Here is a 136,169-nt window from a genome sequence, read left to right on the forward strand (position 1 = left end):
TGTGTGCCAATGTTTGCTATGTAAAATCTTTGGAGAGATAAGGGTGTGCTCTTGTTCTTTTATCAGAAGGCTGTAATGAAAGAAAGGGCAGCTCTCAGATGCAGAGTCCCTCCTTTGATAGCAGATGAACTTCACTCTCCCTTACTGCATACATCTGTAGATCATTGTGCTGACCTCCTGCTAGGATGTGGGAATGGTTTTTATTATAAGTATGTCTAGTATGCACTTATAAATTATATTTATTTTGGCAACTTTCTTATCTATACCAAAAGTTACTAAGAGCAGTCACAGACTCTGGCTACTGAACACCTTCCCTGTTCTATGGTCTCCATCATATCCTCCTAGTACAAATAGTATTCTCTCCCTTTAACATTCACTAGTCCTTACAAACTTCTCCTGGAGTCTTTCCTGGATGATGATTTCAGAGCAAGAAGTATTTAACTGAAAAGTTTATCACTGGCATTCTCAGCATTTTTCAACCTTCCTTCAGAGATAAATGCCATTGGAAAAGGGGAGATGACTCTGGGTTCAAAGTGATGAAAAATCATCTGTTTGATATAAATTAAAGTGACCTGGAAGTTTCTGACTTAGCCTGATTAATTGTGAGTGTACAAGTCTGAAGATAAGACTCTTGACTGTGTAATCTTACTCCTCTTTTGAATTTTAAGTGCTGGTTCTTACCTAGGATGAGAAGACACACCATCATATACATGACTGGACAGCTCTGTGAAAGTCTGAGCTCTGCACTAACAAATATTTGGCTGCTGGGCTCTTTTATCTCCCACTGAACAGAAGATAATAGATCCTATTCACCGGGAGCCATTTAGAAAGGAATTAAGGTCTTTTATATCTTATACTACAGAACAGAAATATGGCACCCCAAAATAGAGACGGATAATTCGATTAGAGGATGTGTGAAAGCTTTAGCTTTGCCAGGGAGCTAATTCCCTCAAAGGACACAATCTGGACTGGATTAGAGGCAAAGCTTACTGTGGAGTACACTGCGTGGTTACAAACCTCTGGGTGAATGCTCTTGCTCTTTGATGAAGTGTGAAGTCATTTACACCTTTTTGCCATATGTTCTGCTGAGTATGAGTGTGTATGCATGGGTAGTTACCATGGAATAAATGACATGTTGTAAAGTCACACTGTCAATTAAATTTATTTATGTGCCCATGCTTTTAGCCAGAGGAACACCCTGTTTCTGGATGGTGGGTGAGGAGCACTTTGAGGAAGATCCACTGTCAAAACAAAGCTGCCTTCATGCACATGTAGTAGGAAAATCAAGTGTGTTTGAAACATCATCGTCACAAATCATGTGCTTACAGGCTTCCCCATGGTCTTGGCTCTCTCCGTCTGACTCAAAGGGAGCACTCTGGGTCAGCCCAGGAGAACTGCAAAGGGAAGAGACTGCTGGAAGAAATGGGAGACCAAGTGTTCGAGATGATATCTTCAATTAAGGTGCCAATTAAAATGGATGGTCACTCAGATCCCTTCTTCAAGTTTTGTAGACACAAAAAGAACAATAAAAATATTATTACTGGCTTCTACAGGACAAGGTTAGGAATTTTGTGAAAAAAAAAAGAAAAAATCTGGACTTACATCAGTGCTTACAGTATGGTTAGAGGTGTAATGGCAGGCATGCTCCTGAATCTTTGGCCCAGAAAGCCTTCATTTATTTTCTGCACTCACACTGGGCTTGGCTGCACTCTGTCTGTGGGAGTATTACCATGTGTTGCATCACTGTATTTTTCAGCTTAATTTTTCTGCCTAGTTTTCCTCCAGGAGTCTTCAGAGGTCTTTATTTTTCCTGTCTCCCTGATGGAAAGGAGATAGGTAGTGACATTTCCATTCAGGTTAGGATGAGCAAGTCCAGTGTGGGGATGTGCTCAAGGGGTCGGGGAAGGCTGGGAAGATTTTCCTGGCTTGTGAGAGCTGCTGGCAGCTCCTGATGCACCACTGCCCTTGCCCAGCTTTTGCAGCCACTGTCACCGAAAACTGAGTAACTTAAATTACTAAGTAAATTAAGCTACCTTCTTTGAGTGACATTAAGTACAGAGGTTAGTGGTGGGTGTTAAAATACTCTCCTGGTTCTGGAGCTTTTTCACAGGGGCTCAGATAAGGTGGGGGAGTTTCTTGTGTTCAGTGCCGATTGGTGAATATACTCAAGTATGCTCTGTGGCTTAACCACAGGGACCTGTTTTCTTTCTCTGCCGGAAACACCTGCCAAAAAAGCTGTATTCACTTGGGCTGTATAAAGAAAAGCCCCAAATGAAACTTCCAGCCTTATAGCAACAGGTCAGGAGGTGATACTCACCATACAGTGGTTTAAGTTTGTTATAAATGAATGCTCCAATTTAATAATGAAATAAATGTATTAAATTATCAAAGTATACATTTGAAAAAAATAAAAGAAAGCCACAAGTGATTCGACTGTGAGCCAGGTGATCAGTGTGAGGGAGACTTAGGGCTTGGCCTCTATTGCACCAAAGTTCCCGTGGGTCTCTGGGGGTTAGTTCTAAGGGGTCCATTTTTATACAGTTCCTTGGGCTTTGGAAGGGGGTCTTCTTTAGCGTATTATCACGTTTTCCTGGAACCGGTGGAAAATTGCTGGAATACTGTTTCTGGGATAAGCTTCTGATGATACCTATCAGAATGCCTCCTACTGGGGTCTAGTCAGATGAGAAATCCCTTGGAATGTACATTTCTGGAGACAGTGTCTTCCTGGTGTTTTGAATTTCTGTCACTTAGCTTACTTGCTGCCCAACGCTGGTTTTAGTACATAAAATGCTGTGGCTTTTCATTTCAGTTAGCACAAATTATTTTATAACATATATTACATATAACAAGTTCATAGCATCTCACAGTGCCAACTAGATATGAAAAAATTATGGTTGTTAATTAAAGCAGAATATCGATATAAAGGAACTAACAATGCTTTCCCTCTCATAATTACCAAAGAAATACCTTTTAATCTTATTGAATTGGTTAAATTACAAGAAACACTCAGAAAGAGTCTAAAACTAAATATGTGTGGAAAGTCTCCCTTATATGGGGAGAGTGATTAATGCTAACAGCAAAAGAAGCTGAGGGCAACTGGGGACCTGGGGTTTTCTTAAAGACAGGAAGTAAGAGCTCCCTGGTCCCTCACCCAAAGACCCACCTATTGGGCTGTGGGGTTGAGTTCCCCTGGAGACAGGTGATCCAATTGCTGTAGTAACTTCTATGGATCAGTTAGTTGACTGAAAGTGTCCAAAAGGTTGCTGGCCCCCAGGTAATGTATCAGCGCATACTGGAACCTGATCAAGGCCCCCTGATGACCGTGTTGGGGAATCCAGATTCACATTCATGAATATGAGCAAGATGACTGGGACTACAGCTTGTAGTAAAGCTGTAGAAAGGGAGCTACCTTGTGTGCCAGGGAATTAACAGATTGTTGTCTACTATCACAGCTGTTTCTGCAGAGTGAGCTTCCTCTAACTAAAGATCCTCTTGGAAATTAGCTGCAGGACTGCAGTGCAGTATGATGCTGGCTGTTTTCTGAACACCCAGTTGTCACCTTGTTCAGTTGTGTCCTGAACACACTGATGCAAAGCACTATACAGGATCCCATTTCTTCAAACACACTTATGTATGAAAGTGACACTCAACCCTGTTATGGTCATGCTTCTCAGATACTAGTAATTTAATCTGTGTTAAAAATCATAAATTACTAGTGCATCAATTACAGATGATATTATTACAGTGTTATTTATGTTAGCTGTCTCTTTATGTCCTCTGACACTTTCGAACTGAGCAGGGCCAACTTTGATGTGTCAGCCAGGCTTCAATTAAAGGCTACTTTTGAACAGTATCTGGGTTTGATACATCCTTTCAAGAGGAATCAGTGAAGGATACTAAGAATTGTCAAGGGTCAGGCTTCTGTAGGTAAGGAGACTGAGACTGCATCAGCAACAGGTAAGGTTGGATGCAGCTGTGGTGGAACTGCAATTTGGACAATGGAGTAACTTCACTGCTGGTGTCACATTATCAACAGCTGTCAATTAGCTTTACTTCTCATCACACTAGACAGTAAAAAGAGTGCAGGCTTGTATCAAGTTACATTGTCACCACTGCAAGGAATGGCCTTTCACCAGGGTGTAAAAAAACCCCAACAACCTTGAGAAGTTCTTGAAAGAAAACACCGTTTAATGTAAGATTACACAAGGTCAAAGTGGAACTAGAACAAACATGCTGAATACCATGTGCCCCACAAGTCCCAGTTTTAAACCCATGACACTTCCTTCTCAAAACCACCACAAGTGTGATGTCACCTTCCACTTTTTCCTCCCCTTCTCTCTAGATTCAGATTACTAAAAATTTAGCCTGTATAAAGTATAAAATTTGTGCATTGCAGAAGATACTTTCTACTATGAAAGTTCAACAGGTAGACAGAAGTATGTCTTTCTCAGAATCTTCACCACCACCACCACCATTCTATTAATCACTTTGTGGGGATCCCCATGAGATTCTCCTGTTATGAATTCCCCAGCCAGAAGGAATGCACTGCATACTGGTTTGGAGGAAGTCCAGCAAACCTAAGACCACAGCGGAAGATAGTGAGGAACTCCCTCTTTGTCACAGCCACACTATTTGAGTGCACAAAGAGAGGGCCCTCTCCTTGTGGCCGTGCTGCCACGTAGCTATGGAGAGCTTTAACAGGACATACCCACATCTCTTTCCGTAGTCTCAGCTGGATCAAACACCTCTGTTGGCCCACTTGAGATGGATGCAGAAAAAGGGTTGCACATCCTTCTGTCAGCTGGAGGTCACTCAAGTACAGGAGATCTGGCTGTGCTATATTTTGGTGATTTGCCACCATCTCTTCTATATGCAGTACACCAAAAAAAGCTACAGTAAAAATGGCACGGAACAACATACACTCATAAGGAGAGCTACACACAGACTCCAGAGTTCCCAGGAGAGATCTTAACACTTCAATTGTTACAGGAGAGTATCCATCATTTGAACAGCTAGTCCTCTTTTTCAGCCTTGACATTATGTGACAGACAAGAGGATCTGGAAGGGGATCAGGATGATCTACCATTCTGGAGATGAAGGACAGTCCTTCCATATACATTATTATTTTCATGGGAGGCAGGTCTTGGGACTCCATGGCGACCAGAAACTCTCTAATTTGTTCAACTGGAATGGGCCAGATGGCAGATAGAGCCATGCCTTCTCTAAAGGAAAGAAAGTTTTTCAGTCCTTCATGGTAGGCTTGCCATAAGTGTCTCTCTCTTGAGTCCTCCAGTAACAGCAGAGCCTTCAGGGGCCAAGGGCCCAAGGAATGCTTCTCAGGAACCTGGCTGAGATTATCTGCTGAAAGAAAACCATGTTAGTAATGGCAAGCAAAAGCAGATAGAATTTCCCTCCCTTTCAACATGCTTCAGCCTTTACTTGAACTTTTCTGAAAAAAGCCCTGTCCCATGCATTCTTATGACTCTCATCTGCAGAGTTTCCAACAGCCAGAACACAGGAGGAGAATTACATTCTCAATACCCATAACCCCCCACCTATTTGTCTCTTTAAAGTAACATCTCAAGCCTAGAGACAGATCTGACACCCTATGGCAAGGTTTCTGTGACCTCAGACCTCCATCAGTGGGCACGAGTGGCCGGGAGTGACAAAGGCACCACAAAGTAACAATATAGTCAGGAGTGCACAGAGATCTCAGAAGCTTTCCAACCGTGTGGTCAGACCCCATGGAAGAACCCAGCAGGACTCTACCCACCTCCCCCACCACTCAGCTGCCCACTGCCCCTCCCTGCCCCACCAAGGGCACAGTTACCAGCTCCTTTCCCGCTGCCAGCCTCCGATCCACTGGTACCACACGATCTGGTGCAGCCATCCTGCCCACACGGCAGCCACCCCATGCCGGGCTCCTGCCGCAGCAGCGCCAGCAATGACCAGAAGGGTGAAGGGGCAGCAGGCAGCTCAGCAGTTCTCTGCATCACCAACAAAACTGCAGCCACACAGTGAGAGGCACGAAACAGCAATACCTCGACGCTGCTACCGTGCTGCCCTTTTATACCTTGGCCCTCCTATCCAAATTGGAACGCCCCCTTTACGTGTCCTTCTGTGGCTCAATCCGAGCCTGTGCCTGAGGGTCCATGCGCTGTCCCCCCATCCTTCCTCCTCCGCCCTCTGCCCACGGGTCTGCGGGGGAGTTACCTGGAAGGCGAGACTTCCAGGACCTGGGACCTGCTTAAGCGGCCCATTATCGCCTCCATTGTGCTGCAGATGAGGGCTAAGGGAGGAGCAGAGAATGGGTCCGAGGGTGGTTTAATATGTTTGCCTCTGCCACAAACCTGCACCATTTTGTTACTAAAAGGAAAGAGCCGGCCGCAGGGGGAGTTACAAACACAGTACAGGTCCCTAGAACTGCCAGGAGTAATACTCAAATCTTTGAGGGGGTAGAAGCTCCTAGGGAAGGCGGCCACCGTGATCCCTGTACAGCTTTCTTTCAAGGGAGACCAAAAGCTCAAGTTGTCGGCTGAGCAGCCTGGTAGCTTTCTTTTTTTCTTAGGATTTTTCTGGGTTAGCTACTGTGGAAAGGCAGCTGTCTTGTTGAACTGTGCAAAAGCATCTCAGTGCGTAGCCTGTACTGAACAGCGAAGGAAGGCTGTTGAGTAATTCAGAGCAGAGCCAGCTGCCCTGAGCTATTCTCTACCAAACCTGGAAACCTCATCTTGCAGAGCCCAGGAGAATAATTGGGTGGTAACACAAGTACATTTGTCTCCTTTTTAACCTTATCTCTAAATACGGTCATATTTCAGACTCTGTCAGAAGACGTAATTAAAGGCCGGGCCGTTCCACACCTTTCAGTTCTCAGGCGGCGCCCGGCTTCCCATCCTCCACCCAATGGCCCAGGGCAGCGCTCGGAGCCCCGGGGCTGTTCCGAGCAGGGCGCTCGATAAAAGGGCCCCCAGGGCTCGGCTGCGGCAGCGCAGCGGTGCAGGAGCTCCGGCCATGGCCCGCGCTGCCCGCGCCCCGGCCGCGCCCGCCGCCACGCTCTTCTGGGACATGCTGGCGCTGCTGGCCCGGGAGCCGGGCATGGAGTGGCTGGAGCCGAGCCTGGCTGGGCAGAGAGTCACCTCCCCGCCCTGCAGCACAGAAGCACCGCGGAGCGGTCAGTGCGGGCCGGGGCCGGGGCCGGGGCCGGGGCCGGGGCCGGGGCCGGGGCCGGGGCCGGGGCCGGGGCCGGGGCCGGGGCCGGGGGCCGGGGCCGGGGCCGGGGCCGGGGCCGGGGCCGCGGGTCACCGCATCGCTGGCGGCCGTGCCTCCTACCGGCCAGCTCCTTGGTTTTGTTCGGGTTCTTGGAGGGTTTGGAGGGATAAGTCGACAGAGCTCTCCTTCCTGGGCTGGGAAATTATTTTACCTACTGGAGGGAGTGTGCTGTCTGACCTTTGTTGTTGTTACTTCTGCAAGACGTCCCTTGGTTTAAAAATTGCTTTGTATTTGTCTTCTCCATTACTGCTCCACAACCCTGTAAATTCACGGTGTGTTACCACATCCAGTGCCTGAAACGGGCCTGATATGCTGCTTGTTTCTAATTTGAAATATATCTCTGGTGCACCTGTGTGTGAGCTGTCTATCAGATAAACTCACAGCGTTATCTGGAGGCTCCTCCAGGAGTACAGGAGTCTTTATTGCCGTTTAAGCAATATGCTTATGCCTGTTGTCACCATGTACTACTAATGTGGGTCTTTTCTTGCAGGAAGCGACATCAGTTATCATCAAAAGCATTCCTTGGGACCTTGGCCTCTGAAGACTTTGTCGTTGCTGGAGCACTCAGGGGATAGTAGGCTTTGGCAAGCCTATCTTGAAGGACTGGAGAAATTCGTTGTCTTCAGGAAAAGCATGGGAATGCCTGCAACCTGGCCAATTCCAGTGGAGCAAATTAGAGGGTTTTTGGCTGTGGAATCTGATTATTCCTCCTCGAAGACACTCACATACGTGGCAGCACTTTCTTATTTATCAAAATTGACTGGTAACCCTGATCCTCTGGAAGATCCTATAACCTGTTTCATGGTGATGGGGTTGAAACGTCGAGCGGGTATCCTGAGGGATAAATATTTGCCTGTAACAATTGAAATGTTGCGATCTCTCTTAGGAGTTCTGGAGTCTGCATGCATAACTCGCTATGAATGCTTACTGTTTCGTGCCTTATTTACTGTAGCTTTTTTTGGGGCACTTAGAATAGGAGAGATGGTGGCAAAGCACCGTAATGTACTGCAGCCTGAGCTGCTGTACCTGGGTGATCTCCAGCTGATGGAGAGGAAAGTGCTGCTTTTTCTACCTTATTCTCCTGTGGATCAGGAGAGACATGTCATCAGCCTGGCGCTGTCTGGAGAGCCATGGGTGTGCCCTGTTCTTGCCCTCCGGAGCTATTTGACAGTTCGTCCACGGCAGGAAGGGCCACTCTTTGTGCATTCGGACTTCAGGGCTGTAACGAAGAGGGAGTTCCTGGCGGTTCTCAGACGTGCCCTGTGCCTGCTGGGGCTGTCTCCGGAGCAGTACGGTGTGCATTCCTTCTGGCTGGGGACTGCTGTCACCGCTGTGCGCTGCGGGTATGCTGGGGAAGATGTCACTCGCCTGGCAAGATGGCCCTGTATGATCCCAGGAAGATTATTACCAAAGAAACAAACAGGAGAATAGAAGCTAAAGAATCATCTTCTTTATGTAGAGTCAAATTTAGCTGTATAGTTTCTAGCTTATGACAGGAATTTATTATTAACACCTGAAATTAATTTTCTACCTCACAGTGGGGTGATCCTAAATTCACTCAGAACTTGTTTGTTCTGTCTGTATTTGAAGGTAGGGGGAATGTCAAACCTTTGTACATAGACTTCATTTTTAACCTGTATATTATCTTTATTCTCTTGATATAATAAATATTACCTTTAAAAAAAAAAAAAACAGAGTCTGCCTACTAGTACTATTGCTGCTCTTTACTCAGAAATCATAATCTTGGCTTGGAGAGCAAAGAATGACAAGCTGAGAAAAGCCCGTTTGTCATTCTTTGCTCTCAAAGAAAAACTAACCTTTTAAGGAACTAGTTCTAAAGAGGAAGTAGTTAAATGGATTATATTTTGGCATAGGTCTAAATGTTTTAACGCTAACATTTCACTAAGGTGAAAAGGAAAGTATAAACTATATTATTAGACAAATAACAGACACCAAAGGATGATCTTATTAAAATGTTGATCAACATAAAGTGTTCAAAATGATACCTTTTTCTATTTAAATAGATGATAATAACTTTTCATCAAACTCTGAAAAGATTTAATTTAGTCTTCTAGATTCAATTCCCTGTGAGCATAATTAGTTTAATCAGTATTTTAAATAACAAAAATAGCACATGGTTCACCTAACAGTTAATGATTTCCTTAGGATGTGATACTTCCTGGCCTTAATTTGACCTGCCTTTTTCCTGAATTTTAAGTTACTTTTTAAAATTGAGATTTCAACCATAACCATAAAGTACAATGCCTTGAATGTTTCTAATTTTGGTGTTAATAGCATTTGTAGCACTTTGATAGCCTCTGGTGGAAAATATTTTTCATCATATGGTTGGATGGGGACAGGAGTTGGTGAGTCAGACAATTCTCTGTCTGAGAACTGTGGTGAGCAAGCCTTTTAGATCACTCTTATTGCTATCACTGCTTCAATCCTGTACTATGATTATAGCTCAACAGGGTGATTTTGTATCTTGCTCTGAACTATACCCTTCTCTAACAAAATTATGGAGAACAGAAAGATGGTAGCTAGTGATATTGAATGCTGGCTTGATGTCTATGTGGATGATCAGCCATGAATTCTCAGATTTTTTGTTTTTAGTTGAAATACACCCTGTCCATGTAGGGCAGCCCCTCCATCTCTACTGTGCATGGTGCCGGGCTCACTGTGGGAGTTAACTACAGAGCAGCAACACTTCTGTGGTTATGCCTGTATCAGAGATATCAGCTAGAATGTCTTTTTCATTTCTTTCCTTTGTTCACTTGAATTGCTTGTTTGCACAGTAATTTCTATTTCTGTGCATGAAATTTTAAGTGTAAATAGAGCTAAGCAAATGTAGCATCTCCCCTAGGAATTATTCTGAGGTGCCCACCTGCTGCTCCAGCTTTTTAGTCTGAGCAGATACTGAGAACATACCTGCATAGGGAACTGCTTTTTGCTCGGTGGAAGCCTTGGGTTTTTGCTGTCCCCTGTGTATGTGATGCATCTGCTCACTGGCTTGTGCTCTATCTAGGCAGGCAGTTTCTAGTACTGTCTGTTGCCTTGCAGTGAAAGGTCTGTATATCGGCCTTATGTTGCAGGGCTTTAGTGGTGGGAGGGGGAACTGCGAGAATGGGCTCTGTAGAAAGAAGTAAAAGGGACTGCCCCATTCATATTTTTGTTTCCCAGTACCTAAATATTTTAACAGCCTGACTATTTAACTATCTGCTAGGACTCTTCCATTTAATTGATTTCAGGAATAAATTTTGCTTCCCAGATGGGGATACAGGAAAGTTTTTGGCAAGTATTTTAGGGGTGTGAATAGTCCTAGCAGACAGGAATGGATTAATGCTTGCACCTTTAGTATACCTGCTGTTTTGAAAGCTTATAGGTAAGTCTGGGGAACCTGGTATTTGGCGAACAAATGTAATGATGATTGTTTGGGAATACTGGGAAAATGGATGCCTGTCTTTTCTGTAATTTCTATGTCTCTGATACATGAACCACAAAGGAGGATTATCTTTGTTTTTATTTCTGCCTATGTTGTATAGCTATAGCCAAAGTTTCGATTTTGTGCCACTCCTAAGTGGCATTAAACCTCAGAAGTAACACCTCCTGCCCCTCCTTCTCCACTGACCTGGGTGTCTGCAGAGTTATTCCTTTCACATCTTCTCACCCTTCTCTTCTCTGGCCACAGTTACATCTGCACAATAACTTTCTTCCTTCTTAGATATGCTATCACAGAGTCATTACCACATTTTCAATTGGCCCAAGCTTGGCCAGCAGCACGGCTGTCCTGGAGCCTTTTGGCATTGGCTCTGCTGGACATAGGGAAGTTTCTGGCAGCTTCTCACAGAAGCCACAGCTTTAGCCCCCTGCTAACAAAACCTGGCCATGCAAACCCAACACACTAGTTATTTTCATTTAGCTGTTCTAAAGCACAGAAAAAGAATAGATAATAAGAAGGGTATTTACTTCAAGGTGTAAATAGGAAACTATTTCAACTCACATTTTTCCCTACCATGTCAATTAATGCTTTCATGCATTTTTATCATGTTAAGGGGGAAAGGCTAAATGACTCTAGAAAAAGCTGAAAAAATCTTTGCCATAGGTTGCAATGCAAGATGTAACCAAAAGTATGTATTCTATCACCATTTGCTACAACCAGGTAGAATAGTGTTCTTTATCCCTTCCATGACCCATCCCTCATAATTCTAAGGGGATATCCTCTGTGAATAGGCCAGCTATTAAAACCAGTTGGGTCAGTTTTCTTTATCTCTTCTACGCCCATCCTTTGTCCAAGGGAATATCTTCTGTTAATAGGCCATTAAGTCTCACTACATAACTAATAAAATTACACCATCAGATTGCAAGATGCTCCACTCAAGAAGAAGAGTCAAGCATTCCTACCTTGATAAAAGTCTAAAATTTAGAATTTCCAATTAATTCCCAGAAGAAGACCAGGTCCATCTACACCACCACTAGAACTTCAGAAGAAAACTACAATATCGCTTTTTCAACAAAACTACATCTGCCACTCCAAAAAGACTGCAGCCACCATTTAATCAGACTGCTACCAACAGGGTGTCAGGTTGTATTCTGACTCTGTCAAAGTTGTATTTTATTACTGCATTTTTATTTTAATTTTCCTAATAAAAACCTGTTATTCCTATTCCCATATCTTTGTCTGAGAGCCCCTTAGTTTCAAAATTATAATAATTCAGAAAGAGAGGGTTTACATTTTCCATTTCAAGAGAAGCTCCTGCCTTCCTTAACAGATACCTGTCTTTTCAAACCAAGACAGTCATGTATTACTGATGACTCTCTGCTGTGGGATTTCACTGTATTATGTGCAGATACTGGTGAGTCATTCATGTGGAAACTCAAACTCTTAAAATATCTAGAATTTATAATTATTAATTTAAGTAGTTAGACTCTTCAAGAATAAAGAAGGGGAAGTAATAGAATTACAGAACTTTTTTGTGTTGATATCTTAAGGACCATCCAGTTCCAGCCTCCCTTTATTAATTTGACCAAGTTACCTTTATTAACTTGACAAAGTTACTCAGAGCTCCATCCAACCTGGCCTTGAATACCTCCAGGAATGGGGCATCCACAACTTTTCTGGGAAAAATCTGGGAGTACCTTATGACTGTCTAAAAAAAAAAAAAAAATCCTAATATCTAATCTAAACCTGCTGTCTTTTAGTTGGATCCATTTCACATTTTCCTGCCACTACATGCTCCTGTAAAAAATGTCTCTCAATCTTTCTTTTAGGCTCCATCCAGGTACTGGAAGGACACAATTTGGTCACTGCTAAGCCTTCTCTTTTCCAGGCTGAACAACCCAAATCTTTAGCCTTTCCTCATAGCAGAGGTGCTCCATCCCTCTAATCAACTTGGTGGCCCTCCTCCAACAGGCCCCTGTCCTTCCTGTGCTGGGGCCCAGAGCTGGCTGCAGCACCTCAGGTGGGCTCTCAGCAGAGCAGAGCAGAGGGACAGAATCCCCTCCCTCCCCTGCTGCCCACGGGGCTCTGGGTGCAGCCCAGGACACGTTTGGCTCTCTGGGCTGTGAGTGCCATGGCTGGGTCATGTCCAGCCTCTCACCCACAGCACCACCAAATGGTTTTTGTACAGGGCTGCTCTTGATTCATTGGTTCCCTAGCATATATATATACACACATATACACACACACACACATATATGTACATATATGCATATATGTTTTTATATATGGAGAATAAATAGTCAAATTTTCTTTACAGTGGTTATATGGAAAATTATTTGTGCTATAAAAAGTGCTGAGAAGAATTTTTGAGACTACTAAGGCAAGCAATTTTGTCTCCCATATTTGTTTCTTGTCTGTAACCAGTACCTGGATGAAATGTAGCTAGGAAAAGAGAACCCTTGTAAACTAAGGGGTTCCATTGATTTGCTACTTGAAATATCCTCAAAGTGCCTTTCAGGTATCTACTCAGACATCTTTATCACCTTGACTTCTTCCTTCTACTTGCTGTCAGATATGTGTATCCATCAGTTGTGATCTTACCTGTACATTGAAGACACTTGATCATTCCTCCCCGTAGCAAGGAGGACACTGACATTCAGCAGCTGTAGTAGCAGCATGCTGGGCGCAGCATATCAGTGCTCTGATTCCCCTGCTCGTGCTTTCTGTTGAAGGTGTTTCCTTTCATATTCTTAAGTTATTCTTCCTCAGGAGGTTTGTAATTTCTAACGTTGCAGACTTTGAAACTGTATAGAATTTGAAACTACAAGTATTTTAAGATATCTAAAGGAAAAGCGATGTTTTTCAGTCAAGATCGGTGAATGTTGACAGGTTGTGATGCAAGCTTGGCTAGAAGCATTAGCATAGTACTAAATGCACCAATTGCTCACTGAACCATCTCTTCCAGTGAGATGTCATAATGTGTTGCTGTCTTGCTCTCTGAGGTTGCCTGTGTATTCACTGCAATGTGCTGCTTAACCATACCAGCTACCTGTATTGCCTTGAAATACTGGCAGAATAGAAAGAATTACAGAATAATGTGTACTGTAAGTCTCAGGCTTTTTTCTTTATGTATAGCTTCCCACCAAGAACAAATCAATTATGCATCAGACTCCAGTGTAGACCTTACCTCAGGCATTGGATAAGAAACAGCTGTCTCATATGGCATTGTAATATGCTCCTTTTGTTAGAGGCCAGGAATAGAGCCAGTATGGAATTTGTTAAAATTATTCTGTGTTCTAGGAATGCTCTCATACTAACTCTTTGCTACTAGTTTAAGGAACTGGTTATTGTAGTTTTATACACATTTGCCAAAAGCTGCAATAACTGCAGGATGATTGTAGGATAGTCTGGCTTCTTATAGCTCTGTTAGCTATAAACTGCACTAGTCCCTCTTGCATTTTGTCCATCATTTTGGTTCCCTTTCAGAATAAAATGCACTTCCTTAAGATAAGGCAGCTGAGCAATTGGCAAAGATACTTCATAGCCCCCTGCCAATTGTTGGCAAGCAAGGAGCAAATGTTTTCCAAAGCACACAAACCAATCAGATATGACATGTGGTTATAGTAGTTATTTAATGTCAAAACACTTTTTTTTTTTTTTGCCTTAAGAGCTTTTATACCTCATATCACCTTGTGGGTTCCCTCCAGCTAAGAATACTCTGTGTACCTTCCACAGTACTTGAAAAATAGCAGCTACTTAAGCCTGTAAGATTCAGGTCAGTGTTGCAGGCCAACATTTTTAGACGGTGAATCCTATGTCTTTATTGGCAAAATAAGATTTTTCAGCTCACTCAGCCAAAGAAAAGATGTCCCTGTATTAACACTTCAACTTACTTTTCCCCTTGAAGTACTTCATTTCAATACATTTGTTTTGGGTTGAAAAGAATAAAACAATATAATGTTTTTTTGACAATTGCTTGGAATTTTGCAGAGGAAAATTGACAGTATGAATACAGTTTTTCCTAACTAGCCACTGTGCTTACAGATACTTCAGAAAATGGATGCTGTCTTCAGCTGAAGTGGTGGCGCTTTGTTCCCAAGATATAAATGACTTTCTTGTGCCAGAATGAGGTGTAGCTGCAGAGTTTGAATAAATCAGCAGATTTACTACAATATTTTGCTCAAGAGGAAGTATTTTTGCTTAAACCATAGCATAATGTAGGTGTGTTCATGCTAGGACATTTTAAAGAATGTCAGTGCCCGAGTACCACAAGATGTTCCAGTAGCTAAACCCATGATTTATCAAAAGTTCTCTTCCCTCAGAGATTAGTAGTTGCTGCTTTCTTTATCCCACAGGGAGGTTTGTTAGGCCTAAATGCATTGTGGCAAGTTAGAGTTGTGTACGCCCCCATGTAGTTGTGCCATATTTTGTATCGCAAAGCGGATGTGAATTTACCAGGAAAGCATATGTTTTCAGGAAATGCTAAACCATCTATACAGGTACTCCTGTGGTTATTATGAGTTTTGGTCAGTGTTTAGGGTGTTCCTATCAATCTCTCAATTTTGGAGAGGGTGAAACTTTAGTTTTGAGTTAGTGTCTAAACTGCTGCCTTTCAGACTCACCTCTTCAGACATCGGTTTAATGTCTGTTTTTTTTTGAAATATGCATACAAGCTGGGGCACCTAGAGCTCTCTTCAACCTGCAGTGGGAGCTGGGAGACTTCCCTCTACTCCAAAAGCTGAGGTAGTGTGCTGCCTTCTGTGGCTCAAGAGTGATCATCAGGAGGAAGATGTTCAAGTCTGTCAGGACAATTGTAGACATTTTCTATCTTGTAGAACACCATAGAAATGTTTCTCTAATTCAGCTTGGTTTGGAGTATCAGGCTGCCTATCAGAGCAAACTTGTGATTTGTGTCTAGGCCCAGAGGTTGCCTTTGTGCAGAGCACAGATTCTGCAATTGGTCATTCAAAGGCATACTACAAAGCTGGAAATTATCCCAATGACAAAGAGCTGTGTATAAAATAGCTTTCTGATACCTAAGATTATAAACTAGCTTTGTCCTTAACCCTGCCAGATACTGATGGACAAAATACTAATGAGCTTGTAAGCATTGTGGAAAAGGGGTAACTTGCTCCATATTAGATCATATCAAGTAATACCAGACTTCTAAGTTCAGAAGGTGGTTGGTAGAGATACCTGTGTAAGTGCACACAAAAAAATTGACATTCAGAATACCCCAGAACTGTAACATTCAAATGAGGATTTCCCACCTCTGGAAAATGTGGCTAATATTCTACATTATCTCATGAACTACAATTGTGAACTCTCCTAATGTATTTCCTATCTTCTGTGTGTACAGCAGGGTGGAAGAAAATATGAATGAGTATGTTGGTTTCAAGTGGTAGGGGATTTTTAGAGAGAAGGAAGAAGGAGGCAGTAGGTGGGTGAGAAAACATGAGGTGGAGAGAAACATGTAGCATCTAAATGAAGTGCTGAGTTCTCCAGAGCTGCTGTTACCCGTGCTGTTAAGACCAGTTAGTCTAAGAAGTCTGACTCTGAACAGTTAGTGTGCTGTGTGACCCTATCACAAGAAAATATTCTGCAGCAAATGCTGTGAAGGAAGTGAATGCAACAGCTTCTGTAGGAAAAAATTGGCAGGAAGGCAAGTAGAAGCAGACTGTGAGACATTTCTTACAAACTGTGCTTAGAAACCAATCTGTTCTTCTTTATTGTTCTTTGATGAAGGGATGGATTATAAATGGTACAGACGGCCTTGAGGCCTGTGATAGTACAGTATCTGCAGTTGAAGGCAGAAGACTCTTTTCCAGTTGAGGCTTGAAAACTTTTAATGGTTTTTATGCAAAAAAGGGTAAGAATTAATTTTAAAATTATGAAAATGTAAAAACCTTAGGCTCAAGAGCAAGTTATTTTTTTATGCAGGAGAAAAAGGATTGAAAGAACCAAGTATTAAATATGTTTTTATACTTACCTACATTGCTTATAGTTTGGCTAAGAGAAATATCTGTCTTTGTAAGTTTTAATATGAAAGAGATCTATATCATCTCTCTGTCCTATTTATGATTTTTATGATGTCTACATAACAGTATATGTGTGTGTAGAAGGATAAAAAGTTACATGTGTTATGGGATTGGTGTACAAGCTCAGAGCACCAATGAACGGTCCACTCTCGTCCCACTGAGTGCTAAAAGCTCTATTAATAGCCCAGACTCGTTCCCACGAAGTCAAATGTTTGAACAAAATACGTGGGAGCAGGGTTGGCTGTTGTGCCACGGGCCTCAATCGCTCTCCACATCAGCAGAAGCAGCCTGTGCTCCAGCCGCGGTTTTGCAGCGGCTCCCGGCTGATGAGCCGCGCTGGAACCGCCTGCTCGGAACCTCCCGGGGCTGCCAGCAGTCGGGAAAGGCCCCGGGTTCCAACGGGTTTGCTCCTGCTGCTTCTCTTTGTCTTTAAAAGAACATCTTGCCTCCCTGTGACTTGCATCAAACGTAAGGCAAAGTGTCTGCGAAGGGATGGAAGCAGGCTGTAGCGCGATGTGATTTTTGCGTGATCAGCCGCTCGTCCTTCCGGCGGGATCAGTAGGCTGGGTGACAGGGACACCTGCTGGCAGGGGGACTCCGAGAGCATCCCTGCGAATCCCGCTGGGAAGGACTCTCCTTCTGGGAGTGCTTAATGCCTTCATGCCAACTTCCAAACACCCGCGACTCTCCTTAAATTATCTTTGTAAGCGGCTTGGTATCTTGGATTGATTTCTGATTGGGTAGCAGAACTTTTTACTATAAAGAAAGACAACTCTTTAACTGTAAATTTTAAGCTTCATTCAAAAGTTAAATGGGATGTTTGATCTGGGGCTGATATTGCCTTAGATCATGCCAAAACTTAAAAACTATGTTCTGAGGAAGTGTGGGTTTGTAGAAGAATCTCTCGGATCAATGATAAATTAATGTTAATGCTCGGCATTCGTACAAAATATATACATTAGGGAATATTTTGGTTAAAAATATAAATCAGATGTGTAAAATGCATATTTTATGATTGGCTTTTCTCAAATGTTACAATTACTATTATATGTGTAATGTTAGAAAGTTATGCTGTATTAATTCTCTTAAGTAGTGTGTTAAATATAGTTTTAAGTTCCAACATGATGTTAAAATAGAAACTCTGCTCTGTGAAGGGTTTTTTTTTAAGGAATGAGATACTTGCTGCAAGGAATACCTAAATCTTCCAGATAAAAAGAGGAATTTACGGTTTTCTTATCAGAAGAAGCGAATTTCTTCAGGCCTTGCTCAGACTCGAAGACAAGTGGGGGTTAAAGGAAACAGTTGACATGCAACAGACAGCGTTTCTTGTTTTAAATAGAATGCATGCATAACCATGAAGGACATATAAATATGCAACAGGCTATTGCTTTTAAGATTATTCCTTTGTTCACAAGGGATGCTTTTCATGACTTAGTGTCTGAGAGGACCCGGAAGTCCGTAATTCTTTGGTTTTTATTATCTTGTAATTGTCCTAACTCTAAATTTTATTACTCTAATTGTATTATTATTTTAATAATAATTTTATTATTATTAAACTTTTACAAATTTTAAAAACCAGGTGATTGGCATTTTTCACACAGATATCTTGTGAACAAACACAAAGAAGCCAAATGGTCTGTCATAATAACGTAGTTAAATTCCTTGTGTCTTCAATATTTAAAAAGGCTTTTGGAGATATTTAGTTTACTTTTGCAAGCACTGTGCAATCAATGCAGTATCTCCAACGTAGCAAACACATCTAATATATATGTGTGCTCATGCTTACCTGTCTGTATGTTTAATTTAAGAAATCACTCCACACTGCTTGACGTGTATGTACTGCTGATGTAACTGGTCACAGGTTGTCTCAAACCTGTGGCAGAGCAAGGCTAGTCCTGGTTCCAGTAGTGTTTATAGCAACTCTCTTAAAGCAGTACCCCTCATCACTCTTGTGATTTGAACAAGAGATGTTATGCAGTAGCTCCTTGCTGACAGAACGGCAATTTATTGTAGACTAAACTTATCCCCTGAGAATGAACTTATCTGACTGTATCAAAAAATCTTTCACCTTCTGTCCACAACATTTGATGTCTCTAGCATCATATACCTTCATCCCACAGAGAATCCAAGTTATTACATACTGCCTAAGGGCAGTTCTGACCTCTTTGACTTCTAAACAGTTTTCTACTTTTTTTACTCCTTTGACAATTCAGCAAGTGAAATGACAAAGATGGATTTTATTCCAGGAGCTTTGACCAAAATTATTTATTGCCTACCTAGTAAACCTGGCCATAAATGTAATTGATTTATAAATCCCACAAAAGCCAAACAGTAGCCAGTGACTGCTTGTAGTGATGCTGTGCAGAAATTATGTGTATGGAGGGATAACTTTTCTTCTAGCCAAAAGGCTGTGCAGGAGTAAAGCAACAATATCTCATGTGCTCTGTGGATCAGGACTATTCTGGACCATTTTTTTTTTCTGGTAGCTCATTCTATATTTTCACTTTCTGTTTTAGTGACTGTTTTCTGTTATCTGTTCTAAAAGGATAGCAGAATGGACTGCAGTGTATCAGGAAGGATGGATTGGACTGAGGGGAGGAAGAAGTAATCTCTTGTCTGAGAAAATTGAAAGAAAATGTCTGTGGTACTTGGAAGCTAACTTGACAACACGAGTAATATAGACAGAGGTATTGAAGTTCTGACCATCGGGGTGAGATGAAAAGCCAGGTGAGGTATTGTTTCATATTAATATTTTTCTCCTGAAACTCTTTTGGCTAAATGTAAATGTGGTTCAGTAACTGTAATTTTTTAACAAGTTTGCCTGTGAAAAATTGTACTGTATAAGGGAAATGGCATTTTACCTGCAAAGTCCAGTTTTGCTCTTGATTTACGGCATTGAGTACTGGTCTTCAAGTTGCCTAGACCTGCTGAAGTTCTTTTTTTCACAGTGATATTGGGCTACTGCAAATATTAAATGTGTTTTCTGACTTTGGTGCAACTTTTCCATGCAGCAACACATTGATAATGAAAACCTGGTTTATCAGCATGGAAGTGGCCATGGGTATTGGGGTTTTTTTTCTGTGTGTTATTGGATGTGTGATGTACAGTGTTACTATTCCTATTAAAATACTGAGTCAGATCACTTTTTTTGTGAAGGTCCACATATTCCACAGAACTGGTTCTGAGCGGGCTATTGCAGAATATAAGTGCAGTAAAACAAAGCCCTCCAGAGAACAGTAAAAGAATTTGCCACAAATTGGACGAAATCTTGCATTTCTAGTAAAAATGCAATGGAATACTATTTTTGCACTGATACCCAATCTGTTGGTTAGCTTGAGAGCAGGCAGCGCTCAGGTTACTGCGAGGGAAGGTTGAGCAGAGCCCCAGGCGGCGGCAGGGACAAGCCCAGGATCGCTGCAGAGCTCTGGCAGCTGCTGAGGGACGAGAGAGCTGCTTCTAGAACTGCACCTTCACGCTGCTGTACAACTTGATTTACTTTTTTTGGATAGTTTTGGATGGTGGTAAACACTTCTGTGCCCTTGGGTAACCAGTTTTATTTAAGGTCCATAAATGAAGATGAGGAGCCTCTCCTCCTTTTACCTCTCTCTGTGGTTGCTGTTCACAGGAGTGATACTCAAAGGTGAGAATACTGCTTGCTAGTTAAATGTTGCACTGAAATTGATTTTATTCTGATAGGATCTTGTGAGCTGAGGTACCCCAGCTGTTTAATCTGATTAGTTTAACTTTGTCTCACTGATGCATAGACAAAATTATCATGCACGACCAGAATTGCAGCGCTCTTAGGAAAGATTGGATTTGATGGGATATTTTTTAGTCGGGAAGGTTTGCTTTGAACTCTTAATTAGTCCAGAAAGTCGGTGTGAATCACCAGAGATGCAGTCCAAAGCACTTGTTCCCTACAAATTGCCACCTGGCACTTGCAAGAGTCTTGCCGGTGTGTGAGAGGCTGGAGCGCTGAAGCGATAATGACTCGAGCAATTGGCCATTTGCAAAAGCAGCGGGTGCTCTGATGAGGCCGATGTCACCCCACAGCCCAAGGGGAGGAAGGCTAAGCCCATCACCAGAGATCACCAGGACAAATTAACCTTTGTTTAGCAGCAAGCTGGGTTTCGAACCAGATAAGGGAGAAGACCGATAAAAAGCCGATCCTGCGAGACCAGATAATACTTTTTATCGTGTATAGTGATATCTGTCCTCTCCATTATCTACTCTTATCCTTTATTTCTTTTTCCTTCTTCTGTATTTTCTTAAGTGTAATCTTTACACTTTTATATAATTTCATTTCTCTAGATAACAACCGATACGACTACGTACCTCTTTCCCATTGCTGGAATTGATGCAACTTTAAAATTTTTTTTGTAACTTTATTCAGGGGTTTGCTCGCCTTTGACCGGGGATAGGGGAATTGAAGTTTGTCTTCACAAGAATGTTCACCGAGAGAGGTCTGATGAGTTTAACATCTACAGACGGGGAGTAGCCAGAAGGGATACAGGAAAGGAACATTTACGGTCATTACTCCTCCGGAGACGCTTGGTCTGGGAAAAGGTTGATAAGAGATCCAATGAATGAAGTCCAGACTCGATCCATTACCAATAGAAGATTGAACATTAAGAATTGTGTAATTTAAAAAGAGTGAACGTGAATTTCTTTGGGGTATTTATGTATAAATAAGTGAAAAGTCTGGTAAGGAACCATGTAGGATGGAATGATTTCCATTGCACAACCCGGGCATGTGTGGATGAAATAATTGCTATTGCATATCCTGCTCAGAATAACATCCTGCTCAGAATAAAGTAATGCCTAATTCTCTAACATGGAAAAGACGTTTATGGAGAGTTTCTGTTTTCCCTGTGGTTTCAGTGACACCATTGCATCAAATAGTTCTACAATAAACCTGCCATTCATAAATATGTGTATTTATGCATAACTCCTAATTCGGTGTTGTTTAACTCTTATCCATCCCAAGGTATCATTTAAGAAGAACATCCATTACTCCAACTTCAGGGGTGGGTTGTAACAGAGTGGTCCTGTTGTCCTTGCCTTTTGCTTGCAGAAATTTGCGTATCTATGTAAAGAGGCTGCCTGGAGAAACTGTGATGTACAAAACACTATGAAACAGCAAAAGTGTAATTTAAAACCTCAAGTTTCAGTAAAATTATCTTTAGTTTTTAAGTTTGGATAGCAAGAAGCATCACCAAATACATGGTTTGGAAAAGATGTTGGTGTACAGATGTATTCACATATTAAGCAATTGCCAGCTTGTGAAGAAAAGCAGCTCAGATATTTTACAGGTGGCATTTTAAAAAGAAAAAGAATAAATTCTGGAAGTAGCAGGAATCTTACCAGTGCTGCTTTTGGGGACATACCAAAAGCCATTACCCTGTAAGTGTAATTTCAGACCTTGCTGATTGGAAGTCATTGGAAAGTCATTGTCAAAATAAAAGTAATTATATTTACTTTCAAAAAATGTAGGAATCGCTATATACAGAGTAATTTTCAGTGGGTGTGAAAAGCTTAAGTTAGCTCTTCACTTGCTCCAGGTGAATGCTGTCTTTATTTGAATAACTTCATCAGGCAGTCTTCTGTATCTGAACTAATGATATTCTACCATATATGAATGATAAATATGGTTATAGCAAATACTGCTTGAAGCAGTAGAAAGAAGGTGTTTTCTGATGCTGCTCAGTGCTTAATCTAATGTACTGAACAAATCCATGTTTTCTAGCTGTAGAATCAGCCAAAGGAAAATATGCTCACATGCTGTTTAACGAACTGTTTGAAGACTACTCCAGTGCTCTGAGACCAGTGGAAGACACAGATAAAGTACTGAATGTCACCCTTCAGATCACATTGTCCCAAATTAAAGACATGGTGAGTAAAAGTAGAGTTCTGTTTTTCTAAAAATGTACAGGGATATACTAGATGTAAGCCTTTTGTTCGGATGTAAGCCTTTTGTTAGGAGTAGGAAAAGCAGCCTTCATTTTGTGGTGATGACTTCAGAAACGTTTCCTCACAGGCAAGGGAGAGGGGGTGGCCAGAGGGATTGGGGATGAGTCCTGTTCTCTAGTTTTTGTACATTCTTCTCTGGTTGCATCATTTAAGGCTTTCATTTTAAGTGTAGAAACTTAGAGCTGCTGAATTTTTAAGACTTCTTATGAAGTTAGGTGTTGGTATCACACCCTCTAGACAACTTTTGTTGAGTTTTAAATACAGCAAATGCTTTTTCTAAGCCACAATTAATTTCTACATAAAATCCCTAAAATTAGCCTCCAGTAATTTTTATAAACATGGTTTTTTAGATACACTTTTAAGGCAAAAGAAAATGTGTCTGGAAGGAGAAGGAAATATAATTTTTGTAACTTCTGAATTATAATTTCAAGGGCTCACCAAGCTCTCAAAGAATTTCTTAGCCTGGATCTGTTAGCTATTTGCTATTCTGAAGCTTGCAAAAGGAAATTAGGAAAAGCTGGGAGCATTAGATACTGAGGTTAAAACTAGGGAAGGTGATGAGAGATGAAGGTTTGCATAAGTGTAAGTCCAAACCAGTGTACAGTGTGTGGGCCTAGATGACTGAGAATTATTTTGTGGCCTGTTTGTATTCTGGCCTGTTTTGAGCACTGCATCAAAGCCATATCACAAATGCTGTCTGTGTCTAAGATGTGATTTTGTCACCTTCAGCTAGAAATATTTCTACATTTTTATGCAGGATGAGAGGAACCAAATTTTGTCAGCTTACTTATGGATTCGACAAAGCTGGTATGATGCATACCTCAGATGGGACAAAGATAAATATGATGGGTTGGATTCTATCAGGATTCCAAGCAATTTGGTTTGGAGACCAGATATTGTCCTATATAACAAGTGAGTGTGGCTGGAGAAAATCAGCTTGCATATTTGAGGGAGGGATGGGGTTAAAGGAGTAACTGGTCTACAGAGTCTGAACTTTCATCTCTACCTTACCTTAGCAAGGGGTATGTTTGTTGTCTTAACATTTGTTGTTGATAATCTAAATATTTTGCAAAAAAGCAAATTTTGCAATAGACAAGATCTGAAAATTATGCTACACAACAAAGATTTTCTGAATTTCTCTGCACTGGAAATTGAATACCCTGTCTGTCTGAGATGCTTTCTGCTGAGGCTCCTAGAGAACTCTGGAAGATTGTCCACAAAAAGATGATACATAAAGGCTGCACTCCTTCTCTGCTCTGCCAGGCCAATAATGACCTGCAGACTGTTTTCAGCTTTTAATGGACTCTTACCCTACTGTGTCCTGTTTGAAGGCAATTTTAAAGGAACTATGGCCAATAAGCACAACATAATTTAGCAGCACTGTTGTTTGGCATTCATGGGCATTCATACCTATAAATAATGGTTAATAGTAAGTTCCTACTAAAATTCAGTGTAAATATGATTTCAGAAGCATGCTTTTAATGGTGTGAAAAGAGGGTCTTCCCCATTGCCCACCTTCTCTGGCCCTCATCCTTAAGTTTGTGTCTGTCAATCCTGATTGCCATTTTTCTGTCTTTTAGGGCTGATGATGACTTTTCAGAACCAGTAAATACTAATGTCGTGCTGAGATATGATGGAAAAATCACTTGGGATGCACCTGCTATCACAAAGAGCTCTTGTGTAGTGGATGTGTCTTATTTTCCTTTTGACAGCCAGCAGTGCAACCTTACCTTTGGGTCCTGGACCTATAATGGTAACCAGGTAGACCTCATCAATTCTCTTGATAGTGGTGACCTCTCTGACTTCATAGAAGATGTGGAATGGGAGATTCATGGTATGCCAGCAGTTAAGAATGTTATCACTTATGGCTGCTGCTCTGAGCCTTATCCAGATGTGACCTTCACGCTGATTTTGAAAAGGAAGTCCTCTTTCTACATATTTAATCTGTTGCTTCCCTGCATTTTGATCTCTTTCCTGGCTCCACTGGGATTCTATCTCCCTGCAGACTCTGGTGAGAAAGTGTCTCTGGGTGTTACAGTTCTTCTTGCTCTGACTGTGTTCCAGCTGATGGTTGCAGAGATCATGCCCCCATCTGAAAATGTACCTTTGATAGGTGAGCTTTACACATTTTGTCTTTAAGCATGACTTATTAATAGCAGGGCTGTATGTCAGGGAATCTTCATGTAATTTGTGATTTCTGGGAAGATAAATTTGCTACATTTTTGAAACATAGTACTTAAAATATGTGTGGAATCTGTATAGGTATGCTGCAGTTTTTAGAAGTTATTTTGTGTTTATTTTAAATTATACATTAACTAGCTGTTTTATATTTATTAAATATAGTTAGATATTTTGAATTATGCTATCACATCTTGAAATAAAGCTAGTAATGGAAAACAATTTTAGAACTAACACATGAAGTACAATCAAAAGCTATAAGCAGAAGATCAGACTGTTTTAAGATATGTTTCTGTCAGATCCAGACAGTTGGATGGCCTGGCTGGCATACTCAGAGTTGACTTAGTATCTGACAATTGCTGCATTGGGTTATAGTTGTTGGGAATTCATCATGCTGAAATTTAATTTATGTCTGGGAGTTCAGGAAAGCTCATGTGCAATGAAAGGATCCTAGCTCAGTCTGTTTTCTTTATTCCCACGCTCTCCCTTGCCATCCATTCCCTTTGAAACTGAGCTCAAGTCACACTTGTGTGTGGCATGTCCTGCCTGTGTCGTTGTTCTCCTGCAGAGGCTGCAGAGCAGGGCTGGGAGCTGCCTCTCTGTATAAGTTGGTTGGATGCTCAGCTGTGTTGCTGGTGTGGGTACATCAATAGCTCAAACAAAGTCTGATCATCACACATAATACCTGAGGAAATGGGATTTCCAAGGTGCCATGTGAAGCCATTGGCATGGGGATTTTGCAGATACTATGAAAAGAGCAAGACTCTTGAGAAACATTTTTGGAATGGATGTGTTTCAAATAACCAAAGGTTTTAGCCTGCAAATATTTACCATGTTAATACAGTAGTCATGTACTCATCTGATAATGACATGCCAGTAATAAGTATGAGATTTTATTTTAATGGCTTTTATATTTTTTTAAATAGTGAATCCTTATCTAAGAGAACTAAGGTGATTAAAGTTTTATTTCAATTGCATCTATGCTTAACACTATGTTGTCACACTGTTACTTCTCATTATTTTTTTTTATTAGAGTAACATCTTTAATATAATTTTATTTTTTGTTCTAGGGAAGTACTACATAGCAACTATGACCATGATCACAGCTTCCACTGCATTGACAATCATTATAATGAATCTCCATCACTGTGGCTCAGAAGCAAAGCCTGTTCCACAGTGGGCCAAGGTGGTTATTTTGGACTATATGTCAAAAATCTTTTTTGTTTATGATGTGGGTGAAAATTGCACAAGTCCTAAAAGAGAGAAGGAAGAAGAATGTAGGTTAGAGGGGGATGATGGGTATCAGGGGAAGCACAAAGAGGTAAGGAGTCCTCTTTCCACTAGGAGTGATGACTGCAATCTCAAGGAGAAGCTCAATGGAAATTGGAATAAAAGCTATGGAGTTCATGGTGATAATGTTAATTGCTGTTCTTGTTACAAAATGCTAATTAAAAATATTGAGTATATTGCTAATTGTGTTAGAGACCATAAAGCTAACCGGGCCAAAGGAATTGAGTGGAAAAAAGTTGCAAAAGTGATGGACAGGTTTTTCATGTGGATTTTCTTTATCATGGTGTTTTTTATGAGTGTGTTGATCATTGGGAAAGCTGCTTAACTGAAAATGAATATGTTCCTTTTGTAAATCTAAATATTCTATGTTAGTTTGTTTAGGAAGAGTTCTGTGATAGGGGTGCTTTTGAGATCTTTGTCTTGCATTCTATAACAATAAACAAATTGATTCTGTAAGCTGTGACAGCGAGTTGAGATATTGGAAAACTGAGGACTTTGCTGGAAACTGTCCTTGCCATTTAGCTTTAGGATAAGCAGTCAGTGTTCCACCTTGGTGGGTGGTGGCCATGACTTCAGGCTGTCTGGGCCAGAGTATTGCAGCAGTGGAGCAGACAGCCTAGCAGGGAGTTGTGTATTCACAGGGCTGCATCTCTGCACCTTGCAATTTGATCAGCCCTTTCTCTCTTCCAGGCAAAAAAAAAAAAAAAAAAAAAAAAAAAAAATATATATATATATTTGTGAAATGGTGATATTTTCTGGAAGCCATCTCTTCATGGCGTTGGATTTTTCTCTTTTGTTTTAGCTTGACTTGATAACTTATGGTTTTTGTTCCAGCTCACTGATCACTGCTCATTTCATAGGCTCTACATGCTGTGCCTTTAGCTTCTAATATGGTTGAGCTTACTGAATATGATCTTCCTCTTTGTAATTTTCTGCTGCAGACTGTTACTGTATTGTCACCATGGCTCAAGTCAGCCAGATTCCCAGGGTTTCTTCCCCACTGAGTCAGACGGTCTCTTTTCAATTCTTTCTCTTGAGCCTAATAATAGGAAGAACTTCTCTTGTCCTTCCTACATGTCTCATTGCCCTGGGCATTTGTTCAAGATGTGCCTTCAATTGCTACTTGAGACTGCTAAAATAGGAGTCTGTGACTTCTGTCTTCTCTCACCGTATTTACCTGCCAGTGCTCACCCTTTGTGTCCCTTGCTCACTCTTACAAGCTCTTTAATACTTACATTTTAACAGTTTACAGGAATGCCAAGGTTGCTCTGTGCATTACTTAGCATAAAACCATAATTTACAGACTTTTTAAAGTAGTGCCATAATCAACACTCCTTGCTCAACACCTTAGTTCTTACATATATGGGAAAATGTTTGTTTTCCAAACCAAAAACCCTGCTTCTCTCTGTTAATTTCTCTTAACCCTCTCAGACTGAGAGAGCTCTGGAGGATGTAAGAAACCAGTACCTCAGGCATGCCCATGGCAAATAAATTGCTTTTGCAAGGCACCCTGAACTTTGAAACCATGATATTCTAGATGCAGTGGGAGAGGCAGAATGGCATTGTAATGGATCCCAGTGAAAAGTTCATGTGATAAAGCTAATTTTCATAATTGTTGCAGTCAATAGGAGCATAACTGTGAATCAGTAACTTAAAAGCAAGGAGCTAAACTGGTAAATTGATGCAGTTGTTATGCCCAAATTTATTAGAAGAAAGAGAATTGTTCTTTTTATTTTGATGATGTAAATGATGCATGGCAGGTTTTCTTTTGTGTGAAATAATTAACACTGTAAACTTATCTGGATTCTCATACATAATGCAAGCCTTAAGTCCAGGGTTTAATGTAAAGCTAAACTGGGTGTCTAGCCAAGAATAAACTCAGTACGTGGAAAAAGTCTCAAGTGTGTTCCCTGTATATTATCAGTTCCCACTCAACCAGGGTAAATTTGAGTAGCTCCTTTAGAAGACAAGCTGTTCATTTTCATTCACTGTGCAAAAAAAACGATGCATCCATTTGCCACATAGTTCAGGGTTTGGCACTTACACTGCCTGCTTGAGGAAACTGGTTTGCTCTTTGTTGTGAAAAAAATTATTGTCTGTAAAGCTGAGGGAGTAAGGTATTTAAAGATGGGGTAAAATAATCAGAATGTGAGTCTTCAGCATGAAAAACTGATGACCAAGGGTTTATTTAAGGCTTATGGGTGGCATATCCCTTACAATATAGGAACAGGGTACATGAAATGTACATAGTGTGTGGCAGAGTCTGTACAGCATGTGATAAGGCTGAAGAGCTCTTTGCAACAGGATTGGTGAATGACAAAAGATTATATGGATTTCAAGACTTAAGGGGAAAATAAAAAAAATTCTATTGGCATACTTCTAAATACAGTCACCAAGTATTTAAAGGATGAGCACTATTGTAGGGATTCATGATAATTCGTGACTACGTGTTCTTCAGTGCTCTTCATCCCACTGGTGGCACCCACTGGAGGTAGCTTCAAGATTTAGACAGCCCTTTAGTCTGATTCAGAATATCTTACTTAGAAACTCAGATTCTGTCCATGTCACTCTGTTCAAAACAAACTGCTGCAGTTGTGGGCTTTCCATGTGTAAGGGAAAGTTTGCAGTCATAGGTGAACTGTGGGCCTCTGTCATGCTGGTGCCTTTCAGTACTCTTCATTCTTGGATGATGATGCCGAAATCATGCTTTTTGATTCCCTAATACTTTTTATGTGAAGATGTGATGGTATAAGAAATACCGTCCTTGCAAGAATATGATTTGAAAAATAGTTATCGTGATTCAAACTTATTAAATATTAAATTTGTTTTTAAATGTTTATCCTTTTCTTTGGATCACCAGACATTCTCAAGTGTTTTTTTCACCCTTTATTTACATTTGGTGATTTTTCTTGATCTTGTAAGAAAGACTTCTCAATTTTTAGTTCATAAGAGCCCTGGATTTGATAAAGATTGTGAGTAGCAGATGATGAACACCAGTAGAAGCTGGTTGCTGAATTTTTGTGATGATAGGACCCTTGAGTCATGTCTCTGGACTTGATCATCGTCCAGGGTAAAAAACATGATGTGGCACTGCATGCTGTGATTCTGGTGACAGGGCTGACCCAAGGCCCATGCTACTGCCATGCAAGGGCTACCTGGTTTAAAGCCAGCTCAGGAGTTTCTGACTAAACTATAGGGACGATGGCTTAGGTCTTAATGTTTGCAGAATCACAAAATCATTTAGGTTGGAAAAGACCTCTGAGATCATCATGTAATGTCCAGTTGTTTCTTGAACACCTCCAGAGATTGTGACTGCACCACTTCCCTGGGCAGTTCATGCCAACCCTTTCCATGAAGAAATTTCATCAAGAAGAAATTTGTTTTAAATCAGTCTTGTGTGTGACTAGGCAGAACTGTGCATGACAGCTATAGAGCTGAGTGAGACTGGACTGTTTAATCTAATTCTGTCTGCCTTGGTCTCTTCCTCTTGTCTTTGTGTGCTTCGTGCTTAGATCCAGTAATCTTTGAGGAAGATGAAATCCAGAAATTATTAATAACTATAATTCTAGTAATGGAAAATTAGCTATTTATGCACTGAGTAACTCTGTTTACCATGAAGGCAGCAGGGTGGCTTTCTATTTACTGAAGAAGACAATGATGCTGTAAAAATAGTGTTTTAGATCTGTGCTGCAGAGGCCTTCGAGGGATGAGCTGACAGATTCTTTTGTTGTACCATCTCTTGGCAGAGAGATCACCTCTCCTTTCTTGTACTGAGTTGAAATGAGGAAAAATAGAAACTGTGTCTTGTGATGCCTTCACTGCTCTTTTCACAAGAAGAATTACAGAGCTGAAGTGTAATGGGATGTTGGGGTGTTGAATTTTCAACGGTGCAGAAAGGTAAAAGATGGTCTTTCCTAACCTAGGAAATCTGTTTGTGTTCATGGAAATTGAACCAAGAAGGCTCAAACTAAACAAAAAAAGGATCATTCTGAACAATAAATGACATTCTGAGAGAGAAGAAGTTTTTCCCTTGCTTCAGGAATTCAGATGTCACATTCTAAACATCTACATCTTTTGTCCACTGGTTAGCAAAGCTTGGTTCTATGACAGTGCCAGGATTATGATACATGTCCCAGAGTTATTTCTCAAGAAATGCAGGAGTGTGGCAAGAATTCCTGATTGTGCACCAGTCCAATTTGAGAAGCTGAAGACCTGAGACAGGAAAATGAGACTATGGGGTGAAAGGCAACTCCTCTCATTCTGTTTACAAAACTCTGAAGAATCCATCTTTTCTTACAAACTTCTGTTATTCATGGAATAAAAGAATATATTGATTCTTGTTTTCTTTCTTAGCATGTTTTCATCAGTGACAATATATAGGACCAAAAGTGACCTCTGTAGTTTGTGTGCAGCCACCTCCTTTGTACTTGCAGGCAGAGTGAGTGACTTAGAGCTCAATTAAAGGAGGGGAGCAAGCTGAGCATCTATTTTCTCACTTTTCTTTGAAGTCTACTAAAAAGGAGAAATTTTTCTTCTTTGTTAGACACAAGTCCAACCCTGTGGAAGGGACACAGAAGGTAGTGAAGGTGTTTGTAACTGTGCAAATTAGGGCTTTGTTGTCTCCAGACACTTTTTAAGAACTCCATTTTACCATTTTACCTTTGCAGTAAGGAATAACAGAGATAGCAAGTACCTAGCTCACTTTTGTTCTTATGTCTGTCTTTCTAAATGCATTTGTAAATTTGATTCCTAGTCTGCAGGCCACAGACCACTGAAGATCTGCAAAGCCACCAGAAATACACTGCACTACAAAGGTGAGCGTCTCAGGTGGTGCCTTCTGGTTACGTTGGGTGCAGGGATGGCTGTTGGTAGTGAACTAAGTCATGCCTAAGTCACATGAGTTGCTTTGCCTGGCCATGACAGTCCTGTGTGTTCTGTCAGGTGTAGTTCTAGAGGGTGGGATGTAAGCTTATGGGGAGCATAGCAGGCTGGAAAATAGGGTCTGTGAAAAAGCTGGCATCTGGAACTGCCGTGGTCTCTTCTTGGGTATTCCTGCTTCAGAGTAGAAGTCCATCTACTGAACATCCAGAAAATGCAAATTGAGATTAAAAAAGGGCATCTGCAATTTCAAGTAGGTTTTTTATTCTGCTTTCTGAAGACATTTATTTAAAAGGTGATCTAGTACTAACTTTTAAGTTACCCATCTAGGACTATGGATTTTTCTGGGGAGCAGATATCGTTGTTTTTTTCATCTACCACTACCATGTTCTGTGTCTTGACATTCACACAGATACTCACAACAAATCTTTATTTTAAAAGAACTTGAAACAGATTTTCGTAGTCATTCTTTTTACTCATATCACTCTTCACTGAACAAGACTTTATCTATGGTGTTGGGAGTGCTGGAGAGACTGCACACCACAGTCTTTCCTACATTTCACTTCCGTTTGAATAATGCACTGTTTTGATTAATTTAAATGCAATTCCAGAGATGGCAAAAGAACAGTGGAGCACAAAATCACATGCTTTAAAGAAATTACTTAAACTTAACCCAGATTATTGTAGGCAGAGCATTTCACTGAACAGAATTATTAAACTGGATTCTCTGGGTATTTGCTTATGCGTCTGTCCCCGCTAACAGACAACTTGATTAATAGTGGTCTTAAATACTGTACAGTCACATCATATTCTGGTTTTGCTTGCTTTTGAATTCTCCATTAGCATGCTTAACAACAAGTTAGCAGGAAGTTTTTTGAGAAAATATAATATGAAAAAATAAAGAATGATAGTGTCATTAATGCACACATCTGCGTGCTTCTGTTGTTAGTATGCCATAGATAAGTAATAGATCTGGCTCTTTTAATAATTCTGTATTTTCAGTTCTAGCTGAGACTACCAAGCTCTTATGACACTTCAGTGACAAGAGTGCCTTTTGTTAATGCTACACTGCAGCAAAAGCATACCCTAACAATAAAATCAAATAGATGGTAAAGTCATCTGGAGTAATCTCCAGCAGTTAGAAAAGACCTTTACAGAGAAATCATTTGGCTAGAATGTGGAGTCTGTGTTCAATGGGGATGAAAGTTTTGGTTTGACTTCCATAGGGCCACAATTGGTTAGAGGATGGTAGCAGACACAGCTGTGTTGCAAAATAATGCTACATAATGTTAGCAAAATGAAGAAGAGGAAAGAGATGGGAAAAGTTAACTAAACATAGAGAGAAAAATATAAAATTACTGAGACTGTTGTTCAGCACCTGTGAGTTCACTAGAGCATGTTCAAGCTGTGGGATAGCTACTTTAACTTTACCTGTCTCATTCACTGGCCAGCCTGTGTCCAGGGGTGGACTGTTAGCAATGGTGGGGCTGCATCACAGCAGTGGGTCTGTTGTGGGGTGAGGGGTGACTGTCTCACTCAAGGACAAGGGTGCCAACTTACCCCGAATCACGATGAGGTGAACAAGCCTTCACTGGCTTGATGGATTGGTGGGACTCTGAGGACCCACAGTCATCCCATGCTGGTAAAGCAGATGTACTTCATCTCTCTGCTCAGTTCCTAAAAGTAAGTGTCTGGTGGCCTTCAGTATGAAAATGGTCACTTCTACAGTCTGGAAGGTTGGCTTTCTCTGGGCTGCTCCATAACACTAAGTTCGTTCTGGCACCATGATTATTCAAATAATTTTCTGTCCAGCTCACCCACTTTCTCACAGAAAGCTGGTAGCTTCCTCCACAGGAGGCTTGACATGGTTCACAGCTGTTATAGGTGTATTTTCCTGTCCTGCAGGTTATGCCTACCTTTGATTAGCAACTTAATATTCTAGATCAATGCCAGCAACATATCTGTGGTGAATTGAACTTCTGTTGCTTTTATCTTCTGATTTTAACATCGCTGAAAACTGAATGGTGGTCACAAGATAATAACTTTCCTCATAGTTAAAGGATGAGACTTTATGAAAAACTTTATGAAAAAGGCTTAACACTAACATTTCAAACCCAAGGGTGAACTGTCTTCTTACTCCCTCAGTCTGAAACAGTAGTGGAGTGCAAAGGACCTCAGGGGTTTGCTGCTCAGGTATGGGCAAAACATAGTCACCTTCAGGTATAGCGTCTCCCTTCTGCTTTGGAATGCCATGTCCACCACCCTGCAGAGGTTGGTTGATCTGCAACAAAGAGCATTCTCAACAACTTGGTTCAAAGTGGACTGGGCTGGATAAGTGTGTTATTTGGGACAGCACCCTTGAGCTGCATGAATTCTCAGCAGTGCTTCAAGCCAGCAAGTTTTGGGTCTTCTAGATTCCTTGTGACAGCAAGTTTTGGGACCCTAGATTCCTAAGGCAACAGCAGCAAACCAGTCTGGGGGTCCTGCCCTTAGGGGAATGGTAGAGAGGTGAAGGGTGTTGGAAGGAATAAGTCCAGGGCCCAAGGGTCTCTGCTGTGAAAGCATCTTGCAAAAATTCCGAGGAGCTAGTTCCTCATCTAAATCCTGAGACCTCTAGGGGTCATACAAGTACTGTTCTAGTTTCTGGGGTGCTTCAAGGCCATGCTTGTAGGCAATTAAAAAAAAAAAAAACCACAACCAAAAAAAAGCCACTCTTAACCCTAAATCTGCTGTTTTCTCCAAGGTGCAACAAGTGATGCAGCCTTGTTAGTACAGCCACTCCTGTTTATCCTTTATTAAGGACTAAGTAAATGAAGAATTCTATCCTGTGGGTAAGCACAAAGATTGCTATTCTTAAAAGTTGCTTCACTACTTCCTCAGAAGGTGTGCTTTAATTTATACTGTGATTCAGGGATGAACAATCTTAGGAAGAGATCTGGTTTCAGGTGGGCTGTTAGTCCTTGAAGTACTGCAGGCTGAAGCTTTCATGAGCAGTGGGGGTTGGTCCCTACACTTGGTCAGAATAGTCTAGAATATTGCTGGGACCAAGAGAAAATGCCTCCTGGAGGCATTTGGAGCTATGACAGGAGGAACCTGAGCCCTTGACCAGGTTGTGGAGGTAATTTTCGCCACAAGAGCCCTCAGAAAGCTGGTATCTAGAAAAGTGTGGCTGACACCCCAGAGCTTTGGCTGCTGCTGAACAGTGATTCACTGCATGAAGTCCCTCTCTCCAACATTGCCCTTGCCGAGGAAGCTGGAGCAGGGCATGATTTTGGGAAAGGACACAGCCAGGACAGCTGACCTACTGATCAAAGGGTATTCCATAATGTAAGACATCTGCTTATCTATAAAAGCTATGAGAAAGGAGGAAGGGAGGGTGGTGGTAGGGAGGGAGTGGGGAATTTTTCTTCCATAGCAACTGCTATGTGTACTGAAGCCCTACTCCCCAGGAAGAAGCTGGACACCATCTCCTGATGGGAAGTAGAGAATAAATCTTTTTGTTCCCTTTGCTTCCATGCGCAGCCTTTGCTTTTGCTTTATTAATCTGCCTTTGTCCTGATTAATGAGGGTTTTTTCCCACTTTATTTTCTCCCTCCCTGTTCTGCTGAGGAAGGGAATGGTAAGAGTGACTTAGTGGGCACTTGGTGTCCAGTGAGGGTCAACCCACCATACCAACTTAAACTTTCACTGGTGCATCAGGTTGTCATCCTCTGGAGAATTCCTGAAGTGCAACTGCTCCTGTGAGGTAATAGATGTAATAAGACTGTCTTGAAGGTAATTTGGTCCAGTTCAAGAGACCCAGAACATTTAAACTGCTGCCTGGGCCTGGTTAATACTCTACCCTTCCCCCCTGACATTGTTTCCATTGTACCTGCTTATGAGCTTTGTAGGTGGCCCTCTTGAGCCCAGCCAGGCAGTTCACTGCTCCCCCTTCCCTCTTCATCCTGTTGGGACTCATGCCCGAAGCTCTCTCCGACATGGCAGAGGGGAGGAGGCAGTGCTGCCAGAGCCACTACACACTGAGCAGGCAGAATGGCTGCAGACAGCACCAGACCCTGTCATCAGTGCAGCTGTATTTGCTGGAATGGTGATATGACCTGCTTGGGGGAAGGACTTCATCTTGTGCAGCAGCAAAACATCAGTCACTGTTCACTTCCACTGTGCTGCCGCTGTGGCTGTTACATTGCTCTTCTGTAAACTTGTATTTTCTTTAAAAACTAGCTGGGAAAAGAAGGTAAACGTTAATCAGACCTGTATCAATATTGTCTTAAATCCATTAAATACACAAAGACCTGCCTATTGAGAAGGAACATGGCACAATCACTGATTTCAGAAATTTCTGTCTGTACCAGACATCAGAAAAGTTACAAGCCATTAACTCAAAAAAAAGAAACTTTGTGGAGATGCAGTGGGACCTAAAAGTGCAGGTTTTACACATAGGTAATGGGGCTTTATACAGACTGGAGAGAACCAATGGGCAGATCTGCAGTGGTGTGATATCTAATTTTAATGAGATGCTTGTTTAAAGATGAGGCAGCAAAGTATTATTATAGCTCTGGGCCATGGTCCTGCTGCTGCTTGTCTTGCTGTGATTGAGGCCTGCTCTTGTGGCTTGTATATCAGCAAGCAACATATATTTTTTTCTTTAGCAGAATATATGAATAAATTGCTCTAGATGGGGTGAATACAAGAACAGAATGATACGGGGTTTTTTTAATTGCCTGCTTCACTGTGTGGGGGTGCTTAGCTAGGACACTGTGTTTTGGTAGTGATTTCCCAATTCCTTTTGCATAACGACTGTAGCTGTTTTTTCTTTCAAAATGAAGCATCTCAACAAGTTTAAAGATGGCATTTGTAGAAGTAGAGCATTGATCTAGAATAGCTGCTTTGGTTAAGTTCTGGGTCCTGCTGAGGTGCTTCATGCCCTGGTAGCAGGACCACCACTTTGGAATTTTACGACAAGTGTGGCAGGATTTCCTACAGCTCTGCAGTTCTCAGTGTCGACCCTTCAGGTGCACCCAGGCATTTCTGCTGAATAAACAAACACAGGCAATTTCTATTGCAGAGATAAAGATTTCTCTTAAAAGGGATTAAATCTGTAGGGAAAGGGAATAGAGACTTCATTTTGTCCAGGAAGAGCTATGGTGGGGAGCGTATGGTAAACAAAACAGAGCTTTGTAAGAATTTTCTGACTTTTTACCTGGTATGTGAGCCTCCCCTCTTTTTATTGCTCCTATGGATCATGGTGTCTCACTGTAAGTAAGATCTCTCCAAAGAGCAGCTTTATCTATACCAGGTAATTCACCTAATTGCATGCTATTGAAAGAAAAGGGGTTTATTCTGGTAGGGAGCTAGAAGTTCCAAGGTTCATGGCAAAACTAAGAGAAAAAGTAACTTATCAAGGATCTATACAATCACTGGTAGTTTGCTTTTGTTCTCTTAAATACTGTCCAGTAACTCTGGATCCCATGTGAAATAAATGTGTTTGTTTTTATGACCTCAGTATACAACAACTGATGTTTTGCATACCTCTTCTGAGATCAATGCTAATTCCTTTTGCTGCTGTTGGTGGATGTTGCACAGCCTAACTTCTGTCTTGGTCTTTTTGCTTTCAACCTTGCTGGCTTAAATGCCGGAGGTTTATTACATGCTCTCTGTCTGAGTTAATTTTTTTTGGCCTCTGAATCTACTAATTGCCATTTGTAAATTTTCCTGGTGGTAAAGGTCACAATGATAAAGATTGGCCCCCATAGCCTAACCTCTTGGCACATTTCAGGTTATGAAAGGCGGTGTTGAAGTCTGCTGATTAAATTAATTACTCTTCTGAGGTTTCATCATAAAGAAAAGCTCTTTTGACTTTGTAGTTCACTTACATCAAATTTTTGCATCATATCTCAGAGCTGGGTTAGGAACCTCTAATTATACTAAAGCACAATCAGATGGTAGAAAGAGTTTATGTTTGTCAAACATAAACCTGATCCTGAACTGTGTGTTGCATAGATGCCTTCCTCTGCTTCATAAGACTGGAAGGCATGTTGCTGCTCTTGCTTTCCCTCTAAACTTTCTGCTTTTGCTAGGAACATCTCTGAGCTGGAAAAAAGACTGAGAATAAAACTGGGGAAAAGCCTGAGAATAAAACAACAGTGTTTTGGTGTCTAAAGCCACACAAAGCAGCACTCAGCGTTCACTTTAGCCCCTGCAGAAAACTCATTCATGAAAATGTGCGCTTCTGAATATAAGATACACTTTCCAAAGTTATGCCTGAGTGCCAACAGGGACCTGGTGCCCTAAATGAACCTATTCCTATTTGAGAGAACCAGGAGCAAGCTAGGACCAGGATGTTGTCATGGAAAGCTGGTCTCTTGCTGTTCATTACATCCAGCACTCCTGGTTAGCCTTTGCTCCCTTGCACAGAAATGCCATCGCTGCTGCTCCTGACAGTCACACTGCCAGAGTCCAGCAGGGTGGGGACAGCTGAGTTAATACCAGATCATGCAGAATAGCCCTTGAGGTGAGCTGTTGGGGAGGAAGTGTAAAAGCAAATGCCCCTGTCCCTTCTGCAGGCTGTCCCCTCCTGCTTTTCTTTGCTGAGGTGGTCCTTACCATGCTTTAGCACTGGGTGCAGCATTGCAAATCTGGCATTGCAGCTCTTCTGGAGTTGTTGGAGTACAGCTGATTGTCATGTGCTGACACTCACTGAAGCTTAGAAAGCTCCCCAGAGCTACTGCAGCAGAGAAGGCCACTATCTGCAGAGGTAATCAACCCAGGGATATCTCAAATATCTCCTTGTTGTGGTTTGGGGTCCCTATGGACTAGCATTGCAGTCTTGCCTTTCCTACTAAAATCATCTTGAAGGCAGTTGCAGAAAAGCCACTGTGGTACCTCTAAAATTTAGATTATAATTTTAAAAATAGGCAATAAAGTATACATATGGCTATATAAATCACAAGACAAGATATAATAATTTGACTTATAGAATTACAGAATGGTTTGGGTTGGAAAAGACATAAAAGATCATCTACTTCCAGGCCCCTGCCACAAGTAGAGGGACCTTCCTCTAGACCAAGTTGCTCAAGTCCCTGTCCAGCCTAGCCTTGAACATTTCTAGGGATGGGTCATTCACAATTTCTCTGGACAACATGTTTCAGTGCCTCACCACCCTCATAGTGAAGAATGTCTTCCTAATACCTAATTTAAATTAACCTTCTCTCAGTTCAAAGCCATTTCCCCTTTTCCTGTCACTACATGCCCCTGTGAAAAGTCCCTCTCCAGCTCTCTTGCTCATCCAATTCCCAGTGCTGCACCCCAGCTCAGGCAGAGGGGTTGGGGCCAGAGTGCTGCAGCTGCCTGACCACCCCTGGCTGCTCTTCTCCATGCAAGTCCAAGCCTTTGGGGGTTTTGCAGAGCATTTGAAGAAGAAATGTACCCTTTAACATCTGTGTCCTCTTGTATTGGGGAAAAGCTGATTTCAGCTGTTTCCAGTACCTTTGCTGGATTATGTTTTAGGACAGAATTTATGGATACAATAATTAAATGTACTATTGAAGCAGCTTTTCTGGCACTTTGCTGTAGTGAAAGTAAGGGCAACTTTAGAAAAAAGGCCCTCCAAGCGAGATCTAAAGGCAACATTCAAAATTATTCTTAAGATGCAGTTGCCTTCTCTTTCCAGAACATCCAGTCCTCATGTCTCCTCCTTTTCTACTTAGTCGCTGCACTTCATTTTTCCAAAGCCCAATTTTACAGCTCCTCTGCTCTATCACTTCTCAGCTTGGAAATCATTTGCAGCATGTCCTTGATCTTGGATACAGGAGATTCCCAGCTGGAGCCAGACTTTGTTGCCCCTTGCACACAGGACATACTTGATCCATTAGCAGTACTATGCCCAGTATGCCCATTACATCTGCTGCATTTCTGCCAGGTGCCAGGCTATCTTCCAGACCAGTACAGTGTTTGGGCATGATCCGAACAGCCTGAGCACCTATGGCAGCCCCTGGCACTGAAGTTGCCACCTATCTGCCAACACAAATTGCTGTCTGCAATACTGGGGCTGTTGTAAACTTTATTTGTTCCTGCAGACAGAGTGTGTCTGCTATTTCTCAATTGCTTATCTTGAATTGCCTTGTGGAAAGTAGCTCTCTCATCCATAACTCCTTCCTTAAAATCAATGGTAGCAAACAGCAACATTTTCAGAAATGCTCAAAATGAGATTTTCAAGGGCACATCGCTCTAAATTGAATTTAGTGCCTCAAAAGTCAAGACAGAATGAGGGCTAAATCTTCAGAACTGCAGAGGAAATTCTGCTAGATGGGTAAGCATGTCAGTGTAACTACCACAGTCTCCAAAGGTGAATGTTCCTTCCCACCTTCCCCAAAATGAGACATTATTCTCCTTCTATATTTCAGCCCCAGGAAAGTCATGTATAGTTTAAATGGAAGCAATGACAGGAAGGTAAAGGGAGTGTACAAAGCACCTATGCAAAATAAAAAGCAACAATGTCTGAGCTTCCATCTGTTTTATTTGAGAGGGAGAGTACTTGTGTGTTGACAGTTACTAAATAAACATAAAACATGTTCATCTGCAGAAATCCCCCAAGCTGGAGCTGCCTGGAGGTTGAAGGGATGCTGGGGAACAGTAGATAAACTTGTCCTGTTCTTTCTCTTCTCTGGTTATTGACTTCTGACAGTGGTGGATACTAAATCTTGGGCTAAATGGATCCTGCATCAGACTCAGCACAGATAGCCATAAATTCTTACTGTGCAGCTGCTAAAGAGATGGAAAGATCTTCCTGGGGAGCTAATATATTTCCTCCTAGATTGTAAATGGTGTGGAAGCAAACCCATCACTTTGCTTCTTCTCCACTATTCATCTTGGGCTACTCTGGAATACCATCTTTTCTCTTAGCATTCCTTTTAGTAGCAAACAAGTTGAGTAAATGCAAACTGCTTTGCAGTTTGGGCTGAGCAAATGTAGAAATAAGAGTTCAAAGTAGTAACAGTTGTCTCTGTTCTGACAGAGAGCCCCACAGTACGCTGGACCAGAACAGCCATTGCATGAGGCTCCTTATAATGGGAATGTCCAACTAAAAATCAAAATTTCACACAGGCAGTTGCTTTGGCAACAGCCTGCTAGCAAGCTGTCATCTAGCAAGCTGCCAGGGTAAGTCTTTACCAAGCGGGGAGGTGTTGGCAGCATAAACCCATGGGAGCAGAAGCGATAGGTCAGGGCTGCAGTACGGGGACTGACACTATGGCTGCCCAATGCAGCACTGCTCACACAACGTGTCTGTCCTGTTTGGGATGCAGCTCAAGTGGATGCCTCTGAACAGCTTTTTGGCAGAAATTTTACAATGATTTGCCCAGCTTTATCATCTGTATCATAGTTCCTGTATCAGCTTATCCTTGTTATTGAGCCTTTTATGTCAATTTAAATGTATCTATTTCTAGCTTTCATCAGTTTGAGCCTCTTATGCCATCTGCTAGATGTCCAAAAGTTGCTTTCTTACTAGAAAATTGTGATCTGCTATATTTACCCTTCAGTCAGATATTAGCTCATTTGGACCTGGCTTTTATCTTTGATCAACAGATCCTATAACAGTCATCAAAAGCTTTTGTTCCTTCTGATCAAAGTGGAAAAGTAAAATGTAGAGAGTCATCTCCATTTTCCTTAGCATTCCTCTGCTTTTTGAGAAGAGCCTTATTCGTTGTCTATTTTCCCTCTTCTCCGCCCTCTTAGGCTTCATCACTATTACATCTTATCTTTTGGGTTGCCATTATCTTCTTGGAACAAGCAAAGCTCTAATTACATTGAATTGCTATATTAAAAACACTGGGTAGCAGGTCCTTAGTCTGCCCTGCCATTTCTGGAGTGAAATAGCTGCTCGCATAAAGCTGCCCTTTGTTTTCCTTGTTGACCTCTTGCAGATTTTTCCACTCTGCCTTCACTTTTTTCCTTCCCCCTTCTGATTTCATTAAAAGAGTAGCTTTCATTTTTGTTTTGGGAGGTGTGTTTCCATGTGCACTCATGTGCTGGCCCTTTTGTGCTGCTTTCACATCATACTCAATAAAAGCAGAAAACTTACAGGGAACAAGACCTGAGACCTCTAAGTCCTGTCCAACCCTGTGACATTGTCCTGCTCATTACACTGAGTGTAATGTCAGACTGCAAGGAAAAGCATTCTGGAAGAGCATACAGATAGAATTTTGTCATATTACGACTATGCTTCCACCCCCTCTACTCATTTTGGAGCTTATCAATTGGCCAATAAGAAATAGCCAGGTAACAACTAATTTAAGAAAAATAAAAAATAGTCTAATGGTAAGACTGGAATTGACAATGGGAAAACAGGAAAGACTAAGATAGCCTGTAAAGATTAATTTATAATAACGATTTTTAATTTATAACTGAAGTATCAGAAAGCTGTTCTGAAACATCTTTTTGGCAGGCATGTTTTATTTATTCTCCAGCATAACATGTGGTGCTAGGATGTGTTAGTAATCTTTTCTTAAAGACTTGTCATGAAATACACAAAGTAATTGAATTATGTGTATATAAGACTATTACATGTGATCCCTTATCTTATACAATCTGTTCCAGGGTGTTCCAAAGTTCTGCCAAAGTCAAATCCTGAAATGCTTCTTGGTAGGAATTTTCCACGGTTGTGGTAAGATGAGAAGAATGTACCTCTGCGCAGGTGCAGCCTGATATACCAGCCAACTCAGACCCACAGAGGAGTGATGCCACAAGAAGCCTATTCATCCTTTTTTTTCATTAATATTTTTGTCTGCTCCCTTTGATAGGCAATGTAGCCTCTGTGGATCACAGCAGCCAGGGTCAGGTCTCCCCGCAGCTTTCCCTGTTTGCAGACATGAAAATCCATTTCTCAAGTGAGCTGGAGGTGAACCTCTTAAGGTGAGCGGTGGCGGCGGTGTGTGTGGGGGCACTGCCATCGTTAGGATGCTGAGACCATGGCAGGAGCGAGCTGGGGGCAGCAGCCGCCGGGGCAGCACCCACGTGTGAAGAAGCTGCTGTTGCTCGATCCTTCTCTCGCTGGTGCATCTCGCTGCTGGCCCCTCCTAAGCCCTGGGGAGATGCGTAATGCCATTGTGCAAGCAGCGGGCGAGCCGGCAGAAGAGATGAGAGGAGCCTGGTGGAGTAAGTTGCCGGGGAACGGGGGCTGTGTTGGGCCCAAGAATTATCTTAGTAATAAACCTGCTCACAAGAAGAAATGGGAGCAGGAGAGCTGCCAGTTAATAAAAAAGACTCATAGCAGAAAATATTGGGGCTGAGCATCAGAAGCCTGACAGGCAGAGTCACAGTGCATTGTGGCGTTGCCCAATTTTATGTACAAGATGATTTCTGTGCCAAAGGTGGGGCTTTCACATTGCTCTGCCGTGCTGTGCTTGCCTGCCAGGGCATTGCTAGGTGTGCTGCTGCTGCTGAGCCCGCAGCATCGCCCTGTGGATGCAGGCAGGCTGAGACGGGAGCAGATGCTGGGCTGATCCTGCAGAAGTGCCTTGGGCTGCGCAGCTCATCCCTGTGCCTCCTGCCTGTGCCAGTGCAATGGTTCCTGTGGGGACGTGGCAGAGCACCCAGGGAGCTGAGCCTGGTTAAACACAAGCCCTCGCTCCTCCCCTTCGATCCGTCCTGGCCGGTGGGAGCTGGTGGAGCCAGGCTGGGGCTGGCAGCAGCCGGGGATGGTTACAAGTACAGGGGTGTGTGGCTCACCTGCCACTGCTCTGGGCTGGACAAAGCTGAGCCACCTCCAGTCTGGAAACCTGGATGTCATTCTCTCATAACACCTGAGATGAAAAGCCCTGCTTAGCCTGTATAGATGTCCAGCTGGCAGGTTCCAGGAGATTGCAGCAGTGCCTTTACAAAGGTACATTTCATCTTTAGCTGTTACCACTCTTAGGCCAACATGTCCATGGATTGAGCGGACTGCAACAAAACACTGCTTAAATAATATGAAGAGACTAATGTTGCCCTAAAGAAGACATTGGCATGTGTTAACATGTGGGGGTGAAGCCAAACAAAAAACACCAAAAGCAAAAAGCCACAGTTCTCAGAAATTACCACCCTCGGTGCTGAAGAAGCCAATCTCCAGTGCCTGGCACTCTGACAACTGCTACTGCACCCCTCAGTCATTTGAGGTCTGTTCCTTGTGCTAACAGGAAAATCAGAGCGTACCCTCCAGACTGCTCTGCAGCAAGTCATGGGCACAGTCTGTAGAGTTTCTTGAACATCTGTCCCCATGAAGGTTTTCCCAGCCTGTGTCCTCATCTCTGCTGACAATGCTGACTAAAGATTGCCTTGCCAAGGACTCATAACCTCACCCACTGTGTCTCAGGGGCCAAGACTGCCCTTGCCACTTCAGGGCTGCATGCTGGTCCCTGGGGATGCTCCATTAGGAGGGAGTTACTGATTGTACCCTGGCATCTCCACACATTCTTGGAGCACGCTCCTCATCCAGGGTGGTGGCAGACCTGTGCCTTTGGTTGGTCTGAACTATCTTTCCCTGCCACAGTATAACAGAGTGTGCAGCTCACCAAACACCCAGTTGTCATTTCAACAGTTTGTGATATTCTGGAGATGAAGCAGAAATCATAGTAATTGCTGCTGCTTTATCTCAAAATGTGATTTGCTTTTGGGAAGTTGTTATTCATACTCTGGTTGCAAAAGCAAATGGTGGTCAATCCTTACCTGCAATGAGCTGACATGTCCCTAAATACCACAGTCAGGAGAAATAGTGAAGCTCACTAAGATGTTTAAAGGTAGGAAAGAGTATTTGGTCACAAACAGATGCATAGTCCCAGACTTACTTACGTTAAAAAACTCTGTAATGTTTTTTTTTCTCTCTTATGGGCAAATATTTTACTGTAATTTAACAACAACCACATGAAATTCACTTCCTTATATTGAAAAAAAAAGACAAGAAAAATAGGATTAAATATCTCAGTTTATCTTTCCGCATAGGTCACATGGCCAAAGTTGATTGTAAAATGTTGAAATACTAGTTTGAGGTGTAGCCGTGCCAAGTGTTGTACATTTCCGTGTTCTCCCTCCCCTCCTATTGCTCACAAAGATGTCACAGAAAGACAAGGAAGTTCATTTTCTCAGGAGGCAGATTTTTTTTTTTGGCGTAAATTATGTTAAATTATGCATAAATGTAATCCTTTTGGGCCTTGCTGCTGTCCTAGTCTCAAATCCAAAAGGAACAGCCTGAAAAAACTTGTACAAAAGCCAAAGTGTATAACGAAGTCACTTCATCTGAGTGTGTCTCAAAACCTCACATGAGCTGCAAGTAGGAGGCCCAGAAAAGTGAGGTGAGACCCTTGTGCACCATGTAGCCTTTTGTGGAAAGAGCAGCGCAGGTCCCTGTGTTTTTGGGGTGTCTACAGACCCAGGCAGGGGGCTCAGGCTGAACCTGGAGAGCATCTGCCTGACTGGACGCTGAGGAGACTGGGGGTTTGAATCACCATTTGGGAATTTGGTTCCTAAGGGTCATGGGTGTAAAGGAGTTTGTAACACAGAGACAGTACAGTGCCATATAAGACTTGATTTTTCTTCTCAGCTACAAATTACAGCAGACTTCCTGACTTCTTTTTCCATAAGCAGCAGCTAATGTTCACTATGGTGGAAGCAGCTTCAGCATTTCAGTGCTCTGCCAATCTCTCTTTAGCTGCCCCACTGCTGCTTGGATGTCAGCATTGCAGCTGCTGACTAGGATTGTGTCTCTCTGTGTCCTGCACAAAGGCTGGTAAGCCAAGGGATCCATCTACTGTAGTGAAACCAAGCTTTAAGGAAATACTTAGCTTATCCATGTGGCCAGAAAGCCTTCTGCAAGGGATAGCATCTGAAAAGTCAAAGACTTGAGAAACTAAGGATGCCCTGTGCATGGCCACTGCATGCATTACAACTTTAGTAAGTAATCCCTTGTCATTACATGCCCTTTGGAGTAAAACATGTTGGTCCATAACCTATGGATTTGTTACAGGAGTAAGAACTGCTTATTGTAGTTATTGCTTCAAAGATTTGGAACAAAGGACCTGATTAAGGGTAGGCTGTTTTGCCTCTGACTGACTTAAGTGCATTTTTCTTTCTGCTGGTTAGCTTGAGGTCACTTCTGTGGGTTGTGTAGGCTGTTTGCAGGGTTTATTTCATGCTTCATGAAGATCTTTCGGCTTACCTGTGGCTTCCTACTTCCCACCAGTGCACAGATTGCAGGCAGTGGTTGAGGTAACGATGAGCTTCTGTGACATTGCAAAAACATGCAAGGATGGGCTCAAAGTGCAACCTGGCTGGTAAAAATAATGCGTATATGTTTGGAAAGGGGTGAAAAAAAAAAAAAAAAAAGAACAAAAGCATGTTTTTCTTCACAGTAAAAGTATGATGGTGTCAGCCAAAACATGAAAAGTCACCCAGCTTCCTTCAGGGCAGCCACCACCCTGCAAGCCAGCTGCATGCAGAAGCACAGGAACCCTGACCCACAGAAGTCAGGGTGGGCACCAGGTTTGTGATGGCGTGTCTCCAAATGCCCTGGGGAAGGGTGGCTGTGAGGAGCCCTGGTCAGAGGAGGTGGAGCCCCAGGACCCACCGTGGGGCATAGTTTTTTAACTTTGCCACTGTGCGACAAAGGTTTTTTCAACTTTCACAGTCTGTTAGATGGAGATGTCTGACTGACACAGCCTGTTTAGACAAAGAGACAAAGACACCTGACACTATGTTTGGGAAGACACAGGCATTTGGTACATGTGGGACAAAGCTGAGCACACTTGATCATTTTTCCCTGTAAAGTTTTCTGATGCAGGCAGTCCTTAATTGGTCACCTCCCACATGCAGGATTTACAGTTTTGCCTGAGTGAGGCCTGTGAGACAGAACTTCTGTCTTCTTTGATTAGGAACCAAGCGAACTCCAGTTCTTGTCTTCTGTCTGGAGATAAAAAATCTGATCTAATTCATCAGCTTGACAGAAAATATTTCATGTGGAAGTACTTGTACAGTTCCAAATTTCTAAAACTATCTGTTGTCTCTTTCCTCTTTGGTGGCTTGAACAATCATAATGGCATGGCACAGCCTGTCTTTCTGCCAAAAGGGAGGGACTTGGTGCCACAAAACTACTTTTTTTTTAATTCCCTAGCTTGCAGCTTTTCCCTGCAACACCATCCCGACCATTTTGCTGCCAGGCAGGACTTGGCTCTAAAACTCAGTCAAGTGTGATTCAGCATTTAATTGGCACACTGGAGCATAAAACCTGAATATTGCTGGCTTTTAGGTGCACAGCAGAGGTAGTTTCTCTTGTTACAGTGTAGGTCTTGGGTTTATTTATTTTACAGGTCAGCATGATGGGCCAGTTTTGCAGCTGATTGGCATCCAGGGAGCAGAGAGTCCTGTAAGTGCTAAGGACTCATTCTGACCAGAAATGTTAGGGGTGTAACACCAGCTACAGAGAAGGAGGTGAAATACTGCATCTATTTTTTTGTATGTATGAAAAATGCATTTTACATATACTCTGAATGTTTTATAGATGAATGTTGCCATATTAGAGTGGTGCACTTGAATTTCTTCTAAATCTGTTCATTTAATAGTTGTATCACAGTTATGCTACTGAATGGTGTTTCCAGAAGAAAGCTAAAGCTGGTTTTTAGCATGGTTTTTAGGATGATACCAGCCAAGGAAGAGCACATCTGTTCTTCAAGACCATGAAGAAAGACATTAAAAAAAGGGAATGGTATAGCCTTGATCCCAGCATTTTGAGTTGTCACAGTGCCCAAGGCCTCAGCAGAGCTCCTGACATTCCCAAGGCAGCAAGGTCATCTTGAAAGCACAATTGCATTTCTCTGGCATTGTTTATGTTAATATCCTGAGAATGACTTGCATATTTCAACCTTATGATGAGTTAATAATTAATTAAGATCTTACAAAACTGAAGACAGAAACCAGCAGTCTAGAAAAATAAAGAAATAATCTTGTAAAGTATATGTTTAGAAGAACTTGTGTAGATTAATTTTAATCTTGGGTAGCTTGGGTAAAGGGAAAAAAGAAAGAGCAGAAACATTTCAACGTGGCACAGGTAATCTCATTTGGAAAACATTGCTTTTTGTGAAGGTCATGCCTCATGTTTAAACTTCTATAAAGGCCTGTTATTTGCTGGTAGTTTCTTTCTCATCCAAGTGAATTATTGAATCATTAAGGTTGGAAAATACCTTTGAAATAATTGAATCCTCCTAACCTAGCACTGCCATGTTCACTAGTAAACCATGTCCCCAGGTGCCACACCCATATACTTTGTTAACACTACCAGGGAATGGTGCTAGGTCAGCCTTTCCAATGCTTGACCACCCTTTCAGTGAAGACATTTTTCCTAATATCCAATCTAAATCTCAATTGGCACATCTTCAAACCATTCCCTTTGTCCTCTCACTTGTTACGTGGGAGAAAAGAACAACCCCCACCTGGTTACAATCTCCTTTCAGGCAGCTGTAGAGAGTGATCAGGTCTCCTGTGAGCCTCCCTTTCTCCGGGCTGAAGCCCCCAGCTCCCTCAGCTGCTCCCCACAAGCCTTGTGCTCCACACCCTTCCCCTGCTCCATTGCCCTTCTCTGGACACGCTCCAGCCCCTCAGTGTCCTTCCTGTGTGAGGGGTCCAGAACTGGACACAGGATTTGAGATGTGTCAGCATTGGGTACTGGGGGAACAATCATTGCCCAGGTCCTGCTGGCCACACTGTTTCTGATGTGGGTCAGGATGCCATTGGCCTTCTTGGCCACCTTTTCCACTGGGCCACATTTCAGCTATGCCACCCCAGCCTCTAGCACTGCCTGGGGTTGTTGTGACCCAAGTGCAGGACCTGGCACTTGGCATGTTGAACCCCACAGCACTGGCCTTGGCCCATTGATCCTGCCTGTCCAGATTCTCCTGCAGCATCTTCCTTCACACCAGCAGATTAACACTCCCACCCAGTGTGGTGTCATCTGTGAACTGACTGATATGCACTCAATCCCCTTGTTCAGCATCAACAAAGGTCATCAACAAAAACATTTAACAGGATTGGCCCTGGTGCTGAGCGCTGCTCTTGACTGGCTGTCAGCTGGATGTAAATCCATCCATGGATGTAACTCTGGGCTTGGCCATTCAGACAGTTTTTTACCTAGTGAATGGTAAGCTCCTTCATGCCTTGGGAAGCCAAATATCTCCAGGAGAATATTTCTCCAGGCAGTGTCAAAGGCTTTACTAAAATAAAGTTAGAGAACTTCCACAGCCTTTGCCTCACCAACTAAGTGGGTCACTCCTGATAATTCCCTGGTTTCTCCTTCACTTCTTCTTGTAGATATTTGTCAGATTTGATATCTTCCAGCAACTGAGACCTCTCTGGTTAGCCAGGACTAGTGCCTCAGACAGTGCCTTCTCTACAGACTTGATATTAGCAGCAAATTTTCTCCAGGTGTATTTACACCAAGGAAATAGCCAGAAAGTCTGGAGCACTGCAAATGAGGTGCAGCTTATCTTTCTGTGTGTTTGAAGCATGGAACATGCTGAAATGAAAAAGATTAACCAGTTCCCAGTGCTCCTGCCTGGCAGTGAGGACATACAAGAAAGATACAGGAATTTGTGCACTGGGCCACTGGGTAGATGGAAAGCACAGAGAGATGTTAGCTCCAGCTCCATCCACATCTAGGCACTGACTCTAAACTGCGTGCAAGGGGAGATTTAGGTTGTACAGAGGATGCTGGAAGAATGGAGAGATGCCCAGTATGCATGCTGGGAAGGTCACTGTCCTCTGCAGGTGATGGGACAGAGGAGTCAGTGGGACAGTTCATCTCCCCTCCCTGCAGGAGCCTGTAGAGATACTGGCTGCAGTGCCCTGCTCCCCTCCCGCCCTGAACACCCTTTTCCCAGCTTGGAGGGGAGCACAGCCTTGGCAGAGTGGGATGTTGTAATGAAGTAACAGTCTCTGTTTTTAAAGAATGCTTTATTCACTATATCCTAGAAATATACCATAAGTGGAGCAAGAACTAAATAAACTCGGAGACTTCTGACAATACAGAGTAGAGAGATACAATAAAATATCTAAAATATCAGCTCTTTTGAGAATAAGGCACACTAGCTTTGTTTTTTTTTTCTATATATACTTTTTTTCTTAGAATAGTTTGTTCTTAACCTAAAGATGTTCACATTTCAAGTTATTAGACTTACCTCAGTAGTAGTGTACATGAAATAGTTTAGAAGTAAATGTCAAGACAGGCATGGGCAGGAGGCTCAGCATGACCTGGTTGCCTGCATGCCTGGGTCCTGCCTCCATCTCTGGGTACTGGCTGCTACCACCCTGGCACAGGCAGCACCCACTGCTGGCTGGGGACACCTCATGGTTTTCCCTCATTGGCTCCTTTCTCTTCCTGCCATCTCTGTGAGTGACAGTTCCTTGTCCTGTTGACAGGGAGAGGATAAGTGGGAAGGGAGTCATCACCTTTCCTCTTTTCTCTGGGGGTCAGCCATGGTGTTGGGCTGGAAGTGGGCCAGCAAGAGGCCCAGACCACTGGACTGCCTTTTCCTGGCCCCAGGGGTGTCAGTGCACGGCCCAAGGACCCACGCTGGTGTTTAGTGTTGAGCCATGTAAGACCTTAGACTGGAGGACTGGAGGAGGCAGTGCTGGACTCTGGCTGAGCTCTTGCCCCTCAGGCTTTGCCCAGATCTCCTCCTCTCTCGCCCTACACAAGGGCAGGACCTTGGGGCTGAGGTCTGGGTGTGCTTTCAGATGTGCAGGTACAGACAATAAAAGTTTCCTGGAAAGGGGCGTGGAGGTGCAGAGTCCAACCTAATGGGTAACCTCACAGTGCTTTTGCTAATGGTTGACACAGTCAAGAGGAGCTCAGCTTGTCTGAGCAAGAGCACCTAAAATACAACAGCTCAATTTTGAGGCAAGCAAAAGCAGAGTATTAAGAAGGTCACTGAACTGAGTTTGATGCAGTCTGGAAGTGGTTCAGTAGTCAAAATATGGCCAATGTGAAACCCCTTTGGTATGTACTTATACCTCAAAAAGTAAAGCAACATTATTTACTGACTCTCTGCTTCTCACCTTTTGTCACCAGACGTGTTTGTAGAGCTGATGCACTTCATACAAAGGGCAAGATATTTTTTACCATTTTACTCTATTTTACATTCACTGCACTACTATATAAAAGCCTTTAAACAGGCCACAAAACACTTCAAGAATATAATTACTTCTTAATAAAACAAACTTTTTTATAACATTGAAATAAAAGGTTTTTGTTTTGTGGCAAACCACATACTGTGTATATTTGCAACATAAAATGACTTTTAAAATGTATATTAAAAGATATTTACAAGCTCTATGTCTTAAAATCATTGGGTCTAATCACTCCCACCCTTGATGTGCATGTATAACTCCAGCTGTGGAGAAGGGGAATTAAGAGTGGAAGGGAAGCTGGGAGGGAGGCTAGCCCTGTTTTACTAATTCCAGTATCACTACCACCCCTAGTACCTTTGAAATTTCACATGGAACATGATGGAACAATGAGAAAATAAGGCTGCACATCCTCTTGGCGAGAGCGTGGCTACTCTTGCTAACAGCAACATATGTTCTCAGTCACTATATATACTTCAAAGAATAAAATGAAGAGCATTGAGAAAAAGCCTTGGCTTTATACTGGATGAAGATCTAAGTCAAGACACCTCACGTGAAACATCACCTACTCGTTTCTGTACATGCTGCAACTACAAGTAACTTCAATAAATAGAAAATCCAGTTGCTAAGGAAAACTTGGACCCTTTCTTTCGCTAAAAACAAGCCTGCAAATCACACTGTGAAGAGGTATGTGTGAGGAGGCTTTTTTTCTTTTCTCTTTCTTTCAAACAGGCAATATTAGTTACTTGTGATTTCAAATGAGAATGAGCGGATTGTATTAATGCCAGCAAAAAATGCAGAGGTCTTGCACATTTTTCAAATTGCACTTTCCAGTATAATTTTTAAATAAGGTATTTGTTGTTTTCTTCTTAAAAAACAAAACAAAACAAAACACTAAGGTATGTATTCTTTAAATATTGAATATACTCTTCAAAATATATTGTTAAAACTTTCCCTAGCTGCTCAGGTGTGCTTTTTAATATATAGCTGATATATTATTAAAGGCACTACAAAATAGACATCTCTGGAGTGCAGAAATTACTAAAAAATAACCTTCATACCACAAATATATTGAAAATATAACTGCTAAAAAAAAAAAGACCCTATGCAACCCTACTGCAGTGCATATAAATGCATGTCAGTGGTGGGCTGGATGCACCGAGGTCCTTTGGAAATGTATGAATACAGGCGTGTTAAGTTTTTAAAAATAGCCTAAAAACGTTAGTGAAAACTTCAAGCATAGAAAATATTTCAAACATGTTTTTCTATGACATTCTTCACTTTCTGCATTGTTTTACCGAGCCCAAATGTTTACTCTTTCGCAGACAGTTCTTTCTTCATAAATAGTAAAGTGTTCCTTCAGTGGGTGTTTCTCCACCACCCTCCTCTGCCGACAGTTTCAGTACGTCTGGTAGACGTCGTGGATGGGCACCTGGATGGTGGCGGCTGGGAATGCCGGGGGGATGTAGCCAGCGTATCCTCCGTAGGCAGCGGCGGCAGCGGCGGCGTTCTTCTGTAGCGTGGCTATTGTTGCTGTGGCCGCAGCAGGCGCCGCAAATGGCACATAACTTGTCCCGTAAATCCCGGCGGCAGGGATCCGCTGCATGTTGGGAGTCATGGTGTACACCGGTGTGATGGGGCGACCCTGGAAGGAAAGGGTCAGACCTCAAAAAAAGTACTTTGTTGTGACATCCCACTTCCATGCCCCGAATGGGAAATCCCCTAGAAGGGAAGGAGGTAATGGAGTGGGTAGGCAATACCCTGTTGGCTGAGAGTTATGTTATCATGGGAGGCTGCTCCCCCTCACAATGTGGGTCTCCCACAGTGGGGAAAGCAATGGCCCAATGTGCAGATGTCTATGTCAGGTCAGATGAACTTCAGGGCTCTTGGGCACTGTGACATCATCAAGAGCATGTCCTGAATGGAAGCAGGACAAGAGACTAGGCTTTCCCCCCACACTGGGCATGCATAGCAGGATTTATGGGAAGCAGGATTTCTGTGCTGAGCTCACCTGGAAGGGAGGAGGTGTTGAGACAGCTGGTATTACAGCTGCAGCTGCGGCTGCTGCGGCAGCTGCTGCACTGGCTGGGTCCTGCTGGACAGCTATAGGGTTGATGATGTGCTCAACAGTGTGGATTTTGCCATCTTCCATCATCTTGGCTGGCGGTGCGGCCTGAAACATGGAGTACTGGGCACCAATGGCAGGGATGGCCACTAGGAGAGACCAGACATATCAGATACGTCGGGAGAGAGTTTCCAGGACCTCTTGTCAAAGAGCTCTCCCTCCCAGCTGCGCCAACTCTCCAGCAGAGATCCTGTGATGCTCTTAACAGGGGAGGTAGCCTTTTGTGCAGACAGGGGACCTGGGGCACCTCTTCCCTCTCCATGCATGGAAGCACCATAGCTGATGCACAGTGACAGGCTCAGTGCTGTTTGGTCCAGCATTTTCCCCCATGCTCCTGCCATGAGTATCCTAGGGCCAGAGTTCTTCTGAGGACTGGGAGCTGTGACCCAGATTTACACAACTCCTTCTGAAAACTGCTGTCCTTCCCTCTGGCCTGGAGTGTGGCCTGAACACAAGTGGTAAGAGTGTGTAATATCCCTGCTGTAGCTGTTGACACCAAGGGATATGTAGTTGCCATAGGAAGAGCTGCTCCAGAACAGAAAGTTGTGGTTTGTACTGCAGAAGTTACAGGCAGCAACGGGTCTGCTTTACATGCCATCCATTGGCCAATCCTGTGAAATATCAGTTCTTTTACCAGCATTTCCCAGGACTAGCTTGCCTAAATATGTTTTATCCCATCTGTCTGCTACAGGATCAATCTACATAATGCCATTAAAAAAACCACCAAATTCTTTTTAGGGAATTCTCCCTCATGCTAAGATGATATAATTAGACAATATGATATAAATAGAGCCATGGTCTCTCAGACAAAGGGAGAACAGTCTGTTCAGAATAATGGTGTTCAGGATGGTGAGTTTGTACATGGTCAAAATGGAGCTTCAAGGCTTGCTTAGGGAAGAAACATTCTTTGCTGAACATTCCCAGTAATCACAATACTTGCATGTGGCCTGACAAGGTGCACTTGTACCTCAGAAAAAGCAGCTGTATAAAAAGCAGTGTGGCCAGCAGGCTGAGGGAGGTGATTCTGCCCCTTCTATTCTGCTTAGGTGAGACTCCACCTGGAGTGCTGTGTCCAGTTCTGGGGCCCCAATACAAGAAGGAAGTGAATCTGTTGGAGCAGGTTCAGAGGATGTTAAACAAGATGGAGAACCTCTGCTGTTAAGTCAGACTGAGAGATTTGGGGTTGTTCAGCCTGGAGAAAAGATGCCTCAGGGATAAAGACCTCCACTGGAGCTTTTCAGCACTTAAAGGGAGCCTATAAGAAAGACTTTATGGTAAGACCTGTAGTGATAGGACAAGGGGTAGCAGTTTCTAACTGAAAAAGGGCTGGGCATAAGAAAGGAATACTCTGTAATGAAGGTGATAAGACACTGTACTGGTTGTCCAGAAAAGTTTTGTGTGCCTCATTACTGGAAGTTCAGGTTGGATGGGCCTTAGAGAAATTTCATTTAGTTTAGGACATCTCTGCCTATGTCAGGGGCATTAGATTAGAAGGGATCTTTAAGGTCCCTTACAACAGAAACCATTCTATGATGCTATGATTTCCATCATTGCCTCATATTGCACACCTCAACATTCAGCTTGCAAGATTTTTAGCAGTAAGGTTATTCAAAAGGAAAACAAGATAATCAACAAATAATGGATGATGGACTAAGAGGTGATGTTGACACTTATGGGAGGTGCAGCCACTAAGCCAGGAATGAAGTCTAATATGTACACAGGTTTATTTCTGTGCAATGAAACTTTGCAGTGTTAAAGTGCACAGTTATTCTGGTGGTAGGAGGTGACAGAAAGCAGTACTCTTGCTCTGATCCTGGAGACTTCAACAAGGGAGCTGATCAGATATCTTTCAGGCAGAGATGTGTCCTTCACCAGTGGACTACCACTGTTTCCTCAAGCAGAGACCCCCAACTCCTGAGGTTTTCCAGTTCTCTTTTTACACCAAGTCCACCTGGTCAAGTCAAACCAGTTTTATCTCTGGTTTAAATTATCCTGGAGAATTTCTCACCAAGGCAAAGAGCTCACATGCTCTATTCTGCAATAACTTCTGGCAGAAAAACAGTAGCAGGCATCTGGGCAATGGGGGTGACCTCCCAGGAATATTCCAACTATTTGCAAAGAAATGAGCTTTAAGGTTGGTCTAAACAATAGGCAGGAAACTTTGCAGTCAGTGCATTTCTATTCCCCTGTTCTGGTAACATGCTTCCAAAGTCATACCCTCTTAAATAACAGAGGTAACTCTTGTGTGTGGTACCTCTTATTAGATCAGCTGATCTGACTGGGGAAAACAGACCAGGTGCTTCTGTGCTCAGAGGCTGTGCTGGAACCATATGATAGGTGAAAGTCTGATAAAAAAACATGAATCTCAACATGCTTCAAATGTAGAAATATTTTGACTTGAGCTTCAAGCTTTTGTTTTTCAGTCAAATGAAATATAGACACTACTAATAAGCATTCATTTCCAAGCTCACTTTTCAAGCATCCTTTAGTAATACCTGGAATTCCTAAAGTATCTTTGCAAACATACATAGCAGTAATATTTTCTGGTGGCGAGTGGGTAGTTTTCTCAGGAAGTCTGATCTTTCTTCAACTTTAATCTTAACAGCCTTCCTTTGTGTCTAGACTTCTGACATTGTCTCATCCAGCTGTTATGAAGAACTCTTCACAGACTTCATTAGATGCAAGCTGTAATTTTCACTGACATAAATGAAACATGTTTTGGGAAACCATAGAAGCGCTATTATCAAGCAATGCTTACATCCTGCCATTACAGTTTACTTGGAAAGAGAAATGGAGAGAAGACATCAGGACTTCTGCAAGAGAGCTGGTCCCCATCCCCTTCAAGGACCTTCTTCCTCAGGCTACTTTTTCAAATAAAAATCTTTCCAAACAGGATCTTGAAGCATTGCAGAACTTCAGCTTTCCTCTTCCTCACTTGGGAATGGCAAGGGCTGGGTACTCAGCTGACAAAGCAGCAGAAGGGGGCAACCCTGCTCCAGCCCTTGGACTGGCACATCAGAGCCCAGCAGAGATGAGAGCACTCCTGTAGGCACTGCACAGCTGCAATGATGGATCCTGAGGGCTCCCTGTCTTGCTCCTTCCCTGCACCACTGATGGAGATGGAGGAGCTTGCCTCAGCCAGGGACTTTCCTGCAATGGGAAAGCCCCAGATCCTTTTCTCAGCCTTGTACCACTGGAGCAAGACAGACTAAACAGGGGAGGGCTCCAGCCTGGCTGGAAATCGAGGATAGGAATCTCCCAGGTGAAATTAGCATTGAAGACATTAAAAGAGAGGAAGATTGCCCTTAGTCACCATGTTCTGGTTTACACTACTAGAAGGAGAGGAAAGTCTGCTTCCTCCTAAACAAATGCAAACGGGGAGAGGAGGAGAGGGAGTTGCTTTAGTCCTTTTAACTTTGGCCTGAAGAATTCCCAGAACTCTTCTCCCAGAATAACTATCCTGCTGTGTACCTCTTGTGTGAAGAATATCTGGCCAAGCCCAGGAGGCACTCAGCACAAGGGAGCCATCCATCCCCATTGCTGTGGTTGCAGTCATGGACCCTGGAAGGGTCTTCCCATGCTTTAGACAGGGCTTGGAGTGGGGGCCTGCCCACCACCCCTGCTTTCCTCCCCTCCTTACACATACTAACCTGCACCAGGCTTAATGGCCACTGGGTTGACTGCAGGTAACTCCAAGTTGGGAACCAGTTCAAATCCTTTCTCTTGCTGTTTTCCTTTGCCTTCATGGTACCTGCTGTAGATTCCACGGCCGGCGGAGTATCCCCCCAGGTAGGAGCCCCTGGGACCCGGAGCTCTGTTGCCAGCTGCACCTCGCCCTCTGCCTCGTATGCTGCCTGCTTATGATAACAACACAGAAGATGAATAATGGAGAGTGACAGTCCTGTGGGGAGCACGAGTGACCCCAGACTGAAATCTGGAGGCTTGCACTTAGAAATGTGGCTGCTTAAGTCAGCATGATTGAGTCTTAGCGACCCTGCTTAGGAAAACAAGAAGTGCCTAAGAAGCATCCAGAAATTCTATGCTTGTTTAGCTTTTGATGTTTGTGAGCATATATTAACTGCTCATTTATATTGGTGCAACAACTGTGGCAAGTGTTACAGGTTCAACGCAGTCAGCAGAGAGTGAGGGGATCCTCTGGCTGATTTCTGTGCATTAGGAACAGCTTCTGCTTTCAGCTGTCCTCCAGAGGAGATCCAGCTTGTCAACTGGCTGCAATGGGACACTGCTGAAATGGCACAAGATCACATCTGTCCTTTAAACAACTTTGTCCCACAACCTTATATTTTTGCTTGTTGTTTAATGTTGTTTAATGGTTTTCTCTGCTATTTTATTAGGTGCATATAACCAATTTCCAAAAATATTGCCTTTATTCATCTCAATGAATTTGTTATGACAGTACTTCGAACACTGCAGTATTTATGTACTTTATGATGGCCTAAATGAATATTTAGACTGTTACTCAACTCTGTCATAGTTCATTGCAAGTGCAAATCTGGAAATTGAGAAGAAGCTGAAATTCTTGAATGACTAGGGTTAAAAATACTTCTTGGTTTGTGTGGGTGTTTTAAGAATATATTCATGCTAAATTGCTTCTTCTATGGAAATACACATCAAATGTCAGGAAACTCTAATTCCTGCAAGTACAGGATAATTGTAATTATAATACCAGTTATAGCTGTTAGGTTTTTTTAGGAATAAGTGATTTTTGGTTAATTTTTAATGACTGTAGCTTATAACTAATTTTTCACTCACATGATTCCTTCTGCTTGTAGTTCTCAAATGACTTTTTGAAGGACAGCATTGCTGTCATTTTAATGTGGAAGGTAAATGACACCTAGAGAGCTCCTAACTAAGGCTTTCCCTAACCTCCTTCCCTGTGGATAGCTCACCATACCCATGCCTCCAGAGCACTCTGTCATAGGATCCAGATCTTTGAAAGGAGACATCAGAAGACGGAATCCTTAAACTTGCTCAGACTTAGTACATCACTCACAAAACCCAGATGCCTCTGTTCCCCATCCCATGCTTGGTCTTTACCTATTCTTAACCATATATTTGATACCTTTCTCATACTATCTTGTACATTTGCAATTATTTATAGATAAATACAGTTTGTGTAGTCATAAACTAAAGTAAGACACAACAGAAATATGACAAAAAGGCCTATACAAGAGTATTAAGAAAAAATTGCATGGTACTTGCTGACCTTTGGCTGAGGCAGACCTCTGGCATCAGCCTAAGATCAAGCCTGCCCACCACATCCCCTAATTGTGTTTACTAACCTTTCACAAAGTAATCTCTGTTGGGACCGATCAAGGCATTGTATGGATATCCATAGTATGCTAGTGTGTATGGATCACAAGAGTAAACATAGTTAGGTTGCTGAGTTACTTCAGAGGTTGCTGCAGCCCCTCCTTTTGCTGCTTTCTGGTAGCGAGTGTATTGCTCCTTGTCTACTGGCTTGGCCAAAGTAACCTCCAGGCACGAGCCCTCTAGTTCAACACCATTAAGGTTGTTCATGGCATGAATGGCATCTTCCCTGGTTGTAAAGTGCACAAAGGCGTAATCACGTATTTTTTTCACTCGCTCTACACAGCCAGGGTTAAACTGACCAAACACCTTTTTAATGGTGTCCTCTGTGGTCTCAATCATTAAATTCCTCACATATAAGATTTTAACAGTCTCCATGACATCTTCATCCACATCTATCTCTGGTTCTGCCCAGTCAACAGCAATTTGATGTCCCCACAGCTGGATCCTTCCAGGCATGAGTTTTCTCCTGGCCATGGCTGCTGCTCGATGGCTCTCATACTCCACAAAGGCAAAGCCTCTATTCTTCATCTTGTCTGCAGCACTGGCATACACGATGACATCCAGCACGCCTTCTGTCACCTTGGCAATCTCTTCCAGGATCTCCTCTCTCTTCTTCATCTTTGGAATGCCCCCGATGAAGAGCCGGCAGTTGTCCACACTGCAGCACACACCCAGCAGCCTGCCAGGGCGGATTTCATAGTTGTTCAGCTCCCTGACAGCACGCTTTGCCTCGTGCTTCTGTGTGTACATCACGAAGGCGTATCCACGGTTCTTCCCATCGAAGTCCATCATCAAGCGCATCTCGTAGATGCGGCCGACAGACTCGAAGACAGGGACGAGCTCGTCTTCGTAGACATCGCGGGGGATTTTGCCCACAAAGACTTCACAGCCACGAGGAGGGTGCAGGCCCTCCCAGCCGGGAGGAGGGCCTCCATACTTGCGTTGCCCGTTCTCTTGGATCATACTGTATCCAGTGCGGGCCATGAGGGCCAGCAGAGCTGCCTCGTTGGGCGCCCCAGCAACACCTTCAGGGACTTTTGTGGTGGCCACATTAGTGGAATCATTGCTCATCCTTGCAGTGGAATCCTCAGCGGTCATGGTGTCAAACTCATTCACAGCGTGATAAAACCTGGGCAAACGAAGAAGGAGGACACTCGTTAAAAGCTATTAGCTACCATGAGAATTCCACCTCACTCTTTCATTTTCCTGTAGCTGTTCTGCAAGTTTGTTTTACAAACTGGGACTAAGGCTGCAGAAAAACAGAGGAACAAGTCACATCAGCCTGAAGAGTGATACTGCAGGGACAGCGCATCCTGGACTTAGGCAAAGCTCCTCTTTGAATGCTCCTCACTTTGAAAGTTCCTCACTTGCCCACACATCCCAGGCATCAAGAGCTGCTGTCACAGGACACCAAAGGTACATGAATGATGCCACCAAGTACCTCAAAATCCTAAGACCTTTGAGACCCTTGTCTTCTCTTTGAAATGGTAGGAAGGAAATGACACAGAATTGGGAGAGAGAAGATATTGACAGGAAGCCAGAGGTACCCACCTACAGAGCCTTCTCCTCCCTCTCAGTCACACATCAATTAATCCATTTACTCCTGAACGGCCAAAGCACCAGGTGCCATATTCTACGGTGAAAGGTGGCAAATGCATGAGAAGCACCAGACAGTTTCCATTTGACAACAACTCCTTGCTCCCCTAGACCTCTGCAGTAACCGTCAAATAAGAAATAATACATACACTTTAGCAGCGGGGGTGGGGGACTATTCTTGTTCTTTTGTGCAACGAGTGATCTGACAAGCTTCTGGGTTGCCTACTGCTTGTGTTACAATGCCTGATGTGTTTGTCTCTTCCATTATTACAGCAGGACTTGACAGAAGCTGAAGAGAATATCTCCTTTATGAGAGGCTGTGCTTTAAACCAAGCACAGTACTGCAAGCTAGCAAGAGGAAGGCAAATCTCAGAAACCTTATTCTTCATTTGAACACAGGCAGAGAGCAGGAAATGACCATGCTAATAACCAAAACTGCAAGACAGTGGGCTTTCTTTCTGAGCACAATTAAATAAGATGCCTTGGACTCTGAGAGTAGTTAGTTCATTGACTTTTAAAGCTGCAATGGTCCCTCAGACAATTTAATACAAGTGATTGTATATGACATGGACCATTACATTTTAGTGTTATTTACACATTAGGTGCTATAGCATTTATGAGAGTAAATTGTATCTTCCACAAGGACCTTGGCTTTAAGGAACCAGAGAGCTATGGACCCTGCCACATGCCTGTATGACTTGTTTGCTAACCACTCCATCATACAAGCAAGTGTGCAGCATTTCTCATGAGAATTTGTCTGGCTTTTGCTTCCACATAGTATTAGATAGACTAGAGAGTCTTTCAAGACCTCTGCTTATGCTTTGTAGTGATATTCAAGTTGTTTGTTTTTTTTTAATAAAAAAGGATGAAGCTTCAGTGAGATTTATTTATTCTATACAGTTTTCTTATTCAGTGAGACACAGGTTTCCCTCTGTCCCATAATTGCATTGGTGACCACCAAGGAACATCTTTCATTAGTGCAACAAGCCCAAGTCCACAAAAATATTGGCACAAATTTTAGGCACCAAAGTCTGATTTGTATGGTTCACAAAATCTATTTAAATCTTAATAACCTCAGCACCTCAGATTTGTGCTGCTCTATACAGAGAAATGTTTCTGTGTGAGCCAGGGCAAACACTGTTGAGCCTGGTTCATCTCTTAAATGCAGTTTTTGCATTTTGGGATTGGGAAACCAGACCTCTGAGCTTTGGTCTGTGGTAGGACCTGATTCTGCATGTGTTTTTGGGCCATGAGTGTTGTATGATGATGCTTCTGAACCATTTTAATTTAAAAATATAGACAGCAGAGGAGAAGATAAGGAAAGTGGAGGGCAGCAACAGTGATGCTGATGCTCAAGCAATACTTTAGTAAACAGAATTCCTTTGAAACCAGGTCCGTCATGGATAGCTTGTTGAAATTCTGTTGATACACATTTCCCTCAGATTCTAATATTATCCTTTAACAGTTAGATTTTAATCTTATTCCTGGAAATTATTTGAAATAATTTATAAAGTTAAGGCAGAGTAAAACAGCTTCATTTTTCACTTGACAATTTGCTCCTAGAAGTGTAACTTCACCTTTCTTGGAATAAAAGCAAAGGTAGCTATACAAACACTTTGGTGGGAAATAATCATTACCTTTACATGGGCCACTGTTGGCAAGTCAAGGACTTATCACCCCAAGTTTGGCTAAGTTTAAAAATTACCAATTCCATTCAAACCACCTGTTTTAGGTCAACTTACAAAATAACTCTCTATATCCCTGTTACCTGCAGGGCTCTGTGTCTGGGGCTTTAGTCTGGAAAGCTACAGATGGTCACTGGGTTTGTGGAGTGAGGGGAGATGAAACAGAATCTCCCCTGACCCCCAGAAGCCAGTTGGTAATTCAATGGCCATGCAGGAGTTTTTGCATGTTCTCCAGCACTTTGTGTTGGACCAGCAAGATTATTTCTCATATTGCAAGTTGTACATGAAGCTGCTTCTAAGTGCTGCTGGCCATCTTTGCTGCAGACACTGCCACACACCATTAGTGATAGTGCATAAGTAAAAATTCCATGTGAACCTGAGAAGCATTTATACTTTTGTAATTTATTTTGAATCAAGATTCATGATCAAATGTGGTTTGGGTTTTTTTTCCCTGCACACCTACATAGAACTGCGTTTCATAAGTAAGTACTAAGAAAGATATAGAGCCCATATAGCCCTAATTTTTGCAACTAAATACACACTTAACAACTTGTTCATTGCCATGTTATACAATCAATACCCTGACTAAGTTCATACAATCAACACCTTGATGAATGTTACCAGAACATATATCATCAGTGGTCATTAGTAGCTTGATGAGAAAATGCACAGGCTGCCAGGTCTGAGAGCTCTTCTCCCTGCTGTTACTGCCTTTCAAATGGGCTACCAGCACAATTTAACCCTTTTCAGACTTAAATGCAATCCCTCTCAAGAAAACAATTTTTGAAAATGCCAGTTTCCGAAGTGTTCAAACCTGCTTGTGCAATTTTTAAGTCAACAGTAAACTCGTCATACAAACCTGCTACCCTGTGTTGCGGGCCTACACAAGGCAAGGGCTGGTAATATGGGTCTAGTGGCCTTAATAAAGCCAAACTGATTTCCAGCATCCAATACATGAGATTAATATTAGAAAAGTCAAAAATATAATCTCCATTAAAATGAAGTGTCTCGTTACACACAAAATATTTTTAACAAGAAAGGTTGTGTTTTGGAGATAGCTAAGTTTTAAATGACTCATTATCAGGACTGAAACAAGTCCTTGGCTTCTTTCTAGAAAAAAATAAATCCTGCTTGATTGTTCACACCATGTTAGATGGATGCTAACATCCAAAACATGCCTACCCAGGAGCGAGGCTCACAAGCCCCTCAGTTCAGCATCTCTGTTCCAAGGATTCTTCCTTGCACAGGTGAACCCAGACATACATATTTTACTGAAACTATTCAAATTTCACTTTACCTTGCTTATGAAACTCCTCTGCTGCCAGTAGGAAAGGGTGTAAATAGTTGTTGCCTTAAACATGAATTACCTTCTTTTTAAAGGTACTTTTTTCCCCAGGGCAAAGGCAGATTGGGGCCCCATCAAGACAGTAATGCCCAAAGTCCACATATGAATTTATCCCTGGGTTAGTCCAGCACTGGGCAGTGCCCTGTGAAGTTAGGCTGACACGTTCTCCTCTGTTGATCCTAGTGTGGTCAAACAGGCTTTTACAAACACAGGGACACAGCCAGTGTCCTTGTGGCAGTAACTGTGTGTCCCCTTCACTCATGTGCTCTTATAAAATGAGGTTGTTTATGTCTGGACTTAATCAATCCCTCCAGTTTTGTGTTACATGGATTTAGTGGCATCATCTGTGGGAGACACAACTGCCGGCAGTCACAAAGCCTGGGAACGGGTGCCAACACCACCACAGGCAACAGGAGAGACCAGGGACATGTGCTGTCTCTGAAAACTGTCCAGGGGAGGGATGGGGACACCTGTGCCCCACCTGCAGACCCTGCAGACTGTACAAACTCCCATTGAACTGACAGGGTGTGTCCTCATGGACTCTGCACAGCTACTGCTTCCTTCTAGAAACTGCCACAGTTTTGCATTTTAAACCACAGATGGAAAGACAGTTGCTGAAATTTTAAACACACCCAGAGGCTGGCAGAGGAAAGTAACAGCTACTGCTTTAAATGTGACCTTCCCAGTATTTTACTTGAAATAATAAGGGAAAATGTTTATCCTGATGATGATGATAGGCAGCAGCTCTAAAAGCATGGCTGTTATTAAAGTTCTTAATTTTCAAATCCTGACTCTATTCTCATGACAACTTTATACTTATACAATGCATACAAAAACAACAGCTTACTAAGAACAACTGTGTAATTTTATCACAAACATAAGACACCCCAGAAATGCTCCTGCTGAAAACCCAGTTTGCCTGTTTTGAGATCTATTGGCTGAACAGAAAAATTCAACGGCCTCATCAATTCTAAATAAGGTAGTGACTTGTGCATTGCCTTAAGTGTCATGTGCAAGTTACCTCCCTGCTTAAAGATGATCACAGTATCATTATACATCACTTCGCTCTTTCTTGACAAGACTGTCATTCTTTTCCTCCTCATTAATTTCATCAATGAGCTGAACAAAGCAGGTGTTTTTGAGACTGTTGCCAAAACTGAGCCATGGCATGCTCAATTGCAGGATCTGGGGCCACTGTGGGGATCAGCAGGAAATGGATCACACCTGGTTTCATATATTCTGCCATTAGTGAAATGCAGGTGTCCAAAGCTGAAATTTGTGGTGGGTCAGTGCAAGAGAGTGTAGCATTTCAGGACAGCTTTTTGGCCAAGGCCGTTTTATGAAGGTCTTTTAGGCAGGAAAGTGAAGGTTACATGGGATGGATGATGCCTTCACCCTTTTACAAAAAAACCATACTTGAGGCCAACAGGCCAAGACAATGTCTGCAGGGTATCAGACACATATCTTTACCTGCAGTTGAACTGAGTGAAGAAGTCGCCCCAGGCTACGTGAAATTTCATAATCTGAACCATTTTGGCAAAACTCAGTGGTAAAAGTGGTGAACTGCATCAGCAGACCTGAAGGGGCAGGAACAACAGCTGGGGAGAGACTTGATGAGTAGCTTCTGATGAATAGCTCGGAAGAAAGTAACCTCAGAGATCATTGACAATGACATGTCTGTCTGCTGTGCAATTTATCCTCCTGTCAGCACTGCTAAAGGACTGCTTATTATCATCATCATCTGCATGCCTTAATTGGGTCATTGAACTTGTCCCTCTCCAGCCAGGGTCAGGAGTGTTTTGGCTCAGGTGCTGCACAAAACACAGTGAGATGTGCATGGAGCAGTGTTTGATGCACCACATATTTCCCACATATGTTCAGACAAGGACATGCACAAGTCGAGGCTCTCTGCCCACTATAAGTACTATACTTAAATACAGAGAGCAACAGTGCCTGAGGTGCGATAAAACCAGCCTACTAAATCCTGAGGCTAGCTGCTGAAATTAGGACAAAAGGAAACAGCCTCAAGTTGCACCAGGGAAGGTAAGATTTCTTCATCAAAAGGGCTGTCAAACATTGGAGCAGGCTGCTCAGGGATGTGGTTGAGTCACCAACTCCAGAGGTATTTAAAAAAGATGTAGATGTGGCACTTAGGCATGTTGGTTTAGTGGTGAACTTGGCACTGTTCAGCTAATGGTTGGACTCAATGATCTTTGAGGTCTTTTCTAACCCTAAAGGTTCTATGATTTTATGAAATTCCCACTTCTGCTATAATGACAATTACCATTCTAATCTAGAGCCTATCATCAGAGTTCTGAGCATTGATTTCATTGCAAGAGTTCATATTTCATGCTTAAACTTCAATTTTATTCTGGTCAGTTAATTATGTTCACTTTGTATGGGGCAAGTTAATGTTCAGGGCCTGAAAAGCAGTTTTCAGAGTGGATTTACTGCAGGGAGGGTCTGTGCATGGTTTCCAATTGATTAAATTTGTCCTAAGCAGCTAAACGTTAAAAATGGTTGGTTCCATTTAAAACTCGCCAAAATCTGTTGACTTTAACTTTTGATTGTATTAGGTTCAAAGAGAGAAACAGAAAATAACATGTGATATTTCTAACAGTACTCACATCTAGCTTGACTCCCCTGACATCAGTTACGAGACTCTAATGGCTGCAAGATGGATATATTTAAGAAAGGGATGAGCACTACAGAAAATCCAGCTTTAAAGGTCTTGCAGGGACAGGTTACATTCTCCAGGCACCAATCAAAAGCAATGTATTTGGCTTAAAAATTTGTAACAAAATTACTAGAAATCTGTTCTTTTGCTTCTTGCTCCTTTTTAGGAGGAAAACACCTGAAATTTTTCTGTAAATTAGCATCCTGGAATTTCGAATGCTAATCAGATAATCCAAAAAGGAATTTGTAAAGTCAACTATTGGCTACAGCTTCAAACTAGGATTTGAAGGTTAAACTTCTTATTTTCACCATTATCATTAGAAAAATAACAATCACAGATCTAATTCCCTTAGCCATATTATACCAGTTCCCTTGGCCTATTTATCTTATCTCTCAACAATTTTATGTACAATTTTAAAAATGGAGCTAAAATGATGATTCCCATACAAAATAAAGTCACCTTGTGTTGTGTAAATGTCCTGCCTATTCTGTTATCAACCCTCTTGGCATCTTTCTACTGTGTATTTAATCTTGCGTGTGTTCCACTTGCATCATATGTAAGCACTATCCATGCCTAGCAGTGAACAATCCCAGGAGGAAGGTCCCTCAATGGCCTGACCTCCTGCTTAAAAACTGCAAAAATGATATTCAATGAGATGTGAGTAATGGTATTTCAAATAATAAAGGCAGAAAACTTTCCTGAGCGTAGCTTTGTTTCCTGAAATGGCTTTTTGATGATCACAAGTCAAAACATGTTCATGAATATATGGTTTTACCATGCCAAGAATGAACCCATGCTGATGAAAATGTTATTGATGTATCATAGCACCATCAACACCTAGAGCATGCTACTAACATAACCCTGCTACTGCAATGTGGATTCTGTTAATGCAGAGTGTGTTTCTTAAGTGTTTTTATACTACTGCAGTGCCAAGCCAGCCACCTCAACTTAAGCCACTTCTGAAGGAAGTTTGGGTAAGCAAAACCTAGTCTCCCCCCTTATTTTATAATGCACGTGTCTGCAAGTCATTCAGAACTTTGTACAACAAGTTGTGTAACACTTGTGTTATCCTGTTTGCTCCAGCTCCATCTTTTACCCACTCCAGTTGATACTAATTCATAATGCTCACCTATTTTGATAGGACTTGTTACTGGCTGAGGATGAAGTGATTACCCTGCATTATATTGAAGCCACACGTTGAGGAAGACCGAGAAGGTGAGACATGATTCGTGTAATTACTATTATCAGCTGTCTAAATCAGGAAAGAGCACAACCATCCCCTTCTCCCCAAATTCCCATATTTCTATTTAGGAAATTACCTAGTCTAGTAAGATAGTCTAGTGAGATTATCTAGTCAATAAGGTCTATCATTACCATGATCAGATGGGAAAATGCATGATATATAAATTTCAGTGTAGTCTTTCCTATTCTGGATGACCTGTACTTGATGGGAAACCAAAAATGAATTTAAACACTGTTCTCTGCAGAAGTGCTGATATAGGTAAGTGTGTCCTCCCCATTAACTGCCTACTTTAGAAAGCATTCTGCTTGGAAAGAGCTTCATTCAGGATAGACTAGAAGCTCACAAGCTTTTGCCATAAGAAGGACAGGAGAAGCAATGTTCTGCAACTGAAAAACAAAACCACAACTAGACTCATCTGTTAATCATTACATGGGAAAGATAACGATATTTCACTTCTTGTCCTTCTGAAGAAAAATCTTATATATGAACACAGTGATTTAATTCAATAATTTAAAATGTCTGTCAAAGGCTTTGCTGGACTCTGGTGCAGGAATTTAAAACACAGTATCTATCTGTCTGTCTACACAAATATTACAGTAATATGTTCCACTCTGCAGTGCTACCAGTAGTATCTCAAAAAGTTCATAACCTACAGTTTTCTTTTCAGCTTTTCTGATTAAACTTTTTCTTCTAACTCTCCTGGAGATTCCAGATCATAAGCATAACACATCCTGCCTGTTCATATAAAGTCTACTCGGTTAGTCAAATTTATTACAATAAAAATAGCTTCAGAATTTTCAGTTTACCCTAATCTCATGCACTACTTTATTGCAGCATTCTAAGCTTTGTGTATACCACGTGAACACTGCAACAACAGGGGGCCCAACCTGCAACCCTGCTTTCAGCAGGAGGCAGAGATTCCAGGAAAAGCTGAAAGTGGCTCAACATGTTCCCTCCCCCTCAGGTCACCGAAATAAAAATCAACATAAAGCAAACCACAGTTGGGATGTGAATGTTTGTTGCTGAAAGTACATTAAACTCAAAGCATTTGGCTTACTCTGTAGCTGGGGTTTTGTCCTTTTTTTTTTTTCCTTTGTGCACTGACATTTGACCCTTTTTATAATATGCACCTTGCACCACTGAAACCCAGTTAGTTATTAATTAAACCCAGGTACCAATGGCTGACTTGTACATATCACCATTTTAACTGCCTGGTGCTGCCCGTGCGCGGAGGAGTGGGGGCTGGAAGTCAATCTCTCCCCTGTGAAATTCTGTCATATCGGCAGAAAGGAGCTGCAAAGTGCAGCAATTTGTACCTGACCTCTGATCTAAGAAGTTTGTACAGACCTTTGAACAGTTGGGTTGGAGAATTGAGAAACAAGGTTTACAAGTACAAGGAAGAGATTTTCAGCACTCTTCACCTGTGCCCAGTGTTAATATTATAAATTAAAAAAAATGTTTAACCAAGGCAGGAAATCTCTCAGAGGGCAACTTTCCTGTGCTGGGTTAATTCAAGACAATGTAAATCTACTGAAATTACAGCCCACTTGGAAATATCTATGGTTTTGAAAATGAAATTTCTGTTCACCCTCGAAAAGGAGTGGGGTTTGAGACACATATAATTTGAAATTCACCTTTTGTTGACCTTAAGTGAGATTATTTCTCTTTTAATTAGAAGCTGAAGAAAGAAGATAAGGATCATTTGATTCAACATAATTTTTTCAGCAAAGACTGGAGGTGAAACGCAGAATTGAATGGAAATCATTAAAAAGAGTAGCAAAATGGTGGCTCCTTTGTTAACTTTATTTTTATGCAACATATTACCTAATCTTGATTATACAGTACAAAGCTATATGAGAAAACCATGGAAAAATAATCAAACCAACAACATTACAACAAATTCTTAACAGACAGTCATGTGGCCTTGTCTTGACAAACATAAAGGACATGTTTTGATGTTCTGTTGGATTAACCATGTCAATTTAATTAGAAACCTCTCTCAACTCTTACACATACTGACAAGGTCTTTGGTGCAACACCATCAGCTAACACCAACTGCAGACTGCATTGGGTGTGAAGGCTTTAATAGATCAGTTGTGATAATATGACTGAAAAAGATGTCCTTTCTGCAACCCAGCCTGCCAGGCCATGGAGCACTGCAGGGGACAGCAGTAACATTTGCCATGACATCCCTCAAATATTCTGAGCACAGGCTTGTCATCCATGGCAAGCTTTTGGATGTGCAGAGGGAGAGGAGGTGCTTTACAGATACATTTTGAATCATGGTTTCAATCCCACCTAGCTCAGGACAGGACAACATTACATACAGCTGCTGCATCTGGTCCACATGTAAACTGACATTTTAGTCATTGGTTTTAATTGAACCTTACTTTCAACAACTACATTTCTTTTTTTCCTGGTTTAAGTTCAAACTTCACTATTGTTATCAGTGTTGACCCCAGTAAAACAATAAATTAATAATTAAATAAATAAGGGTGAACAGATTATTGTCATGTGTCCAAAGTCACATACAAGTCTTAGATATTTCACATGCTGCTTAAGTAGAATATGAATATCAAAGAAGACTTTCTTTAATGCTTTCAAGATTTCAGTATGCAAATTGAGCTGTATAGATTCATTTGTGTTAATAATACTTGCATATATACCCTGTTTACTTAAACCTTCCTAGCGACCTTCAATCTACAAATCCCAAATTCTGCACCAAAAACTGATAATCCACTTTTAAAGTTTGATTTTTTATGTCAATCTCTTGAAAAAGTAGAACAAAATACCAGGCGGCACAGACAGTGGCAGAGACAGACTGATTGAAAACACAATGTCAAGCAGTTGCAATTGGCTACCTTTTGCTTTGTTAATTTAAGATAGCAGAAAAGATATATTGGAAACATGATTTTGTTTTCTTCTGTCTAAAATATCAGTGGTTTATTGTTCATTGTTCTGACATTTGTTTTGGTATTTGCTATGCAAATTCTTTTTGGTACATGTTGATCTCACAACTCAATCTTACAAGCAGTTGTTTAATTCTCAAACAACCCCTTAGGACCCTCCAAAGGAAGGCAAACCCCTGAACCCATACCTTGATGATGACATACTTTTGGTCTCAACACCCTGATAAATGAAAACCAGATAAAAAGCCCTAGAGAGCAAACAAGATTTCCCTTACCTCTCTGCTCCTGCGATCGAAGTGCAACAGGTTAAGGGGACTCACGCCTTTGCCCGAGCAACCTTTCTTCCTAATGGCAAGGGCTGTGCAACCTGGTTATAGAGTTTATGCATCTCTTTATTGGCCAGCGAGCGTTAGCCATTTAAATTCCTTGGGAGTCATTTGTTAAGGGCTCTTAGGCTGAGGCTAAGTGGGTGGGACGGGAGGGAGAGGGGATGTTAGTGCTGCCAGACGCAGCGAGCTCTCCAAAGTGGTTTGAAGATTAATAGAAAACTATCTGCAATGAAGGGATCTTTGGAGGGAGGGCTGGGTCCAGCCTTCACGGAAGCATAGAAAAGAGAAACTGTAACATTTTAACAGGTAAAAAGAACTTGAAGAGAAAGATTTCATTCAAAATTCAAAACTTGGGAAAAAAGGAGTGAAACATGTACAAACAACTCCTTCCTAGCACAAGGCGTTGTGCAAATAGCTTGGGTTACTCACGACAGATAAGATAAGAAAAGGGCATATTTTGCTTGACAGCATGAGGCTTTTTCAGTGAAATATTTTTTTTCTTTATGTGTGTTTGGCAAAATTATTTCAGGCTGCACTGAATCAATTTACCTTTGGTTGTAGGAAAAACAAAGGGTCTGCAGCTCCTGGAGTGAGAAGCAGATTTAGTGATCATGTTGGCGGTGGGACGGTAGGAATAACTCAGCCTATGCCGTGTACCCGACATGCACTGTGTCAGCAGTAAACACGGAAACTCCAATGTGTTTGCTCAAAAGGAAAAAAAGCACCTGGTGCAGAAGTAAAAGCACAGGGGTGGTAAAACATGATTCATGACAGTAGAAATGGTCTGTACATAACAACGGAGCATTAGGCCCTGGGAGCACTTAGGCAAAGCAAACAACACACCTTCTCAAGCAGCCAAGAGGAGGAACTGCTCTGAAACACTCTTTGGATGATAGATTTGCCCACTTGGCAAGCAGTGTGCACAACCAGCCAGCAGGAGAAAAGGGAGCAAGGGCATACCTTGGGAGATTGCTAATTTCTGGGAAAGGAGACAGCCTGAATAAGGTGAAAAGCAAACAGCATATTGTGGTATCAAAACAACTACAGTTTTCAGTCCTTTCCCAGGTGTTTTTTACAGGCATAACCATTCCTTTCTTCTCTCTCTCCTTTTTTACTGTTCTTCCCACCCCAAAACGAAAGCTTGATCCAAACCTCCATCCAAAGCACAAAAGCAACAACCTCAGGGCATCCACAAGTGCAAGGAAAAGTGTCTTAAGCTCTCAGTGACAAACCATAAATACAAGTATATTCTGCAGAGGATGCATTGCCAGTTTGTTTGAGATGTCCTACATAATAATTTATTCTTGTCTTCTGAGTCCTTTAGTCTGGGCATGTAAAACTTAAGAAGAAACCTTATATTGCCAAATCAGAGGTTGATCAATAGAGAAGAGGGGTGGGGGGCGTCAGTGGGTGTAGAGGTAAGCACTCTAAATTAGAAGCCTACAAGTTAGAGAGAAAAATGTGGAGGATGGCAAAGACAGCAAAAGAAGCATCTTTGTGGTGGTTTCTGAAAGCAAACAGGAAGGAGACCTGTTCTACTTACACTGCAAACCAATGGGTGATTACAATCACTCTGTTCTGGATTTTTATTCTTGTTTATTCACTGTACTGGGCTGTGGTGTGTTAGGCACTGTACAAACACACCTGGAGCCTGGATCCTGGTCCCAGAGTGCTGGCAGCCCAAGTCTACTGTGCAAGTCTTTCATCTTCAGAGTTCATCCCTGCAAATGTTAAACTATAAGAGCTGCAGAGAAGCAGGTACTGCCCTGCAGGCAGGGAAGCTGCAGCATGGAAATGTAAATGGTTTCCCAAGACTATGGAAAAAATCAATATCAAAACTGGGAAAAAGAGATTCTGCCAAAATAAGATCCATGCCTCAATCCCACTGATCTCTATAAGAAAGTGAATATAAAAAATAGGCAGTTATGAATTTGCAAAACTCCATCAAATTAATTGATTTTTTAAAATTAAGTATCTTTCTCTTACTTCATATTTTTCTGTTGGAAAACAAACCAAAAAATTATAGCTAAAAATATTGTAAAGTGAATCCTATCAGCTACAACTGTGTGTACTTGAACGCCCAGAGAAGACTGCTCTGGTGTAAGTGAGAAAGCACTGATGCTAGTGAGCTGATGGACTCATTTTCAGAAGGCTGTTCAAATGTTGTGTCAATTAGGGTCATGTAGAAAGGCTTCCTGAGCCCATGGCTTTCATTTCATATGTTCACTTTTAGCTGCATCCTGTTGTTAGTTTCCAAGTTATTTTCCCATTATTATTTAAAGCAAGGATCATCAACAGATCATCTGGTGCAGGGTATTCTGAGGTGTTACCATTCCCAGTGGCAGAATTTAAAAATATATTAGTTTTTCTCACAGGCTGTGCTTTTATAAGAAACTTCAGAAGTAAGGGCAGAGTTCTGCAGTGTGTCCCAGCTTTCCCTGACATTAGACACCTGGTTTCCTTTGACTTCAAACCCACTGTGTTCATAATGATTGCATGACTCTTTATATACCTTTTTATGATGGCATGTAAGGAAGAGTGGAAAAATGTTAAGGGCAGAGCCATACAAGCAGCAGGGAGAATGGATTGTATATGCCCCACATGTTCCTCTCTTCATACAGCATCCATTGCTCGGGGGTAAAAATATAAGCACTTCTTTCCTAATGTACAGCTGACTACAATGAATAAAACCCACCCACTGTTACAATAATATTATATCTATATAGTCGTTTTGTCATTTTAATTATTGACAGTGAAGCAGGGAATAAATCCTAAGAGATGTGAAAGGGAATAGTCCAGATCAGTACAAACCTTCCATTGCCTTTTATTTTTTAATGTAGTGGGACTGCAGGCGAAAGATTTTTCCTAAATAATTATTCTCCTCAACACAGTGATAGAAAAGGCTGGAAATGTAAAGAAAAAAGTGATATTCATTGGAATATGGGGAATGGGGGGGGAATGGGACCTTCTCCCTGATGTAGAAAAGACTTCCAATGGGTTGGTGTGTTTCCCCTCAGTTGTCTCTCTTCTACAAATAGACACATCAACTGGCCTTTACAGATGGAGTGCACCAGGCTCCTCAGTGTGATGACAAGCTCTAATGAAGCACTGGATCTGCTTCTGAGATTTTTAGAAAGATCAAACCCAAATGCTTTGGGAGATCCAGAGGCTGACCACAGGCTCATCATTTTATTGGCAGGATGTCATTGCCCAGATAAGAGTGAGTATTTTTGATGATTATGGTAGTAAATAGATTTTCAGGAGATATTACATGATGGAAACTTAGTATTATGTGACAGTGCAGACATGTGAGCAAGTGAAATGAGAAGGGAGAGTAAGAAGTGAGAAATGGGTTGGCCTTTATGGTTTTATTTGGTCTTCAAAAACTACTGAGAGACTGCAGTCAAAAGAGAAGGGAATGTACCAAGTAAAATATTTCACTGAAAGGACACATGAATCTAAGAGTGACTAGAAAGGTCTTTAATCTCAATCTCAGAAAGTCTTGATCAGTCTATTCACGCATAAACCCAGTATCAGTCACAATACAGCCACAAAAACTGGGATCTCATAATGTAACAAACAGCATTTTTTCCCCTTTTCTATAATTTCCTTCTCTATTTAACAAAGGCACTGTATTTGGTGGAACAGGTTCCCACATGTTTACAGAACAATTTTATTGCCTATTTGAATGTTTAAAGGGACAACACCACTTTATTTAAATTAATAACATGTTATTTTACACATGTTCATATACAATGTGAGTTAATACATCAGATTTTGTCATTTCTTGACTTCCCTAAGATATTGCAGGCCAAAACCTGGGAAGATCCTTCAGAGAACATAAAGTCTGTAACAGGTACAGCTTTCCAAGTTCTCCCACGTCCAAGCTTCTTCTACACATAACCTATGTCAAGGTTTTTACCTTGCTACATCACAGAGAATTGCCCTTTTAAAGATAGACTCCCCATCTGTTCTGCCACCAGCCACATGCCTTATTCCACCATGGAGATGACAAAGTCACAGACCTGAAGGTGGAGTAACAACAGGGAGAAATTTGGCCAAGCACACTTTGGGCTTTCCCATTTTTTTTTAGTCTTAGGCTTGTCTAGTTCATGGGCAGTGGGATTTGCTCTGATAGCTTTTACAGTCACAAGGAAAAGGTTTTGTTATATTCTTGGCAAAAATCAATTTTATTGTCATTCTGCAACGGAAATCAGCACAGAGAATCACTGTAACAGTCAGGCTCAGTTTCCCCATGTAGAATTTTGTGCTTCCATTTAACTTGAAAGCAGCCTTTGGGTTCCAAAATGTAAGAAGATAGATACTAAATAAACCCATGGAGTATAATAGCTTTTTAATTAGCACACAAAACAGAAAGAAACCAGCAAAACACAAAGTAGATTTTTTTTTGTTTTTATATAGCCATAGCCATTACATTTCTGTGGCATGTTTGCTTTCCATTAAAATAAATACAGGGTGGGTTCTGGATAGACATATCTACAAGGGAGGTTAATATAATAATTGCCTTTCAGTCCTAGGGTAAACAAAACACTCCATAGGAAAAAGGTTTTGCCCTTGCTAGCCTGATGTGGCTGCTCCAGACCACTCTTTCACACCACAGCTTCACCAACACAGTAAACTGGTGTTTACACCCTACAGAGGGTCCCACTCCATCCTTACTGCAGCCTCTGCATTGCTGCCACAAGCGTTTGTGCAGCTGCACCATGCACCCACCCACACCACCTGAGCACCTGTGCTGGCAGAGGGGTAAAAGAGGGTGGGACCTGTGCCTCTGCCAGCATTGCTGGCTTAAAGCATTTATCAAGTCACCAGCATTAAGCAAATTCATGGGAAAACAGGGGAAGGGTTTCTTTTAAAACCTGCTGAATCAAGTTTCACAGCACAGCTCCTCCTCTGCAGAGGCCAATGAGATTCCACAATGGGATAAACGACAGCCTTTCTGTAACACCACGGAGCTCACTGAATCATCCAGGGAGACCAGAGGGTAGAACAGCAAATTGCAACTCTTCATAAGTCTGTATGCAGCTGGTGGTATGCAGCTGGTGAATTTTAGCATTGTTGCTATTGAGGGGCTGAAGGTTCTGTTGGAATCAAGGAAGGAGGGGCAGCACAGCAGTGTGAGCTCAATAGGTCACCAAAAGGTATCCAGTGGCCACCTCCTGTGGCTAGCAGGGATATGCAACCAGTACAAGCCAAACATGTACCAACCAATTTTGATTATTAAAAGGTTACTGGCAAATAATCAAAATTGGTTGCTGGTTCCTTGCAGGGCCTTTTTGCAAAGAAAAGCACAGGGTTATGTGATACATGCTCACAAGAAGGAGAGTAAAGATGTAATGTATATTTACATTATGTAATAATGTCTGTTTACAGGAGCTTTCAAAATCAGGGTATGAAAATAAGTGTGGTTAGCACACACAGTCTCTTCCAGTAATTGCTCTGCTTTTTTACAGCTCACAGTGGAGTATAAGTATATTAAGGGAAAAACTCTTCCTCCAGCCAACAGATATCATCTTTGGTCAGGGCATAAGCTTTTCTATTTTCATTCTTAATGTCTTATTGAAAATAAAACAATAAGCATCACATGGAAATTGTGTGTAAAAAGAGGTAATCCAATAAGGAAACTGACAGAGTTTCCTTTAGGAAGGCAAATTTATTTTTCTGCCTCCCAGTAACATGAAGGAAAATTTTACACTACAGGAGACTGAATGATCTGCTGGGGAATTTACAATATCCATTAATTCCAGCATCTCTTGTATTATATTTTACTACATCTCCACAGCTTCCATTTCTCAAAGAACAGATTTACTCTCAGGATTAGAAAAAGCAGCTTTTGATGATGTCGGCAGAGTCTGAACTGGCATGCACGGCAAAGGCAGCATTACCACAGAAGTCTGTGTTAATCAGACTGTAACGGGACTTCACAAGGAGGGAATTTGCTGTGACTCAGTCTCCCATCAGTGGTGGGTGCTGCAGGAGTGGGGTCACATCTCTGTGCCCACAGCACAGCAGATTTTGTCCATGTGGTCCAGCACAGATTTACCCATGCTGTCATGTGCCCTTGCCTTACCTAACCTCAGCTCAGCACTCTGGCTCCCCTGCCAGCCTCTGCATCCTGTCTGCTCCTCTCCACTGCTGACTTTCCCTATGGGCAGGCAGGAATGGGGCTGCAAACTTGCTTCCAGCTGAACTTTCTTCTCAGCAGCCAGCATTGTACCAGAAACAAGCTGTTCCTGAGCTGCTCTTTTGGGGCGACTTGAGCTATGTTGCCAGTCTAAGGTGTGCTTCTGCAGTGTAGGAAACAGGATGGATTTATCTGTTATTGCACCAAATGTTATCTACAGCACAGGCAAGTCCTAGAGCTACATCTATACCCAGCCACATGCATGGCACACAAACAGAAGTGTAACCTAAGCGACTCTTGATAGAAACTTTGCAACCTTGCAGTAAAAATGCTCACCTTAATGAAACATGCTTAAATAGTAAAAAGGTACTTTAACCTCTGCAGCTGCACTTGGGCCAGGGCCCACTGCTGGTGTGGGACTCTCAGGCATCATCCCCCTGACTGCCAGAGCTGCTCAGGTTACCCTGTGGGGTAGAGCCAGTCTAATTAAACTTGAAAGTGCTCAAAGGCTGTGTTAATGGGTAGCTCTCAATAACCAAAGTGAGGTGATTCTTTTTACAGAGCTATACTTGTGCTATAAAATGCTTCTTTCTCAAAAAAAAAAAAAAATCTCAGAGTGCTGGTGACATATCTCAACAGATATTTGACAAGATAAACCAGGCAAAGTGTCTGTGATTTCAAGAACCATAATAGCTGAAATATCTAGGAATGAAAAGAATGCTCTGAATGACAGTAAGTATTAAATCCACTAGCCAATTTGCTCTTTCCCTTTCTTGGTAAAGAAAATATCTCTACAATGACCCAGGAACTGCCACTCTTGAGCCATTGACAACACCTAAGCAGGAGATATATCTCATTCAGGAAGAGCATAAGTCCCACAGTTCCTATCTCTAAGAGAAGGTTTGTATTTTCAAGAGGACATTTCTAAACTGGCAGTAACGAAATCCTTAAGTTCAGACTTGGAAGCTACATGAAATGGTCCTGAAACAGGGAGATACTTTTACTTTGGTTAAAGGAGGGGCTGGAGCCACAGTATCTGCACTCTCAGCTCTGCTGTGTTTCTCTCTCAGATTTCTTCTCTTCTGCAGGGTGGATGCTGACACTTGGACTACCCAAGCTAGGCCATGTGTTGAGGCCACCTTATTTTGGGAGGGGAAGGAGAAGGCTTCATCTAAAAGATTGTCTGCTGTGCTGTCTTTGGGTCCAGTGAAGACACCCCAGCATGTTTTACTTGTTAGCAGAGATATAACCCATGTGATCAACTGTTCTGCTGTGGGGCAGACATAATGCTCATCATGCACCTGAGATATGAGCTGTTTGCAAGATGAATCAGCAATTAAGCAGGAAATTGCATGAGTGACAAATGGCAGTCAGTATCCAGAGATACTCACTTTCTTTGGAAAAAAAAATTAAATCTCCTCAGGAACTTTAAAAGGTCAGTGACTTTGCCCTTCCTAAAAATAAGCAAGGTAAATTCATTCATAAAAGAAGTACATTTAATTGGTGGGAGTATGTATAGGTTACATCTTCAAAGTAAGTGTTTTACCAAATACCCAGAGAAAGAGCTGCAACAGTCTCTATGCAAGCTAAAATGGTTCCAATGTGACCTTTGTAGGACTCTGTGCTGTCTTCAGAGAACCAAAGGGGGTAGGCAGAGACTCATGCATGAGGACATTGTCCTTCCTGCTGCCTCGTTGGTATGCCGTAAGATTAGCACAGAATATCTGAATATCAATATGTAATATATTGCTATCTAGTGCATAGATTAATGTGGCAACCACCAGGTTGTCATCTGTCCAAATGCTTAGATTTTCACATCACCTCTGAGGTCTGAATTTTCTATCTGTAGGGAAAAGTATTTGTTCTGTTTTTTATTTAGCGGTGTATATGAGGAAGTGGTTGAAATTTTGTTGGTGTATTAAGTTTATTTGAAGGAAACCAATACATTCTTGATGCCACATCATCATGCTTGACATGAACTGTCATATCATGACATACGAATTTGACTTTTCGTATGTTTCATGGTATGAAACTGGTGGTATGCAAAAGAGAGCACATTCCAGAAAAAGCAAATAAAGTGATCAGGTTGTGAGGTTTGCCTTGTTCTCATTCCTGGCCTTTAAAAGTGAAGCAAAATTATTTTCTGAAGATGTAAGAAAAGTAATTTATTTATATAGTTACTGAGCTTTATCATTTCAGAGAGGAAAAAAATGTAATATTTTGTCTTTGTGTATTTACTCCAGAAAATACCATTTTATACATTTGAAAAGTGTATAAAAAAATTGTTATTCATCACCTTAGAAGATGAAACATAACATTAAAAGAGCTCTTGGGGAGCACAGCATGGGGGTTGCTGTACATGCTGTGGCACAGGACACTGGTGACCTGGAGAACAGAAGCCTCCACAATGACTGCCTGTTTCTAACAGGGATTCTCAGTCATGCTCAGAGCATAGTCAGCTTCACAGAAGGATCAACTTTCCTATCTAAAGCATAAGACAGTCTCTTGTATTTAGTAGCTAAGAAGACAGATTTCTGAAACAAGATTTTCCATAACCAGCTCCTCAATGAACATTGTGTTTTAGGGCATCTACTGCTTCCTGAGAGACTGAAACAGGCGTCTCACTGTCCAGGCTCCCTTTGACACAGCCTGAACACCTTCTAAATACCATAGGAAATATAACTGCAACCACAATACTGCCATGGTTTATGGTGACTAACCTACAGGTTGTTCCTCAGCTGGCTGCCACAAGGAGGTTTGTGCCCTGCTAAGCTGTCACATGTCTGGTGCCTCCATCAATGTGGTGTCCCCAGCACCTGACCATCCACTGCTTCAAAACCTCAGCCAGGGACTTCGGAGGTCACAGAGGAGCAGCAGGACAGACCTTGTGCTTTCAGATGCTCTTTTACTGAAACTATCAACGAAACCTAAATCATTACAACCCTTAACAATGATTGGAACTGATTAAAGGGCATTTTACAAAAGGCTCCTCCCTGGGTACACTGTGATCGTGTTTTGCCAAGAGCAGCCAGCTTCTCTCCTACTTCAGTTGGCCAAAGGTTAGCACGTCAGAGCGAACAAAGTCCAGCAGTAGTTCATGGTTAAAAGGCTAAAGCCACTCTGGCTTATGGCAGGTGCTCTTGGAGTAAAGCTGCTGCAACACTGAAAACATACACATATAGAAACTACTGTAAAATTTGGAAGAGGAGAGAGTGCATTTCGGCACAGAAGACAAACGACATTTGCTGCTGTAACTGTGCAAACAGGCAATAATAGACTCATTGTCTTTGCCTGAGTTAATTTCCCTGTTTGCACATCCTAACACTTGCATGCTCTTCCTGGTTTTGCTGAATGTGTGATGTTCGCATCCTGGTTTCCTAAAAATGGTCCCACACCCTGCCCCTGCAGGGCCTACAAACTAGTGACATGTCTGCCAGTCTTTCATCTCCACATTCCCACTTGTGGATCTCTGCACCAGGTGCAGTCAAGCCACTCATGGGTGGAGAGAGGTCTCAGAGTTCATGCAGCCTTGGGAAAGACAGGACTAACTCTGAGATTACATCTATATGAAACTGAGGAAGAAGCAGTCAGAGCTGAGCTTCTTCCCAATGCTCTTTGGGGAAGCAGTGGCCAGCAGGGCTGTACAACATGCAGGTGATGGCACCCATGGCCCTCAGCAGCCACTCAGCCTGCAGGACAGGGCGCAGAGAGGGGCAAAAGGGAGAGGTTGGGAGGATGGGAATTGCTGGGTACCTGGACTAAAGCTGGAATTGCTCTGTTATCCTACAGTGGTATTGTAGAAAAGCAGACTTAATAAGTTGTGTTAGTCATAGAGCAGCTTGCTATAATGATTTTAAATCCTCCAGTCTTTGTCTGTCAAATACACACTGAGATAAGTAGGAACTAAGCATGCTCAAGAGCCTTTGAAGACTGTATGGGTGCCTAGATACTGGACTTGGGAGGTCTGATTTAATTACTCATGTCTTAAAACAGCAACATATAAAATACCAGTTCTATCTTTCAAACACAAACTTTAATCACTCACATATTGCCCAGGTCACAGAAGCTTTATCAAAAAAAGTACACAGTACATTCTGACCCTGTGTAAAAATCAATTTTCTGAGACTATACTGTACTTTATTTCATTAGGCATCATTTTTAAATTAACCTAAACTTAAAGAAACATATTCTGGAAGAGCTGATCTTATAATGAAACAAGGAAGAAACACTGAGGACAGGTAGAAATCTGAAGAGTAGAGGATATCTTCTGATAAGGATGTAAAAGGGAACAATCCCATTGCTTGTCTGCCTGTTGGTTTGGAAATCTCTAACAGCTAATGTACTGCTTGCTACTGTGCCTTTATTTCAGCAAAGGGAAAGCACAGTTTATTTATTATACTATTATAGGGCTTTGTTTCTGATGTCCTTACACTCAAAAGTGGCAAAAGCACCAAAACAACATACTGTTTAATATCAAACACTACTCTTGTTTCTCATCAGAACAGGGAAGTCATTGCTTCCTCAGCTGCACAGCCAGAATGAATATAATTATATGTTTAGACTGGGATTATAAAAGAAAATAAGGAACAGTGTGAAAGCAGAGCAGATTTATAATAGCAGCAAAACCTGTTAGGGGTTTCTTCAAGTGCCTGTTAAGCTGCAAGCACAATGTTTTATAAAACTCAGTGTCAGTTCTTAGCTCAGAAAAAAGAACCAACAACTGGAGATGTGGCATGGGAAAAGGAATATGTTGCATTTCTGTGCAGAGTGGCACACAAGAACCCCAACTTTTGTAGCTGGGATAAAGGTTACTGCTGGTGTCTCACAACTCAGATTCTCTGCCCTGCTCTGCAGCAGTTCTGTCTCTTGGTTTGGCCATAAATTGCATTCTGGACATGAAACTTCAATCAAAACAGAGTTTTTAAAATAACATTTTTTTGTTCTAATCATGTATGCTCTGCACCAAAACTGTTTTGCTTTAAAAAATTCTCAACAGGCCATAACATAAGCACATTGCCTGGACTTTAGCTCTCATATCTTGAGGAGGAGCTGCAGAAACCTTCTGAACAAGGATCACTTTTACTCCTAGGAGGAGATTCCTGGTGAAGGAAGGACTTGTCTACTGCCTGTGCTGCAACTCCATTGGACCTGTGAGACAGCAGGGGATGGTACATGTGTCCTGTCCATTCCCAGCCAATGAACCCCTCTGCTCTATTTTGGGTCTTTTTTTTTTTTTTTTTTTTTTTTTTTTTTTTTTTTTTTTTTTTTTGAGAAAGAGAATCAGCCAATTCTTCCTGACCAAAGTCAAAATGTGGCTCCAGGGACAGACAAAATGGATCAGCTAGTGCCAGGATTGGCTGCCTGGGCTGATGCAGCAGAATCTTCTAAGAGGATTTTTGCACTCCCAGGTGACCCTGTGTGGCCTTATGCTCTGGTTAACTGCACAGTTTCATGACACCCCTCTGCTATACTTCAGGAGCTGACAGCAAACACAAAGCATATTAGAAATTATAATTATGCCTTAGAACTAGGAGGGTCATCGCATGTACTAGAGAAGACATGGGATACCTGTTATATGGAATGAGCCAGCCTGCTCCAGAGAGGTTAGCAGCTCTCTTCCAGCTTCTGACACAAATAATACATTGATATTAATTTAGATTAATAAACTGTCTGCTACCTACTTTTATTTTTCTTAAGCAACACAGCATACTTAGTAAATATAAGTGAAAACTGCTGGTTACAAAAAACAATATCTAGCAGGCAAAATAAATTTGGAAGTCTGAAGTGCAAGCTGTACATGTTTGGTGCATACTTCCAAATGACTTCCTGTGATTCTACTGAAACCTGCCAGGAAAAACCTACCCTGGAGTCAGGTGAGGCAAAATTAATTTTCCTTCTGGTTTCTCAGAAGTGGAGTAGTTGTATGAAATGTGGCCTGTAACTATAAGGTTATTTCATTTACAAATGTGCAGAAACTAAAAGGTTATTTCATTAAAAATGTGCATCTAGCATTGGACCAATTAGAGGATGCTGCAAACGTCCCTATGCCTGCTCCCCTCTTGTAGTCATTTGCAGTGCAAGTGGTTAAAAAAAACCCACAAATGGAAATGGCATCTTCCCCTGGGAAGAGACAGGCAAGCAGAGGACAGAGAGTCACGTCATGGCACAGCCTGCTGCTGAGAGCCTTAGATCACCAAACAGGAATGAAATACTGTGCCATTACACCCAACTTGCACAGAAAGCATCCCAACTGCTAGCAAGTGAATAGGAAAGTCATATTTCACACCCAGATTTCAGCAAGGAGGTCATGCTTTGAAGATGAGAGGCTGTGCAGAAGAAACAGGCTATTTTTAAAAGTTAAGTCCAATGCTTGGATAAAACCTTTTAAAAGGTAGCTGCCAGCACAGCTGTGTTTATAGGTCTATTCAACCATTGAGTTGGCTCATAGAACTTGAGTACAAGCAATGATTTAACATCGTGACCCAAGCAAGAAACTGGAACACTCCAGAAACAATTTTGGCAAGGATCCATTTAATGAGTCAGAGTGTCCTGTTATCTGATGGCATGCTTTTACATGGAGGGGGGCTATTTTAATTGCCGTATAATAATCTGAGAAGCTGCAAAGGGTTGAACACTTCCCCTTTCAGTAGCTGCCCAGTCAATGTCCATCATGCCTGTGCATTGTGTCCTCCTCAGCAAGGCCACACTGCTCTCTCTCCACTGGACCTGTCTGCTTATGGGCCAGGGTGTGCAGTCACCATGCACAGGCCCTCCGGACAGCTGGGACTGTGGCCTGGGCTGCCGCTCTCCTGTCCTTCCCTGTGAACTTCCCTTGCTTCTATGGCTGGGGAAGGGGTCCCATCTTCCTGGTATTTGTGTCTGTTCTTTTTCACATGAGCGGTCAGAAGAATAAATGAGAAATAGAGTGTGTTAAGAATCAGAAATAAATCCTATTTGAAAGCAGAAGAGATTATTCAGATGGGTACATTTGTTCTGGTGATGGTTTTTATAAAAACCAACCTCCCAGCCTCTTTAGTCAGTCCCATATTTATTTTCCAAAAAACCCCAGCAAAACCCAAATATTTGACCCTTTTGATCTGTTACTGATAGACCTGACAGGAGACTTATAGACACTATAAATTAACTATGACTAAAAACTGCCAGTCCCAGATATTTTTATAAGCAAACAGGACTACTGCATGTAAGAAAACCACTAATATAATGTGTTAATCTGAGGCCTCAAAAAGCTGCCTCCACAGGTAAAAATGTTTAACATCTGTAAAGTTGCTTACTTAAAAAATTAGAGGTTTTTTTGCTTTTTTGATCAGGTGAAAGTCAGATCTGGAATGGTCATATGCCACTTGCTGAGCTATGTGCAATCGCCTTTCTGTCAAGAATTGCCATAATCTCTAATATCAAAACTTCACCTGCAGATATAGGAATATTGAATATTAACTGCCTTCCAGAGTTAAGGTGATCAGAGGGATTAAAGAAGAGGAGCAGAGGGACTTGTTTTCACATCTATTTGTCAGGTCCTTGTGTACACCCCCCTCACACAAACTCGCAGATCTTACTTGCTAACAGCCTGAAGGACACAAACCAGAGATGTTTTCAGTGCCTGCTTGTCTACAAGACAGAATAACTTTTTTTTTAATTGCTTGCAGTTCACTCACAGAAACATAAAATTAAATAATTTACATAATTTCAACTCTGGAAAACCTGAGCTTAAACAAAACAGCAAAATCCTTGGAACTGGATTGGACAAGCATGAGGAAAAAAACCCAACCAAACAAAAAAAAAAACCACCAAAACACAGATCCTATCTCCCATAGCCTGGCATGTTAACACAACTCTATTCCAAAAAATTTACTTCCTAAAAAACCTGCAAAAATCTGACCTCTTGAAAGTAATCTTCCTGGCCCCTTCCCCCCTGCCCCTCCTTTTTTGTTTAATGTACCTTTATGGCATATTCAAGAGCAAAGCAATCAGGCCCCAAAGTGCAGCACCATTATAAAATTAAGTGCCAGTTAATAACTTGCCAAGGACAGCAATCATGGACTCTGGACACAAAGTCCAGTGAGGTCACAACAGTGTCCTACATACCCAGGGCTAATGGAGATCTGCACCATGAAGTTCTGCTATGTGGTGCTAGCACAGAGTCCCTTCACTTCATCAGGTAGGAGTTTAAGAAGGCTGCTCATCACCATAAGGAAAGAAAGGGAAGAATTCATGAAAGCACAAGTATACAAGTTTTGCTATTGTCCATCAGAAATTCTAAAATTTGACTAAGAATGATTATTGTCTATGTTTTTGAAATTATTCCTCTTGACCTGTTTTTAACCTACTTCTTCAGTTTTCCACAAAACAAAGCTTTAATTAGGCTCCTGATGAAGCAAAATATGTAAGCAAGTGAAAACAGTTTAAATTTCATCACATTAACAAAATGACACTGTGTCTAAAACTACACACGTGCTGTTGGGGGTGGATCCTCCCTGCATCCCCCAAAATGTACCCAGAAGTCTCAGTAAACTTCCTGCCACTGTGGTTAATGAACAGAAGAGTTTTCACTGTCTTTTCACACTGCCCTAAAGACACTCCCAAGTAATTCAACAATTCCTTTATTGAAACTTCCTCGTTGAAATGCAAATGAAGACCTGAGCTGAGGCTATGTTGTTGAATGAACATAAACTGAAATGCCTTAACTGGATTTAATTTCCATGCCTTCCCTATTTTCTTGTGTTGAGAAGATATGTCATCACGGAGTTTAAAAGAAATCTCTGTATGTATCCTTTTCTATTTACAGAGGGCTGCTCACCTTTCCATTTACCATTTTTAAGACAAACTAAAAAGAAACACATTTTTCACTGAAACATATCTTTTACACCTGTGCAGAAAGCAGTCACTTTGAAAAATGCTCACTTGCAGATATGTACATTATTCCAATTAGTGAAAGTCACAGCATTTGTATCCAACATCAACACTAACTTCCCATTTACATCAAAATATTCTGCACCACAAAATGCAGTACTCCTAGAGTGAAAAATGGCATCTAGAACAATACCATATTCAACAGCTGTGCATGACTCTAGCTTTAATGTGGGCTATCTGTCCTAAGGGTGGTAGTACAGAATCACAGTGGTGGTTTTCACTCTGGCTGATCAGAAAGAAATTTTCTTCAGCCTCATTGGAGCAACTGCACAACACAAAATGGATCAGGAGGTCTTTGCTGACTTTTGTTCAGGATGATACCCCATCAGGGCTTTGAGGAAGAGGACTGTAACCTGTTGAGCCTGTCAAAATAGATTTCCACTGGATGTACTGTCCATTCTCCTTATGTCTGGATTGTGAAAAGGAAGAGCCTGTTGCCTGTTGTCAAGAAGAGAGGCTTTTTTAGGCCCCTTATATTGCTCCTCAGCACTCTACTCCTGCATTTCCAGCCAAATGACACTCTTTCGCTACAGAATGTGATGCACCCCTGAAACAGGCAGCTCTTCTGATGTCTGGGCAGCTGCTCATCAGCCCATCTTACTGCTCCCCCACTCCCTTCTCCCACCATTCTCCCTGCTTGTTTCTGTGACATTGCTCTCTTCCATGGAATTTTTCTCAATGTTGTCCAGGTGTCAGAGCCTCTTCCTGCCTTTCAGCCTTCTCTCAACCACGGGCAGCAGGGTTCCCCCATGCCCACCACCATATCAAGTTCTCTCCACAGAGATCTCTAGATCAGTGGTGCCCATTTGGATAGATGTATTTGATCATCTCCCACTCTCCCCTATGATATTGGTTTTGCAGGCACTGTGGTATGGTAATAATGGCTTTACTCAATTTCAGACAGTGTCCCCTCTGCTGAGAGATTCCCACCTAAGTGCTGATGCAGAGCTAAGCTTTGTGCTTCTATACTGATTGACAAGAAGTTGTAATAAAAATGCTGTGCAGATGAAAATATAGCAATATAGAGAATGGGGTCCATAGGCACACCCTACTAATTTTTTGGCACTACAGCCTGTTTTCCCCTGGCAATCCATTCAGAACTACCCTTGATGTTACATCCATACAGTGACCCAGACATGCATTGCCTTTTCATATTTTCTCATGAGCACAGTCCTTTCAGTATGTAGGATGTAATTGCAATGCAGGTCCCCAGGATAAAGTTAACAGGTACAAACCTGCTACCAGATAGAGGGGGGGTTGCAGAATCAAGATTTTATCAATTATTCCCATTAACAATAATGGACCAAGTAATCCTGCTAAATTAATCCTGAAGATGCTTATCCACAGATTGTCTATTGTCAGGTCCTTAGTTTCAGATTTATAAAGTTGTCTGCCCATACAGAGCTAACTACAGGTGTGGTTTGATAGTTTCTGGGAACCATTCAAGGAAGAGCTTCATGACAGAGTGGCTGTGACTTGGAGAAGCATTAACAAAAGTGCCATAAACAAGGGTGGCAAAAGCTGTTTCCGTGCATTACAAAATGTTTACATAGCAATGCTCCTTTTAAAGCATCCCAAATTTCTCAGGTGAAAGTATTCTGTTCAGTAAAGCCTAGCATGATCCCAGCTAACAGTTTGTTTAAGGGCTGTTGTGGGAGCTGCTTCCAGTTGCAGTAACATAGATTTCCCAGAGAAAAGAAGATAAGAGCAAGATGCGCAATTTTTCTGGAGACTATTAAAAACTACATTGCTGCTATAGTACCACACCATTTTGTCTGATAATATCTTCACAGGAGGTAGGAAAGACTGGAATAATGACTGTTTTCTGCAGTTCTTCAGAAGGGATGAGAAGCTGGTAGTGGCTGACTCTTCACTCAAAAACCAAAAAATTTAGTTTGAACAATGCATTTTCAGTTGTAATCCAAATATTCATTAGATGCAAGAGATACAATCTGATGACCTCTCAAAGTCGTTTCTTTCAAAATACAAAGGTTCAATGTCACTATGGCACTTTTGCTCAGTGTCTTTTTGCTTTTCAGCCTTACAGCCTGGGAGTTGCAGGGAAGAAGAGTGGTAAATCTCTGAATCGGAATACTGCGGTATGAGACAAAAGCCTTTGTTTAGTTCAGCCACTAAAAACATCTATGCACAATTATTTGTTGTTACTTCTACTTCTGCCTTCTAATGTGCAAGCAAATGGTGTTTGATATTGACAATTGTTTAATGCTGGAATTAAAGGGAAGCATTGTGGCCCAGCACTAGGGAGGGGAAGGCAGAACTGCCATTTATCTGGATAGATATGCTTAATCATCTACTATATACTGCACTCTGATCTGTGCAGCATCTGACTTCTGAGGAAGTAAAAGTTCTCAAAGTTATTACAGGAAGCAAAAATTGCATAAAGAAATATCACTGAAAGCACTCATTGCAAAGAAGGAAAAACTAAATCAGGATCTAAGCACTCATTTCTCTTTGGCACCATTGAGAACCACATATACACACATGCAGCACAAAATAATTTTTGTAATTAAAATAATTTAAGTTACTTAATTTTAGGGAAATTTTATTTTATATTCAGCTGCAATTAATAGGTTAACTTTGTGTATTTTAGCAAAATTGAAAAGCTGGGGTTTTAATTCATCACTAGTACTTCTGCTCAGCTAGAAGTGTGCAAAGGTAAGTTTGCCTGTCTCTAATCACTGTATTTTAATGTTTGCATTTTACCTGATAATTTCATTCACTGCAACAGAAAGAGGAAAGTCAACTTATTGTCTCAAAATATGCTTCTTCAATTGGCTCTGAAGATATAAATAACTTCCCTCAGAAAACTCTAATAAAAGAAAGTGTTCCCCAGTAAGATTTACACTTCTGCCTTAAGGAAAAAAAAAAAAAATTACTGAAATGCTAGTGTTTTAAATTACTCCCAAAGTGACACAAAGAGGTTTTTCTGGTCATGTGGGTCATATACAAGTAAACTTCTATAGAAAAGATAGTCCAATATTTAGAAAGAAAAGCCAGTAGCTTTTCTTCATAGAAGGAATAAATCTTCTGCCAGAGACTGCAGAGCTCTTGCTCTTCTGCCTTAAGCCTAAAGCATCTGCAATAGCCATAATCAGCTGCCATGTGGCTGTCAGGGGGAAAAAAGTAACTACAAACTTCTCATTTGGGGTAGGCTCTTAAATGAAGAGGTCCAGCACAGCAAGACACAAGTTACCCTTCTCATCCAGGTGATTTGTTGTCAACATTTTTGTAATGGGGAATCTCAGTAGTGGTGTCATAGCTGCTACACAAACAAGAACAGTAAGCAAATGTAAGCCACCGGAACGAGCGCTCAAGTGCAGGAGGTCACTGAAAACAGGGCCCGGATGCTCCTCTGGGCATCCTCCCAATGGCAGCCCAGTCACTCACCCACAGGGAGCAGGGACTGAAGCTATTCCAGCATCCAAAGGGGCACTGCTCGCCTTGTGGGCCCTGGCAAGCATGGGCAAGCTGGGAAATCCTGACACCTTCCAGGGAGGAGACAGCAGAGTTTTGCAATGCCCATTCTGCAATCCTGGTTGCATGAGGGTTTTTGTTAAGCAGGGCTTCTTTATTTGCCATTCGAATATCTGGCCCTTATATTGGGAGCATCACTCCCAAAGTATCTGAAGAGATAATGCACACTTAATATACTCCCTTATTATGGTAATTTCTGGTTCAAATATAAATTAGAAATTTAAAATAGCATCATCATGTGAACTTTGTGGGATCCAGGACATTTTATTTCATATAGGTCTAGCATTAAAGCCTGTGTCACAGGAAGTGCCTTCAAGGGTGAAGAGAGACTTGTTTTTAACTAGCAACTCTATAACTAGTCCAGTCTAAACAATAGTCTCAGGTTTTTTTGCCTTCTATATCCAGAAAATGTTTTGCAGACCAGATTATCCTCGTGATCCCTGTGCAGCCCTGCTCCTTTCAGTCTATGTACACAGGTTTAACCAACTGAAACTTGGTAAACAGCTGTGCTGAAAACCAAGCATGGGGGATGAAACCAGTTTGCTTCATTTTAGCATGCAATGATATGTTACTATTTACTGAAACAATTTAAATTGTTCATAATTTACAGATGGCTCCCTTATCCTGAAAGCTGTCTCAAACAGGACAGATATTGTCTGTGGACTGTCAGATAAGATTTTGCCATTTTTTTTTTTACCGCAAAAGAAACTTTTACATCAGCCTGATTTACTGTCAAATACTGTTCCTGGGAGGACAGGGCAAGAATTCCACAACACGGTGACACAGATGAAAATCACAGGTTTTAATCATAGTCATGTTTTATGTCTACAAACTCACCAACAGACTGAAACTGTGATGCAGCCTTTACCAAAATTTTTATTGAATCATATTTCAATCCTTTAAAGCAGCCTTTTGTGGGAATCCAGTTGCTTTGCTCTCCACCAATCTTTCCTTGTACTTTACTCTAGGAGTTTTAGTACTGCTAAGAGTTGGAGCCACACTTAGACTACTTTTAATAAAGCAAATGTGTTACCACACTCCAGTACAACTTTACACCACAGAGCATGTACTGAGCATAAATATCATGTCATGTGCAAGCACAGTTAGCAAACACATCAAGAAAATCTCTGTCACATCAGGAAGGATTTAAACATGAAGCAAGCACAGCTAGGGCAAGACACTGATTAACTGGAAGCAGCAAGTTATTTTTTTAAAAAATCTCTTGCATTTTGTTTAGCACACAAAACATACTGATGATAAATCATGAATACAGACATGTCATTTACTTCACACTGAGCCTTCTTCAGGATTATTCAACAGTTGCCTGGGGTGTAAAAAGTAATTTCTGAGGAGTCACGATACATACTTTTATAAAGACACATGCAGATCAGCAAAGCACACATGAAGGATAGCTCCTGCATGAATGAGTCAGTTTCTGTTGGCTGGCAGAAACTTTCAGTCACTGAACAAATTTTAAACAATTATTTGAAACTATTCATCTAAACCCCTCTGAGTGGCATGTGCATACTAGGAACTTAAATCCTGGCATTTTTTCTGTGTCTAGTGCCCATGTTCCATGTTCCAAGGAACATGGAAATAATCTTGAAAAAATTAGTCACTTTGCCTATTTTTGCAAAGCTCGGTCAAAAATCAGCAAGTATTTTTCATCATGAGTCACTACCCACATCCCTGTTGGATTACACATTTTCATTAAAATCTCTGACGATTATGCCTACTCTTCAGTTGGAAGATGAGCAGAAGTCAGGTTTGAGTTTTATTAGAAGACAATGACATTTTCAAATGCAATTATGCACTAATTTTGTTTATGTGAAGGTAAAACAAAATCCAAACAACTAGCTAATCAATCGTGAGTTAATCAACCCATACTCTAGATGACACCGCTCAGCCAACTAAAGTTGATAAAAGCAAACTGCAAAATAACAAGACAAACTCCTCTTACCACTTCCAGGGAGACAAGCTTTGGCAAACCCCATAACCCAGCACTATTGCCCTTCTGCCTTTCAAGGCCGGGAAAATGAAAGTGGAGAACGGTACCTGGGGAGAAGCTGGCGAGCTCCCGTGGGCACTGGCTGCGGCTGGGCTCTGCTGCTGCCTGCCTGGCAGCCCTGTGCCTCCAGCGCTGGTCAATGTTTTACCAGGCTGTGAACAGCCCCTGTCCCACCCTCCTGGCAAACACCTGTGGGCGAAGGTGCTGCCGGGGCCACGGGGGCAGAGCCAGTGCTCTTTTACCTGCCCTGCTCTCCGCAGGGAAAACAAGGCACTCAAGAAAATGAAAACTTGCTAAGAGGGAGATCTAGGGAAAGCATGTCATGAAGGGTAAAAAAAAAGGTACATAAGTGGCGCTATTAATAGATAATTTGTGGCAGGTAAGTCATGATAACCTTTCCCTGTATTGTTCTAAGGTTGCAGGCAAGCCTAGGCGTGCCTTGCTGAGGGCTGAGTGAATGCTTAATTTGTGGGAGTACATAAATTTCCAAGTAAATCTTTTGCATAAGAGAGCACTCAAACAAATGAGAGCCAAAACTACAAAATGATAACAAAAAGACCTGAACTGCATGATGAAGTAATGCAAAGGGAGCCTAAACACAAAGACAGGGGAATGAAATGGCCAAAGCAATCTGCGACGCCTCACTCTACTCCTGTGTCTCGCCTTTTCAGGAGTGCCTCAGAGTTAAAGCTCTACCTGTGCTAAACAGAGGTTTCCTGTTCTCAGGAAGTTAACAATTACAAGCAGAGGGCAGATGGAATGGGCTGGCAACTGAGCACAGTGCTGATAAGGTGAGCAACTGAGCACACTGCTGCTCCCTGAGGAGAAAAGGGCAGCTGCTAAACTTGGGAAGCACCCAGAGGCTGACTCAACATGGAGCGGCTGCTCCCAACATGGGAGACATCTTCTGGACCTGGTACACAGATGTTTGCCCATGGAAGAACAATGGGAAAATCTAGGCTATGTGGTGTGTTCTGGTTTTGTGATATTGCCTTGTCTGTCAATACTGGTATGTCAATACCAATGTCAATTGGTATGTCTGTCAATATGTGGTATGTTCTGATTTTGTGATATTGCCTTGTCTTCAATCCTGGTTTGGGGAAGAGCAATTAATTTGGATCCCCAACCTAAACAGTATGTATTTTAATGTACATGTTTAAGGAAAAAAGCTACACCACAACTGCTCCAGCTAGTCAGATTAGCTGCTAAAATGTGCCACATGGTGCAATTATGATCACTGTAATGGGGTCTGTATGATGGGGTTGCTCTTGATCTGGGTCTTGTGCAACCTTGCAAAGGGCTGGGGATGTCCATGCCCAGTGATGCTGGGCTGAGGGGCACCAGCTGAGTCCAGTCAGGTTGGAGAGGCACTCTCTGCCTTCTGGTACACTGCTTTGTGTGTATTCACAGGTAGTCAGCAGCACAGCTCCATCCAGCTCAACAGCTTGCACACACATGTGACACCGTTGCTTCAGCAATGGGTTGTGGCTTAACTCGAGCAGATGTATCATTGGAATCAGGAGTGCCTTCCCTGAGCCAGGGCTGCCCAGAGCCCAGGGCAAACCTGCAGGGGCTGCTGTATGGCCACTTGCTGCAGCAACAAAAGCCCTGTGGCTACAGCCTATACGAGATGTCCAGTGTGCCCAGCACATAAAAGCCTGCTCAGCTCTCCAAGGTCCATTTGCTCTGTGTGTTTTCAGGTGTGTTTCTCCCTCCTGCCAATCTGCATTTGCCTCCCCTCCCCTTTTGCCTGGAAAAGGAGAGGCAGAAGGGAAATGTCTCATTCATGTTGTACTATGCCAGCATGGCAGCAGCCTGTGGCTGCCTGCTAGGATGGGTCTTTACTGGGAATGGGCAGGATGCTGGCATGATTAGAAAAGCCATGTGGACTTCCCTACAGCTGTTAGACACAATCCTGCTGCTGTAGGACAACCCTCAAGACTTATCAAATATCTTCTGCATGAACCTCATGAATTCCCAACATCAATTTGTTGGGATGAAAATCCTCTGGATGAAAATCCCTCACAGCTGCTTTACAGCTTCTGCTCCCAAAATGTGAGGAAAAGTGCAATAAGTGTGCAGGGGAGGGAGAGACCCATCTTCTTCTGCCAGCTTCTCAGGTTTGTAAGCCACATCATGATAGCCTCTTTGTGCCTTGCTGATACTACAGTAGATGTAAGAAGACCCTGCTATTTCACAGAGCTCCTTGGAGTCTCAGCTGTGGCTATCAAGGAGGGGATTTATCTTAGAGCTTATTTAGGCTTAAGACCCTGCCTAACCAGATTTAGGGAGCAGGAACATCTCATGGCAGTCTTGCTCCACCTGGTAATGAATGCTGCTCTCAGAGAGGTGCACTAGATAGGCAAGGGAGAAGATCCAGCCAAGCTGTTTCTCTCTTCAGTTTGGATAAGGAGCCCATTCAAGACCTCTCAGATTTTCCCAACAAAGCCTAGTTGGAAAAGGCCATGTTTCTGTGAAAATATTTACTTTTGCCAGTTTAACATTTCCTGGTTGCAGTAGCATTTCACAGAAGACTCTGGAGAGACCTGGCTACACATCTTCATCAGATATAGTTTTTGTCACTGCTGTATTCCATGTCATTGTCTGGTCTTTGGCAAGTTGGAAACTGAGGTTGCAATGGTGAGATTTGGAACTAGAGTAGCAACACATTGGTACTTGGGTTATGGAACCAGCTCAAATTTAGTTTACCTGGCAGCATAGACAAGGTTACTGCCTGTCATGGGAAGGTTGTACAAATACTCAATTTTCCACAGTTCCAACATTTTTAAAAATCATGTTAGCCTGGTACAAGCCTAAGGACTTCAAAGAAACTCAGTTATCAGTTGTAGCTGCCAGATATAGCTACCACAGAAAAATGATGGCTCTATGACAGCACACCTAACTTTCTGTACATGTCCCCCATGGCAAATAGAGCAGTGGAAGATTTGATGGTCCTCCCTCTGAATCTGCCCTTGTAGATTGGCTGATATAAAGCAACAGAAACCAAACCTTTTTTTCATTGTTGCACAAGAAATAAGAATAAAAGCCTTTTCTGTATAGGCATCACCTTGAGAAAACTCAGTGTGTTATTCACACATTTTCCCCTCTCAGAGATAAGTTTTCCACAGGGCTCAGAGAGAGGTGGATGCTTCTGAGGAGGCCAAGTCTGCCCTGGTGTCACCTGGTCCCAAGTGCACCGCACCAGACTTTTGCAGGTCTCTGGGAGTGGGCTTCTGATTAACACACGGCTCACAGAAGGGACTGGGGCCCATGGAAACTTGGCATTTCAGTCTCTTTTCAGCGTGCAACCTTTGTCACAGAGCACAGGTTTCAAGGGCAATGTAACACTTGCATATTTACTTACTGGAATGGAGGAGGTGCCGTGTTGGACAGCATACAGACTGTAAAGTCAAACATTAATTTAATGTAGACATCATATAACTTCATACTGGTTTGGGAGCAAGTAATGCATAGGGATATTAAAAGTGAGAAAGCACCTAAAATACATAAAGGTCTTCTTTCAATGAAACACCAATTTACTTACAAATTGTTAAGGACCTTAAAAACACAGAGACCAAACAACAAAACTAAAACATGGGGATCAGATAACAGAGGGGAAATTTTGTGAATCTTAAATAGGGCTTAGTTTTGTTACAGTTCTCTTTCAACAGAAGCATTTGTATTTCATCCTGCAGGGCCACACTTGCTGTGGAAAAGAGTACAGGCAGATCCAGAGGGGCTACTGTGGAGGCTTTGAAAATTTTCCATTCCCAGTAAAGAACCTGCATCTGAGCACATGGGGCTATTAGGAATATGTTTAGACCCGTCCCTAAGCAACGTGTCGAAATTACCTCCCCAGGAAATAGTCACAGCACTGATCTCTGACAGGAGCTACATCCCCTTCTCTGGAGCAGAAGGACTAGCAACTACCTGCTGCTAAAAAGAAGGTGGGAGGGAGAAAATAATTGCTGTGAGCTGTGGAAGATCTTTATCACAGTAAAACAGCAGAGACCTGAAGTATGAATTGAGAGTGCTATTTCAACAGCAGCCTGAATGCTGCACACGTGGGTACACCTCTCCAGTTGTGGATTTGATTGTGTGTCTGGGCTCTTGAAAATCCTACCTAGACATGCCAGCAGTGCAAGATCTACTGCTCTGCCATATCTACTCATCCTTTTGGTCCATAATTTAGTACCTTGTGCTGAGCTTTCAGACCAAAATGCCCTGTAGATATTAATCTATCAGAGAATGAGTCCTCAGCACTTGACAAAATACTTCTCTGGATGATAAAAGAGACGGTAAGGGAACTGAAACATTGCTGCTAGCTGATCCCAGAGCTGTTTGGCTTGTGGTTTCACTGGATAGGAGTTTCAGTCATCACTATTCCCTTAGAGGGAGCAGACCTTGCAAAATACACAAGATACGTAAGAAAAGTTGCTCATGATTCACAGAGAAACCAAATATTGATGGGAAAGAACATTTGCAAGCAGTTTCTGTAGAGCTGCTAACAAAGAATAGGCAACACTGATACAAAATCATATATCAGGCTACAAAAAGAAGTCTTTTTTCAAAAAACAAACCAACATATCCCACCTTTCTGGTTCACTCCCTTATTTGTAGCTTTTTTTTTTCAAACATAGTATGATGAAACATTATCATCCAAAGCTTTCAGGGAGTATTGCCTATTTTTACTCTATCTTGTTTTGTAAGACCACACTACACTAGTGATTTGGCAACTTCACACTGTGGACAAGTATTTCAAAACAGTCTCTTCTTCTGAGCACACAGCTGTTAAACCCCTTTTACATGTATTGCTGCATTTTGTGATGCCACCCACAGTCACTCTTAGGAAAGGACCTGGGAAACTCGATGTTTTAAAATCGGGGATGTACATACCCCATGGATTTGATTTTAATTTAAAAGTTAGCTATGCTGCTTCTGGGATTCACTGATGGGGCAATTTTATGTAAACAGGGAGAAGCTCAGGCTTTGGTGGTGCTGATTTAGTCAGGATCCTCACTGGACAGCTGGGATGGGTATTTGTGGTCTGAATGCTTTAACAATGTCTTCCTCTTATCCCTGGACCCTTGTATCCAGTTGTAGAGCCCAAGTGGAGAGGGGCAAATGGACTGGTCTGGGAGGATGCCTTCAGTCGTGGCACCACAACTGCCTGGCAGGCACGCCCGCCCTGGCAGCTGTTGGGATGGCACTGGCTGGAGGTAGCAGTGTCTATGGGCATTGGTGTGTAGGGACCATGATATTAATTTATTTATTATCTATTATCCATTATCCATCCTTATGTCAAGATAAATTAGATTTTAAAATGCTTTACAAGAGCTGACTGGACATGTGGAACTCTAAAACATTAGACTTTCTAATAAAAGAGAATACATGTGTTGTTAACAATAATTCTACTTTCTTGGCCATTAACATTGGAACTGAAACTAGCTTATAGCCATTTTAGCATTGAGCATTGTTCTTACACTGTCCTTAGCACCTTGTTAAATTTGGGCAAATATTTGCTCTCAAATTCAGTTCCTAACATTTGATGACATAAAGAACTGTCATTAGACTCTACAAGTGCAGCTAGTTGCTTTGAATGAATCCCAGGAGACAAATAATGTTTCTAATTTAAAATAACACTTAAGAAGATAGTACATACAGAGATTTTATAGCTGAATGGAAAAGACTGGATCTGAATCAGCCTTTCCAGAACATACTGCCAAGATTATGAATGAAATATTTTTATTCTTATTTGCTTTACTCAAAATCTCAGAGGAGATATTGATACAGATCTCTGTGAGGCCAGTTCCTGAGGGCTGAACTCAGGTATTTGGAAGCTATTATTTACTTAATTATCTCCATGCAGACCAAAACATCCCAAAGCTTCGGTGCACAGATGCCTTTTACAGCACATCCACCTCATCACCAAATTCAAGTCACAAGAAAAAACATTTGTAGAGGAATGGGATGAAGATCTGAAGGTTGGACGCACACAGTGGACCTCTTGCTTTGTGGCTTTCCTATCATCTGCTGGTAAGAGGTGTCTGGCTGCCTCTCACTCCTCTCTTTTGGTGGAACCCAATGAGGAGTTCCTGCCTAGAAATAGCAGAATGGCTAAGACACAGCTGCAGGTAGATGGGCTACCACAAAAACACGAGTTAGTTGAGAATGCCAAGGATAGAGTGAGTGACTTGATAATTGTCTGAAAGGAAGTTAAGAGAAAATAACGGAGATTAACAGATATGGTTCAGGAGGAACAGGATATTGGGAGCTGCTTACAGGGTGAGTGATAGATGCAGAGGAAGCTGGGATAGAGCTAGATAGCTCTATTTAGTGGGTAGTAGAGATAAGAGGAAATCCAGTTTCTGAATGGAAAAAATAGGATGGGGCTGCTGGAGTGAAGCAAGTTGTTTTGGAGGGACAGCTGACAAGACATAGCAATGCTTGTGAGAAGGGAGAAAATGAGGGTTAAATTGGAAAGAGGAAGTAGCAAATACAGGATGTGCAGATGATGGCTCTGAAGGAGTGCCTGTGAGTCAGGTAAAATAATAGCATACTGGAAGTACATAACCAAAAGGACATCTAGTCCCTGGGTGAAGGAAGAATTGGTGTGTAGTATGTTTCCAAGCCATGCATCTGGCACCATGGCACTGGGTGCTGGAGCCACACTGCTCAAAAGTTGAAGAAATGGAGTCCATCTAGAGAAAGAAATGGAAAAGGGTCGGAGAGGACAGTGCAACGGAACCTGACCACATTAAAACAGGGACAAAATTTGTTGTGTGGTGAAGCTGGAAGGATGCAATCTATTCAAGAGGGACTGGTGGGAAAACCAAAGTGATGAGAGCTCAGAGGTTTAAAGATCAGAAAATAAACTGCCTATGGGGATCTGATCGGTTAGGGAGCATTTTTGTTACCAGGGTGAAGTCTTGTTTCACTTTCAAGAAGTCAAGCAAAGCTGTAAGGCTGAGAAGGTAGAAAGCTAACAGGGACATGGGACATTGAATGACAGTCACTGTGCTGAGAAATGAGAGCTCTTCAGGGCAGCAGGAGAGCCCTGAGGTGCAAAATTTTTTGAGGAAAACAATGGGGAGCAGTGTGTCAGCAGGTGGTTGGTTGAGCAGGGGGAGGGAAGAGAGGCAGTGCTGGGTGCAATCTGCACGAGCTTGAGCTTGTTAACCCTTACTGACAATCAGGGGTGCAGTATCAGAAACGGGTGGGCACCATGGCTGCAGCAGTGGCTGGGCATGGGCCCCTGCCAAGGCAGCAGGGTGGGATGGGGAGGGCAGGTCTGGCTGCTGCCAGGGTGAAAGGACAGTGAGAACTGCAGGGGTAACAGTTGAGAAAGAAAAATCTAAAATGAACAGTTTTCCTATTTATGATAAAATATACCCTCAAGCAGATTTTCATACTGATTACAAATGTTTGTATAAAAGGCTCCTAGGAGAACCAGTGATACCCTCTCTACAATAGCTACATCACATGTGCAGACAAAATATGTTGTTAAACTTGGTTTTTTTCTATGTAAGGACTAAAACCAGATATCATTTACTCATATGCACATACAACCAGTAATAGTTTCTGCTTGTAGAGTTCCCATCTATTGTATGAAAACTGGAGAGCTGAGTAACACAATGTTCTGTACCAGAAAACTGCAGCATTTAGCCATTCTATAAGTTCCCCAGAGTAATTTTATGGTACTTCTATTTCTTAAACCTTCTAGTAACAGTGAAAGTAGATTTATTTTTCCATGCAAAAAAATTATCTAAGATCAAATCTCTAATGCCTACTCTGGCAAGCGCATTGATGCATTTTCTGAGCTCAGTTGCAAACTGATCTTCAATCTGGCTGTTCTGAGGCAAACAGCATGGCTAGTGAGAAAATCATGATTCAAACTCCCAAGCTACAAAATTCATCTTGTTCCTGCTTAAGACTTTAGAATTTAAAAACCAAATTATGCAGAATTCACTTTATAATATTTCATCTTAGGCAGACAACATATTTTGACAGCTGATATACAGAACCCTGTTCTACTTACTACTGTGAAGGCAGAAGCTATTCTATACATGTATTTCAGTGAAAAAAAAAAAAAAGTGCTATCTACTTATAAGCACAGTCACAGATATTTGTGTTTGGCTGGGTCTCACTCTGGTTTAGCTGCAGACTACAATCCGGAATTGAGGCTTGGATTTAATTTATGTTAGAACTGTAGTTACATGTTGTGCTGTCATTAATCTTTGCACAAGATGGAAGGACTCTCAGGACCAACTTGTTCTTGCAAGTCTTCTGCTTAGAACAAACCTTTTCAGAGAAGAAAAGTTTGCACTTGAGTTTAGTTTCATCTGAACTGGAGTAAGAGCTTATAATACTAGAATTATAGAATTACAGAATAATTTGGGTTGGAAGGGACCTTTAAAGGACACCTAGTCCAGTCCCCTCAGAAAATAGATATATCAACTTGATCAGGTTAATGAGATCCCTGTCCAACCTGAACTTGAACACTTGCAGGGATGAAGCATCTAACATCTCTCTGGGTGACATGTTCCAGCATTTTACCACCATCATCACAAAAAAATTTTCCTTATATCTAGTCTGCATATTTTATCTATAGATATATAGATATAGATATATCTATAGATAAATTAATAGATATATTAGATATAGATATATAGCTATATAGATACAGATACATCTATTTTCCCTCTTTTACTTTAAAACCATTACCCATATCCTATTGCAACAGGTCCTGCTAAAAATCTGTCCTCATCTTTCTCCCTTTAGCTACTGGAAGATGCTATAAGACCTCCCCAGAGCCTTTTCTTCTCCTGTCTGAACAACTTGAACTCTCAGATTTTCCTCATAGGAGAGGTGATCCAACCCTCTGATCATCTTCATGGCTTTCCTCTGGACTTGCTCCAACAGGTCCATGTCCTTCCTGTGCTGAGACCTCCAGAGGTGAATGCAGCACTCCAGGTGTGGTTTCAGAGGAGTGGAGAGGGAGAATCACCTCCCTTGGCATGTTGGCCACATTTCTCTTGATGCAGCCCAGCCTGTGGGTGGCTTTCTGGTTTTTGAGAGGACATTGCCAGCTCATGTCCAGTCTCTCACCCACCTGCAAACCCAAGTCCTTCTCCACAGAGCCATTCTCAATTCCTTCATCCCCCCGTCTTGATACCAGAGGATTCCCTTACCCAGGTGCAGCACTTGCACTTAGTCTTGTGCCTCATGAGGTTCCTATGGACCCACTTCTCGGTCCCCAGGATGAGAATATTGAAGAACACTGAAATTTTGCCTGTGTTGTGGACTCCTAACTGGGTCATTTTTATGGTACTGCACATCAGTCATGGAAAGTTACACTTTTTCCCTGTTTTTTAAACAACAGAGTAGATGTATGAAAACAGCCATTCAGAAATAACATACAAAGAGACATCCATACAAATGAATGTCACAGACCACTGTGAAGGAAGATGATGAATCATATTTTAATGATTATCAAGACTCCAAGCATCACTAGATTATGAGAAAGGTCTTAAGAAGAGGCCTTAGTAAAGATTGTTTGTCAGAGTCTTAGTCACTCAATTTATCACCATCAAAATATCAAATTCAGACCCCAAACTGTTGGTGTCCTGTCCCCGAGTGTGAGAACAGTGCTACAAACCTGTTAGCAGGGTTTTTTCATGATTGATCATACTTTCCTTTTTTGTTTCTCTCTCTTTTTTTTTTTTTTTTTTTTTGCAATCTATCACCTGAATCTAGACTGAAACTTGATTGGTAGTTTGGAATAGTCCTGAAGTATGCTAGTATTCTGCAGTGATAGTTGGTATTTCATGTTACAGCTACATACTTTTGGGTTTTCAAATCCTCTTAATGGTGTACATTTCTTTAGCTTCTCCCTTGAAGGAGTCCCAGCTCACTTGTTTTTCACATGGTGCTTTTGCCTCCTTTGGCATACAGTCAGCTCTGAAGGAGGACACTGGAATGATTAATGTCAGAAATTAAAAAATAATACTTGGTTTCACTACGCTTACTGTGACCATTTTGACTGATAAAATAGCCATTTATCTAATCTAACACATTAGTCAGATACTGGTTAAAAATGTAGTGATGGGAAACTGAGTGTCTTGGCCACTTCTAAAGATTTTTCTTCTTACTAAAGGACAATACTATCTCTAGACAAAATGTACCAGCAGCAAGCACCATTCATCATAGGAAAAGTCAGAATGCTGCCATATATTTAATTATTAAAATTGAAAGTGGCTCCAGGTCACGGAAAGTGTTTCCATACCTTCACCCATTGCTTGGGCTGGCAATGGGGACACCAGACTGCTCAAAAGCAAAGAACTGCAGAGAACAAAAATAGGTCCAACACAATAAGGAACAATGGCTCTGCTGTGTTTTGTCTGGTGCCAGCCAAGGCTGCTAAAAATTTCCTATTTGCCACTTATGATTGCTTCATTAGAAGAGATAGATTATCTCCTGCTAGACACTGGGTCTCTTTGAGCCAAGGTGAGAATTGCCATTGCAGCATCTTTTGCAGAGATACAGCACGTAGCTGGTGTGAGCCTGCCCTCCCAGCTGGCACCAGCTCTGGCCAGCCTCACTCCTCTCTGCAAGCTCACTTCCAGGCTGGGGCACTGCTTCAAGAGCTGGACCTGAGAGCCTGCCACCAGGCAGATGTCCTCCATCCCAGCAAGGACACAAGGATGCTGGGAGAACTGCCAGAGCCTGCCACCCCGCCTGGGCTGAGCTGTAACCCCAGCACATCCAGGGGAAAGGTAAGGTGTTTCTTCACCAGAGGCCACTCTCAGGAATGAAGGCAACTGCATGTTGGAACACTGTCACTCCTTGACACAAACAAGTGAGGCCAACTCAGCCAATCTAAATAAACAAATAGAATAACAGAGGGAAGAAAAAATGCACCTTTTGCATTTGCTGCTATTCTTCATGTGTACATTTGACACTTAGACGTTATTACAATGGATGCCATGGTTCAGTTATTGATTGAATCCAAGTTGCTGACCTCATTTCTTGTTCTTCACTGATGTCACCTTATTGATAGGTTTGATTGATTTGCTTGTGGTTAAGTAAATCATCAGTGAAATTCTTTATTTTTTACAGTGCTAAACCCACTAAAAACATGATCAAGGCAGAGCATCAATGAATATAAGCTTGTGGGATCACCCTGTGTATGAGCTTGAAATTCCAGACTGTGAATCAGTCTGTGTGGCAGAGCTTTTAGTGATCCTTTGTACAAAAATGGCATAAGCCTTGTTGAAACTTCATTCTCATCAGTGTGTTAGTCAATGTTTTGGGTGTTAGCATCTTGCTGATTGCTTTATTTGTTAAGGAACAGTAAATAAAACGGTAATGTGTAGCTCCTTTGGTGTGCAGATCTCTCACCTGTGATGCTGTATCTCTGAGAGGAGAAGCAAAGGAGAGATGGATTTATAAACCCAGAGTTGTACCAAGGAATTTCTACCAATAAAACAAAGTTTTATCCATCCCTGTTCCTTCTATATGATAATTGGAAATGGAGGCAAGGGGTTGTATTATCTTAGCTCGGCTAAAATTTCTCCCTTGCCACCTGTACACCTATGTGAAGTAGTATATGCAAGGAAGGAAAGAAGATAAATTATGTTCCAGAGAAGGTGAAAGGAATTCTCATGGCCTCACTAAAAATACATTCCTGGGAAACCAATTTCTAGAAAACAAATTTTCTATTGATTTCATTTAGGTTGAGTGAAGATGGAATAGGTGGGACTACGGCAGTCACTCAAAAAGAGGTTTCAACCCTATCATATTTTGATGACATTCTTCCAGAAATCTGTGTCTCCAAGATCCTTTGTGCCTTGTGAATAAGATGCTGAAGGAATATCCATGATAAATATCTACATTTCTAACCTAAAGAAAAATAGCATGCTCAGTCATGAAAATTCATGTGTTGGTCAGAATTCACTGACATCCCTGGGATATCAGATCATGGGTTGACACAACTTCTTTTAACTTATCAAGTCTACATTCTTCATTAAAACAAATTGGTTCCACTAGAGTAAAGGCAGAGGTACTGTTTCAGAGGGCTTCACTGGAGACCTTCAAGCACTGTGACTAATATCAGGAGTAAGTTGCTTTGTCCCCTTTGAAACAGAATCTAGAAGTGCTATAGCAATTAATGCCTATATAAAACCTTAAATAATGTGTATACCATTTATAAAACTTTTATTAAAGCCTGTATTCCAGGCAGTACAGATATGTACATATCTCAAAAAAAAAAGCCCATGTGAAAACACACCTTAGCTCCCTGCAGCCACAGAAGAGCTCACATCTTATTACATGCATCTCTGCACACATTTGACACAATTCTCATGATTTTGTGCATATATGTGTACACCAAACCTGTAGTATCACTTTTTAAAAAGTATTTATAGGTAAAAAAAAAATTACTATATTTTTTTAAAAAATTTAGACTGTTTATTTAAATAATTTTTACAATTACTAAGCCATAGGAGTATCAGAGTGGACTTTTTCTTCATAAGACATATTGCATGTACTTTGCCACATTGTCATTCAGATGATAAACCCACAAAACACAGTGAGCCAGAAATAGTTGTCAGAGCTTCTCCTCACAGCTTCAGATTTTAATGCAATGGAATTGCACTGATGTTTTTAACAAAGTGCTTATCTTTGCTAGACTATAAGAGAGGGGGATAAATAATACTTTTTTCCTGGAAGTCTGAAGATAAGCAAGTTAATTTAAACTACCAAGTATAATGTTTCTTGCTATATGTTCTCAAGCACAAGGGCAATCCAAGTTTTCCTGTATTGCTGTGATATGTGTTTTACTTATTTGGAGGACAAAGGAAGAACTTGGGGTCATTTGTTAATCCACAAACTTTTCAAAAAATATTTTAGTTTCATAAAAGAAAGTACTGATCTAAGCACAAAAAGAGGTAAAATGTGGGACAGAAGAGACAGAGAAGGTCCCCTTGGCTAGGGCAATCTTGTCAGGCTAGTTCAACAGGGTTAAAAAACCATCCTAGTGTAAATAAATGGGAGCACTATAGCACGTGGCTTCACAAAGCATAGCCTGCAATTTACTGGACCCCAGACAAAATACACTATCATGCAATGCTGCCCTTGCCACTGAGCCCTACTGCTATGCCTCCCCATGCATCTGGTACCTATAGCCATGGTGTAGCTGACAGAATGACCTGCTTCCCAGAGGTACTGTGGCATCACTGCTCCCTGCAGTGCTCTCCCCTCCAGCTCAGGCATAGATGGGAAGTCAGAGCACCTTAAATTCATCTACACATCAAAAAACTGATATACAATTGGCTCACAATTCAAATAAAAATATAAGAACAGCGTTATTATTTCAGATTTTTTGGGGCTCCTGTAGCCCAGTAACCTGTTTGCAGCAGTGATGAAAAACTGACCCCTGAAAAAGAGCAACAATAAGATGAACATAATTGATCTTTTCTGCAAGTCATCTCCCAGCCTCCAACCATTTTCAGATCAGGGGTCTCCTCCAGACTGATCTAGATTGCCCAGTGGTGGACCTCTCTTCCAAGTACTTGCCCAGTCTTCCCTTGAGTGTCTGAAAAAAATTGCTGCAACTGTCATACCCTTCAGTAAAGAGTTTCACAAATCCAGTATTTGCTGCATGAAGAAATATCTCCTTTTATTCTGAAAATGGCTCCTAAATCTTTGTCTAACAGCCACTACCTCTTGCATTAGGAAAGACTGCAAACAGCTCACCCCAAACCACCCACTTCACACCACCCTTGGTGTTTATAGACCTGAATCAAAGAAACCCCTGTGGTGGTCTCTGCCTGAGCCTGAGCCTGCTCAGCCTGAGGCTGACTATCACATGTGTTTTGGCTGCTTTTTTTCCAAGAGATTAGGGAATTTACTAAAATTATCTTGTTGCCCAGGGCCTCAGCACATCCTTGTGGCAAAACTTCAGCCCTCATCCACTAGCTGGACATTGAGCACAGCAGCCACGCAAAGCTTGGTGTGGGCCACTGGTCTCAAATATTTAATTGCCAGAGTGTGAGTGCTGAATTACTCTCTTCATGGTACTTTGCAAAATAACAAATATTTTGCTTTACCTGGTGTATTAAGTTTTGGATATTATAGGGTAGATCCCCTCATTACTTCAGTGCACTCAGTAGCTTTTCATTGTATTACCTGACATCATGTTTCCCTTCCATCACATCATCCTGCCACATTTCAGTTTTCCTTATTGCTTGCTTTCAGTTAGTTGTAAGTAAGCCAGAAAACAGAACTTTTAATGGTCATCAGCACTGCAAGCACTCATATTTATTGCTTCCTGCAAATACCTGCATGTGATGCTACTGAGTAAGTTTTTCAGTTGCCCTCTGAAAGCAAAAAGTTCAGTATGAGCTCAGTCAGCAGACTTTTTTAAAAGCTGGCTTCCTAAGGAACGATTTCTAATACTCCATGTTTTTTCTATTTTAAGTTCTCTCAGTAAGTGGGCTGGAATAGAAATCCTGCATGATCAAGCAGATCTTGTTCAGACGACATACCTTCAATTGATTTTACATCCATTCATCAGAATAATTTGCTTTTAAAATTTAAAACACAACCAAATATGTTTAAACTGAGTACCTGGTGTTTACATGTGCACCAGTTGGCTCCCTGTTTTACCTCCCATACTGGGGCAGGAGGGCATTTTTAATTATTTACAGCAGGGGCAGCTCATCATAACCACATCTGTAAAAATCAGTTTGGCCAGTCATATTCCTCACAGGTCTGTGAAGTATCCCAAAAGCATACCTGCCCTGCTCACTATGCAGACCTTCCAAGCACCTTCTCCCCTGCTGAGGCAGGGCCACCCAGCCCTGAGAGTAAGTAACGGCATCCTGAAGAAGAGCAGCTGGAGCCAGGAATGAATATGTGCAGAATGATGGGACAAATGTATCAAATACCTCAGGTTAATTGACAATCAATTAAAGTTAATGCCTAGAAAAGCTCTCATGATATTGCAAACACAGGGCTGAAAGTGGTAGATATAGAAGGCTTATAGCTCTACAACTTTAAATAGAAGATGCTGATATTTTTTCTCACTTACTTACTTATGTTTACTATGATTTGTGATTTTCCAAAGCAAATTTAAGATGATAGTATAAACCAGAAATAACTCCATGGCAGCAAACTAAATGGGGGTGACTTGATCAGCATCACTTCTACTGACACAGGTGTTTCCAAAACACCACAGTGGCAGCAGACACAGCAGAGGAAGATAATACTGCTGTAAAAGTGCAATGCAGTGATACCTCTGTGAGTCACCACTCATGGTTTTTCCCTCCATTCTCAACTGTTCACAATATTGCTCTTCTTTCCCCAGGCAGCTGTTGGAGGAGCACTCTTAAATACCTCACATTACCCCCCCAGGATCCCTCTGAGAGAGACTGCTGGAGAAACAGCTTGGACCCGAGAATCACTTATGGATGACCTCATGGGTGGCTTTGCAAAGCCAGGGCCCTGGTTCTGTGGCAGAGCTAGTCTCAAGTTAGTAATTGCATGTTTAGCATATTATGCAAGCATTTATTCTTGCTTTTTCACAAATATCAATTCTTCTGCTTTGTGATAGCCACTTTTCTCCCTGATTTCACACGCCACAGGAGCACAGGTCCCATTGGCATCAGCATTATTCCGCCAGCCTTGACTGCCCCGCAGCAGTGACCCTGTGCTTCCTGGGTTAGGACCCGTACACTGCTCAAGCCATGTTTCTCCTGGATTCAAATTACTAAGATCAAAAGTTCAGCAGGTTCTATGCTCAGTCAGTCTGTTTAATTGTTTATTTGTTCCAGTAACCTGCCAGGTCTTCACAGGTCTTAATGATCCCATGAGAAGATCCTTGCCTTTCTTCAGAGCTGGCTTGACTTGTGCAAGCACAAACTGAGGGGCTGCTTTGGAGGGAAAGCAGAGACAAGGGGTTAGTGAAGGATCATGAAATGCTGTTTGGAGCCAGCAAATTGAAGAATGCTGCCCACTTATGTAGAAAAACTGGGTGCCAGCCACTCACCAACCCTGTTATTCAAGTTCTGCAGCCTGCAGCAAAAGGCTCCTAGAATTAGCTCTCCCAATCTGGTGGTGAGACACTTCTGATGTCTGAAATTAGTTTGCCTTCGGGTTGTTAAATACCTGCTCCATGTGATTTGGCTAATTAAAAGTTTTTAGCCAAACAAACCCCTTTTTGTGAGGGTATAAGAGTTAAGAAGATTATATGTCAGTTAAACTAGACACAACTGAGAAAACAAAGTTGCTGCTGTTAATTCTTAAAAATGCTACCCCACTGTGTGTGGGTGAAAGAGTGGATAACAAAATTAACAGGTGAAACAAAAGTCTCAGATGACAGGTATACCCCATCAGAAAAAGTGCTTCCTTGAATTCAGTATTGCGATGTAACAGGGGAATATATTTATTCTACATACAGATGGCAAAACCAGCTTTAGTAAAAATTTGTCTTGATCTCCTGTATACTTCTTGCAAAGGACATGTAGGTATTTTCTATTATTCTATAGGTTTACTACTATAGCTCATAGACTAAACAGGTATATACAAATAGCCTCAGAAGCTGACTAAGCACAACACAACTCCACACTTTGATCAGAAAGACTGTCTTCTCTTCTACTACACTGAGAAACTGGATGGGTCTCACTGTTGTACTGTCCAGCTGGGAAGTCAGTGCCTCTCAAAGGCTTTCTACCCTGTTCTTCCAGGAGGGGTCTCAGTTAAAAAGAATCAGCTTCTTTTACATTTTCATAGGAATCAGAAGTCAACTCTTTTCTTTTTCCAGTAGGGAACTGCAAGCAATTGCATCCCCAGTAAGAATAGGCTAGGGAAAATTGAACTTGGATCCACAGCATATTTGTGCTGAACAAATGTTTCCTCCCTACAAAAAAAAAAAAAAAAAAAAAACAAACAAAAAAAACCCAAAAAAAACAAAAAAAAAAAACCCAGACCATTAGAGCCTCTAGATTCCTCCTTCTTGCCCTCTGCAAACAGACTCATGTCTTATGCTTGCTTAGAAATTCTTGACTTTATTCCCAGTGAAACTGTTCAGTTCAGCAGCAGCCAGCAGCCAGCAGCCCTCTTCATCAGCATCTGCTGCTACCTGTCATTTTGCCTTGTTTCACTCCTTCCTGGGCAGACATCCCATGGAGCTCAGGTTTTTATCTTGATGGCTTCATTCTCCCCTACCAGCCTCATTCTAGAACACCTGCTAAAGCTGCTAGCGCTAATTATACTTTTATTTGAATGCAAATACTTTGCTTGGGGACATAATAAGTATACATCTGATTTCTGAGCCTCTGGAAGAAGGCTGTTGAGCTGATCAGTGCCAATGAGGAAGGGAGAGATGTAAGAACTACCTCTACAGAAGTAAGCAAAGTCAAACTACGTCAGTGAGCATTACTAGGTGCTGGAATGGAAACCAATTGCACCTTTTAACTTCCAGAAAAGCTGACACACTTTGGACCCATATCATTTAAATACCAAACCAGAGGGCAGATCATCACTCTCACAGGCACAGACCGAGGGCTAGGGTGAGCTCTGGGTCGTATCTTACACACACCGTGGGTGCAGTCATTTGGTTTTGGCAGGCGACACAGCATCCTCCTCTGGAGGCAGCCAGCCCCTGTGCCAGACAGCAGTTCTGGGTGCCTTTGATTTACTAGCAGAGATGTAGCTAATGGGGAACAGAGATAGAAAACCAAGCTCCTTATTTAACAAGTAAAATAATGAAATCTTTTACATCTGGAAATACTGAGGCAGATGATCAAATAATTAGCACTGCAAGTTTGTACTGCCTGCAGCTAGAAGAACTGCTCTCTGTGGAAGCAGGAATGTGGTCGAGCCTGCAAAAACGTGATAAGGGATCTGTACCCAGGAGTTTTGGATGGTCTGCATACGTCACAGGTAAGTTTCCACAGAGTTGAAGGAGCACTCAGGACTGGACTCCCACAGAAAATCTCCCAGCTCTACCCAGCTGAGGATGACTTGGCAAGCTTCTGAGTAGGTGTAGCAAAACCAAAGGTGTAGAAACAACCTTTTTTTTTTTTAATATCATAAGTTGACCCCAGAAACAGCAATAAGAAAAATTATTTTTACTTGCTTTTCTCAACCAAATAAAAAATCAATTCCAGTTTAATATTTTCCCCCAGCACTTTAGAGGTTCCTTCAATTTCCACATAAAGTGCTCACAATTGAAAATTGGAAATATTTTCCTTGGAATTTTAATTCTTATACAGATCAGTCTGTTTTGCAAACTTGACTCAAACTTACAAATAGTTTTATTTTTACAAAAATCTTCACTTTTGGTAAGTATGTAAGCTGTTTACACATATTTTTGTCCTAGCTGGAATTCTGATGAGCTTGCATATTGTAAGAGGAAAAAGTATGGGTATGGATTTCTATGCTGATGTTTCATCACATGTGTGGGCTGAGGCTGGCTGTAGCTATGAAGTACAAATGTAGTATATACAGATCTTGCTGATCTAGTTGAAGTACTAAATAACAAATTTCCTGGCTCTTTTACAGAAGTGGATTCAAGCAGTTCATAGGTTCCTAGGCTGCTGCAGAAGATCACAGCTTGATCACACGTGTATGACGGCATAAACAGATGAATAATAGCAACTGCATTTTCAGTCCCACCCACATTTCATCTTATTTTTTAAATCACATTACACCTATACACAATGCTTGGCTAAGATTGACAAACACAGACTACAAGAAAATCAATATGTTGTTTTCTGTACGTGTGTATTTCAGGAGGAAATAATATCTGGGAGTTTTTTCCCCCCTTTTCCTTGTTTTTATTTTCAAGGAGATTAATCTGAGAAAACAAGTGATGAAAGTCATTAGTTGTCATGGGATTTCAAATGCTGAGTCCTTACACAAGTGTAGGTAAGATTGGACTAGAGTAGGAGAAAGCTGATTTATTCCCAAATATTGCTGCCTGGCTTCCCCATGGGCCACTGTCAGTTCCAGCACATGCCATGACCTTGCCTCTGTTGGGAACTGGAAGAGTACTGGCCTTGACTTGAATGGAAGCAGGACCAAGCCCTACTCAGACAGTTTCATACTCTGCGTGTCGGATGTGCGTGCCAGTGTTATGCAACGGGGTGAAAAATGAAAACCTGTCAGGCACAGAACTGGTGCACTCAAGGACATACTGTTACTTGTTTTGCAGCTTTGCCACTCTACACTCTGCTTTGCCACAGGGATTAACCACGTGCCAGTGATAGCTACCATGATAAAGTCAACCAAAACACTTCATTTCTTAAACTTTCACAACATGATCTAAACTTTTGAGGGAAGTGGCTTGCTTGGCCTCAAGTTTTTACTAGAAAAAAATTTAAAAATTAAACTGGGAAAACATTTACTTTTTTCCAGTCTTCTTTCCCCAGTTTTCCCCTCCTTTGTCCTTCAGCTCACAAAGTAGCAGATTGAATTCACATCCCAATTCCTTTATTAATTATTTTTTCAACCAAGTGAGTAGGTATTGTAAGTTGCCAACCTTTGCTTTCTGGAAATTCTTTGGTGTATTACTGCATAGCAGAGTGGTGTGACAAGGATAAAGAGATTAGAAGTAATTTCATATAACTCCTTCTGTCAAAATCTGCAGAGGGCTTTTACTGGTAACACTGAGTGTTGCTGAAATTCTTCATTAAAAACTTTCAATATATGTGCAGGAAATCTCTAAGCTCTAAGACACAAAGTAACCAAAACAGAGGGAGAGAAGGAATATTAAATCAAAGTCTGAATAGAGAGGGAATATAAAGGAAAAAAAAAAAAAAAACTCGCCTCACTCAAGTACTACAGTAATAATGCATGTTATCTCCAGGGGGTTTGACATCAATTCAGCTTTTAAAGCCAGAAAGCCACATGCTGTTTTTCACCAGTTTCAAGTAAGTGGGCATAACCTGTGCAGACACAGGCTCTCCTTACTGGCCTTAGACTGCCCAGGTGGCTGTGACCTGTTTGATGGTCACTATCACAAGCTGCCTTGGCTCACACAAAACTCAGACTGTGTTTTCCCTGTTTGTTGTATCAGCACACTTCACATGCCGCCTAGACAGGTGAAATCTGGCCAGTAGATGAAGAATGTTTCCTAGTATGGTGGTCAGGTACAGCCCCTAGTATTGCCAGTGTGAGAAAGCAGAGGTGAAGCACACAGAGAAGAAGGAACTAAATATGATCTGGTCAACACAGCTGGGCCAGCCTACAGACCTGGTAAAAAAGCTTTGAAGATGAAAAGAGGGTGGTTTGCATTCTCCATGATTGCTCTATTAAATGAACAGAGGAGTAGACAGACATTAAATTATAATGTCAGTCCTGCATCTCTTCAAACGTTACTATTGTGTTATAAAGCAATCATCAGGTATTGCAGGTCCTCCTCAGAGCCTGTAGCTTTGCAGAAGAACAGAGAAAGTGCAGATGAGCATGAGCACAGGAGCATGAAAGGGAAAGTACTGCTACCACCAGGGATTAAGAGAAGACTATAATTGCTTTGTCCCCTATTTGAGGTGCATACTCTTCTATTTTTTTGGGAGGCCCTTTTCTCTCTTGGTCAATCATTCACGCATTAGTTTCCACCTCAGGTTTGCTCAATGAAGGCTGTAGCATAATCAGCCTACCCAGGACAGAAGTTTTCATCCTTATCTTCAGCCATTTGCTATGAATGAAGGAGATTGCTCGGTGTGCTTCCTTTCTGACCCTGGATTCCAAGCTGGTTGACCAGGGGATGCCTTCCCTCTGCTATCTGTGGTGTCCAGTGCAAGTGTTTCTCAGTTGTCCATTTCTGCTTTAAAAAGAACTAAATCTTTGCCAGTAGGCAATGCATTCAGGCTTTAATCCTGCACCTTTCTTGAATCAGAGTTGGTTTTGGGACAGGAGGGAAAGCAGCCCCATTGTACAGCTGTGCCTCAGCCCTAGGCTGCCTGAAGGCAAAGTGCAAAGGAGAAACACAGCCTTGTGTGGTGGGCAACCCTGAGTCCACAGTCCCATCATCTCAGTCTCTGACCAATCTCCTGTTCCTCACCCCAAAACAGTTCAACTTTGGGCAGCTATCACTTGTAACTGTCATCCACCAGGAAAAGGAGAGTGAAACACCTCAACAGCACAGGGTGAATTGCTACATTTGACTTCTGCCACTTTACAGGCCACTTTAATAAACAGATCTCTAGAAGAGGTGCACTGTGGTAGCCAGAGCCATGCTAAACATATTCCCTAAGCAAGGAAATGTCTAACCCTAGTACACTTAGCATAGGTAATCTCCTAGTCACAATCCTCACTATATGTCTTCCTTCTTTTACCCCCCTGTCTTTTCTTACCATGCAGAGGACACTAGGCACATTTATGTTTTCATCTGTTTTTTAAGTTGTAATGCTGTCAGTGAAAGAGGCTTGCCCTGCAAGGTTTTGTTCACCTGTGCTGCTTGGCCAGGCTTATCAGATTTCCAGCTGACCAGTAGGGATGCATGTGGGACCACTGCATCCTCAAACCAGCTCCTAAGTCAGCAGAATTCAGACTGTGAGTGACTCCCACCCATGAGAAGCCAGGGTTTGCTCCTCCCTCTCTTAGCCCATGAACGTGCAAGGGTGGGGATAAAGCACAGAAAGGGGCCATGGCACAGAAATGACAACTCAGGATCTCTTCCCAGCCCAATACCTAATCGACCACTGGTGATGGGGATGCCTCTGCTTGTGAGTCCTCCTGGCCCCACAGATCCCTGACTATACAGTGGCAGGGGGCTGGCATCTCCCCACCCCAGCCAGCCACTTATTTCTGGTGTACCCCAAACAGCTCTACAGCCCAGAAGGGACAAAAGCATTGCAGGGCTTTCTTTGGGTACCCTCCAACCTGACAAGTGCCAGGTACCACTGCCCTCACTCCCATTTTTCACCAAGTGAAGGGGCCAGCCTGGGTCTGGGTGGATCTTGCAGATGTGTGCATGGGGGGTGAGTGATGCAATGAGCTTCTCCCCTGGAGCACCTCATATTTGGAACGTGGGTGCTGCAAATTTGATCTCACACTGCTCCGGACCCTCATGGCAGACAGTGCCTCCTTTGCAGGACACACAGCAGGGAGGGTGGCCTTGCTCCTGCAGAGGAGCTCAGACACCAACAGTGGCTGCTGTCCCCACCATTCTGCCAGAGACAACGGAGGTGACAGCACCTGATGCACTGCAGGAAAGGGGACCCCACAGCTAAGGCAAATAAAGAGACTCTTGATTACAGCTTTCTGCCCTTGGTCTGCACATGGATCTTGTGTATACTGGCCAAGTCATTTAAACCAAGCTTTGTACAGATGGTGACCAGTGGCATGTTCCTTGTTTCTAGATGGGAAATTTGCAATTTGCTTGCTGGAGCAATGAGCACTTAGAGCTGCAAGGGAACTGTTCGGGAAATGCATCTTGAAAATGTGGATCTTAAGCAAAAACTAAGTTTTCTGGAAAGCAGAGTCGTGAGGCGAGCAGTGTGACTGACTTATACCAGTAACTAAGGTGCAATTAAAACTAGAAAAGAGGATAATTTCCTTTGCCTTGAGGCAAACATTGAATCTTTGAATTCTTTACCCCATTTCTATTGTTAAATTTGGTGATAGTTTCTAAATGAAATTCCACTCTAAGTAAAAAAAAAAAAAAAGTGATTGCACAATTTTGAAAACATGGAAATAACATATCAACTTATTTGTACATGTATTTGTGATCACCCAAAACAACCTCTTAGCTTGACATAAGCCTATAGCTAAGCTTGTTTACCCTTAAGTACACTGTTCAGTGAAGATGGCCTTTATCTAAGCAAGTTCACCTGTACCTGGCCCTGGCATCCTAAACTGTTTAATTAAAACTGTGGCAAACTTCTTCATTTATATCCTGTGTCCCTATTTTTAGTAAATAAATATCAAACAGTTGTTATGCAGATTATCTCATTACTGTTTGTAAGTATTTAAATATTATAGTAATGAGCACTACTAAAAAGCCAAAGAGTAATAAATCTCTCTTCAGAGCACAGGAATTCAAGAGCATGAACCATCCTGAATGGCAGGAGAAAAAAAAATTAAATATTTAAAGTTCATTGTCCACCCTTATTTCTATGCATGGCATATGGCAAGGCTCCTTCAAAGAAACCTCATCACCAGTGAACGTGTCAAAAAGCCACAATCATACTATAATAATATATATAACAGAAGGCAAACTAGGATTGTTCAGACTATAAATCTGGCACTTCATATTTTTACGAGCAGGATATATCTGTGCATGGTTTTCTGAGCTTCCCTGTATTTTTTTTAATGCAAACTGAAACCCAGCCCCAAATTCCATCATGAGGCATCCTACTGATGTGTGTGTCACCAGAGGGGTAGCACATGATATTTACTGCTTGGACTTCTGTTTCACAAAGGAACAGTAAGTGACAAAGGCAGGGCAGCAGCAGAGAAAGAGGGAAGAGGAATGAGTGGGGGACTCCTTACTGCTCCTTGAGAGAAAGTTGGAGTGGTGAATACCCTAGAATTCACATCCCAAAGTGTTCTGGCTTGGGCTGCATCCAGTCTCCTTGGATGACTTGCCATTTCTTCTGCTCCTGCCCTTGTCCAATAGCAGTGCCTCAAACTCCCACATTTCCTTCCTTCTGTCATTGTCTCTAGCCCTGAGAACCCCTGCCCGGCTGGCTCTGAGTGCAGCCCCCCATGTCAGACCTTGTTCCCAAATGTGCTGTCTCCCTGCCCAGCTACCTCGTCTCAGTCATTTCTGAGTTATCAAATTCCCTTTTCCATCAGCCTTCTAACTCTGCATCAGCATTTCAAGGCAGACATTGATCTTCTCTCTCCTGCCTCCCTGTCTTTCTTCTCTGTCTTCCCTTCCCACTAGGTTCAACCTGTTCTTCAGGAGCCCCATGGCCCAGTACCTGTTTCTTTGCTTTCTTTATCTTTAGATGCCCTACAGACTGCTCTTGAACACAGGGCAGAGAGCCCAGCAGGCTCATGCTAGAACTTTGACTCAAGTTTTCTCAGAGCATAGGCAGTGTCAACAGTGGGTTTGAGGACTTGGAAGTTAGAAGTTGAATTTTCCATGGAAAAACACATGAAAACTCAGTTTTCAAGGGTTCATATCCTACTTTGACCCCTCCACAAGAATCACTTCCCTGCTTGAGGTCAAGTACTTAGGAAACCTTAGGAAGAGGTTGCAAAAGTTTGAAAAAAAAAGCAAATTTTCTAGCTTTGATTTTCAGAAATTGCCAGATACTTTTAGGCTAAGTGACTCTTGGGCCTCTATACAGGTAAATGCAGAACAACTCACAGGCCTCAGGCATCTTGCCATGCAATGCAAAGCTTTGCAAAATTATGAGTAAACAAAAATGGTCTCCCAATAGAAAATTCAGGACATCCTTATTAACCAGAGTTGCTGTGTTTCTTTCTTTTACATCTGCTTGTACAATGGAAACTTTTGGATGCTAAATGTCATGTACTTGGAGCAGTTAAAGTCCCAGGTCTCTGTAGGTTATATTGTGTGGACACTTTTTTCTGGAGTAGGCTACAACAGTTATATCTATTTATCAACACTAAAGCTACAGGCACTTTATCAGTCCATTCCAAACAGCTTTTCTAAAACCAGGGATCTGAAGCAGAAGCCTGGGACTTGTTCCACCAGCATCCTGGGGACTCCCAGCTCTCCCCTGTCCCTAGAGTTTCACAGCAGGTGCTGCTCACTGCTGTCAGCAAGACCTTGCTTTCACTTCATGGGGACACAGCTGGATCATGAAATGCTGGCGGTGTCCCCTTCCCATCCCTTGACAGGCTGTGCCACTGCAGTGCTTCATGGAGTCCCCTTCACCCCAGGGCTGTGGGACAGAAGGAAGGGGGGCTGAGGCAAGGAGCCCAGAGGATGCCAGAGGTTCAGATTAGGTGCCTAGCTGTGACTGGCACCTTCCCTCATCCTTCCCCAGGACTTGCACAGCACAACAACCCAACCCTATCAAAATGGAGGCATAAACCAAACACAGAAAAATTCCTGAGATTTGCTGAAGTTCCCCACAGACTGGCCATTGCAGACTTCACCACCCAATAGGATGTTCAGCTATACCAGAAGAGACCAGTAACCACAAAAACCACTGGACTGTACCATTGTTAACTCATGTGTGTTATTTTCTATGGCAAGGCAGGGACATGAACTGTCCTAAGTTTTATACTGGTGCTTTTCCTGCAAAACCAGTCATTTGTATACTTTTTGCTTCTTGCCTGGCTTATTCTACACCCTATTGCACATATGCATACAATAGTACGTGTGAACTCAAAAGAAACCTTTATTTAATAGTGATTGACATTTGCAGGAGCTTTAAGAATGCAATGATTTTGGCATCGGTTACTTTCCAGATAAGGATTAACAAACCAATGTGTCAACTACCACCTGATGTTCTTTGTTTGAAAAAGGCCACGTTTCAAAATGGCAGCAGCTTTTAGTTTTTTTTCAGAAAGATTGTGCTTTGGTTTGGAAATAGGGAAGCACAGCAAGGATTGCAACACAAAACAGATAAGATTAGATGAAGAGGAAATGTGATATAAGTGGTTTGAATCTACAGAAGGATGAACAAAATTATGTTCATCTCACACTGTTCATGTTACAGTGCTTGATTTAGAAAACACAAAAGCAGTGTCCCCTCATCAGAACTCAGGCAGAAGCTAAGCCCTTTCTGTGTCTTGGTATTGTGTCTGAAACCCACATTCAAACAATGTAGAAAAGCAGTGAAAATGAAAGTCTGGTTCATCCACCTTGCCTGTCATTCAAAGCTCCTGATGTTGGCCAGAAGGGGGTTCATCCCTTTTGCTTCTCCATGGTTCCATCATCTCTTCATCCAGCTGTCTGGTGTTTGCAAGGATGCAGAGCAGTGGTCTGTGGAGCACCAGGGCACACATGAACCAGTTCAGAGCACACATCCTGTGCCAGGATCCCTGGCCACAGTGCCAGACTCACTGACTGACACAGACAGAGCATGCAGAGAGCATGGAGACCCAGAAACTGGCGCCAGTGCCAGAAGGCAAAGGTGAACCCCTGAAGATGGGGAGGCAGTGAGCCAGTTTTAAACACAGAGCTCCAAAAGAAACTTGTGTAGCAACAACAACTAGCAACGTTATCTAATCCTCTTTGCACCAGCCTCATCTCTGCAAAGTGTTCAACACATTTGTGGGTATTCCTAGGGTACAGATAACCTTGTATCCACCCTGTGGTAACACAGTTATGGCTCCCAAACTGCAGCAGGATCTTTTATTGCTTTGGAGTACAACAAAAAAGGGATCTTACAGTTGTCTATGTATTAAAAACATGAAGGTGTATCCAAAGATACTATAAATTTACACCCCAGCTTACAAACCCCATGTTCAGTCCATGTCTTGTGTACTGGCAGCATATACTGAAAATTGAGGTCTTTAACTGATTTTCACTATTACCAGTACATAGCTATTGAGAACTTAAACTTCTAGACTTATAGATACATGGCATTTTCCATAAAATTAAGTTTCTTATGCTGACCATGGGTAAATAAACCTCATTATTTTGCTTAAATTTTCTTTTGATAGCCTGCATTTTTTATACAACTTATTTATTTAGGGAAAAAAAACCCAAACAACAAACAAAACTCTGCTGTATCTGTTGGAAAATACAGAGGCAGAGATGCTTCATGCTTCAACTTTTTTATATATGTAGCATATTCTTTAACAGCTCATCTTTTGTGGCATTCCTCAAGGGTATTTCTGGCATACAGGAGGAGGAAAAAAATGACACAGTGGGCAAAATGATCCCATAAGATCATCTCCCTGAAACAGAGATAAAGATGGTAACTGACAGTGCTTTAAGAATTGAAAATCCAGCACTGAGACTGATTTGTGCACATGCTGTTTATACATATGTACAAATACAAATAATATATTTTCCTTTAAAACAAACAAACAACAACCCAAAAGCTCAGTGATCTACAGATGGAAATGCTAGGATTTGACTAGGATTCAGTCTTCTTGGTAAAGGCCAATGGAATGGACACCACAACCTGCTGTCAGCAACCCCACAGCCCAGGGACCAGCAGGATTCACTGGTAACACCTCTCAAATCCCTGATGTTTTTTAAAGGTGCCTCTCTACCCAATGGCAAACCACCACATCTCATTTGGGAAATGACAGGAACCAAAAAGCCACTGTTGAAACTCCAGATAATGTTCCAGATAGAGGAGGGAGGGAAAGCCCTGAAACTCTTCTGTAAGCAAAATGCTCGCCCTGGGCTTTTCTCATTCTGATGGAAAAGCCAGCAGACAAGACCACCAGTGCCTTTGGTTTAGCAATACTTGCTGTATTTACTCAGGGCTTCTGGCAGTTCATTCCACATTCCTCAGAGCTGTAGGTTTTATACAGTGCCCTGTATATCAACCAGACAGTGTACCTGATAAACTTTCCCTGAGGCAGGTGGCCATGGGAATGGCCAGGAATTTGTGCAGGAATTTGCACAGGAATTTTCTTACATAGACTCATAAGGTTAGCAAACAACAAAAACTAAAATTGTTTGCCAGTCTGTCTTGCTGCTTACCAAAATTGTAAGCTTGCAGACAGCCCGAGCTTTCCAAGAGAAATAAAGAGTGACCATGGGAAGACATCTTCTCACCAGCTCCAGCAAGGACCTACAAACACCTGTGGTGAAGCACACCAGGTCAGAGAACAGACAAAGCTGTTCAGGAGTTGTTGCCTGTCTCAGACCCTGTTCCCACTGATAACACACCACGGGAGGCAGGGCACTGTGCTGACATCCCAGATACCTCTTGCCACCCCTCTGGTGCTTAGGAAGATTTATTCTGCACACATACAGTCTGACCTGTGACTCATATTGGTAAGCTGAGACTTGGGACTTCAGTGTGTGGAAGAAGCACGTAAAAGCCTTTTGGTTTATTGTTGCTCAATACAATTATCCTCTATGAAAATAACTTTTTTCCTTCTGTGCAGGACAGCTGTGGCCCTGTTTGAGCCCTGCCCAGATTGAAGCTTGCTTCTGAGCCCTGGAGTTGTGCAACACCTCTGGGTACATCTGCAGCCACCCTTGGCCTGGTGCTCAGGGTGAGCAGACAACTTTGTCAGTAGCATCTACTCATCCCATTTACTTTGTAAACACTGACTAAGACACCACAAATGGCAGCAACAGCAAGCACATTCAGACCTCCTTGACCCAGCCAGAGGCACCTTCACGTTCATAGAAAGTTTACTCAGTAATTCAGATAAGTTGTGTCTTTTCTTGCCACCTTCATGAGGCCAAGAAGCCAAAGGCAGAATCCATCTTCAAGAGCCAGACTATAATGCAGTCCCAAAAGTTTGAATACACTCACCAACTAAGTCTAGGTCTGCTTGTATGCCTTACCTGTGACTATGTTCCTATCAGCTTCAGGTACCACCATATTAGTGCTACCTTTAATGAAAATGCTAATGACAGCAAAATGCTTCCTTTGAGGACTAACATTCACATTAGGATGTGGATAGTAGTGTATGAACCCTGGTGAAATTTCAGCATACAGTCAACAGAAATTTTACTACCAGAAACATGGCCTTAAGTCATGGTAATAATGTTAATATTTAATTGAGGTGAGTTGAACGTGCTCTTTTGTTGCAAAAACATCTAGAGGACATGTCCCTGCGTGCATGATCGTGTTTGACTCTATCTTCCCTCCTTGCCTGTCATGCTTTTTTCCCTGCTCTGGCTCTTCCTCCCTTCTCAGCCATAAAAGATCCCACATTTGCACCCTGCATGCTGCTCACAACTCATATCCTCTGTTTGTTCCCCCAGCACAACTTCCAGCTTTAAAGACCTGTTAGCCACAGTTTCTTCATAAAATCACCCTTAAAGGTCCTGAAATCTTGAGCACAGCTTTCAAACCCGAATGAAGCACCTCTGCCTCAGTTTTTCTGATCCCAATTAGGAATCAGACTCAGTGAGCTGACCTTTTCCTCCCCTGTCTCCTTCCTGCTCCTCCCACTCCTCCTCCATTTTTCAAGGATTGCTCATTTCTCATTTTCTCCCTTCCCTTCTCTTCCCAGTCATGTAAATGCCTCCCCTTCACCCAGGTCCATCACCTTCCTCCTTGGGTTTTGATTCTCCATTTTTCCTGTCTTATTGTTGTTGATTTATGCTGATCACCCATATCACTCTCTTTGGCATGCTATGTCCATTTAACCAATTCTGTTCCTCTTCTGCCCAATCCTTTTCTTTTCCTCATTAAAAAAGACTGTTTATCATGCACTATCCAGAGGCTATCTATTGCTGAGTTTTTCCTGCACTAAGCTACAAGTAATCCCATTCAACACCATCCATTAGCTTCGTCCATTATGTCCATCATTCAGCCTTTTTGCAATTTCTGTTCCATCAACCCTTGTGACTTCTCTTTTACTTTTAGCCCTTACCTCTATACCAAGTTAAATTGCAAAATTCTCCTTATATTTAAATTTTCTTTTATTTTCTTCCCCATAATATCTAGCCCAACCAACAGCCCTCAGATTTTTCTCTTCTTTTAGAAAGGTTGAAAGACTGTCTTCCGAAAGCCCAGCCATCACTTCCAGCTGTATGTGGATAAAGCAGAGCCTCTAATATCACCGCCTCTCAAGCAATACCCAAAGTCTCTTTTCTCTCCTTTCCACAGTGACCATTATTGCCCTGTTTGCAGGCAGGGCACAATTTTTATTTGGGCAGCCTTTCTTTCAAGGTACAGCTAAGACCTGTTGATGCTTTCTGTATGCATGTCAAAGACATTGGCTATTCTATCTGCCCTCAAAACTTATACTTCCCTGGAGTCTCACCCTCACATTAGCTCATTAATGGCAACATTCCTTTTTGCTCTTTCATAATTTGATCCATGGTTGATCTACAATCTTGATCCACTGTTTTATCTTCCAAATATTACTTTGAGAGTCATTTTCATAGCTTTGAATGTGCCACTCATTTTCTGTGCTCCTGTTGATCCTCTTTCCATCTTCTAACAAATAAAATAAAAGTTATCCTTACACACAATACTTGCCTAGGCAGGCAGAGCTGAATAGCACACCAGGTGTCTTTTGCAGCTTATGAACACTAACTTTATGCTTCTCATCAGATGCCCTTCTGTTTTCCTTCATAATTCCTCACTGGGACTGCCTCCCTGGTCACAGTTGCAGAGGAACTTTGCTCACCTCTCCTAAGTTCCTTCTAAAATCTCTCCCTTGCTGCTGAGATAGTCCAAGAGCAGCCAGCCTGCTGGCATGCTATTCTCACTTTGTAGCCAGCTGACCCCTCAGCATTTCCTTGTGCTCTACCTGCATCCATCCCATCTCTTGCCTCTCACCAGCTATTTCATGCTTAAACCCCACATGGCAGTGACAGCCCTTCTGCTCCACCTGTATGAGCAGATCCACACAGCAGAAACACCCAGGTCAGGAATCCCAGGTCTGTGACACAGCAATCATAAATGACATCTTGAATCTTACTGGGAACTCAACTTGCTGAAACTCAGCCTACACCCTGACTTCTGGTGGTGCTAAGTTTCTCTGGTAAAAGACAAAAAGGCAGAAGCAGTATCTCAGTTTATTTCTAAGGCACAGCTCCAGCCCACCCATTGGGTACTCAAAAGTCCAAAACATGAATGCAAACTCTGAGCTACATCACCTGGGGTGTTGCTTTTCCAGAGTAAACCTTCCAATGGTTCTCACATATTCATCCTCATATAGAAAGCCTCTCAGTTGTTAGTGACTGGTTAAGCTGTTCCCCCTTTGGAAATACATGAAAGTTACTGTTGTTGCATTATTATTGGTTGAGGATCCTCATGCCTTTGTAGCTTCTTTCCATCTCATGGCATATAAGCCCATCTGTGCTGACTCAGTCTCAGCTTTATGACCTTCCTAAGCAAAAGATAACATCCAGACTCTAAGCATATTTAGTAGAACACAATTTAAAAATATCAGAAACCTCTTTCTTCTATTCAAGTAAAATCTTATTTGGGATCAGGGCAAATGAAAGCCTGGAAAGGACAAAAATGCCCTCAAGTATCAGGTAGTCAGCTCTGCAGTTACTAAAAAGTTGCTTTTCTCTGTTGAGTTTACTGTGTCACCAAAGCCCTACCAGCCATAGCTATACAAAGCTTGTATTGTCTCAGCAAGGCTACTGAGATGTTCCTGATCTTGGCAAAAGCTAGGTGTACCCAGAAGCATTTTATTGAAAAAAAAAAAATTACTAGAGGAGAAAGAAATATTATTTTAGACCTCATACTGGAAAGATAAAGGTCAGAGTCCTTCCCTCTGCTAATGGAGCAGACAGAAATATCCTGTTCATGGGATCCCTTTTACAAACTTGAAAATTGCACCTAAAAATCCCCTTATGAAACAAATTTTAAAATGACTACAATATAAGGAAGGATTTGTTGGTTTAAGTCATCAGTAATTTGGAGATTTCAGCTTCATGACAAAAGAGGCAACTACATACAGCCATATACAGGCATGGAGGTGGTCTCTTTACTGTTAGTCTGTTAGATCTAGTTCCTTTTTACAAAACAAACCTGATCTTTATGTTCACCTTTATGTTCATCATTGATTTATTTTTTTTTAACAGGAACAAGATCTGGCCATGTTTCTTCAGAAAGAGCACATACTTGCCCCTACTAAATTTCTTAGTAAATCACAGCAATATTGGTTCAGGAATGAAAAAGCGAAGATTACCTTTCTGTTTCACCCATAAATGTGGTGTCACCTCTGCTGAAGTTTGTCACCCTAGCAGTGCTGTGAGCTCCTATGGTAACCCAACAGGTGCTCTCACACCATTGCAGGGTAACTCTGGTCTTCTCTAGCGCTCAGATGCCCTCGCAGCTTTCACAGAAGAGGGTGTAGCATCTCACAGAGTGGCAGCAAAGTGAGGGGGCTCTGCCATGGGGAGGAGGCTAAGACTCCAAAATGTGGAAAGCTGCAAAAGCAGACCCCAGTGCCAGGAATAGCTTTGCTGAAGCCAACCAGGTGAGGGCCACGCATGATCAAGAGTTCAGACCAAACTGACACAGAAACAGTATTCCCTGAAGGCTTTGCCATCTCCACTGCCTATATTAAACATTTTTACTACAATATTGTAAACTTTTAAAAAATCTGTTGCATTGAAAGCAGCCCATTATTTTATTTTCTAAAACTTCAAAGATTTTGCATCCTCAGCTGCAGCAGGGACACTCGGAAATTATTAGCAACCCTATTTACATGCCAGTCCAAAACCTCCAAATATTTCCCTAACAACACTTAGGGCCCGGAGTGTGTGTCTCAGAGGGGGCCAAAAGCAGAAGAGGGTGCTGGGCTCTCCCCGGATTGCGAGGTGAGGTGGGAACAGCTGCCCTCAGCTCTCGGCAGGATGCACAGCATTTGAAACAAGCCGGGGGAACAACCTCCCTCACAGGACGGGAATATGCAGGGGAGTGTCGGGAGAGAGAACGAATGTGCAAAAGGAGTGTTTGTCTCTTGGTTTATCTCACAGACAGCACTCTGTTAGCTTTAGCTTCGAGCCTGCCGGACACCGAGCAGCGGCCCGTTCCTGGCGTTATCTCCAGCTCCTCTCTGAGAGTGCATGCTGCCTTCCAGCTTTCCAGCGGTATACCAGGCTCCGCTTAGCACGGCGGGCGACCTCTGGCCCGGGGCCTGGCGGCCGCGGGCGCGCAGCGCTCCCCGCGCCCGCGCGCTGGCAGCGCGCCTGGGCCGGCCGCCGCCTTGCGAAACGCGCGGCTCCCCGCTCGCATCGTGAGCTCGGCCGGACTCCTGGAGAATAATTGCAGGCTTGTCCAGATTATCATTTGCACCGTCTGAGAGACACATCGGGGCACCGATACTCAGCTTGCGTTAGCCTCAGGCGGTTCATTTCAGCCCCGTCTGATGCTCCTGCCTTCTGCCAGGTCAGCCCAGTTGAGCCGATAAAATTTAGTAGGCATTTTGCGACCTGTAAGGTTCGAGCCCATCTTTAACCATTATAATAGATTGGCTTTAACTCAAAGTTTTATTTTAAATTCCTGAGAAGAAATGAGCTGTGTAGTCTTACCTCTAAATTTTTTTTTAAAACCTGCTGCTTCTTTTAACATGAACCCTAGTATTTCTCATCTAATCACGCATATCTCAGCGTGAAGATGATGCCTGACCTCCCGATGGATACATGTATTCTAAATGGTCTTCAGAAACTTCACGGACAAGATTCCATTCTTATGCTAATGTTTATAACAGGTTGGCAGACAGCAGACTCAGAGCCCCTTGTCACTTCCCTTTCACTTGTGCCACGGCTCTGTGATCTGTACAAACTACAGCATTTTAAGTGTTCAAAAAGAAAAAACAGCCATGAAATGAAATACTACTTCCGAAATTGACTCCAAAGACATTAGCCAAGTTACGCTGTGCTTTTTCTTTGACATGGAGAAACGCATATTTTAAATTAAAACTCTCAGATCTGCAAATCACTTCTCAATCTGTCCTTTTTTAGTACCTGCCTCTGCCTCATCTTTCTTCAGAATCACCAGAAATCTGTCAGTTGGAAAGAGACACCAAAACTCCACCGAAAACCTTTTGCAGTTCTCTCAATTTGCTTTTCCCCGGTAAAAATACTTTAAAATGTATTTTCTGAGTGAACTTCTGGTCGCTTACATTGTCAACCCAATCACGGAAGAGTAAGTACAACCCAATCCACAGCTAAGGATGGAGGAAGTGCAGAGCAAACCGAAAAGCGAAGGTACCTACCTGGAGCCCACCTCAGCGCCCAGCACCATTCGCAGCAACGGCAACGTTTTGGGGTAGCGACCTTAATGCATTGTCCTTCCTACCGCGCTGCTAAGTGAGAGTTGAGCAACTCCTTGCACTGCTGCTTGGAGCAACAGCTCTCCCAATCTTAACCCCCTCTCTTGGCTCTTCGCTTCTTTGCTCGGTTTTTTTTTTTTTTTTTTCAGAGTTTTTGAGCGCTAAAACTTGCAATTAGTACCAGCTAAGCCAAAGCCCCTTCTCGCCCCTGCCCTAAGCCGCACATTCCAGGGCGCTGAGCAGGGCGCTGAGCTCTTTGCCGGCACCGCGCCGCTCTTGCACCCCCAGACCCGGCTTTCTGCCTGCAAACTCGATAAGGCTGCAGGAGCCCAGCAACACGCACTGAAACTCGGACAGGGGAAAAATTGGTCTCTAATCTCCAGCCTGGGTGGTTTTTATTATCCTCCTCCCCCCCCCTCCTTTCTTTCTCTCCACACTCACAGTAGCAAGGTTGTCTCCGGACTACTCCCTGCCTTAAACTCACCAAACCAGATTTTTACTCCCAACACCTTCCCGTAAATCAGAACTGAAATTTTACCCTGCTTGCCGAGTTCTGGCTGGCTGAGGGCCAGCCAGCATTCCTGTTGTTTTAAGCGGGCAGATTAAAAAAAAAAACAAACCAAACAAACAAAAACCCCAAAAAACACCAACAGCAACCCCCTCCAACAAACAAACAAAAAACCTAACCCAAACTCCAAAAACAAATCCAGAAACCAAACCAAACCAAACCAACAACAATAACAAACAGAAAACCAACCATACAAAAAAAACCCAAAAACCCAAACCTAAAAAAAAAAAAAAAAAGATAAGAAAACCTGGAGAGATGCAAGGGCTGGAAGGAAGCAAACTTTTAGAGCAGCTTTACTAAAAATACTGTGGGAGGGAGTGATTCACATTTATCTCTAAAGGGCTAAAACAGTGGGTTTTTTTTGTTTTTGTTTTTGTTTTTGTTTTTGTTTTTGTTTTTGTTTTTGTTTTTGTTTTTGTATTTGTATTTGTATTTGTATTTGTTTTTTTTTTTGGCAGTGTCAATCATGAGAAAATGAAAATACCCTTCTCAGCCATCTGCCTCCTTCAGGTGGATGGATATTTGCAAAGAAAATAAACCTCTGGTACTCACCTGAAGGACAGCAGCAGGCATCAGCACAGCAGGGAGAGGCGCCTTCACCTTTGCCTGATCGAGTTACCCCAAGGCAGCGGTAACGCTGGTTTAAGAAGTGCCACATTTTACACTTTTCTGACCTAAAGTTACATGTGGTTTCTAGAAAAGGAACAAAAGAGAACCCAGTTTATAGAGACAAAAAACCAACAAGCCTTCTTTCAAACTCCGTGTGATCCCTCTGACCGTTGTCTGGAATGCTTAAAGAAAAATGAAGCGAGACACTAAACTTTCTTACCCCCCTTTTACGTTACCTGTCTGTGCCTGGCTATGGGCTTTGATGTATTGAAACAAAGCACAAGACCTGTTTATAGTAAATGAAACCAACCAACAGAGAGATCTAATTCAGACTTGTGACTAAACAAACTGGAACAGGAAGCACACACCAGCAGATTTTTTTTTTAAGTAGTAATTCCTGCTAGCATTGTCATGAAACAGAAAAAAAAAAAAAAAGTTTTGCTTCTCTCTTCAATCACTTTTGTTCAAATGCAGGAGTTTTTGGTGTTGGGGTTTTTTTGTTTGTTTGTTTTATTTTGTTGATTTTTTTTTTTTTTCTGGAGAGCAAAAACCCACCCAACCAACCAACCAAAATCCCAAAACAAACAAGTAATATTCCATCATGTACATGCAAATATTTAACAGAGCAATATTTACCACTAGTGGTGACCTGGAGATATTATTCATCTATTTGTTTCTCCATGTAGGTCATTCGTGCAACTGATTAGTATCATGACCCTCACCCCAATTAACATCTGTAACTGATGAGTAGACAGAATATCTTCATCTAGACTAACTGGACAGTTCAAGTCCCCAACAGCAGAATAGAAGTCCTGAAAGCTAAATCTTTAAAGAATAAATAATATTGGAGCTCAAAAATAGTGAAAGAAATTGATTTTCCTAATTCCTCCTAATATAAAAAATAATTATTTTTATTCTTAATTAATTCTTAGCAATTCATAATTAAGAATTCTTCTTTATCCTTCTAAATTTTAAAAGCTTTATTCAGAGCTGGGTACCCACCATGCTGTCTTTTTTTTTCTGTGATATTACCTATGCTTTTTGAAAGAGGTTTGCCCTTCTAAACAATAATCTTTCTAATTGTATTCTTTTTCAAGTGTAGAAAAAACTCACAGGTTTTACCTAAGCAAATCCGCATTCACTCTCTAAGAGAGCTTTGCTGCAGGCAGAAACCAATGAATCAAACATTATTGGTATAATATGTAAAGCTCACAGTGAAATGTTGTGAAGTTCAAGTTAACAGTGTTCTCTCTAAACAGTTGCAATTCAAAAGTTGATAAAAGTATGTGATTCCAGTTTTAGCAATGCATCAAGAACAAAAAAGAAAATCTTTCAGAACTTACCTGCATTAATGAACAAATAATCATGGGGAAAATTTTCATAAAATACTTGAATTAAATTGGGAGTTCAGCCTTAGCAGCAAATATGCAGTTAAATTCTTCAAGAAAAAATAGTCCAGAATAGTAAATAATGAGCAGTTTATTGGTACAAAAACCTCTTAAGGATTCTTTAGTACTCTTCTTTAAAATCATGGGAGGTTTTCCCATAGAATCCTTATCTGGTAAGTTTGCCAACAAAGTTCTCAGGCAATCCATCTCAAGCAGAGAGAACCTATGCTCCATTTGCTCCATTTAGAGGAGCCAATGGGCTTTACTGGCAGAAGTATTTCCTTGTACAAATTACTTCTAAATGAGCGTCTCTGTAATACAATTACTAGTACAGAAAATGAAAAGACATGTGAGTCCAGAACACAGGTATACTACCAAAAGCTATGGTTGCACCAGTGTGATAAAGTCAACTATCTTAAGGTATGCTGCTAAAAGTGTAGCTCTGCCTGTTCTACTGACCTTGCACATGTGCTTGTGGGTCTTACCTCTGAAAGCCAGTTCATGCCTTTCTTGTGCAGGATGCAAATAGATTTCCTTGGAAGATATCAAAGATATGAGAGAGTTTGATTTTCTTCTTAGATCAGTTCACCTGCAGGTGGAAGTGCGTGACAGCACTAGAGGTGTCTAGTTAGATCTAATCCCTGACAATAGCTCATACAGCAATTAAAATACTCATTATTGCTCACCATCTGTGTGAGGAGACACGTTTCATGGACCCAGGTGAGACTGTAAGGTACCACATCTGTCTGCATACTCCTGCAGGCATAGGGATGATCATGACACATATGCTCGCAACTTTTTAATGGACTTCCAAACTTTGCTGAGGAAAGCAATTTTTACATTTCTCATCTGCCAGCAAAACAATAGTGCAAAACCTCTACTGCTTATTGCTTGTGCTTTACTCTGATTCACAGATTCCAGATCAAATAACAGGTAATGTTGTCAGGTTGTCCCTTATGTGCACTTTCTCAGCACAAAGGAGAGTAGCAGTTCAGAAAAGTCTCTTCTTGACCACCAAATGCTGAATCTATCACAAGCTGAGATGGGATAAAAGCAGTCACAAAAATCAGTTGTAGGACTTATTGCCACTGAGGTTTCAGGTAACCTAAAATTAAACATTAGATCTAACTGATAGAAAGGCAGTCTGAGACATTTTTGACACAAGGATTATTTTTCTCCCTCTTGTCCCAGTTGTCCAGCTGACAAAGTGTTTTAAGGGGTTGTGAGCTCCTTACATAGGAAGGAATGAGTGACCCACATGTAATTTGCTGCAGCACCCTCCAGTCTGTGTGTTAAAATGAAAGAGCAGTCACAACCCTCCAACATGGAGAAGAAATTTCCTGTTTTTCTGCCAAGCCATGGCAGGGTTTCTGACCAAAAGAAAGAATTTAATGAGACCATAGCAAAGCAAATTAAGCTAAGTGCAGCATGATTAGGCTGTGAGCACTAATCTTTAAAGGCAATAGTATTTGATGAAGAAAGATGTCCTCCAAAACTGATCTTAAAATTGCAATAAAAAATGTCAGGTTGTTTGGGGTGTTTTTTGGAGGGCTTTGTCCCCTGAACTGTAATTTTTCCTTCTGAATATGGCTTACTGTATTATCAGTTATGTGAAATACCTATTGTAGACTTTGTCACTCCTGCCCAATGGCTGACTTCACTGCAGCAAGAAAACTGCATGTTGAAAATTTGGTGAATGCATTTAATTGAGGAGACTATGGCAAAACTTTTTTTCCCCTCTCTCTCTAATTGGGAAACTATGAAAAAGTGAGAGTATGTTACTTAAGAATGAATTTCTAATTATCAGAAAAGTAACTGGAGAAGTAGAACACTCGCTACTTTTGTCAAAAATTGAAAAGCCTCTACTTCAACTCTAAATTTTGTTTAAGTTTTCTAACACAGAATGTTTCCTACTACAGGTTAAACATTTGAATATAGTTCAGTAAACAAAGAGTTTATAAATAAGTCTGTAATCATACAGCATTTGATTTTTTCCCAGTTGAAGTTTGGAGAGTGAACATTTCTGATAGTGGTCTGTGAAAACATGTCCCTTCCTACGTAAAAGATCTCAACATGCTTAGTCTGTAACGCAGCACCTTCTTCTTCAGAAAGATCTTGTTTTCTTTGTGATACTTCCTTGAAGTCTGTTTGCAGCCTCTGTCACTGTGGCCCCCCCATCATCTCCTCCCAGTCTGTACCTCTTGCTTTCCTACTTGGTGGTTTGACCATCCTACCCCTCTCAAAAGCTGCTTCCTCTACATACATTTCATATTCAGGCTTTCATTTAAACTCTTCATTTCTCAGCCCTTCTTATTCATGTCTCCATCTCAGCACTTTGCCTCTGTCTTTCCACAGCTCCAGGAACCAGCCCAGTCATGGTAATATTTGCTTTTCTGCAAGTAACGTCATGTGTTCTTCCATGCTGTCCTCGCACTAAATACAATCTCCCAAAAAAAGAATGAGCTAAAGCCACTGGTGTCTTTTCCTTGAGTCCCTCCTAAAGGCTATCTGTTGTGACAGCAGCGAGATTCCCAGTGTTGTGTTTTCAGATGTAGATGACAAGCCTGAAGGTGTGCCCTCACCTGGCCCTGGCAGAAACTCTGTTGCCTGCCTGGCTGTGCTGAAGCTGCTGTCTTCTCTTTGCCCTTCATCTCACTGCAATAACTCTCCTCCACCTCCAGGCCCCAGCTCCAGGTCTCTGTGCACCTGTGGGAGCTGGGTACAAAGCAGTGGGTCTGCATCTGCTGTGTGCAGGAGCCCCCAGCAGCAGAGGTGCAGCCACAGTGGCTCCACGGCTGCTCCCCTTGGCGCAGGGCCTGCGAGCTGCCAGGGGCTCTGTGCCCCTCAGCCTGGGCTGGGGGTGTCACAGCTACAGCTGTGTCTCTTTGATGCCCTTCACTCAGGGCAGCTGGCATGTTGGTATATATGCCATGTGCTCCTGCTGCGTTTGCTAGCAAATAGTCTTTGGGGGTTTCTGGCCAGAGGCATATATTGGGGTGTTTTAGTTCAGGGGTGTCTGCATGATGCATCTTGGCTGTATGCAAACATGCCCTTACATAACCCTCCAACTAAACCCACAACTCACGCAACAAGCTGTTGCTCTTCTTCCCTCTTCATTTTATTAAAACTTTGGAGGGAAGAGAGTTCCATGCTTTCACAAAGCCACAGGCAGCACCACCTCCAGCACAGAAATAATAATAGTCATGTCATTTCCATTGTTATTGTGCTGAGCTCTCTCACACATACAAAGTGGTTTTCCAGACCTCGTAATAAAATGAGGACTTGAAAAAGCAAGGGCAAACCACTCTGAATGTAGTATTACCCTTCTCTCACAGTACTGCAGCTCAGAAGAATAGACACCTTGCACAGGTTATATTCTTCTTTGCATATTGGTGAGAATTCACAGCTGAAAACTTGGGCGCTCTCCTCATAGCAAATATAGTTTAGCTCAAAACTGGAAGCCATTGCTGGTGAAATCAGAAGCTGGGTAAAATCACAAGGCTCTGTGGTCAGATTTAACCCTGGCTGGGAGTCACACTGTTCTGGTCCTGTATTTACTCTGAGCCACTTATTTTGGAAGGGAAGTGAAACAGGCAAAGTGCAGCAGAAGCAGTTCAGCAGGAAATTATCGTTATGTACTGAAGCAAGACCTAAGAACAGAACAAAAGTCAAGCCAAGTAGAATTCAGCTATTCATTAATCCTTGTAAAAAGGGGGAGGAGAGGAAAGACATGGCCTAAATTCACTTCTGTCTCTCAGCACACATAAGCAGCGAGGTCTGAGAGGCCACCAAGACACCATCAGATATCACTGTGGTGTATGTAGACATTTATGTGCTCGGCTGGGTGTGAGCTTAGTAGAGGTCAGAGGAACAACCAGGAAGGTTTGTGACTGTGGGAGGGAGGGGGTGTTCATGCACATCCAGTAATAGTCATGGGTGGTTACCAGAAAAAAAGGACCCAGATGACTCAGGGACTTGAAAATAATGGTGAGAACTGAACCTCTTCCATGCTCCAATGCTCAGAAATACTCCAGCAGGACAAGAGACACAGGCTGTGGGACTATAGTGCAGAAAAGGAAGCCATCAGACAGGAAGGTCACCCAGATATACAAGATCTCTTGTACCATACAAGCCTTATGTTAATAAACACTGATTTTCTTTTTGAATTAAACATCCAGGTAAAATTATTTTTTTTTAAATTAGCAATTTGCAACAAAACCAGGAATTTTCTGGATGCAGGAGAAATCAGATAATCATGAAACAGTTTCTTCCAGCAACAGATGATGCTAAATCAGAAGGCTCCTCTGCAGGCTTTCAGTAGGACTGTTCACCTGCACTACTATAACCTGTTGTTCTTCTTCTCTTTTCTGTGCATTGGCTTGGAGGTTCTGAGCCCTCAGTTGTCTCCAGTCTACACACCCATGAGTAATCAAGGCATGAATAAGAACAAGATCAAAATAAAACGATGAGTTCTGATTATACATAACATGCAAGTGGAAGAATTTGGAACACAGTCACAAAGAGGGGCACAGATACAGTTGGTATGACTTTTAAATAAGTATGAATATTTTAAAATTATATTTATATTGTTTAACTCAAAACAAAAACGGCCATCCATGCTGTTTCATCTTTCCAGTTCAGGTGTACTTTACCCTAAGGAAGATCTGTTGACAAAGTATATTCGGAGGATAAGTTCTGTGGAGAAAAACATGAGATGTGATCCACATTTGGCAGCAATTAGCATAACAGGATCCTGATCCATGACCAAGTCCCTCCAGATCTACAGTAAGATAAACTACATTAGAGACCATAATAAACATTAGCTCTTCTGTAGGTTTTCCCATTAGGAATACTGATGAAATATTTGGCAGGTAAATTAATGGGATTCACCAGAAGAAAAATGAATGGCTTAGTCTGGTCTTAGTAAGTGAAGGTCATATAAATCTGTGTGCCTTAAAATAGTCTCTTAACAGCAGTAAGAAGTAGAAGTTGCCACAGACCTGATGACTTACACTGATGAGCTGGAAGACAGCCACCCTCTGTGCCATGTAATGGGGCTCTGCCATGCCTGTCAGACTGCTCCTACAAAAGTAAAGGGATTATATAAATTTTATAGGCCTTAATTGTGGGGTGTTTCTTCTAATTCTATTAGCTTAGTAATTAGTGGTTTGTTAATAATAACCTTGACATAGCCAAAATATCTACTGGTATTGTTTTAAGCAGGAGTGATGGAAAAGAATGGGGTGCAGAGTCAAGAGCAACTTCTCTCAAGCCAATGCTGATACGACTGGGTTTTTAGCAGCACTTTATACTACAATAGCCAAGGCACAGATGGGCATATGTTTTTCTCCTTCCTTCCTTCCTTCCTTCCTTCCTTCCTTCCTTCCTTCCTTCCTTCCTTCCTTCCTTCCTGCCTTCCTTCCTTCCTGCCTTCCTTCCTGCCTTCCTTCCTGCCTTCCTTCCTGCCTTCCTTCTTTCCTGCCTTCCTTCCTTCCTGCCTTCCTTCCTTCCTTCCTGCCTTCCTTCCTGCCTTCCTTCCTTCCTTCCTTCCTTCCTTCCTTCCTTCCTGCCTTCCTGCCTTCCTTCCTGCCTGCCTTCCTGCCTGCCTTCCTGCCTTCCTTCCTGCCTTTCTTCCTTCCTTCCTTCCTTCCTTCCTTCCTTCCTTCCTTCCTTCCTTCCTTCCTTCCTGCCTCCCTTCCCTTCCTTCCCTTCCTTCCCTCCTCCCTCCCTCCACCCATCCATCCCTCCCTCCCTCCCTCCATCCCTTAAACTGCGGGTAGAAAAAAAAAAAATATATTCTACTCAGTGTGCAGGAGCAAGTGGAGAAATCTATACGCAGGCTTTGAGCATCTGAGAAACATTTCAGACAGAAACCATGCAAAACCCTAGAGTGCTCTGACCCTATTCTCTCCCATCTGCTACCACTTTGTTAATACAAGCTGAAACTGAGCTGACACAGAAATCATGTATGCACTCCCAAAATGTAGTTCTGGTCAGAGCCATCTTACTCAGCATAAATAGCCCCTAAGCCATCAGGGAGGTGCTACTGATGGCAGCAGGGGAGGAAATAAATGCCCAGTTACCAAGGAGCGGTCGCCACCTGGGAACAAACCTATTCATGCCCACAAGCTACTGCAGTGGCACCAGTTTCATGCCATCACACTTCCATTTACATCAGCATCATGAAAGTTTCACCTGGTGAAGTAATCTTCCCCTTTCAAGGGGAGGATCTTTATACTAAAAATTGAAATTTTCATTGACTTGTATGCTGTTTTTCCTAGTTTTCTTGTTGAAGGTAGAAGAGCAATGATGGAAATAGCTTTACAAAAATCTGAATCTCTGAGATATGGTTTCTCCATTCTTCTCTAATATAAGCCTGTTTCCATTGAAACAGGTAAGAAAATAGTAATTTTACTATATATCATTGGACTGAATTCTAAAAAAGTTCATTAGGTTGAAGTCCCTAAAGACACCAGACATCTACTACAATCAGGGCTCCATTTCTAGGTCCATACCTTACAGATGTCACAAAAAGCATAATTTTGAACATAGAGCCTGCCATTAGCAGCTAGGACCATAGTACACTTTTGATAATAATTGGAAGAAAATAAACAAATATTTACAAAAACTTTACAAGGCAGGAGAGTTTTGCATACCTGTCAATGAGCTCTGTTTGCAGATGGAGGGACGTTTTTTCCCTAGCTGTTAGCTGCAGCCCTGCAAAGAGCTGACTACTAGAAAAACAAGCTGGGGGACTTTTGGCTTTGTGTTGTCACAGAGTCACGGTGCTGGAAGAGACTTTGAGAGGTCATCCTATGCATCCCCCTTCCTTAAGGGATGAACAGTTATTCCCACAATTTCTGACATACTTTGACATTAATCATCACTGTTAATTATGAGCCTGGAGACTATGTTGTGCCCACAGTGCTTGCAGTGAGGACTGTACTTGCAGTGAAGATGCATGATATAGTTAAAAAAAAAATCCAGCTTTCTGCTCCTTACCTGTGCTGGCTTAGAGGATCAAAGAAATACAGAGGAGAAGGGAACAAAACAATAACTTACACTAGCAAACGATCAGGATTCTGAACACAAAGGTGCTTTTTGTGGTTTGGGTTTCTTTTAATTAGGATCATACTTTGTAATAGTGATCATGAGAGCTATGCATGACACTTCCTAGCAAAATGACTCAAATTCCTGCACGAATTTTTGCAGTATGCAGTGCTTTCAAGCACAATGGGCTTAGATCCACAAATTTGCAGCTTGTAAACTATTGAGGGTATAGCAGAGAGGTTGAGAATACCAGAAAGAAAACTCACTTGCTACAGTTTCAACTACTGTTTAAGCAAATTTCTATAACCACTGTGTGTGCAATGGATCCAAGCAGAAGACTTTGCCATGCCCATCAATGCAAGGTTGGAGCAAATCAAGAGGTGTTTTGAATAGTCCAAGGAGCTGACTATGTAAGGGAAAAAATAATGAAGAAATGTGCTAGACAGGATGGCAAATGGCTGAAGAAATGTCCTTTGCAGAGGCAGAAGGCCTAGAGGGTAAGGAGAGGAAAGGAAGGAAGGTCAAGTGACTTATTCAGCTTCTTCTGCTGCTTCGGATAAGAAAAATATTTTCTTCACACCAAGTCAGCAAAAGCATTTCCTGACATCTTGATCTCTTTGCTGCTGTTTCTTTTTTCAGGGAAAGCCGCTTTCTAAAAGGCACTGAAAAATGTGGGTGCCCGTCAAAGGAACGCATTCAACTGTCTCCAGGCTTAATGCTGACTCTGTTTCTAGAACACCCAGGCACTTTCCATCATGCTCCTGTGCCAAGGGTGAGCTTCACTTAGGCAAAGCACACTGTGCAGAGCAGGTGGAGAGTGTAGGGAATGAAGCAGCATGAGCCAGTAGCCAAGCAGAACCTGGGAGGGCTGGCATCAGGAACATCAGGAAGCCAGGTGTGGGTGACTGATTTACACCAAACCCTTAGACAACTTTTCTTCAAGCATTCAAGCCTGTAGAGTGCTTTTGGGTTTTCCTCCTTTCCTACAGGCAAGTCTGTAGCTGGGTACAGTTCAGGGTTGTGCTCTCATCGCTGTTCAGCTGCTGTGAACCCACTGAGTTTTAAACTCATTAGTGCTGTGTGGAACAGCAGCGAAAATATTTCTGTGGGTAAATCAAGCGGCAAAAGGAACCTGAGGCACAATTTGCCGCTGCTTTTTCTGAAATGTAAAAGGTAAATGGGAACTTCCCTCTGCACTCAGGTAGAGCTGATTTTACTTTTATGGGACGAGTTGTTAATAATTCCAAAGCTTTCCTATTTACATCTTTTCATATGCTTTTAGTGAGAACAGGTGAAGCTCAGCAGTGCAACTGCCTGAACTGCAAAAATCTGTTTGCATTATTTGCAGGACTCTAGGAAAACAAGCTTGAGAAAAAACTGTAAATATTTTGTATAAATGTAAACTACTCCACTCAGCAGTAGGACTCGGACCCACGATTCACCCTGCTCCTAAGGACAGCACCAGGAGGGGCAGGAGCGCTGGGTGCCCGGGTGGGAGCCCTGCTGCCACGGGAGGGGAGCGCAGGATGGCCGTGCCGGGGACGGCTGCCGCAGGGCCGCTTGTGCCTCCTCCCCAGTGTGTGGTTTGGTGATGGCAAACCACAAAGTGTCAGTGCACCTTTCGGAACCTGCGGTGAAGCCCCGAGACAGAGCCGCATTTCTTGCCCGGATTGCTAAGTGGTGAGCGTCCTCTTACCTCCCCCTCACAACGATTGCTGCAATTCTGTCCTAGTAGGACACTACAAACAGACAAATTATTACGAACACACGAAGTGCCCTGGATGACCCGAGTGACCTCATCACATCAGACTTGTATTTTGTTTTTCAGGGTGCAGAGCAGTCCTTCCAAGGCTGGACAGCAAATGGCAGCTGCGCAGTTCCCCCCGTGCCACCGAAGCGCGGCATGGCTAACACACATCCTGCCAGCCAAACTGACCGGGCTGATTGTGAACTTGGAGCAACCCCAGGTCAACCGCACCTTCGTACTTTGTGTTACAGGGAAATGCCATGCAGCACCCCATGACCTGGTGTTTTGGGGAGATGGCCATCAGCGAAAAAGTCTAATACAAAAAAAGCTTCCACCAAATCTCTTCATTATGTGCTCATTCTTTTTATGTTCTCAAACTAGTTTCCCCCTTACTTTTTCTTTTCTTTTTTTTTTTTTTCTTTTTCTTTTTTCTTTCTCCCCTGTTGCTAATGAGCACTTGAGAATTTGATTTAGCTCCTTGGAATGACTGCCACTTACTGCTAGAATGTTAATCTGTCTAAACCCATTCAGCTCCTCTTACTTGGAAGTCAATCACCTGGAGCCTGCATTTTAAAGAGATGCTGGCTAAGGCAGTCGCAACAGCAGAGATGTTTTGGGACAATTCCCACAGTTGGGAGTAGTCTTGGGGAACTCATAGCTACTTGATGGCAGACAGTGTTGAATCCCCAGAATAAGGAGAACTGGAGCAAACCTGGCAGAGACCAGAAGGGCAAATGAAGGGGAGACAGGAGGCTCTTGAGCTGCAGGGATGCTGCACTAGCGTGTTTTGGGGGACAATCTTTAGTTAATGGTGAGAATATACCCAAGGAGGACGTAGGTAAGCCAGGCCAGAGGAGGTACACCAAGACACAGCTGGACATAAAGCTTTAAAGTGTCAGAGGAGGAGTTTGGCTTTCTGGAAGTAATTAGAGAGATAATTTACATTGTCTTGTACTGGCCGTTT

General features: G+C 42.1%; 2 protein-coding genes and 1 long non-coding RNA gene across 4 annotated transcripts; 2 read left to right on the top strand and 1 right to left on the bottom strand.

Moving 5' to 3' along the window:
- The first annotated feature begins 20,195 nt into the window (after positions 1 to 20,195).
- On the top strand, positions 20,196 to 26,802 carry CHRNA9 (cholinergic receptor nicotinic alpha 9 subunit). The gene is made up of 5 exons (XM_021555967.3): positions 20,196 to 20,386; positions 22,493 to 22,638; positions 23,474 to 23,628; positions 24,297 to 24,829; positions 25,965 to 26,802. The coding sequence occupies exons 1-5, from the start codon at positions 20,317 to 20,319 to the stop codon at positions 26,507 to 26,509; spliced, it is 1,449 nt and encodes a 482-aa protein (XP_021411642.2). The 5' UTR covers positions 20,196 to 20,316; the 3' UTR covers positions 26,510 to 26,802.
- Positions 26,803 to 46,456: 19,654 nt separating this feature from the next.
- On the top strand, positions 46,457 to 66,143 carry LOC116183529 (uncharacterized). Its single transcript, XR_004148161.2, has 3 exons — positions 46,457 to 46,539; positions 65,892 to 65,938; positions 66,106 to 66,143. It is a non-coding gene; the product is annotated as an uncharacterized LOC116183529 (long non-coding RNA).
- RBM47 (RNA binding motif protein 47) lies at positions 49,011 to 90,230 on the bottom strand. 2 transcript variants are annotated; one of them, XM_021537243.2, is made up of 5 exons: positions 90,069 to 90,230; positions 57,631 to 58,790; positions 55,978 to 56,181; positions 52,214 to 52,416; positions 49,011 to 51,847 (listed from the first exon to the last, which is right to left on the bottom strand). In XM_021537243.2, exons 2-5 carry the CDS (start codon positions 58,757 to 58,759, stop codon positions 51,602 to 51,604), a joined length of 1,782 nt encoding a protein of 593 aa, XP_021392918.1. In that variant the 5' UTR covers positions 58,760 to 58,790; positions 90,069 to 90,230; the 3' UTR covers positions 49,011 to 51,601. The 2 variants fall into 2 exon arrangements, with proteins under 2 accessions (XP_021392918.1, XP_021384524.1); XM_021528849.2 differs by having other exon boundaries at positions 55,978 to 56,184.
- Between the last annotated feature and the right edge of the window lie 45,939 nt (positions 90,231 to 136,169).

The sequence above is a fragment of the Lonchura striata genome, chromosome 4, assembly GCF_046129695.1.
Source record: "Lonchura striata isolate bLonStr1 chromosome 4, bLonStr1.mat, whole genome shotgun sequence".
Taxonomy (NCBI): Eukaryota; Metazoa; Chordata; class Aves; order Passeriformes; family Estrildidae; genus Lonchura; species Lonchura striata.

Excerpts from the sequence above, each read along its gene's own strand:
- RBM47 (XM_021528849.2), bottom strand. The coding sequence starts at position 58,759 with ATGACCGCTGAGGATTCCACTGCAAGGATGAGCAATGATTCCACTAAT. Across the intron at positions 56,185-57,630 it reads CAGAGATTACTTTGTGAAAG|CAGGCAGCATACGAGGCAGA; the intron begins GTTAGTAAACAC and ends TGTTATCATAAG. Across the intron at positions 52,417-55,977 it reads GGCCATTAAGCCTGGTGCAG|TGGCCATCCCTGCCATTGGT; the intron begins GTTAGTATGTGT and ends GGTCTCTCCTAG.
- CHRNA9 (XM_021555967.3), top strand. The coding sequence starts at position 20,317 with ATGAAGATGAGGAGCCTCTCCTCCTTTTACCTCTCTCTGTGGTTGCTG. Across the intron at positions 20,387-22,492 it reads CACAGGAGTGATACTCAAAG|CTGTAGAATCAGCCAAAGGA; the intron begins GTGAGAATACTG and ends CATGTTTTCTAG. Across the intron at positions 23,629-24,296 it reads GATATTGTCCTATATAACAA|GGCTGATGATGACTTTTCAG; the intron begins GTGAGTGTGGCT and ends TCTGTCTTTTAG.